A 144,179-nucleotide genomic window follows, 5' to 3' on the forward strand; every position below is an offset into this window, starting at 1 on the left:
GAGAGTTGCTCCATTTTATAGAGTCCTCAACAATACACCAACCACCATTACTGTCCTAGTAAATCAAAATGATATTCATTGCTCCTGACAGTACACTTAATTGCAGTAACAGCATTATCCCAACAACCAACCCTGTGGCATAATGGCCAGAGAAAACCAAACAGACTGTTGCTGTTATATATGCAGACTATAGATATACTCTCTGTGTAGTCACTGCATAATTGCATAAGATAGAGACTTGTTACCTGATGTTCTATCAATAAGGTTTACACTGTGTATATACTATGCTGGCACCACTAGAGGCTGCAACTGGTGGAGACCGGGGTTTCCTGCCCCTCTGGCAGAGGCTGTCCACCAGAGGGCACTATGGTGGGAGACCTGAGGGTCACCTGCATAGGTGTGCAGGGCCCATATAAAAGGCTGCCCACCATACTTGTGTCTCACTCTGGAGTTACGAATAAAGGACCAAGGTCACTACAGTTTGAGTATAACACATTGCCTCGTGGAGTCATTCATAAGTGCATTACAGACATAACAGTTGCAATACAAACGTAGCTCCTTTTGGCTGAACACAGAACTGCCTTGCTAGCAACCCTGGAGAACTCTGGAACCCAGACTAGCTCACCATGACTGAAAAAGTTTTCCTGATAGCAATAACTCTGGTGTTGAAGAGAAATTAAATAAACATAGTGAATACTATTTTGTTTGGTGCCAAAGCTCATAACACATGAAGTTGTGATGTGGTCAGTTGTCAGTCTCAGTGGGTAGCACACTTGCCTGAGTCAGAAGGTTGTGGGTTCAAGTCACACTCCAGGGACTTGAGCATATAAATCTAGGTTGACACTCCAGTGCAGTGCTGAGGAAGTGCTGCACTGTTGGAATGCCGTCTTCTGGATGAGATGTTAAACCGAGGTCCTGTCTGCAATTTCAGGTGAATGTAAAGGATCCCATGGCATTATTTCGAAGAAGAGCAGGGGAGTTATCCCTGGTGTCCTAGTCAATATTTAGCCTTCAATCAACATAATAAAAACAGATTATCTGATCATTAACAGATTGTTGTTTGTGGGAGTTTGCTGTGTGCAAATTAGCTGCCGCTGTTTCTCACATTACAACAGTGACTACACTCCAAAAGTACTTAATTGGCTGTAAAGCACTTTGGGACATCCAGTGGTCATTAAAGTTTGCTATATAAATGAAAGTCAGTCTTTCTTTGTTAGATTTGAGAAGCGTTCCCCATCGAGTCTGCTGAGAGTCAAAATATCAGGTTCCTTTTGCACAAGACATACATACGCAATGGTTTACCCAGGCAGTTTGTAGCTTTTGTGGCCTGGACCAAATCGTAATTTTTTCTACGCGGAGGTTACAGGCTATGATTGCCCAAGGAAGGATATACTTGCCTTAGAGCCGGTGCAACGAAGGTTCACTAGATTAATTTCTGGGATGAGAGGGTTGTCCTATGAGGAGAAATTGAGTAGAACGGGCCTATACACTCTGGAATTTAGAAGAAGAGGTGATCTCACTGAACCATATAAAATGTTGAGGGGGCTTGACAGGGTAGAGGTAGAGATGCATTTTCACCTGCCTGCAGAGTCTAGAACTAGGGGTCATAGTTTCAGGATAAGGGGATGGCCATTTCGGACTAAGATGAGGAGAAATTTCTTTACTCAGAGGGTTGTGAACAATGTTCCCCCTAACTTATTTTGGGTGCATGGTCCCTTTAATGGGCTGCTTGGCCCATTTAAAACTTTGCGCAAGCGCAAATGCCAAGATTTTGTTACCTCAGCGGGTCCGGTGTCAGTGGTGGATCGCGTCCCCGCTGCTCGTTCCATCCCGCTGCTCAAAATGAACTTACCTCAACGGGGCTTGTTAAGCCTGCCCAGCACGTTTCCAGGCCCAATTAGATGGAGCGGGTCTGGTGACGTCATTCATGACGCGTCTTCAGCGGTTTTCTTAAAGGGACCATAGACACCTTACTTTTAACGTTTGTGCTGTCAGTGTTTTACAGCACTGAAGTGCTGCAAACACTGCACAGAGGTAAAGGGCTGCACCCAGATTCTGCTATGCTTATGGAGGGAGTCAGAGCATGCAGGGAGGTCCTCTTCCCTTCCAATGGGCGGAAGACACCTCCCCAGCCTGCTTGCACATTGCAGAGGAGGTCACAAACAGGGATGTCGTCAGATGGACCTGGGTGCAGTGGCGCAAACCTTTCAATGGTCTCATTAGATCACAAAATGGGCGTACAAAGCCACACTCACCTTGCTGTGCCTTTCATCACATCCACATCACTCTGCCTTCCCTACCCTACTCCTGCAATTCCTTACTCACAATTTACCTTGCACCTCCACCCATTCCTCTCTCTCGATCTACATCATCACATCCCCATCTCACTAGCCACCCCTCACACTCACCCTCATCCTAGTGCAATCAAGGCTTTGTGCAGCTACAGAGGGCTGGAGGCGCCCATGGAGCAGTGCGCCAGAGGAGTAACCTACTATTGACTTATATTTTAGACTTTTAATTAACTTTTAATCTACTTTTAAACTTTTAATCAACTTGAGAAACTTTTTAAACAATTTGGGAAAAATTTTAAACTTTTAAACAACTTTGGAAGAAACTTTTAAAACATCCCTCGGAACTCCAGTGGGCAACTGACCATCCTAATGCCTGCCCCCAACCAAGCCTCGGGCCACCTACCATTAAGGGCGCTACCCAGTGCCGAGCCTGCGGCCAACATCTCACCGTAGGCAATTAGGCTCATACAGCTGTGCCTAGACTTCAGTTGTCTTGGACACCCTTGCCACTGGACCAAGACCTTGCTCAGCTAAGCCCGTGTGGTTGCCGGTGTGCAACAGCCACCCCACGTTAAAAGAACTCACGCACAGGCAACTTCCACTCCATTATCATGACGTTCGGGACCTGGAACGTCAGGACCCTCATGGACAACTCTAACAGTGACAGGCCGGAACGCCGTACCACTATAGTTGCCCGGGAACTTTGACGCTTTGACATCGACATCGCCGCTCTAAGCGAGACCCGGCAGGCAGGGGAAGGCCAGCTGAAGGAACAAGGTGGAGGTTACACCTTTTTCTGGAAAGTAAAACCAGAGGAAGAACGCCGCCTTCACGGAATCAGCTTCACCATCAAAAATGAGCTAGTCAACCGCCTCAAAAACTCCCCCTGCGGATTTAACGAACGCCTCATGACTCTCCGACTCACCCTATCCCGGAATCAATGCGCCACGGTCATCAGTGCGTACGCCCCTACACTCGATGCAACGGATGAGACCAAAGAGGGTTTTTATTCCAACCTCGAAACATCCCTGTTCCGTGTCCCCACGGGCGACAAATTGATTCTCCTAGGTGACTTCAACGCCAGGGTCGGCACAGACACAGCCCTCTGGGGAGGTGTGATTGGCAGAGAGTGGGTAGGGAAAGCCTACTCCTGACAAAATGCCTAGTACATGAACTCCTCATCACCAACACCCTGTTCCGCCGAGGGACAAATACAAGGCATCGTGGCAACACCCTCGCTCCAAACTCTGGTACCTGCTCGATTTATGTCATTGTCCGAGCCAGGGATCGCAAGGATGTGTGCATCATCCGCGTCATGACAGGAGCTGACGACTGCTGGATGGACCACCGCCTATTCCGATCCATTATCGACATTAACATAGCCCCAAAGCAGAGGGGACAGCAGAAGTAGTGCCGCAAAAAAGTCAATGCTGGGGCACTTAAAGACCCAGCTAAGAGAGCCTATACAGCCAGCGCCCCTCAGCTAACCTGGTGTGCCTTGATGATCCTGAGATGCTGTGAATGCCCACAGCGCTTGGTCTGCCCTCTAGGCTTCCACAACCAGTGTCTGTGAAGAGACACTTGGTCACTCAACCAGAAACACCAGGACTGGTTTGATGAAAATGATCAGGAGATCTAAGAACTAATAGATCGCAAGCACAGAGCATTTCTGAGCCTCAAGCAACAACCCAACTCTGGAGCAGCAAAGCAACATTACAGACGGCTCAAGGCTGAGGTCCAACAAAAAACCCGGGACCTAAAGAACAGGTGGTGCATGGAGAAAGCAAAGGCTTTCACAACAACTGGCCGACAGTCATGATATGCGAGGATTCTTCATCGCAGTCAAGGCCACCTATGGACCAAACTCCCAAGGCCCCACCCCACTGCTGGCCAAGAACAGGGAAACACTCATCAAGGACACAGAGGCTGTCAAGGCCCGCTGGAAGGAGCATTTCGAAGATCTCCTCAATCGTGACTCTGCCTTTGACTAGAGTGTTCTCGACTCCATCCTGCAGCATGCGACCCTGCACCACCTCAGTGAAACCCCAACTTTGCACGAGATAGGCAAAGCCATAAAGCAGCTCAAGAACAACAAGGCCACGGGAGCAGATGGAATCCCTGCTGAGGCGCTAAAGTATGGCGGAGAGGCGCTGATACATGGCCTCATCTCTCTCATCTAGAGGGGGGAGAGCATGCCGGGAGATCTCAGAGATGCAGTGATCATGACCACCTTTAAAAAAAGGGGACAAGTCCGACTGTGGCAACTACAGGGGAATCTCCCTGCTATCAACCACTGGGAAAGTTGTGGCCGAGGAGCTCCTCCCGGAGTCACAGTGCGGATTTCGTCCTCTACGGGGCACAACGGACATGATCTATGCAGTGCAACAGCTGCAGGAAAAATGCAGGGAGTAGCGCCAGCCCTTATACATGGCTTCTTCGACCTTACAAAGGCCTTTGACACTGTCAACCGCGAGGGTCTATGGAGCGTCCTCCTCCGTTTCGGTGGCCCCAAAAGGTTTGTCAACATCCTTCGCCTGCTCCACGACAACATGCAGGCCATGATCCTTACCAACGTATCCATTACAGACCCAATCTATGCCCGGACCGGGGTCAAACAAGGTTGAGTCATCGCTCCAACCCTCTTCTCAATCTTCCTCGCTGCCATGCTCCACCTCACAGTCAACAAGCTCCCCGCTGGAGTGGAACTAAACTACAGAACCAGTGGGAAGCTGTTTAACCTACGCCGCCTCCAGGCCAGGTCCAAGATCACCCCAACCTCTGTCGTTGAGCTACAGTTCGCGGACGACGCCTGCGTCTGCGCCCAGTCTGAGGCTGAACTCCAAGATGTATTTACTGAGGCATATGAAAGCATGGGCCTTACGCTAAACATCCGTAAGACAAAGGTCCTCCACCAGCCTGTCCTCGCCGCACAGCACTGCCCCCCAGTCATCAAGATCCACGACGCAGCCCTCGACAACGTGGACCATTTCCCATATCTCAGGAGCCTCTCGTCAACAAAAGCAGACATTGATGCGGAGATTTAACACTTCCTCCAGTGCGCCAGCTCAGCCTTCGGAAAAGAGTGTTTGAAGACCAGGCCTTCAAATCTATCACCAAGCTCATGGTCTACAGGGCTATAGTAATACCCACCCTCCTGTATGGCTCAGAGCCATGGACGATGTACAGAAGACACCTCAAGTCGCTGGAGATATATCACCAACGATGTCTCCGCAAGATCCTGCAAATGCCCTGGGAGGACAGGCGCACCAACATCAGTGTCCTCGTCCAGGCTAACATCCCCAACATTGAAGCACTGACCACACTCGATCAGCTTCGCTGGGCAGGCCACATAGTTCGCATGCCAGACACGAGACTCCCAAAGCAAGTGTTCTATGCGGAGCTCCTTCACGGCAAACGAGCCAAAGGTGGGCAACAGAAACGTTACAAGGACACCCTCAAAGCCGCCCTGATAAAGTGCAACATCACCACTGACACCTGGGAGTCCCTGGCCAAAGATCGCCCTAAATAGAGAAAGTGCATCCGGGAGGGCGTTGAACACTTCGAGTCTCAACGCCGAGAGCGTGCAGAGGTCAAGCACAGGCAGCGGAAGGAGCGTGCGGCAAACCTGTCCCACCGACCCCTTCCCTCAACGACTGTCTGTTCCACCTGTGACAGGGACTGTGGCTCTCGTATTGGACTGTTCAGTCACCAAAGAACTTACTTCAGGAATGGAAGCAAGTCTTCCTCGATTCCGAGGGACTGCCTATGATGATGAATGCAATCATACCAACTAATAACACACAAGGTAGCCACTTGGGTGTTTTGTTCAATGTTCATGTAAAGTTTCTGTTAATGTGCTGTCAAACATTGAAACCTTTATTTTGAACACCATGCGTTTTTGGATAGATTTATGGGCACCTTTGGAAGTGGCTTAGTGAGTTGCAGTAAATTGTGAGACACAACAGTATCCCCTGCAATGGTGATGTGTGAAAGGAATGGCTTGGACTTTTTAGGGATGCTTTATGGTGTTGGTGTGGGGTGGTGCCAACCTGGTGCATCATGTTGCAGCCAGGGTGTACAGCATCAAGTGAATTAAATCTGGCCATGGTGAGGCCATCCCTGGCAGCAATGTGCTCGGGTGCTGATGCCTTCTGTCCTGAGCAGCATCAAGTGATTGCGGAGAAGATTGGTGTTATTATTGGTGCTGCTTGAGTTGGGGCTCATCGTGGTCAGGTTCTGAGGACCAAAGTGAACCAATATAAACGGTACCCATGCTGATGGAATAGATGGTTGGCAAAGTTGAGATGACAGAGGCAATGTCAATGGTGAGAGAGGTTGTTCCTATGAGGTGACTGGATGGAGAGTTTTCTTCAAACACTTGCAGCCTGCATAGCACTCAATCTGTGTTCCAAATGGAGTAAGCAACAGCTTCTGTGCTTGGAAAGTGAGCAGCTGTGAGGTGGGAGTACATTTCAAGCATCAACTGATCAGCTGATTCAATGGCCATTCAACTCCCGTCTCAGGTTAACAGACGTGGTCCACGAGCAGCGTAGGCCCCGTGGACGAGCAGTTAAAGTTAAAAGGTAAGGTTAAAACCATTATTAACGGTCCATCAACAACCCAATAATTGCTTTAATTGAGATCACAGACATGTCATTAGGAAAGGCGTGTTGCAGCAGGTTCCCGACCCACAGTCAAAAAAAAATCTAATTTCCCACCTGACCTGCCACCGATCCTGCCCGCAAACCCCCTGGAAAATTCTGGCCAAAATTTCTCACCGGAAAGCCAGTGACTGGCCTACGCGTGACCCCCTGACAGCCACGCAACGTAGCAGGAGCATTGGTTGTGAAACTTTGGAATTCTCTTCCCCAGAGGGTTGTGGATGCTTAGTCGTTGAGCATATTCAAGACTGAGATTGATAAGATTTTTGGAAATTATGGGAATCAAGGGATATAGGAAAATGGAGGCTGTATTTTGTGCATCCAGCTCTCTTCCCTCCTTTCCTGAAGGTGCTGCCTCTGCTGACATAAGGTTCCATAGAAACAGAGAAAGTAGGTGCAGGAATAGGCCAGCTATTTACAATATACATCAATGATTTAGACGAAGGAATTGAGTGTAATATCTCCAAGTTTGCAGATGACACTAAGCTGGGTGGCGGTGTGAGCTGTGAGGAGGATGCCAAGAGGCTGCAGGGTGACTTGGACAGGTTAAGTGACTGGGCAAATGCATGGCAGATGCAGTATAATGTGGATAAATGTGAGGTTAACCACATTGGTGGCAAAAACATGAAGGCAGAATATTATCTGAATGGTAGATTAGGAAAAGGGGAAGTGCAACGAGACCTGGGTGTCATGGTACATCAGTCATTGAAAGTTGGCATGCAGGTACAACAGGCGGTGAAGGCGGCAAATGGCATGTTGGCCTTCATAGCTAGGGGATTTGAGTATAGGAGCAGGGAGGTCTTACTGCAGTTGTACAGGGCCGTGGTGAGGCCTCACCTGGAATATTGTGTTCAGTTTTGGTCTCCTAATCTGAGGAAGGACATTCTTGCTATTGAGGGAGTGCAGCGAAGGTTCACCAGACTGATTCCCGGAATGGCAGGACTGACATATGAGGAGAGACTGGATTGACTGGGCCTGTATTCACTGGAGTTTAGAAGAATGAAAGGGGATCTCATAGAAACATAAAATTCTGACAGGACTGGACAGGTTAGATGCAGGAAGAATGTTCCCGATGTTGGGGAAGTCCAGAACCAGGGGTCACAGTTTAAGGATAAGTGGTAAGCCATTAAGGACCCCAAGATGAGGAGAAATTTCTTCATTCAGAGAATTGTGAACCTGTGGAATTCTCTACTGCAGAGAGTTGTTGATGCCAGTTCGTTAGATATATTCAAGAGGGAGTTAGATATGGCCCTTATGGCTAAAGGGATCAAGGGGTATGGAGAGAGAGCAGGAAAGTGGTACTGAGGTGAATGATCAGCCATGATCTTATTGAACGGTGGTGCAGGCTCGAAGGGCCGAATGGCCTACTCATGCACCTATTTTCTATGTTTCTATGTTTCTATTCGGCTTCTCTTCCCACCCCACACGGTCTTCTCAGGAGTCCCCACCTCTCCCTAGGATCCATTCTTGGCGCTTCCTTCTCTTCATCTATATGCTCCCTCTTGGTGACATTATCTGCAGACATGGGGTCAGCTTCCACATGTACAATGACACCCAGTTCTATGGGTTCGCCATTTCTCAACTCCTCCATTGCCTCTGTACCATCAGACTGCTAGACTGGGCTTCTGCCAGATGGTGAGGGATTATAACCTGCTTGATCTCGTCCTCACCCACCTGTCACAGACATGTCTGTCCATGATAGAATTGGTAGGAGTGACCACTGCATGGTCAGTGTGAAGACAAATTTACACCTTCACTGAGGACACTCTCCGTCATAAAGTGTGGCACTACCACCATGCCAAAAGTGCAGATCTATCAGATCAAAACACGGCATCCATACGGCATTGTGGGCGATCACCAGAATCTAGAATTGGACACCACCACAATGCTAAACCGTTGTTTGGTGCTCTTCAGTCAATGTTGCTAAACTTACCCCTGAAATTGTACACTAGGGTTTGGTTAAGTGTCTGCACTCATTCCCCAAGTCAGATTGAAAGTTAGGGTCATTTTTGCTCATCAGTTCAGCCATATCTACTTTAGTTACTGCTCTTGATCTGGCTGTTCTGGAGCAGTCTATGGCATTGCTCACTCACAATACAGGAGGATCAGAAGCTCACGTTGGGGAGAGGAATAAGCTACTGATGCAAAACCACTTGCCACTCCAAGAACATTTCAAAAAATATAAATACAAAAATTAGTCAAATTAGAAAAAAAAAAATTATTTAACCAATAGGACTTTTAAATATTTTCAGTCGATTCTGCAATTCATGTAAAGGTGAATTCCCTCCACACACAAAAATCAGAAACGCTCCACTGCAGGAAGACAAGTAAAAGTACACTCACAGTCTTAGCACCAGCGAAAACCTGTAACGTAACCTGCTCACAATATAGGAGTGAGTGAGACATTGTTTCTAGTCCTATCATCAATCTGTCAGTTCTTGCCATTAAACTGTATGCATTCCCAGTGTTGAGTAGTTTCCTTTTAAGACCACTCAAATCCAGCCACCAACTTCTCAGGGCACAAATATGAGTCAAATTCTGTTGAAAAGGAGAACTGCGGTATATCTGTACTGTCTCATTTTGATTCTGTAATGTTTCCTTTTACAGTTTGCATCAGGCATCATCTTACTCACAGAAGGATGGGGAATGGCAAATACTTGCTAATAAGAGATCCTGAAGGTTTTACTCAAAGGTTTTTAAGATGCACTTGGTGTGTGAAATACATCTCTTACCGGTCATCTGACCAACATACAATTTTGTTTCTGCTGGAGGGACAGGCAAGAGAAGAAATGCAAGTTTCTATACAATACATTGCAGAGACAAAAAATATGAAATGATCAAATCCTTGATTTCTTAAAACAGCCATTAACTTAGGAGTCTATTTTAATAACCAGTCTGGTTACTGGCAAAACTTGAATATCAGAGGCAAATTTATTTCCTTCATGCCATAGAGCTTTATGCACTGATTATTCGTACTACTTCAACAACATTAGGATTCACATCCTCACAGAGGAAAACCACGCAAATCAAGAGCAGGATAATGTGCACCTGCACACTTCAAAACAAGGATAATATAATCAAATGACGTTACAGCACATTCCCGTCAGATCTTACCTATCAAATGTGTGGCTGCAAGTGGCTAAATGGCTCATTGAGACATATCTGCCTGTATTTCAGCAGCTAGGCAGTGGTGTGTGATAGCTCACACGGTATCTGTAATTGAGTGCGAGTCAATGAAAGCAGGGCCTCACTGCAGGTAGCTCTCAATCTTCTTTCAGTCACTTCAAATTCAGAGCTTAAATCCAGAGTGAACAGCCACAATCCCTGATGTCAAGTTGTTGTATTCCACCTTGTAAAACCCAGCATCCTCAATCATTGCTCTGAACTCCTCCTGGGAAGACAAAGATATAAATGAAAGCAACCCCGCTGCTAGAATTTTCTTGACAAGTATTGCATGTTCTGCCTCAAAATGTGACATAGCCTAAGGGCACAGGCCAGGATCCTCCTCAAAAGAGTAAAATAAAACACACACACACACCCCAGTATGCGAGTTACCTTGTGACACACCCTTGCACACCTTCCAGCTGGCAATTATAAAGCAATGTTATGAAAAAAAAAGATGTCAGCTGTGCTCAGTGGTAGCACTCTCACCCGAGTCAGAATGTTCAGGCTTCAAATCCCAATCCAGGGGCTTGAGCACAAATTCCAGGCTGACACTCCAGTGCATTACTGAGGGACTGCTGCACTGTCAGAGTTGTCGTATTTCACATGAGAAGTTAGCAGGAACAGGAGTAGGTAATTTAGCCCCTCAAGCCTGTTCCACCATGTAATGACTCAAGAGTCTTGTTACTGTAAACGGCCTCAGGTGTAAACCTGATCCAACTTTATTCACGTTCAAAGTACCCGTATGACATAGTACCCGCGCTTATATATCAGTGACCGCGCACATGCACGTACAGCCCTTTGACCTCCGACAGTGGCACCCCCTGGTGTCTGGTGACCCCAAGCATCAATACATAACATCCCCTTTCAAGATCTTAACATCAGTCTCTTTACAAATTAAGACGGTCTGGGACATTCCTCTCACAATTTGATTGTCTCAGTTCAACTTTAGTTCTAGGCGAGCGTTCTGAGTCAGTTGTGACTGAAGGCTAAGTAACCGATCTGATGGGAGTGGTAATGACCACACCAGACACTGAAGGTCCAGGTTCAGTAATGCAGCAAAGTCCTCTGATGAATGAACATTGGTTGGTTGGTCACTGATTGTATCTTCCTCAAACGGTTCCAGTTCATCCGTGTGCCGCAGTTTTACCTGATCAACTTGTTTCCTGCATGTTTGCCCATTCTTGAACATGACAATAAACACTATTGTTACCCTCCTTGGCTGTAACAGTACCAGCGATCCACTTTGGACCTTGACCATAGTTCAGTACATAAACCGGATCGTTGACAGAGATGTCACGTGACACAGCAGCACGACCAGGATACCATTGCTAACTTCGGCATCTGTTTTCAACACGATCTTTCAGATCAGGATGATCAAGAGAAAGCTTGGTCTTGAGATTTCTCTTCATCAGTAGTTCAGCAGGGGAAACCCCAGTAAGCATATGAGGTCTTGTCCTGTAACTGAGCAATATACATGACAAACAAGTCTGCAGTGAACCCCGAGTTACACAATTCATACTCTGCTTGATCGTTTGAACAGCACGCTCTATTTGACCATTAGAAGCAGGTTTGAATGGAGCTGACCTCACATGTCGAATACCATTGAGTTTCATGAACTCCTGAAACTCAAGACTTGTGAAACAAGATCCGCTCACAACAATGTCAGGCAAACCATGAGTAGCAAACATGACACGAAGGCTCTCAATAGATGTACTGGATGACATAATAATACTCTATCCACTTTAAATATGCATTCACCATAACAAAAAACATCTTTCCCATGAAAGGGCCCGCAAAATCGATGTGGATCCTCGACCATGGTTTAGATGGCCACGATCAAAGACTCAGCAGAGATTCCAGTGGTACTTTACTTAGCTGCATGCAAGTATTGCACTGGTGCACACATGATTCCAGATCAGAGTCAATTCCAGGCCACCATTCATGAGCCCTAGCAATGGCTTTCATCATGATATCAGGATGAGTACTATGTAGTTCCCGTACAAATTTTTCTCTACCTTTCTTAGGCATAATGACACCATTACCCCACAGTAAACAATCTGACTGAATGGACAGCTCATCTTTGCGATGGTTGTAAGGTTTGGTCTCATCACACATCTCCATAGGTATTGCAGACCAATCACCACTGAGGACACAACGTTTCGCAACCGATAAAATAGGGTCATGGCTGGTCCAGATCCTAACTTGTTGAGCAGTGACAGGAGTTCCTTCACTCTCAAAAGCTTCCATTACTAACAGTAGATCTGCAGGTTGAGGCATCTCCATATCAGGTGTGGGCAAAGGCAGACAACTCAGTGCATTGGCACAATTCTCAGTAACAGGTCTATGACGAACGAAATAATCATAGACAGACGACGTCAATGCCCACCTGTGGATACGGGACGATGCATTGGTATTAATACCTTTGTTTTCCGAAAATAATGAAATGAGTGGCTTGTGATCCGTTTCGAGCTCAAAACAAAGACCAAACAGGTACTGATGCAACTTTTTGACCCCATACACACAGACCAAAGCTTCTTTTTCTACCATGCTGTAAGCTCTTTCAGCCCAACCCCATATGATGAAGCATCACAGGCCAATACAAGATGCTTGCACAGATCATAATGAAGTAACTTGTTTGAACAGAACAGATACTTAGCTTTCTCAAAAGCTCTATTTTGGGACACACCCCAGAACCAGTTGTCGCCTTTTGTGAGTAGCATGTGCAGTAGCTGTAATAAAGTGCTCAATCTGGGTAAGAAATTACCGAAGTAGTCGAGTAGCTCAAGGAATGAACGCAGCTCCGTCACATTCTGAGGCCTGGGTGCATTTTTGATGGCCTTGGTTTTCGAATCAGTAGGCCTGATGCCATCAGCAGCAATCTTCCTCCCTAGGAATTCAACTTCAGGTGCCATGAAGACACATTTCGAACGTTTCAGCCTGAGTCCCACTTTGTCCAGACGATGTAGGACGACTTCAAGATTGTTCAGATGTTCAGCAGTGTCGCAATCTGTGACCAGAATGTCATCTTGAAACACGACAGTTCTAGGAACGGACTTCAGTAGACACTCCATATTCCTCTGAAATATGGCTGCAGCCGAACGAATTCCAAAAGGACAACTATTGCAGACACAGCCCTTTATGGGTGTTGATGCAGATGAGTTTCTTCGAAGTGCCGACGAGCTCCTGTGTCATATCGGCCGACATCAGATCTAGTTTAGTGAACGACTTTCCACCAGCTAACATGGCGAACAGGTCATCAGCCTTCGGTAATGGATACTGATCCTGTTTCGGAAATCGGTTAATCGTAACCTTGTAGTCTCCACAAGTCCTGGCAGTGCCATCACTCTTCAATAAACAATGGGACTGGCCCACTCGTTAAACTCGACCGGAGATATGATCCCTTCACATTGGAGTCTGTCAAGCTCAATTTCAACCTTCTCCCTCAGCTTGTAAGGAACAGACTGAGCTTTATGATAGACAGACTTTGCATCAGAATCCAGGTGAATCTGCATCTTGGCTCCAGTACAATTACCAATGCCCAGTTCAAACAAAGAAGGAAACTTCTTCAACAGTTGAGCACATGAAGTGTCATCCACCGAGGACAACACTTTGACATCATTCCAGTTGCACTTGATTTTCTCGAGCCAATTTCTGCCAAACAGCATTGGACTATTACCTGGGATGACCCATAATGGTAGATCATGAACCACGCCATCATATGACACCTTGACTACTGCACTGCCAAACACTGGTTCCTTAGTGTAAGTACGCAACTTGGCATTGACTGGACTCAGCTTAGGTTTCACAGCCTCAGTGTCCCACAGCTTGTCGAATGTCCTTTGGCTCATTATCGACTGACTCGCACCAGTGTCCAGCACCATTGATACAGGCACGCCATTCAGCTTCACATTAATGATTATCGGCTGGCCAAGAATGAATACAGACCATAGACTTCCTCCCCGGGTTGTGTATCCAGGCCAGCATTGGACTGGTCATCATCAACAATGTGATGAGCAGCAGTACGTTTGCTCAGTTGTGGGCACATTCTCTGAAGATGCCCCACTTTCGAACAGCCATTACAGGCGTATTGTTTAAACCAACACTGATGAGGCCGATGATTGCCCCCACAACGCCAACAGGGTGAAATCGTACCAGTTTCCAGACTCTGAGCAGCTACAGGTTTCACATAAGCAGTCGAGTAGGCCCTGCCATAAGCAGCTCTGCCAGAAGACGACATAATCTTGTTTACAGTACCTGCCGTGGAACTCCGATATCTGCCTCAAATTATCAGTCGTCCTGCATGCCTGGGCAGTCGCGATGACCTTTCTCAAATCCAGCTTCTCTTCGGCCAATAACTTCCAAAGAATCACATCACGGTTGATGCCTATCACGAAGAAATCTCGCAACATGTCTTCCAACACGTTCCCGAACTTACACAGCTCAGCAAGACGTCGCAGGTTGGCGACAAATCCTGACACATCCTGGCCCTCAGCACGTGTATAGAAGCGATAGTGTGAGATGATGATCCCCTCTTTTGGCTTAAGATAGTCACGCACCAAAGCACACAAATCCTCGTACTCTTTGTCCGCTGGACGTAAAGGCGAGAGAAGGCTCTTCATGAGGCCGTAAATTTTCGGACCACAACGGTGAGGAAAAACCGCCCTGCGCCTAACTGCGTCAGCCTCTCCTTGAGTTGGCCACAAAATACTGATCCAGGCGGTCGATAAAATCTGCCCAATCCTCGCCCTCCGCGAATCTCTCCAGAATTCCAATAGTGCCCATTGTACATGCGAAGGTTCTTAAGTTACCTCGTCGCCAAATGTAACAACTCAAGAGTCTTGTTACTGTAAATGGCCTCAGATGTAAACATGATCCAACTTTATTCGCGCTCAAAGTACCCGCGTGACATAGTACCCGCGCTTATATACCAGTGACCGCGCACACGCGCGTACAGCCCGATGACCTCCGACAGTGGCACCCTCTGGTGTCTGGTGACCCCAAGCATCAATACATAACACATCATTCAACGAGATTATGGCTGATCTGTGACCTAACTCCATATACCTGCCTTTGCCCCATATTCCTTATCATCTTTGGTTAACATAAATCCATCAATCTCAGATTTAAAATGAACAATTAATTGACCTAGCATCAATTGCCGTTTGCGGAAGAGTGTTCCAAACTTCTGCCACCTTTTGAGTGTAGAAGTAGTCGGGGAGGAGCGGCGAGGCCTATAAAAGGCCCAGCGGCAGCGAGGAGCAGCAGCAGTCGGAGAGGAGCAGCAAGGCCTATAAAAGGCCTAGCGGCAGCGAGGAGCAGCGGCAGTCGGAGAGGAGCAGCAAGGCCTATAAAAGGCCCAGCGGCAGCGAGGAGCAGCGGCAGTCGGAGAGGAGCAGCGAGGCCTATAAAAGGCCCAGCGGCAGCAAGGAGCCGCGGCAGTCGGAGAGGAGCCAGCTGCTGCAGCAGGGTCAAAAGTTAAAAAAAAAGTAAAAAGAAATTGAAGTGTGACATCACAGCCAAGAGGGTAAGTGATTGGCTGGTTGATTGGTGAGTAGTTTTTCTTTTTTCTTTATCTTTTTCTTATCAGTAAGAAACCTTTGGCATTGTTGCCAAATTAAGTTAATTTAAGGGTTAAGTCATGGCAGGAAAGCCCAGACCGGTGTCATGCTCCTCCTGTGCTATGTGGGAAATCAGGGACACTTCCACTGTCCTTGACTACTGTATGTGCGGGAAGTGTATCCAGCAGCAGCTCCTGTCAGACCACATGAAGGCACTGGAGCTGCGCATGGATTCACTCTGGAGCATCCGCGATGCTGAGGATGTCATGAATAGCACGTTTAGTGAGCGGGTTACACCGCAGGTAAAGGTTACAAAGGCAGATAGGGAATGGATGACCATCAGGCAGAGCAGGAGTAGGAAGGTAGTGCAGGAGTACTCTGTGGTCATCTCCCTCCAAAACAGATATATCGCTTTAGATACTGTTGGGGGAGATGGCTCATCAGGGGACGGCAGCAGCAGCCAAGTTCATGGCACCATGGGTGGCTCCGCTGCACAGGAGGGCAGGAAAAAGAGTGGGAGAGCTATAGTGGTAGGGAATTCTATTGAAAGGGGAATACATAGGCGTTTCTGCAGCCACAATCGAGACTCCAGGATGGTATGTTGCCTCCCTGGTGCAAGGGTCAAGGATGTCTCGGTGCGGCTGCAGGGCATTCTTGGTGGGAGGGGGGGCGGGTGTGAGGGTGAACAGCCAGTTGTCATGGTGCATACAGGTACCAATGACATAGGTAAAAAAAACGGGATGAGGTCCTACAGGCTGAATTTAGGCAGTTAGGAGTTAAATTAAAAAGTAGGACCTCAAAAGGTAGTAATCTCAGGATTGCTACCAGTGCCACGTGCTAGTCAGAGTGGAACTAGCAGGATAGTTAAGATGAATACGTGGCTTGAGGAATGGTGCAAGAGGGAGGGATTCAAATTCCTGGGACATTGGAACCGGTTCTGGGGGAGGTGGGACCAGTACAAAACGGACAGTCTGCACCTGGGCAGGGCCGGAACCGATGTCCTAGGGGGAGTGTTTGCTAGTGCTGTTGGGGAGGGTTTAAACTAATATGGCAGGGGGATGGGAATCTATGCAGGGAGACAGATGGAAGTAAAATGGGGCAGAAGGAAAAGGTAGAAAGGAGATAAGTAAATGTGGAGGGGGGAGAAATCAAAGGCAAAAATCAAAAAGGGCCACAGTACAACATAATTCTAAAAGGACAAAGAGTGTTAAAAAAACAAAAACAAGCCTGAAGGCTGTGTGTCTCAATGCGAGGAGCATTTGTAATAAGCTGGATGAATTAACTGCGCAGACAGCTATTAACGGATATGATGTAATTGGGATTATGGAGACATGGCTCCAGGGTGACCAAGGCTGGGAACTCAACATCCAGGGGTAGTCAATATTCAGGAAGGATAGACAGAAAGGAAAAGGAGGTGGGGTAGCGTTGCTGGTTAAAGAGGAGGTTAACGCAATAGTAAGGAAGGACATTAACTTGGATGATGTGGAATCTGTATGGGCAGAGCTGCGGAACAGAAAACGCTAGTGGGAGTTGTGTACAGACCACCAAACAGTCGTAGTGAGGTTGGGGATAGCATCAAACAGGAAATTAGGAATGCGTGCAATAAAGGTACAGCAGTTATTATAGGTGACTTTAATCTACATATAGATTGGGCTAACCAAGCTGGTAGCAATGCAGTGGAGGAGGATTTCCTGGAGTGTCTAAGGGATAGTTTTCTAGACCAATACGTCGAGGAACCAACTGGAGAACTGGCCATTCTAGACTGGGTGTTGTGTAATGAGAGGGGATTAATTAGCAATCTTGTTGTGCAAGGCCTCTTGGGGAAGAGTGACCATAATATGGTAGAATTCTTCATTAAGATGGAGAGTGACACAGTTAATTCAGAGACTAGGGTCCTGAACTTAGAGAGGTAACTTCGATGGTATGAGACGTGAATTGGCTAGGATAGACTGGCAAATGATACTTAAAGGGTTGATGGTGGATAGGCAATGGCAGACGTTTAAAGATCACATGGATGAACTTCAACAATTGTACATCCCTGTCTGGCGTAAAAATAAAACGGGGAAGGTGGCTCAACCGTGGCTAACAAGGGAAATTAGGGATAGTCCAAGGAAGAGACATATAAATTGGCCAGAAAAAGCAGCAAACCTGAGGACTGGGAGAAATTTAGAATTCAGCAGAGGAGGACAAAGGGTTTAATTAGGAGGGGGGAAATAGAGTATGAGTGTAAGCTTGCAAGGAACATAAAAACTGACTGCAAAAGCTTCTATTGATACGTGGAGAGAAAAAGATTAGTGAAGACTAATGTAGGTCCCCTTGCAGTCAGAATCAGGTAAATTTATAATGGGGAACAAAGAAATGGCAGACCAATAGAACAAATACTTTGGTTCTGTCTTCACGAAGGAAGACACAAATAACCTTCCGGAAATACTAGGGGACCGAGGGTCGAGCGAGGAGGAGGAACTGAAGAAAATCCTTATTAGTCAGGAAATTGTGTTAGGGAAATTGATGGGATTGAAGGCCGATAAATCCCCAGGGCCTGATAGGCTGCATCCAGAGTACTTAAGGAAGTGGCCCTAGAAATAGTAGATGCATTGGTGGTTATTTTCCAACATTCTATAGACTCTGGATCAGTTCCTATGGATTGGAGGGTAGCTAATGTAACCCCACTTTTTAAAAAAAGGAGGGAGAGAGAAAACAGGGAATTATAGACCGGTTAACCTGACATCGGTAGTGGGGAAAATGTTGGAATCAATTATTAAAGATGTAATAGCAGCGCATTTGGAAAGCAGTGACAGGATCGGTCCAAGTCAGCATGGATTTATGAGAGGGAAATCATGCTTGACAAATCTTCTAGAATTTTTTGAGGATGTAACTGGTAGAGTGGACAAGGGAGAACCAGTGGATGTGGTATAGTTGGACTTTCAAAAGGCTTTTGACAAGGTCCCACACAAGAGATTAGAATGCAAAATTAAAGCACATGGTATTGGGGGTAATGTATTGACGTGGATGGAGAACTGGTTGGCAGACAGGAAGCAAAAAGTAGGAATAAACGGATCCTGTTCAGAATGGCAAGCAGTGACTAGTGGGGTACCGCACGGTTCAGTGCTGGGACCCCAGCTATTTACAATATACATTCATAATTTAGACGAAGGAATTGAACGTAAGGTTTTATGCTCATATGTTTCTATGAGATCCCCTCTCATTGAGGGAGTGCAGCAAAGATTCACCAAACTGATTCCCAGGATGGCAGGACTGACATATGAGGAAAGACTGGATCGACTAGGCTTATATTCACTGGAATTTAGAAGGATGAGAGGGGATGTGGCCCTTACGGCTAAAGGGATCAAAGGGTATGGAGAGAAAGCAGGAATGGGGTACTGAAGTTGCATGATCAGCCATGATCATATTGAACGGCGGTGCAGGCTCGAAGGGCCGAATGGCCTACTCCCTGCACCTATTTTCTATGTTTCTGTTTCCTAACATCACTCCTGAAAGGCCTGGCTATAATTTTTAGGCTATGTCCCCTAGTTATAGACTACCCAACCAACAGAAATAGTTTCTCTCTACCCCATCAGTTCCCCTTAGTATCTTGAAAATTCCAATCCAATCACCCCTTAACCGTCTAAATTCCAGGGAATACAACCCTAGTTTGTGCAATCCCTCCTCGTAATTTAACCCTTGGAGTCCAGGTATCATTCTAGTAAATCTACGCTGCACTCCCTTCCCTCCAAAGCCAATAAATCCTTCCTAAGATGTAATGCCCAGAACTGAATACAGTACTCCAGGGTGTGGTCTAACGTTAAACTGAGGCCATGTCTGCCCTCTTAGGTGGACGTAAAAGATCCAAAGAAGAGCAGGTGACATTTCCCTGGTGTCTTGACCAATATTTATCCCTCAACCAACATCACAGATCGTCTGGTCATTATCTCACCTTGTGCGGAAATTGGCTGCTGCGCTTCCTACATTACAATGCTTTGAGGTTGCAAAATGCGGTATATAAATGTAAGTTCTTTCTTATTGATAAAACCACTGGAACAGCTCACAAGTTCAAGTAGAAACAGTATGTGGCTCGGTGAAATTAGGGGAAGGGCAATAAAAGGCAACAATGTCTCTACCATTGGAACAGCCTGCCGCATTCTTCAAGTTTGTCCTCCATGTTAGGACAGGGTCATCGAGCTGGTAGATTATATGGGGGAGGGAAGAAAAAAAGAGACTGCAATTTTTGGAGCTTTAACTAGTCTGGAGTCAAGTAATATTTCTTCAGTCCCATTCTGCATAGAGCCACATCTACAAACTAGTCCTTGATTCGAACAAAGGCTGACTGCAATGCAGGCAACTGTTCCAGAGCGAAGAAACCAAATGATAAAAATTATAGTGTACAAGTGTATCAAAACACATTTGGTGAGTGCTTGAGCATGGAATTTTTAAACATTTCTAAATGATGGTAATATTACCTGATCAGGAAAACGTTGGATACTTTCTACCAGGTACTGATAGGACTTCCAGTCAGCAGCAATGACCTCACCAAGCACAGGTATCACTTGAAAACTGTACAAATTGTAGAGCCTGGACAAAAGAGAACAGGTATTTTGTACAATTAAAAAAAAAAGGTCCTAAAATCAAAAACTGCGAGACAAGGAAAATCCTTATGAGAGAGAGGGCTGCTTTGTCCGGTGAGCAGCTGAAACTGCAGACAAGGCAGATCCCAGATTTGATCCAAGGTCTCTGCTGAGTTAGGTGATCGCAGCTCATGCCTTTGGAAAAGGGTTTAGAAAGCCTGGGATGGGGATAGGAAAAATGGCCAGAGTTCTCAGGTACGAATATCAGGCGAGGGCAGGATTGTGCTCAAATGTGGCCGAACAGCCTGATTGCTAAGTGTATTAATTAGGGACTCGTGTTCATATATGGGAGCAGGCTCACGAAGTGCTGCAGGTGTATACCGCATGTAATGTGTCTCTGTAAACAAAGGCTTGTAAACGACTGAAGACTTGGTTCTAGTATTCTATCCTTCACCACCTGGCTGTCTGATACTTTTAGAATGGCCAGTTGGCCAAAACATTGAGGGTGAAGGGCACCTATTGAACTACATCCCAACAGTAAGTCAGTCAATGCCTTCAGAAGAGGAAGGGCTGAACAAATATTGGTGGAGAAAATTGGTGAAAAAAAGTTTGAATAGGGAGGCACAGTTCATTGGTGTACCTACATACTGTACTAGAGAACAAAGAGGATGTGGGCTTGTGTCCACTAGTTCTCATGCATTGTGCTGATTTATGTGCATAAAAAGGGTGTAACATAAGAACACAAGAAATAGGAGCTGGAGTAGGCCATACGGCCCCTTGAGCCTGCTCCGCCATTTAATATGATCATGGCTGATCCAATCATGGACTCGGGTCCACTCCCCATAACCCCTTATCGGTCTATCTCTGTCTTAAATTTATTCAATGTCCCAGCTTCCACAGCTCTCTGAGGCAGCGAATTCCACAGATTTACAACCCTCAGAGAAGAAAGTCCTCATCTCAGTTTTAAATGGACGGCCCCTTATTCTAAGATTATGCCCCCTAGTTCTAGTCTCCCCTATCAGTGGAAACATCCTCTCTGCATCCACCTTGTCAAGCCCCCTCATAATCTTATACGTTTCGATAAGATCACCTCTCAATTTTCTGAATTCCAATGAGTAGAGGTCCAACCTACTCAACCTTTCCTCATAAGTCAATCCCCTCATCTCTGGAATCAACCGGGTGAATCTTCTCTGAATTGCCTCCAAAGCAAGTATATCCTTTCTTAAATAAGGAAACCAAAACTGCACGCAGTATTCCAGGTGTGGCCTCACCAATACTCTGTATAATTGTAGCAAGACTTCCCTGCTTTTATACTCCATCCTCTTTGCAATAAAGGCTAAGGCTTCGCGAGAAGCAATCTGCATCAACCTACTGGTACCCTCACACCCACAACCACAGATAGAGATGCACACTCTGTTGGAGATACATTGCAGTAGATGCTCTGATTCTCAAGGGAGGCCAAGACTGAAGACCCTAATAGCACAAATTCAATGTGAGAAGCCCTGGCTACCCTTAATGTTGGGGATTCTCTAAAAGTACACTAATCACAGTATTTCGTGCTTTAAATAGTACTACATAAAGGAAGGCATGTAAGGGAGTTCAAGAGCTTGCAGAGCCTCTGGCTACACCTGCCATGACGGCAACCTTATCTGCAGGCCCCAACTCGCCTACCTAACAGCAACCGTAGGAACTGGCTCCACAGATTGCCTGGGTCAGCAGGAAGCCATGTGAAAGCTGTACTATATCCTACAAGGATATCTGCTGATAACATGCACTGTAGGGCTGGCACTGCCAGTGACAGTTAAAACTAGTCGCACACTCAACTCTGTCTATCAAATTCCATGCATGCTGTTCTACTAGCCTACAGGGAGGGGCAAAGAGAACACCCACCTCATAACTATCTCATTTCATCAGCCATCAAATAGAGATGAGGTGCTGGGATGCTCCATCACTTGTCTGCAAACTTCCTCATGTCTCCACATTATGTTTCATTACATATAATTTTTGCCTGTCACTCTGTCCCCTCTCATCCCTTTGCTTTTCCAAGGGTTGTCAACAGGTTGCAACACCTTTTGAGCCTTTCCCAAAACAGTTAAGATTTTCTGCCCCCGTCCCCTCCAACACACTTGCAGCCACTTATCTTTAAGTTGCAGCATACCTCACAAAGTCACCTAAAATGCCATTTCTCAAACCCTCCATTAAGGTAACCTCCCTGTACAATGCCAAAGCTCCACATGGGGCAAAAAGTAACGAAAATGAGCAAACCGTGGATAATTATGTGCAATCAGTTCACTTCAACACTGGCTAGATTTGCACTCGTTTTGTTGTTTTGAACTGAGCTTCACGGGGACTGGAAAATATAACCCATCCCGTAGCACCTGCTTCATCTGAATCATTAACGAACTGAGGTGAAGCTCATTACTTCCCAGCAGAGGAGAACCCCTGATCATTATCGACTGCTCTCTGAGCAGCTGACTTATGAGCAGCACTGGCTCTTCGCAGCCAATGACTAAACCTATTTACCAGCAAAAGCATGAACAGTTTGAGAAAGGCCTAATAAGATCCTAATGAAATAGTCCAGTCCACGTGTATGTGTATTACAGGCAGATTACAAGTGTAGGAAACCTACAACTAAATTACATTTTCTTGAGCGGATAAAAAAAGCACCTTAATTTACTATAGCAAGCTTCCATCTCACTAATATTAATTTACTATCGTCAGTTTCGCCCTCAATAATACTAATTTACTATCGCCAGTTTCCCTCAGTAATACTAATTTACTATCGTCAGTTTCCCTCAGTAATACTAATTTACTATCGTCAATTTCCCTCAGTAATACTAATTTACTATTGTCAATTTCCCTCACTAATACTAATATACTATTGTCAGTTTCCCCCTCAGTAATACTAATTTACTATTGCCAGTTTCCCCCTCAGTAATACTAATTTATTATCGCCAGTTTCCCCCTCAGTAGTATTAATTTACTATCGCCAGTTTCCCCTCAATAATACTAATTTACTATCGCCAATTTCCCTCTGTAATGCTAATTTACTATCGCCAGTTTCTCCATCAATAATACTAATTTACTATTGTCAATTTCCCCCTCAGTAGTATTAATTTACTATCGCCAATTTCCCTCAGTAATACTAATTTATTATAGCCACCTGGAAATGATAGGATTCTGTACTTTGCTGAATTCCAAACACAGGAACCTTCCACCTGGTTTCAAAACCCGATAGGCTTCCTGCAGTACCTGGTGAGGGGAAAACAGTCAATCAGCATCAGAGTTTTCTACATGGATACTTTCGTGCACTGTGAAGATAGAATGAAGACATTTTTACAGCAAATTTGTACGCAATAGACAAGTTGCAGTAAGTTTTACCAAAGGAATATTCAAAGTTGGAAATAAACTTATTGGCTTGAGGAAAAAACACATTCCAAAATAACACGCAGCACTTTTGTTGGTGGGAATGGGAAGAAGAGAAGGTAAATGGTAGACAGAGCTTCTCCATCAGAATTAATCATATGTTATTCATAGGTGATGCGTTGCATCTACTCACGTGATCAATATGAGTAACATTTCTAATTCCAAATGCAATCGTATAAACATCAAACTTGTCATCATCAAATGGCAGCTCTTCCGCATTTCCCACCACCCAGGACAAGCCTGCATTGAGCAAACAACCGGAGAGCAAGTGTGAGAATTCAGACCACATATCCTTAGCATCTTCTAACAGCCAGAACGTAAACCTTCAGACCAACCCTCCCCACAGACAACTCTAAGCAGAAAGAATAAACAAACCATTATTTCCATCCTGACTGCTGGTTGGTGCTGGGAAGGACACTTGTGGGCATTAAGTGAGGGCAGCAAGCTTATCTCTGCACCCAGTTAGTGGCATTCAGTTTAGGCTCATGTGAAGAATACCAATTTAGTGGAGATACTGGAGAACAGTTAGCACTCGAGCATGAATCAGAACCTTTAGGAGCGAGTGAAGGGGAGAATGTTTAGGGTCACAGGGGAAGTGGTCTAAACAGTGAAAATATGATTAAGTATATAAATAAAAACCGGTAATTTTTACCAATCATATTGTGTCAGTTGCTGACGTTCTTATTTCACTACGACTCCGCAAAAAATAAACATGAGCTTTCACAAAGGCATGTGTATTCATCCCATCACAAACTTCAGCCACTACAACTTATATTTTTATAGCACCATAATGGAGAAAAACATCCCAACATACTTCACACAGATGTAATCAGAAACAGACGGATATCAAGCAACGTTCCTTCGAATTTTTTTTCCTGCGTGGGCCCTTTAAATGTAGCTGCTGCACATGCGCAGTATCTCTTCGAGCAGTAGCAGCTGGTGAGTGGCCTGCGCGGGACCTCCCAATTGATGCGCCGGGGGGGGGGGGGGGGGCGGTGGAGAACATTGATGCCAAGCAAAGGGAGCTATTAGGAGGCGTGAACAAAAGCTTGGACAAAAAGGACAGTCTTAAAGGAAGAGATGAAGGTGAAGAAAGGAAGAGACTGGGGCAGGGTATTCCAGAATGTATGGCATAGCTAAAGGCGCAGCTACCAAAGCTGGGGTAAAGGGAGGGAGGATGCACAACAAGCCAGAATAGGAGGAACGGGGGTAGAGGGTTCTAGAGTTGGAAGAGGTTATACAGATAGGGAGGGGGAGGCAATGGAGGGATTTAAACTTTAATTTGGAGGCAGTGGGAGACGGCACCGAATGCAGGTCAGCGAGGAGAGGAGTGATAGGCGAGCGGGACATCACCTACATGTTGTGGCACAGAACAAAATGACAATTTGAAATGCAGCATAAACCCAGTCACTGAGACAAATGGGCTGTGGACAAATTGAAGTCAAATTTCCATTACTGAGATTGGTTCAGCAGCTATTTTGTATGACTAGCAATTTTAAATATCACTACTTTCATGCCAAACATTTCTTTTTCCATCCAAACTGCGGCAAAACCCTGCTAAAAAACCCACAATTGTCAAAGCTCTGAATGTTGCTCCGGATTGGAAAGGCCCTTCGAGCAGCTCTCTTGTATTCCAGGGCAGAATACAAAAAAACCTTCTTGTACGCTAGCCGATCCCCCTCTCACCTCTCTATCACAGACCTCTTCATTATTGTGCAGTTTACTAATACTATTGACATAGGAATTGCAGCACAGGAGGCCGTTACATCCACTGTGCTTGCGCCAGTGGTAGCTATTCAACTATGTTTAGTGTCCCTCAACTATCTGACCTCTAGAAATGCCATCCCACATGCTATTCCTCCTCCCTACATCTTCACTATGTTGCAACTGAGACTTATCAAACAGTCTCTCACTTTAACTCATTCTTTCCCAGGATCCCAACTGTGGAATTCCTTACCTCGTTCAATTTTTTCTTCCTGTAACTACCCAAGCTCGACACTGCCTAATCACTAGTTCCAGATTTATCTCTTCACTTGTACTCCTTTCAGCCTTGTCCTGCACTACCACTTGGGTCTTCTGCTTCCGGTTTAATAAAAAAACATTTTTAAAGAAGTTTAAAGAATGGCCACTTGCCTTAACAGAGGCTGAAAAGGCAGAATGCTTCAATACAGTTGTCGTACACTGTTAATTATACAATATAGCCTCAACTTTTCAAATACGCCAGCAACAGTATAACTGCCTATGGAGGTCCCTATTGACTTTTCACTTCCCATTCAGTGCTGAGGAAAATATCACGTCTTTTAAGTATGACCTACCTTCAGTATAGTTCAACTGTTCTGCCTTTTGCCTCCCAACCATTAACATTTCCTTATTAATGTCACAGATGACTGCCTTTGATCCCAAATCAGAATCAGATTCATTTTGCTGTTGATAAAAATCATTGATTTGTTGCCATGATGGGCTCTGGTAAGATTCCATCGCACGATGTCTCTGTCTTTCATGCCGCGATCGTACGTAATCCAGAAACCTGAAGGCTATATCCCCTGCAGAAATACAAGCAATTTTAGTTCCCCAATGTCTTAGCTGTAAAGTACACTCCCCACCATGGAACAGAGCCCTGCAGACCTAGAAAGTACCAGGTTCAATCTCCAGCCTGTACAGAGCTAAAGGATCTTGGCCACGGTGACGATATGAGTACAACAATCGGCTCCAGTGTCCCTGGGCTGGGGGAGTATGGCGGAAAGAGAAAATAAAAAAATGTATCAGCCAGTCCTGACTGCTATTTAGTATCTCCTGCTGAGTGCATGTGTTGTCAGCAAGGAGGATTGGCGTGGGCTTGGCTGTCATGTCCCCTTGGGTGAATAGCTTCCTGACACTCTGCAAGCTCACACATGAAGGATAGTGAGGTAACGGAAAACAGTGGGTCCCCTAAGGATCATTCATCCAGCAAGAGTCAGCACATTAGGTAGAGAAACTTGTTGCCACTCAAGTATAGATTTTAAATGGACAACATATTTTACTCAGGTCAGTGATGAGCTATTCTCATAATACTGGAGGATTTAATGTCAATGTGACATTGGTCATATCAGAATGTCGCTTTTTAAAAATTTCCAGAATATACATACAAGGATAAAAATACCCGTTAGTCTGATCAAACAGCTTCACAGCTGGCTATAAATCACAGGAGCGAAGCTGGTGTTATTGTTAAAAATATCACTGCTAAACTCAGTCAATTTACCAATGAAAAATGAATAGCCCAGAAATTCCTGCCTCCTGGATCCGTACGAAGTTTCTACTGACCCCGGAAGTAATCGGAAAAGCCGGTTTTCAGCACGCAATGCGCACGCGCTGAAAACCGGCTTTTCCAATGGGTCAAGTTTCTGGCTTGACAGATCCTCCGTATCTCGGGAGGGAGGACATTTGCACGGACAAGATTGTGGGATTTACTTATATCTTGCCCAGCAAATGTTCTCAAAACTCTTGCGCCGGATAAAAGCAGATACATAGCCTATTTTACAAGCAGAAGAGTTGAAAAACATACAAAAATATAAAGTAAAAAATCACATTTTTAAAAACCCTGCCCAATACGTTACATTTATTTTTAGCCATAATTAAAAAAAATTTTCTTCAAAAAACATTTCTAACAACTTTAATTTCTATTAGTGTATTTATGTGAGGTGTTTTTTTTAATGTTTTATGTAGTATGTGTGTGTTTGGGGGTGTTTCTCATTCATAGTAATGGGAGTTTCAGATTTATGCGTTCCGTTGCGCAAGAAGAGGAGGCCTCGAATCCAGGATCTCTGGCAGGCATTCGACCAAAAGGTAAGTGCGCATCTTTTCTCTTACTTTTAATCGAACACCCGCAGGAAGAAGAAACAGGAATTTCTGGGCCAATATATATATTTTTAAAAAATCAAAGTTTTGGAAAGCTGCCCTCATGTCTCAACCGGTATCTCACTCCACAGCGTGGAAATGAACTGTACGGACCAGGAAGGTTCCACTCCCCTCCCCAAGTCTGTGCCACGAGTTGATCAAATCTGGAGCAGCAATAGACAAGCAACTCCTGACCTCGGTATGCCTGGGCTGGGGTCGGGAGGGGGGCGGTGGGGAGAAATCAAGCTTTGTGCCCCTGATCAATGTCTCCTGCTGGAAAACTTATGATTGAATACATGAAGTACTGTCAATGGTGAGGTACTGGAGGGCGGTCAGTGCTTGTGAAATCAATCAGGAGCAAAATGGATAAAGTTGGGGGAGGGAGAGGAGAAAGAGAATCTGGTGAAGTGCATGTATTCTAGCTTTCTTACAATTAAGTAGCAGGTATGTCAACTGTAACTACACAACAGAAGGTTTCGTAACTTGGGTGAAAGTGAAAAGCTAACAGTACAATACCTGTGGTTACACCCCATTTCACAACATAATTCAAGTCTTTCAACAGCAGATTATCATTGAATAAACTATGACTCACTTCCACATTGTACTTGACAGATAATTGCCAAGAACAAGTCCTGTATTAGTTCTCTAAACAAACGGGGAAATGTTCAAATACATCAAGTAGACATCAACAAATCAATAATTTTGAGCATGTAGGTGATGCGGTATAGCTTTGATAGGTTTACTGTAGGGCAGGCCCAAGTGCTGCAGCTGATGCAACTTACCTCAATTATCAGGAATAAAAAGTTCAAACCATACAAAGTATCAATCACATTTACACCAAAAACACTTTAATCAAACTAATTGCCAACGTAATAAAAATTTTAAGGAACAGAAATTCTTAACTTACACAAACTAAATTTATATTTTATTTTAATTACAAACTTCTATCAACATAAAAGTATTTGGGGACAGGGGAGGGGGGAGAGAACACATGATAATTAGAGATGTGGAAGGATAATTGGCTCATCTTGGTTCATCCATCCAGAGTGATCCTAATGCCACTCCAACAACCACAACTTTTATTTATAAAGCGCCTTTAACATAGTAAAACATCCCAAGTCGCTTCACTGGGGCATTATTGAACAAAATTTGACACCAAGCCGCATAATGAGATATTAGGGTAGAGCTTGGTCAAAGAGTTTCCTTTTAAAGGAGGAAAGAGGTAGAGAGGCGGAGAGGTTGAGGGAGGGAATTCACAGACACCAACGGTGGAGTGATTAAAACTGGGAATGCGCAAGAGGCCAGAATTGGAGGAAAGCAGAGATCTCGGAGGGTTGCACGAGGCCATGGAGGGGTCTGAACGCAACGGTGGGATTTTAAAATCAAGTCGTTGTTCAACAGGGACCAATGTAGGTCAGCAAGCACAGGAGTGATGGATGAAGAGAACTTGGCGAGAGTTAGCATTGGGGCAGCAGAGTTTCTGGAAGATGGGAGGCCGGCCAGGAGTGCATTAGAATAGTCAAGTCGAGAAATAACAAAGGGTTTCAGCAGCAGATGAGCTGAGGCAGTGGCATTGTGGGATGATGTTACGGAGGTGGAAATAGGCGATTTTAGTGATGGTACAGATATGTATTTGGAAGGTCCTCTCTGGGTCAAGTACGACAACAAGATTGCGAACATTCTGGCTCAGCCTTAGACTGTTGCCAGGGAGAGGGATGAAGTTGATGGCTAGGGAATGGAGTGTGTGGCGGGAATCAAAGACAATGTCTTCCCAATTTTTAGTTGGAGGAAATTTCTGCTCATACAGTACTGGATGTTTGACAAGCAGCCTGACAATTTAGAGAAAGTGGAGGGGCTGAGAGAGGTAATGGTGAGGTAGAGCTGGGTGTCGTCAGCGTACACATGGAACCCGACGTTGTGTTTTCGGAGGATGTCGTCAACAGGCAGCATGTAGTTGAGAAATAGAAGGGGGCCAAGGATGGATCCTTGGGAGACACCAGAGGTAACAACATCCCTTTGTTGTTTAAATAATTCCAGGGATTTTGCCTCCACTATGTCTGAAAGTTTATTCCACATGTTGATTGCTGAAAAATCTCCTGACATCTTTCCTAAAAGCACCATTCTCTAATTTGTTCTATTCCCACATTTAATTTGAAGTAATATTCTGGGTTTATCCGTAATCTAACATACCTATATAATGATCATTTCTCAGTTGCTTTCTTTTCAGGTTGGAAAGCACAAGTTGCTCCAGTCGTTCCTCTTTCCTCAGATCCCTGACACTGGGGATCAGCGTCATGGCTTAGAAACATAGAAATTTACAGCGCAGAAGGAGGCCATTTCGGCCCATCGTGTCCACGCCGGCTGACAAAGAGCCGTACGGCCCTCGGTCAGCAGCCCTAAAGGTTACATATAAACCTATGAACAATGACGGAAAGACAAAGAGCACCCAGCCCAACCAGTCCGCCTCACACAACTGCGACACCCCATACACTGAAACATTCTACACTCCACCCCAACCGGAGCCATGTGATCTCCTGGGAGAGGCAAAAACCAGATAAAAACCCAGGCCAATTTAGGGAGAAAAAAATCTGGGAAAATTCCTCTCCGACCCATCCAGGCGATCGAAACTAGTCCAGATCACCACTCTGGCCGTATTCAATTCCCTGCAGTACTTACCATTAATACTGCATCGGCCAACAAAAGGTCATCCAGTCTAATCCCAATTACCAGCTCTAGGTCCGTAACCCTGCAGGTTACGGCACTTTAAGTGCCCATCCAACCATCTCTTAAAAGTGGTGAGGGTTTCTGCATCCACCACTCTTCCAGGCAGTGAGTTCGATTCCCACAACCCTCTGCATAAAGAAGCCCCCTCAAATCCCCTCTAAACCTTCCATTACCCACCTTAAAACTATGCCCCCTCGTAATAGACCCTGCCACCAATGGAAATAGGCCCTTACTATCCACTATGTTCAGGCCCCTCATTATTTTGCACATCTCAATAAGGTCTCCTTTCAATCTCCTCTGTTCCAATGAGAACAAACCCAACCTATCCAATCTGTCCTCATAACTAAGATTCTCCTTTCCAGTTAGCAGCCTAGCAAATCTCCTCTGCACCCTCTCTAGTGCAATCACGTCCTTCCTATAATATGGCAACCAGAACTACATGCAATACTCCAGCTATGGTCCAACCAAAGTATTATACAATTTAAGCATAACCCCCCCAGCTCTTATATTCTATGCCTCGGCCAATAAAGACAAGCATTCTGCATGCCTTCTTAACCACCTGGCCTATTTTCAGGGATCTGTGGACATCTACACTATTAAGTGGGCTACCGCCTAATGTGTATACCCTTTCCTTATTAGCTCTCCCAAAGTGCATCACCCATACTTTTCTGAATTAAATGCCATTTGCCACTGCTCTGCCCACCTGACCAGCAGATTGCTATCCCCTGCAGCCCATGACTTTCCTCTTCCATTATCAACCACACAGCCAATTTTAGTGTCGTCTGCAAACTTTTTAATCACACTCCCTATATTCAAATCTAAATCGTTGACATATACCACAAAAAGCAAGGGACCAAGTAGCGAACCCTGTGGAACCCCACTGGAAACATCCTTCCAGTCACAAAAACATCCATCAACCATTACCCTTTGCTTCCTACCTCCAAGCCAATTTTGGATCCAACTTGCCACTTTGCCCTGGATCCCATGGGCTTTAACCTTCTTGACCAGTCTACCATGTGGGACCTTATCAAAAGCTTTGCTAAAGTCCATATACACTACATCGTACGCACTACCCTCATCGAACCTCTTGGTTACCTCCTCAAAAAATTCAATCAGGTTCATCAAACACGATCTTCCCTTAACTAATCCATGCTGACTGTCCCTAATTAATCCCTGCCTTTCCAAATGCAGATTTATCCTGTCTTTCAGGATTTTTTCCAATAATTTTCCCACCACTGAGGTTAGGCTGACAGGCCTGTAATTACTCAGCCTATCCCTTTCCCCCTTCTTAAACAAGGGTACTACATTAGCAGTCCTCCAATCCTCCAGCACCATGCCCAAATCCAAAGAGGACTGGAAATTGATGGTCAAGGCCTCTGCTATTTCCTCTTTTACTTCGCTCAACAGCCTGGGATGCATTTCATCCGGGCCTGGGGACTTATCTACTTTCAAAGCTGCTAAACCCCTTAATACTTCCCTCTCTCACTATATTTATTTCATCCAGAATATCACACTCCTTCTCGATAGCAGTATCTGCATTGCCCCTTTACTTTGTGAAAACAGATGCAAAGTATTCGTTAAGAACCTTACCAACATCTTCTTCCTCCACACAAAGTTTACCCTCATGGTCTCTAATAGGCTATACCCTTTCTTTAGTTACCCTCTTATTCTTAATATATTTATAGAACATCTTAGGGTTTTCCTTAATTTTACTAGCCAAGAATTTCTCATGCTCTCTCTTAGCATTCCTAATATCCTTTTTAATTTTGCCTCCGAACTTTCTATATTCCTCTAAAGATTCTATAGTATTTAGCCATTAGAATATGACATAAGTGTCCCTTTTTTTCTTTATCCTCCCCTGTAAGTCCCTAGTCACCAAGGGGGCTCTGGAGTTATTATTCCCAACCTTTTTCTTTAAGGGCGCATGTTTGGCCTGCGCCTTCCGGATCTCCTGCTTGAATGCCTCCCACTGTTCCGACACCGATTTACCCACAAGTAGCTGTTTCCAGTCCACTATGGCCAAATCACTCCTTAACTTAGCAAAATTAGCTTTTCCCCAATTCGGAACTTTTATTCCAGGCCTATCCTTGTCCTTATCCTTAACCAACTTGAATCTGACTGAATTATGGTCGCTGGCACCCGAGTGCTCTCCCACCAATACCCCTTCAACCTGCCCAGTTTCATTCCCCAAAACTAAATCCAAGACCACCCCCTCTCGTGTTGGGCTAGCTACATACTGACTAAAAATGTTCTCTTGAATGCATTCTCTGTACTGGATCCAGTGCTTGAATATCTTGTTCCTTGGAGACCAGAGCAGAACACAGTATTTAAGGTGTGGTCTGACTACAGCTCTGTATCAAGTTTGATCATTGCCTTCTACGGCTTATATTCTATTATTTTAGCTGTGAATTCAACATCCTATTGCCTTTGTTGATCACTGCTCTGCATTAGTTCAACATATTTAGCATCTACGAAGACTCCGAGGTCATAACTTCATCTTTAGCTATTTCAACACCATTCAGAGCATGCATTTCTTTCTTTTCTCCCTATGTGTAGCACTTCATATTTGTCTGCATTAAATTTCACCTGCCATTATTCTGCCCACTTACACATCTTGTCCAACTCATTCTGTTTTTTTACCTGAGCTGCCGCTTCTGATTCCGCACTCCCCTACTTTGACCAAATTTGACCACTGCATTGAGTTTCTGAATCTAGGTCATTTATGTAAATTAGCAGTAGTCCCAGCACAAGCCCTGAGGCACCCCACTCAGTATTCCCACTCTAACACTACTCCTCAAACGAGTATTCATCGTTCCCTCCCCTTCAACCAGTTTCTCATCCATTCATAAGGTTCAGCCTTGAGTTTAATGAATAACCTTGTGCGTGGAACCTTGTCAACAGCCTTTCGAAGTCAAGGTAAACCACATCATTGGGATTACTACAATGCACCTGGGTTGCCGTTCTGGATGAGCAGAAATCTTATCCAATTTAATATTGGTAAGACTGAAGCCATTGTTTTTGGTCCCCGCCACAAACTCCATTCCCTAGCCACCGACTCCACCCTCTCCTCAACTTCTGTCTGAGGCTGAACCAAACTGTTCGCAACCTTGGTGTCATATTTGACCCTGAAATGAGCTTTCAACCACATATCCGCAGCATAACCAAAACTACCTATTTCAACTCCGTAATATCGCCTGTCTCTGCCCTTGCCTCAGCTCACACCTTTGTTACCTCTAGACTTGACTATGCCTCCTACATTCTACCCTACGTAAACTAAAGATGATCCAAAACTTGGCTGCCCGTGTCCTAATTCGCAACAAGTCCCACTCACCCATCACCCCTGTGTTCGCTGACCTACAATGACTTCTGGTTAAGCAACGTCTCGATTTCAAAATTCTCATCCTTATTTTCATGACTTTGCCCCTCCCTATCTCTGTAATCTCCTTCAGCCCCACAATCACCTGAGATGTCTGCGCTCCTCTAATTCTGCCTTCTTGAGCATTCCTGATTATATCGCTCAACCATTGGTGGCTTTGCCTTCTGTTGCCTCGGCCCCAAGCTATGGAACTCCCTGTCTAAACCTCTCCGCCTCTCTACCCCTTCAAGACGCTCCTTAAAACCTACTTCTTTGACCAAGCTTTCGATCACTTGCACTAATTTCTACTTATGCAGCTCGGTGTCAATTTAAAAAAAATCTCATAATAATCCTGTGAAGTGCCTTGGGACGTTTCACTACGTTAAAGGCGCTATATAAATACAAGTTGTTGTTGTTGTCACTTCCTCACGTTTACTACTGATAATCAGTTCCATTATTTTACATGGAATGGAAGCAAGACGAATGCATACATTTTTCACTTTCTCTCATTGATTAGGCTATTCAGTGCCACGTTCAATAGCAAGACAAGATCATCCCTTGGGACAGAGATACGATCACAGCCTGGTCAGTACAATGCAGAAAATGTTGATGATGATTCTTGTTTGTTTCAATCAAAGACTCAAGAGTATTCAGAGGCACAGTGAAGGGGAGGAACGATCAGGAACACAGGATTCACAGAATCTTCCCATTCTCTTAGCAATCTGGAGAGCATAGGAAAAGATTAGAGTAATTACTTTACCTGTCCCTCCAGCAACATCAAGCAGTTTTGTCCCTGGCAGTGGGTTCATCATATGAAGAAGTGTATCCTTCCACAGCCGGTGAATGCCGAGGCTCATGGCGTCGTTCATCAAATCATATTTTTTGGCAACATTTTCGAACACTTTGTAAACTATAATAGAAAATAAAACAGTATAAATTATTCCACAATGATCACCACATCACAATCAGAAGTTCAACTAAGTTGTCTTTGAGTCCTTATGAGGACTGAAAGGAAAACCTGCGTTTATATCAGAGAAATGTCACAAAATGCTTCACAGCCAAAGAATTACTTTGAAATTCAGTGGTTATGTAGGCAAGCTTGGCAGCCATTATGCCCATAGCAAGATCCCACAAACAGCAATGAGATGATTAATCAGTTCATGTTTATTTAGATGGTAATGGTCTAGGGAGGAATATAGGCTAAGGTACAAGAACACCCTGCTCTTCTTTGAAGGAACATTAACATCCACATGGACCACTAGAACTGGCTAACTGAAACTTTTATCATCTCATCTGAAAGATGGCACTTCTGACAATGCAGCACTCCCTCAGTATTGCACAGGGAAGCCAACCTAAAACTGAGCTAGAAATTCGGCAGGTTTGCGCCCGTTTATCGCCATGGCGAAGCTGAAAAAGCAATTTATTGGGGCACTAAACGAGTCGCACAAAGTTTAGCGCCTGGGTGGAAAATTTGGCAGCGGTTTTGCGCCAGCGCTTTTAGCGCCTGCCCGTTTTTTTTAGCCGTTTTAATGACGTCAATCGGCGCCCAAAAACACGCAGGAAAAAAAATCAAGTCTTACAGGTTGGATCCAGGGAGCACTCAGTGCTAACGGCGCCATCTTGAAAAACGGAGAAGTTCATGGCATAAAAGGATTTGGAGGGAAGGCTGCGTTTTACAGTGAGCTTTATGTGAGTTTATAGTTCATTTTTAAGGATACTTAAGGACATTTCAAAGAATGGGGGCTATAATATCTCTGCCATTATTCCTGGCTGCTATTTCTATGCAGCATTGAGCTGGAAGGCGGCTTATTCAAGAGCATTTTGAGCGTAATCAAAGAGCTCGCAGATGTATGGGGAAGAGGCCTTACCCCCCACGAGATTACAGGGAACAGCGCTCATACCTGCAGCTGTCGGAGGCATAGTGTGTTCGAAGGCTGCGCTTCTGAAAAGAGGTGGTCACAGAGATATGCCAGCTGATAAAGGTACAGCCTACCAGCAGGAACAGGACTGCACTGCCCATCGAGGTGAAGGTGACTGAAACACTTGCCTGCTACGCTTTTGGCTCCTTTCAGGCATCAACAGGGGACATATACTTCATCTCACAGTACGCTACACATTGCTGCATTTGCCAGGTGATTACTGCACTGTATGCACACAGGATGGACTTTATAAAGTTCCCAATGAGCAAGGAGGCACAGAATGAGAGGGCTATAGGTTTTGCACGAATTGCTGGTTTCCTCAAGGTTCAGGCTGCCATTGACTGTGTGCACATCGCCCTGCGAGTACCTTTAGAGGATCCAGTGGTTTACCAAAACCGAAAGGGATTCCACTCCCTGAGTAAATGCCCAATTTCCAGGGAGCATCCATGATGCTTTCATCTTGCCTGAGAGCAATGTCTCACACCTGTTCGAGCGTCAGCCACAAGGCGAGAGCTGGATGCTGGGGGACAAATGTTACGACCTCGCCACCTGGCTCATGACCCCCTCCAGAACCCTCAGACACAAGCCGAGCATCGCTATAATGTGAGCCATATAGCCATACGCAACATCGTCGAAAAGACAATTTGAGTGCTCAAGTAGCGCTTCCGATGCCTGGACCACTCTAGAGGCTCCCTGCAATACTCCCCTCAGCAGGTCTCCGAGTTCATTGTGGCGTGCTGCATGCTACACAACTTAACCATCATGAGGGGATAGGATTTGCCACTGGGGACTGCAGGAGCACCTCAGGAGAGAGGGGAGGAGGAGGAGGACCACGAGGAGGGGGAGAACCACAAGGAGGACGAGGAGCCTGGCGATGAACCTATCCCACCACCTCCACAGGGGAGGCCTCGTGGAGCTTTTGCCTTACATCAGCAGCTCATAATTCATCGCTTTGCTTGAACAGTGAACGGCACATTTCAACGTTGCCTGCCCACTCTATCCCACCATGTTGACGATTCCCTCTCTTATTCTGCAAATGAGATACTACACAGGAATGGTTAAGGCGAACAAAAGAATTTATTAAACATACAGTAACGAATAAGATTTATTAAATAGTGTAAACGTAATTTGGAAACTGGAATAAAATTTATTAAACATTATTGTGAACTTTTATAACAGAATTGGGAAACTTTTAAAAATAGCAACAACAGCAACTAAACAAAACAATGAAAGAACAACCCCTGCACTGAACATCTTTTACCTGCAGCCCCATCTCCCACCCCTCCCCCCTCTCATCAACACCCTCCCTTGCGGCATGAGGGTGGTACCAAGACATCGTGCAGCAACGCGGCCAGAGTCCTGCTCTAAAAGGAGGATAGACAATGGAGACGCCATGTGTGGATCCCCTGGAGAAGCTCGGGGTATGGAAGGCCCAGCTTCTGAGTGACAAGGCTCTTGCTCGGCCTCACTACTCACAGGTGATGTGGGTCTGGGCGCTGTGACACTGGGGACTGCAGTGCCAAAGGTCGAGACCATCAATTGCACAATGCCATTGACAGCCTCGGTGTTCTCGCGCGTCGCAGCAACAATCTGCGACATGCCCTCCCTCAATTCCACAAATAGTGCCGCAATGCTTGCGGGGAAAAACACCCACGGCCTCCAGGAGCTGTTGGCTGAGCTGGATGCTCTCCCTGGACAGTCCCACCATGTCCAGGTGTGTGCGTCTGCCTGTCAGCAGACCAGCTTTGCCGACTCACCCTCCGGATAAACGGCATAAGGGATTCAACCCTGGGGGTGCGTGGTTGCACGCCACTTGGACCCGGGGCCTCGGATTGGCCAAAGCCCGAGAATGTGTCTTCCTGGTCAGAGCCACTGGCCGCAGCTAAATGAGGTGTCGATTGCATTGGCCCATCCCCCCCCCTCCCAGAACAGCTTCATGAGTTTCCTCCTCCCATGGAGGTTCCTCGTCCTCGGTGTCTTTGTGGTCCCCCTCCTGTACACGATGGGCTGAGGTGGCGGCTTCCATTGGCAGATGTGGTACCTCCTCATCTGGAAATAGAAAACAACAGACGAGTGGTTAGCAGCAGGGGAGGGGACAGGGTGACATGAGGAAGGTCACATAACACAGGCTCATTTGAAGAACCGGCGCTACTGCATTATATGTAGCCCACAGACACTGCATCACATTGCCCAACCCAGTCCGGGGATTTTGCAGTACTTACCCTCAGTTTCGAACAGGGGACCTGCACCCCCACAGGTAGTTTTGAGGCACCGATCAGAGCTGCCATGTGCTCCTCCAGGTCCGTTAACAGCAGTGCCTGGAGTGGAGCACCGCCTGTGCGTCGCTGCTCCCGGCGGTTATGCGACAACTTTCTCTGCAAAGATGACAATAGGAATAGTTACCAGAGGGCCCTTCTGCTCTTATGGCACACACAGATAGCCATCATAGCACTTATACCATACTGTGTGCATTTAATACAGTTGCACGTGATTCATGAGGAAGACATCAAAGTGCAGAAACATCTTTTAAGATGTCAAAAAGCAGTCTTACTAATGTGTAACGATCATTCATGGCAAATAAGCCTACCTATACCAACATGTGTCAGATTTATAATTTAAGTAATGAACAAGTGCATGAATAAAAATATTACTTACTCTGACGACCCTGCAATAGTCATTGAACTTTTTCCTACATTGTTGATGGTCCCTCTTGATATTATCGACTGAGGAAACCTCCTTGACCACGCTGGTCCACAGACGCCTTCGCACAGCTGGGTGGTGTTTACCGGCACCTCTCCTATTAAATTCCTCCCATCTGTTTTGCACAGCTACAATGATAACCTCAGTTGCCTAATAACTAAACTTTAGGGCTCTCTGCCTGCTGAAGTCCCCTTCCATCGTGGCTGCTTGGTCTGTGAAAAATAGCTGATTCAGCCCTGGATGTACTGCGCGTGCGCGGGCACACCCTGACAGCTGACCAGAATCGCAGGAAGAGAAAAAAATCAGCAAAGCAAAATTCACGCATGCGCAAAATGTCCAGTTTTTTCTGAATCGCAAATTTCGGTTCCACCACACAAATTCACTCCTGCAAGGCTGGATTTAACGCTATCACTAGTCACCGTTTGCCGAATTTTGCGACAGCCAGTGATAGCACTACCCCAGCACTAAAAAAACAAACACCGCCACGATTATCGCCCAAAAACGAACGAAATCGGAACCAATGTTCAAACTCCTGGCTTGGGGCTTGAAGTCAACCTTCCGTCACAAGGACACGATTGCTACAACAAAATCAAACTGATAGAGAAACTAGGACCATATCAATCTCCACAAAAATGTATAGCTAACATCTTGACACCTTCTAACGCAAGCCAGACAGTAACAAGGTAGTTATTTTTAAAAATTCATTCATGGGATGTGGGCATCGCTGGCATGGCCAACATTCATTGCCCATCCATAATTGCCCTTCAGAATATGGTGGTGATCCGCTTTCTTGAACCGCTCTGTCAGGGAGGCAGTTCAAGGATTTTGACCTAGCAACGATGAAGGAACAGTGATATATTTCCAAGTCAGGATGGTGGTTAACTTGAAGGAGAATTTGCAGACGATGGCGCTCCCATGTGCCTGCTGCCCATGTCCTTCTAGGTGGTAGAGGTTGCGGGTTTGGGAGGTGCTGCCGAAGAAGCCTTGGTGAGTTGTTGTGCATCTTTTAGATGGTACACACCGCAGCCACGGTGCGCCGGTGGTGGAGAGTGAATGTTTAAGATGGTGGATGGGGTTTCAGTCAAGCGGGCTGCTTTTTCCTGGACGGTGTTTAATTTCTTGAGTGTTGCTGGAGCTGCACTCAACCAGGCAAGTGGAGACTATTCCATCACACTCCTGACTTGCACCTTTTAGATGGTGGAAAGGTTTTGGGAGTCAGAAGGTGAGACTCTCGCTGCAGAATATCCAGCCTCTGAACTGCTCTTGTCACCACAGTATTTATGTGGCTGGTCCAGTTAAGTTTCTGGTCAATGGCTTCCCCCAGGATGTTGGTGGTGGGGCATTCGGCAATGGTAATGCTGTTGAATGTCAAGGGGAGGTGGTTAGACTCTCGCTTATTGGCGACAGTCATTGCCTGGCACTTATATCGCACAAATGTTACTTGCCACTTATCAGCCCAAGCCTAAATGTCGTCCGGGTCTTGCTGCATGCAAGCATGGAGTGCTTCATTATCTGAGGCGTTGCGAATGGAACTGAACACATAGCAAACAAACATCCCACTTCTGATCTTATGATGGAGGGAAGATCATCGATGAAGGAACTCCTGCAGTGATATCCTAGGGCTGAGATGATTGACCAACAACCACAACCATCTTCCTTTGTGCTAGGTATGACTCCAGCCAGTGGAGCGTTTTCCCCCGCGATTCCCATTGACTTCAGTTTTATTAGAGCTCCGTGTCAAGGGCGGTCACTCTCACTTCACCTTTGGAATTCAATTCTTTTGTCCATGTTTGGGACAAGGCTGTAATGAGGTCTGGAGCCGAGTGGTCCTGGCAAAACCCAAACTGAGCATCGTTGAGAAGACTATTGGTAAGAGCCGCTTGATAGCACTGTTGACGACACCTTTCATCACTTTGCTGATGATTGAGAGTAGACTGATGGTCCGGGTAATTGGCTGGATTGGATTTGTCCTGCTTTTTGTGGACAGGACATACCTGGGCAGTTTTCCACATTGTCGGATAGATGCCAGTTTTGTAGCCGTACTGGAACAGCTTGGCTAGAGGTGTGGCTAGTTCTGGAGCACGAGTCTTCAGCACAACAGCCAGGATGTTGTCAGGGTCCATAGCCTTTGTTGTATCCAGTGCACTCAGCTGTTTCTTGATAACACATGGAGTGAATTGAATTGGCTGAAGACTGGCTTCTGTAATGGTGGGAACCTCAGGAAGAGGCCGATATGGATCATCCGCTTGGCACTTCTGGCTGAAGATGGTTGCAAATGCTTCAGCCTTGTCTTTTGCACTCGCGTGCTGGGCTCCGCCATCATTCAGGATGGGGATATTCATGGAGCATCCTCCTCCCTTTAGTTGTTTAATTGTCCACCACCATTCACAACTGGATGTGGCAGGATTGCAGAGATTTGATCTAATCCATTGATTGTGTGATCGCTTAGCTCTGTCTACATCATACTGCTTTGGCTGTTTTGTAGCTTCCCCAGGTTTGCACCTCATTTTTAGGTACACCTGGTGTCGATCCTGGCATGCCCTTCTGCACTACTCATTGAACCAGGGTTGGTCCCCTAGCTTGATGGTCATGGTAGTGAGGGATATGCTGGGCCATGACGTTACAGATTGTGGTGGAGTACAATTCTGCTGCTGCTGATGACCCACAGCATCTCATGGATGCCCAGCTCTGTTCTGAATCTATCCCATTTAACATGTTTTTCCCACATGTTGGTTCTCTCACCACCAGCTGCAGGCCCAGTCTGGCAGCTATGTCCTTCAGTACTTGTCCAACTCAGTCAGTAGTGGTGCTACCGAGCCACTCTTGATTGTGGGCATTGAAGTCCCCTGCCCAGAATACATTGTGCCCTTGCTACCCTCAGTGCTTCTTCCAAGTGGTGTTCAACATGGAGGAGTACTGATCCATCAGCTGAGGGAGAGTAGTAGGTGGTAATCAGCAGGAGCTTTCCTTGCCCATGTTTGACCTGATACCATGAGACTTCTGTAGATCCAACCTACAGAACTCATTGTGGGAGCATGTTCTTGCCACAGACAGACTTCAGCTGTTCAAGAAGGGGGGGGGGGGGGCAACACCACCACCACCTCAATGGAAACTAGGAATGGGCAATAAATGTCAGCCTTGCCAGTCCCAAGAATACATTTTTTTTTTTACAAGCAGATTTTCCAACCTGGTGGGAAGGTAGCCAACCACAGTTTGTTTAGTGTTATGACTCGGCTGCTGACATTGTCCTAATTTTTAAAAAAAAGATAAGAATCTAAGAATAAGGAGCAGGCCATACAGCCCCTCGAACCTGCTCAATATTCAATAGGATCATGGCTGATCTTCGTCCTCAACTCCACTTTCCCGCTCGATTCTCATATTGCTGGATTCCCCTAGAGTACAAAAACTTATCTATTACAGCCTTGATTATACTCAACAACTGAGCATCCTCTGGGGTAGAGAACTGCAAAGATTCACAACACTGAGTGAAGAAATTCCTCATCTCAGTATTAAATGACCAACCCCTTATCTTGCGACTATGCCCCCTAGTTCTAGACTCTCTAGCCAGGGAAAACAACCTCTGTCAAGCCCCCTCAGAATCTTATGTTTCAAATGTCAGTACTGTTTCTGCTACTTGCCAAAGTTGTGTGTTTTTTTTAATTAGAGTACATTACCCTCTAGTCCATCCCCACTCCCACAGTTATACATGATCTTAAGAGCACCTGCTCCTGCGCCAAGATGATTCCGAATCATCTGCAGGTGATGATTTGTACATTGACAATGCAAGATTAAGGAATCCAGGGAGGAGAGGAGACGACCAGCAAGGAAGATAGTGCCACCATTTTCCCAAAGACCATCAATCTCATGATTTAATTCCAGCACAGTGGGTCGTACAATGTGCTCTCCTCCCACCAAGCTCATCCATCTATTTGTTTATATGTGTTACGCCATCTAATGGCCTAGTCGGAAATAATCAAACTCATCCATCAAGGCAATCAGATTTGAAGTACAAGAGTTACTTGATCACCTCAAATAAAAGCAATTCCCCTGATTCGCATCCCTTCATTTCCTCTTCTGCTCCTGAAAGCCTTCTCTCATGTTAGGATACAGCGGCCTTCTGGTACCTCGCCTAAGTAGCTATTCTTTATACCTGAGCTATATGAAATCAGTAGATGTCAATGGGCTATATGTTTCAGCTAATGTCCAACACTTCTAGCACAGGAGATCAGGAGAAGGAATAGTGGTTGATCTGAACAGGAAGAGAACGACGGGTCATTGGGCAGCGATCAGGTGCAGGACTCATAGTAAATGTAGCCTTCACCAACTAACTAATTATCATCATCATAGGCAGTCCCTCGAATCGAGGATGACTTGCTTCCACGTCAAAAAGTTTACAGGTGTTTCAATGATGGACCTAAAATTCCAGGTCCGAACTAAATCTTAAAGGATGGAAGATGCCTGTGCATGGATTTTTTTTAAACATGTGGTGGCCGTTGCACACCAGCCATCACACGGGCTTGACAGAGCTAGGTCTTGGTCCAGTAGCAAGGGTTAACCAAGACAACTAGAGACCAGTTCTGCTACACGGACCTAGTGCACACACATATCGCAATGTGGGCTGGCCCGTGCTGCCCCTGGGGCCTCTTCTGGGCCCTGAATTCAGGCCTCTCCTGGGTCCCGATCACGTCCCTCTACAATCTCTCGCCGCTCCTTCAGTACCTGCCCACCTCCAATCACCGACCTGGACCTTGATAACGTCCTTTTTCACTGCCGTTGATCTCCTGTTCCAGCACATACTGCTCCTTCCACTCCCCGGCCTGCTCCGACGGTGCTCGCAGTCCGGGGGCCGTGCAGACTGCTGGGCTTGGCTGCCACTGCGGAAGGAGCAGCGTCACCAACTAAGGCACTGAGGTCAATTGCAGGAGCCTGGCTGCGATCGTCGTTTACATCAGCTACATGTCAGCTGAAACTTGGGACTTTCCCGCTCAGCTACTGACGGTCACTCGGCCCGTCAGATACTAACACCGGGCAAGATCGGGAGACTGGAAGGCCCATCACACCACAGGCTCACCAGCTGCCACCCAAACCTCCCAGTCCGGCCTGAGCCTCCCGCCCGAACACTCGCACCTTTCTCTGCCTTTTCCGACTCTGACACGGTCTCGAAGCCGAAATGAGTTTGCTTTTCCTCGGCGTTGCCAGAATGAGCTCTGACAGAAAAGCAGGCCGCGATATTCCGCCTGCAAGGAGTGAAGAGACCGCTCCCACCCCGGGGGCCGGCGGCAAACGACCTCAGTAACCGACAGGCAGCCATCTTGCCACTGACCTGCCCCTCGCGTGGTTCCACTTCCGGGGCAACCAGCACTGCCCCCTGGGTCACGTGAGATTGCTGTAACTGGGCCCAACCCCCGGCAACCACATTTTAATTTGACCTTTAAGAGTTTAATTTGTTCAAATTGTCGGTTTTAGCGCCCCTTTAATAAGGGGGCGTTTGATTTACGTTTTGATTTACAGATGCAACAAAATAGTTGGAACTGGGTCCAGCGTAATCCAACCTGAGTAGTAAGCACTGCTGTAATATACCAAAGTGTCTAATATACCAACAGACTGCAATATCAAGTAAATGTTAGCATTGAGATCTTAAAGGACGGGACAGATTGCAAAACCCATTTAAACACTTGGCGTTGTGATTATTTTTAATAGTGAGATGCAACAACATTTATAAAGCAAAGTGAGGTGAATGAGAACGAATCTCCCAATTTACATCAGTCCGATTTTCCATTTTTTCCTAGTTCCAAAACCAATATCTGACAGGTTTGATGGCCCAGGAGAGACAGGCTGGAATATGTGCATTTGTCCTGGTAAGGGGCTTAGTCCCACAATTTTCTGATTTAGATGCAAGAGTGCTACCAACTGAGTCAAGTTGCTAAAAAAGCGAACCATCAAATCTAACACAAAGCATTGAGCACTTGTTACCTAGGGAAGATCATTCACAATACTCTGCCAAAATGGTAGGCCTTTATTGGCCCACTGTGGGGTGAACCAAATGCTAGGGCAGAACTTTCTGTCATTGGACCCACTATTTGGCCTTCTCTAGGGTTCCACAAACATAAAATGGGCCTTTAAGCACCTCATCATGGAAAGATGTCTGCCTGCCTAACCAGACAATCAACATTGTCTTTGCCAGTGCAAACCTGGGAAAATTCAGATGCCCACTAAAATGTTCAAATTAATGTTGACCTTTCAACCCACATCTGATCCATTGCCACGACAGTTGGCTTTCACTCCAGAACATCACCTGCTTATGCCACCTGCCAGACCCCTCCGTGATTGAAACCCTCTTCCGTGCCTGTCACATTAGATTGATTTCTTGAATGCTCTCTCATGAGCTTCCAAGTCTTCTCACCCACCAGAAATTTCAGCTAATCCTGATCTCTGCAGCCCATGTCCTCTCCTGCACAAAGTTAGACAAACCAGTACCTCCGTCTTGACTCCACAGGCTCCCTGTACAAAATGAATTGCTTTCAAAACCCTCAGCCCTATTTACAAACTTTATCTAATCTCAGCCTACACTTTATCCCACCCCGCTCAGCTCCATGATGGAAGAATGGTCTTTTAGCTATTAATCCTTAGCCCTGTGAAATTATCTTTCAAAACCACTTCAGTTTTCTATATCTCTTCTTGACTTCAAAACCACACTGTGGCCAGGCCTTTAGATCACCCCCTCCCCCACCCCCTGCAAGGGCACATGGAGGCTTTATTTAATGTCTCATCTGAAAGATGCCACCTCCGATGCAGTGTTGCACTGTGCTGGAGTGTGACTTGAATCTGACTTTCTGACTCAGAGGTAAGAGTGTTACCACTAAACTAAGGCTAAAATGAAAAAAATATCACCAGTGAGCTGGACAATTGGATTACTAACTGCTGTGGGGCAATTTTGGAAACTCAAATATTTTGAAGTCATCAGCTATAGCAGCAGTATAAATTCCAGGCACAAGCTATTATTCAGTCTTATGGATAGACGAGCTGAAAGGAAATTGGTAAGGAGATGGATCCAATCAGCAGATCTCAGACTGTGCTTAAAACATGAGTTCGTGTTTTTTTTATTCATTGGATGTTGGCATCACCAGCAAGGCTAGCATTTATTACCCACCCCTAGTTGCTCTTGAGAAGTTGGTTGTAAGCTGCTGCCTTGAAGGCAATGATGTCTCTGTAAGATCCTGCAAAGCCCCTGGGAGGACAGACACACCAGCGTTAGAATCCTCTATCAGGCCAACATCCCCAGCATCGAAGCACTGATCACACTTGACCAGCTCCGTTGGGCGGGCCACATTGTTCGCATGCCTATCACAAGACTCCCAAAGCAAACACTCTACTCGGAACTCCTACCCGGCAAGCGAGCCCCAGGTGGGCAGAGGAAATGTTTCAAGGACACCCTCAAAGCCTCATTGATAAAATGCAACATCCCCATCAACACCTGGGAGTCCCTGGCTAAAGACCGCCCAAAATGGAGGAAGAGCATCAGGGAGGGCGCTGAGCACCTTGAGTCTCGTCGCCGAGAGCATGCAGAAAGCAAGCGCAAGCAGCGGAAGGTGCGTGCAGCAAACTAGACTCCCCACCCAACCTTTCCTTCAACGACTGTCTGTCCCACCTGTGACAGAGACTGTAATTCCCATATTGGACTGTTCAGTCACCTAAGAGTGGAAGCAAGTCTTCCTCAATTTCAAGGGACTGCCTATGATGATGATCTTGAAAGCAACTGTGAGGCTTGCTAGGCCATTTCAGAGGGCAGTCAAGAGTCAGCCACATTACTGTGGGTTTCGAGTCACATTATAAGCCAGAGCAGGTACAGATGCCAGATTTCCTTCCCTAAAGTACATATAGTGACCCAGATGAGTTTTTATGACAGTCCAGTAGTTTCTGATACTAGTAACTGATACTAGCTTTTTATTCCAGATTTATTTAATTAACTGCCATGGTGGGATTTTGAACTCATATCTCCAAATCATTAGTCCAGGCCTCTGGATTACTAGTCAAGTAACATAACCACTTTCCTACTGTATCCTGTTGTTGGTGGTGCATTACTGGGACTGGCACCATATAGGGGTAGAGTGAGCTACTTTAGTGCCAAAATACAAAAAGTTCTGAAAAAACACGACAGGTCAATCAGCATATGCAAAGAAAAAATACAAGTTAACTTTAGGGGTGTCTAATTTTCTTCAGAACTCCACTTCAAATTGTGATTAGATTATTGCTAGGCATTTTACGTACTGCTAAAGTAAGTGAAAATTGCAAAATAAATGATCTATAAAGGTTATTGCACTAGATAGGTGCCACCGAATACACAATCTGATGCTGGGTGATATTCCTATACTCCAGCCTCTGGTCTTTCCCATGACTGGCAAGTACCTGGCTTGTAATATTTAGCAACCAGCGTAAGAAGGCGGTGGCTGTGACAAGAATCACGTGATGAGCGAGAGTGGCTGGCTATTGGCTGGAGAAAGGGAGTCCCCGGCTTGGAGGAAGATTGGAAAACAAACTACATCTCCCAGCGTCCCCCAGCGCAGAGGCGTTAATGCGCAGGCGCCATTTCCCCAGCGTCTATAAAAGCAGCCTCCATCCGGGTTCCCCGGTTCCTGTTTGGCGACTTGTCGCCATTGCTGTGAGGGGTAGCAACGGTCCTGGAGAGGCAAGCGCAGCCTTCCCAACTAAAGCCGCTTTAGGAGCGCGGGGTGGGGGCCAAGTGAAACAGACTCCTTCTACTCATCTCAAAGGGCTTGTTTCGAGCCGACTTCGTCCCCCACCCCCTCCGCTCCTTTCTTTTCTCCGTCCGCTCCGCTCTTATTTATTTTTCGCCATCTTTAGATTGGTCACGATGCAGAGGTCGCCATGATGAAGATTAAAATTAGGCCTAGTTACGCGATGCCCTGTGGAAAATCGGTTGGCACAACCAGCCACGTCGTTCCCATTGAGCTGCTGGAAGCTGATGCTGGAAAATCCAGACATGGAAAAGAAGTCTGCGCGTTCCGCTTCGGCAGGGCCCAACAAAGCGCCGCCCTCGGACAGTAAAACCAAACAAGGTAGGGCTGGTGCCGCCCCGCCCCTCCCCTCCGGCGTATGCAGTGTTTACATGGCGCCCAACGTTAAAAGACGCAGCGGACCGTCTCCGTCCCCCACATCTGTCCGGATTGCCTCAAGTTTCGTTAAGCCATGGCTCACTAGGTGGCACTCTGAATCAGAAGGTTGTGGGTTCAAGTCTCACTCCAGGGACTTGAGTACGAGATCTTGGCTGAGACTCCAGTGCTGCACTGTGAGGGTGCTGTCTTACAGATGAGTTGTTAAACCAGCCCCTTCAGGTGGATGTAAAAGATCCAATGGCAATATTCGAAGACGAATATCTCCCTGGTGTCCTGGCCAATATGTAACCCTCAAACAACCACATTAGAACAGATTTATCTCATTGGTGTTTCTTATTTTCTTGACGGATGTTGCCTGATCTCCAGTGTGTCTCCAGCATTTTTTATTTTTGTTTCAGATTTTCAGCATCTGTATTTTCTTCAATAGTATACCTGCTGCTGAGTTTGATCTTTTGTGGCAGAATTGGTAATCTGATACTGGCACCGCAGAGCACTGTCAATGGTTAACCAGACAGTCTGTATGGTTTTAATCTAACCGTACCCCTAAGCCTTGACCAACTGTGCTTTTAAGTTATTTGGGTTTTGGAAAGCAGATGGTATCACTATGGAGATATCTATAGTATAGTTACTAAGAAATCAAATAGGGAATTGAGGAGAAACTTCTTTACCCAAAGTGTGGTTAGTCTGTGGAACTAGCTACAGCATAAATGGACTTGAGGGAGAAAGAATAGAAGGATATGCTGATCGGGTTAAATAAAAAGGGTGGGAGGAGTCTCGAGTGAAGCATAAACACTAGCATAGAACATTTAGGCCAAATGGCCTGTTTCTGTGCTGTACATTCTATGTAATGTGCATGCTGTACAGGTAGCAGTATCCCAAAACCACCTTGTGTGGCTTTGAGACTGGAGCACAGATTTCTCTCTTGCTCCTACATCTGGTTGACTCATTATCTTCCCACCTGCCTATAAAAAGGCATCTCGGATACGCAATTTCACGTTTGGTTTGAGTGTGAAATATTTAACTCCGAAACTAGAGTCTTCAACTTAAATAAAGCCAATTACATAGGTATGAGGGGAGAGTTGGCCAAGGTAGATTGGGAAATTAGATCTTTCGTATTGTCGTCACAAAGCAAATTAAACTTCAATATCTAAGGTTGGCTATCCAGGCCTAAGCTTCTGGTGTAACAGCGTGGATATCTTGGAGGCTGCCTGTGAATTTCCTCGGAGGACAGTGCTCAATGATGTGCTCCAAGGTTTGATTAGAACATAAGAATTTAGGAGCAGTAGCCTGCTTTGCCATTAGAAGCTCCACAGTCCCATGATGGGGATGCTTTAATCTTCCATCTATGGATAAGATGGCAGCATCTACCATGACCACAGTTCTGAGGTGGTTGATGGTTGTCCGCTGTTTGTGAAGAAGGTTTAATCCTTCAGGTTGTACTGTGGGGTCCCCTATAAGGAATCCAATCCTTATGTCAGTTCTTCCCAGCATTTCACCATCGGTCATCGAGGCTGAGGGGAGATTGCTGAAGGGCTTTGGTGGTTGTCCAAAATGACCTAGATTTGAGACGGGTTGGTGGTAGGTTGTTGGCCTGGATAGACATCTCTTTGCTGGTGTAGCGGTTGTATTCTTCAGAGACTGCATGTTCGTGGCGTAGGTGTGGTGGTGTGATGTCTGCAAGCACGGGCAGCCAAGGTGTTAGTGTCGATAAAAGCGTACCAGTGATAATTCTCATAGTAGAATTCAGCTGGACATCAACGAATTTGACATGCGGACTTGATAGCCATGCAGTACTCCGCTGTAGAGTACACCAGGTCGAGTGTTGCCATACTGAGGATTTGAGCATCTGCTTCCTGGATCCGATGAGTTTCTGGATCAAGTTGACTCTACTCTTTAGTTTCTTCCCAAGGTTCTGGAGATGTCAGAGTGTGATCAAGCATGACTCTTAAATAGGGGCTTTTGGCATGGATTACCTCTAGCTGCAAAAGGAGACTTTCAAAGCTTGGTTTGCTTGATGAGAGTTGAGGTGAAATGTCAAGGTGAGGGACTTTTGCGAGTTTGGCTGAAGTCACCATCGGTGGAAGTAGGCCTCCATCCTCTGTAAATCACTGGTCAGTGTCTCCCTGGTGATAGGCAGATTCGTGTTTTGTGTGGCCAAGGCAATGTCATCAGCATATACTAACTTGTGGGACCCTGTTTCGGGCAGGTCACTGGTGTAAACATTGAATAATATAGGTGCCAGGACAGAACCCTGTGGGAGTCTATTGTTCAATGACCTATATCTGCTCTCCTGGGTGCCCGAGTACACACGGACTTAGGATTGCTAAGCACGGAGTTGAGAAGATGGATCGTTGTTCTGCAGGGAAATAAAATTTAAAGGTTTGATGGTAAATAAGTAGTGGCAAGCATTTAAAGAAATATTCCACAATTCTCAACTAACACACATTCCATTGAGAAATCAAAACTCCATAGGAATAGTGATCCATCCGTGGCTAACTAAAGAAGTTAAGGATAGCATTAGATTAATAGAAGATGCTTATAATGTTGCAAAGAATAATGGTAAGCCTGAGGACTGAGAGCTTTAGAAACCAGCAAAGGATGACCAAGAAATTGATTAAAAAGGAGAAAATAGAATGAGTAAATATAAAAACAGATTGTAAGAGCTTCAAGTATGTAAAAATGAAGAGCGCAGCAAAAGTAAGTGTGGTCCTTTAGAGGCTGAAGAGAATTAGAATGGGGAATAAGGAAATGGTGCAGACTTTAAACATATTTTGTACCTGTCTTCACAGACACAAAAAGCATACCAAAAATAGTGGGGAACCCCATCATCGTAGGCAGTCCCTCGGAATCGAGGAAGACTTGCTTCCACTCTTAACATGAGTTCTTAGGTGGCTGTATAGTCCAATATGAGAACCACAGACTCCGTCACAGGTGAGACAGATAGTTGTTGAGGAAAAGGGTGGGTGGGACTGGTTTGCCGCACGCTTTTTCCGCTGCCTGCGCTTGATTCCTGCATGCTCTTGACGACGAGGCTCGAGGAGCTCAGCGCCCTCCCGGATGCACTTCCTCCACTTAAGGCGGTCTTTGGTCAGTGGGGAACCAAGGGGCTATTGGGAGTCAGCAACTTAAAGTAATTAATATCAACAGAGAAAAAGTACTTGAATAACTAATGGGAATAAAAACTGACAAATTCCCTGGACCTGATGACCTACAGTAAAAGAGATGATTGCAGAGATAGTGGATGCATTGGTGTGATCTTCCAAAATTCCCTAGCTTCAGGAAAGGTTCCAGTGGATTGGAAAGTAGCAAATGTAACACTGCTATTCAAGAAAGAAGGGAGAGAGAAAACGGGCAACTACAGACCAGTTAGCCTGGCATCAGTTGTCAGGAAAATGCTGGAATCCATTATTAAGGAAGTGGTAACACGGCATTTAGAAAATCAATTGTTTTGGAGGCAGGTCATAGAAGGTTCACTGATTCTGGGGATGAGGGGGTTGACTTATGAGGAAAGGTTGAGTAGGTTGGGCCTCTACTCATTGGAGCTCAGAAGAATGAGAGGTGATCTTATCGAAACATGTAAGATTATGAGGGGGCTTGACGAGGTGGATGCAGAGAGGATGTTTCCACTGATGGGGGAGACTACAACTAGAGGGAATGATCTTAGAATAAGGGGCTGCTCATTTAAAACAAAGGAGGAGAAATTTCTTCGGGTTGTAAATCTGTGGAATTTGCTGCCTCAGAGCTGGGACATTGAATAAATTTAAGACAGAAATAGACAGTTTCTTAAACGATAAGGGGTTATGGGGAGCGGGCAGGGAAGTGGAGCTGAGGCTATGATCTTATTGAACGGCGGAGCAGGCTCGAGGGGCTGTATGGCTTACTCCTGTTCCTATTATGTTCTTATGCATATAGACAGGTTAAGTGAGTAATAAAGTGGCAGATGAAGTATAATGTGAGGAAATGTGAAGCTATTCACATTGGTAGGAAGAATAGAAAAATAAAATTTTTTTTTTAAATGATGGGAAAATATTGGTGTCCTCATGCAGGAAACAGCTAGCATGCAGATACAACAAGCAATTAGGAAGGCAAATGGTATGTTGGCCTTTATTGCAAAGGGTTTGGAGTACATGAGTAAGGAACTCTTGCTGCAGTTGTTACAGGGCTTTTGTGAGACCACACCCAAGTACTGTACACAGTTTTGGTCTCCTTATCTGAGAGGATATATTTGCCTTTGAGGCGGTGCAACAAAGGTTCACTAGATTGATTCTTGGGATGTAGGGGTTGTCCTATGAGGAGATTGGGCCTATACACTCTGGAATTTAGAAGAATGAGGTGTGATCTCATTGAGATATACAAGATTCTTGGGGGGATTGACCGGGTAGATGCTGTGAGATTGTTTCCCCTGGCTGGAGAGTTTAGAACTAGGAGGCGTAGTCTTGGGATAAGGAGTTGGCCATTTAAGACTGAGATGAGGAGGGATTTCTTCACTGAGGGTTGTGAATCTTTAGAATTCTCTGCCCCAAATGGCTGCGGATGCTGAATCGTTGAGTATATTCGAAGCTGTGATTGATTAGAATTTTGGACTCCAGGGAAATCGAGGGATATGGAGATGGGGCGAGAAAGTATAGTTGAGGTCGAAGATCAGGCATGATCTTATTGAAGGGCTGTATGGCCTACTCTTGCTCATAATTCTTAGATTCTTCTGTTATGTTCTTGTCTGTTGTGTAGTTTGAGTTTTGCTAAACTTGAAGGACATGGTTAAAAGGGAGCTGAGGATCAAAAGACTTGCAGGAAATGAGTCTGAAATGGGCATGAAGAAGAATGGAAGGCTAACATGGAAAAGAATGAGTGGGAAAACAAAAAAAAATTTTGACTGACCAACATCAAACGGAAAGCATCTCTAATTCCCATTAGGGTGAAGGTTGATTTTAAAGTCAACTATTTCATGCGTAAACTTCAAGAATCCAGTATCTTATGACCTGTGTATACTTGTTAATGTGAACATGAGCACACTGATACTCATTTTTATATCCTATTTGCAGTGGGGAAATTTAATCTAACCAAAGTTGTTCACTTTTTACCAGTAAAAGTATTGTTTTTAAATTTTAAGTTTTTGGAAACACTTGATTAACTCCTGCAAACAGGATCAAATACCATGTTTCCTGGATTTCCTTTTATGACCGGTGGAACTGCAGAACATACACTGATTAATTGACGATGTCGCCGCAAGATCCTGCAAATCCCCTGGGAGGACAGACGCACAGACGTTGGCACCCTCTATCAGGCCAACATCCCCAGCATTGAAGCACTGACCATACTCGACCAGTTCCGTTGGGCGGGCCACATTGTTCGCATGTCTGACACAAGACTTCCAAAGCAAGCGCTCTACTCGGAACTCCTACACGGCAAGCGAGCCCCAGGTGGGCAGAGGAAATGTTTCAAGGACACTCTCAAAGCCTCCTTGATAAAATGCAACATCCCCACCGACACCTGGGAGTCCCTGGCCAAAGACCACCCTAAGCGGAGGACACTGAGCACCTCTAGTCTCGATGCCAAGAGCATACAGAAAGCAAGCTAAGGTAGCGGAAAGAGCATGAGGCAAACCAACTCCCCACCCACCCTTTCCTTCAACGACTGTCTGTCCCACCTGTGACAGAGACTGTAATTCCCATATTGGACTGTTCAGTCACCTAAGAACTCAGTGGAAGCAAGTCTTCCTCGATTTTTGAGGGACTGCCTATGATGAATTGACAGGTAACAATATTATGATTTAGTTTTAATGTACGCTGCTTTTGTTTCGATTGGGCTTCATGTTCAGAATATTGCTGTCTCCTCCGATGAGTGGACACTTGTAGATCTGTTTTTCTGGTTAGTGACACTGGGGTAGCCTTGATTGGTTCAATCAAAAATACAGGTTTTTAAATGTTTCACTTCTAGTGGAGTATGGTTCTATGGATAGCTGTTTTTGCTAGGACATTGCTCATCAGTCATATGAGCCTCAATACTGAGTCAGCAGATCATCTGACGGAACCCAATGTTGTTGCTACCTGGTTACTGTGTTCCTTTCCCAGAGGGTTGCTGTTTAACCATTTGGGGTAGAAACACTCAGTTTGTTCTTTCTGTAACCTTGGGGCTGTGGCGGTTTGTGATGTCTGCACAGATCAAAGACTTGGGACCACCTTGTGCAGCTGCAATAGTGATTTTCCTCCGAGCTTGACATTGATAATGTAACTAGTGGTACTGCTGAAAGCAAAGTTGTCTTGCTTACTGCCCCAATTTTGATTTTGTTTACCTTTCTTGGTGCAGTGCTTCTTCGGTAAGTTTAGGGAAGTGGTAAACTACATATGTGCAGCTCTTCCCTCAATTTTCTCCATCACATCATCATTGGGAGCAAAACTGCTGTGCTGTTTTTAAGGGGGTGGAGCAAGATGGGTTTCCCGTGTCATGCCAGTTAACTGGTTTATCCTGGTCTCCAGTCTTCTTGGACCCCCTTGCCACTGGATCTAGACAACAAGCTCCCCGCTGGAGTGGAACTAAATTGCAGAACCAGTGGGAACCTGCGCCGTCTCCAGGCCAGGTCCAAGACCACCCAACCTCTGTCGCGAGCTACAGTACACGGACGACGCCTGCATCTTTGCACATAGAGGCCGCACTCCAGGACACAGTCGACGTATTGAGGCATATGAAAACATGGGCCTTACGCTAAACATCTGTAAGACAAAGGTCCTATACCAGCCTGTCCTCTCCGCACAGCACTGCCCCCCCCCCCCCAAGTCATCAAGATCCATGGCATGGCCCTGGACACCGTGGACCACTTCCCATATCTCGAGCCTCCTATCAACAAGAGCAGGCATCGACGACGAGATCCAACATTGCCGCCAGTGCAGCCTTCGGTTGCCTGAGAAAGTGTTTGAAGACCAGCCCCTCCAAACTGCCACCAATCTCATGGTCTACAGGGCTGTAGTCATACCTGCCCCCCTCTATGGCTCAGATATGGACCATGTACAGTAGACACCAAGTTGCTGGAGAAATATCACCAAAGATGTCTCCACGATCCTACAAATCCCCTGGGAGGACAGGCGCACCAACATCAGCTCAGGCTAACATCCCCACCATTGAAGCACTGACCACACACACTATTCGCTCCGCTAGGCAGGCCACATAGTCCGCATGCCAGACACGAGACTCTCAAAACAAGTGCTCTACTTTGGCTCGTTTGCCATGAAGGAGCTCCAAGGTTAGCAGCGGAAACGCTACAAGGACACCCTCAAAGCCTCCCTGATAAAGTGCAACATCCCCACTGACACCTGGGAGTCCCTGGCCCAAGACCCACCCTAAGTGGAGGAAGTGCATCCGAGAGGGCGCTGAGCACCTCGGATCTCAACGCCGAGAACATGCAGAAATCAAGCGCAGACAGCGGGAAGAGTGTGCGGCGAACCAGTCCTACCCGCCCCTTCTCTCAACGACTCTGTCCCACCTGTGACAGTCTGTGGCTCTCGTATTAGACTGTTCAGCCACCAAAGAACTCCCTTCAGGAGTGGAAGCATGTCTTCCTCGATTCCGAGGGACTGCCTACGATGATGGATTTATATAATTTTTTTACGGTTAAATATCCCGCAGCATAAATGGAATATTTTTTAATCAGGGCTATGAAATTCTCAAAAATCACTACTTTTGAAAGCAGTGATTACTATAAAAGATTTACTTGACAGCTTCAATTGGAGTTAAATTTTGATCTGAATCCTGGATGATTTTGAGATCTTGGTATAAATGTATAGCAGCCTATATTGAATCCTGTTGGCTTCTGCTGTTCCCTGTTGTACCAGTTAGCAAATGAGGAACAGCAGAAGCCAACACATTTTTGAATGATAAGGGAGTCCAGGGTTATGGTGAGCGGCAGGGAAGTGGAGTTGAGACCAAGATCAGCCATGATCTTGAGTGGCGGAGCACGATTGAGGGGCCAAATGGCCTACTCCTAATGTTTTTAAATAAAATCTGTAGGTTAATTTCTGACCAAGCACAGAAAAACTTTGATTTCTAACTTGAGACTGACTTTAGCAGTCTGGAGATAGAGGGTCAGCAGTAGTCACTGAAAAGAAAATACTGGGTTGGAGGATGATGGACAGTAGGTCACATTTAACCAATCTTTTTATTTAAAGAAAGGAATAATTACACACTCCTTTTTATGAAAGCAACATTTTCTTTGCAACATTTTTTTCTCCTCATCTCATGTTATTGTAGCTGTAGATCTTGTGTGCTAAGTACTCTAGCTGGTCAGAAGGAGAAAAATCAAAATATCTGGCCTCTCGCAAATAAAGAGGTTAGGGATGTAATTCAGTGGGAGAGCACATGATTTGCATGTATGAGACACTGGGTTCAATCCCTGGAATCTCCATTCTCTAATTCCGTTACAGGCAGAATGAACTGAATGGCCTCCTTCTGTGCTGTACGATTCTGATTTATTTTTGTGACAGTGGGACATAGGTAATGGGTTCATACCTTCTCCCTATCACTGGGCAGAACATGGTGCTTCATTGTACAGTGATTGCAAGATTAACCACATGCCAAACTTGTGTTAAGAACCTGTGTTGGCATAATAAAGATGTCTTGTCATGTAAACTCAGTATGGTAACAATTTGTCAGTGGTCTATCTTAAAGACACTGGTAAAATGTTCTAATTTTGTTTTAACCTGGTTGTGTACTGCAGATTGGTGTGCTGTTTAATCCATATAAATGCCCTTTCTGTTTGTATAGTGTTCAAACCTTAATTATTGTATTTGAAGGTGCTTGTTAATTAAATTGCTGTTAACCATGTCCATTCAGAATTGTTTTGAGATGTGTTGGAATGAAGATAAGAATTGGTCATTCAAGTGAGTGGTTATCAGCCCATTAAATGTTTGACATTTATGTTTGCTAAATGGCATGTTTTCTAAATTTTCCTTGGAACATTCTGCTCAGTTGGTTATGATTAAATTTCTTTGTCCCTGATGATTTGGATTTATTTGTAAATGCAAGTCTTTAGGGCTATCTCAATTAATTTAGTTGTAAAATATGATAAACTTTTATGATGCTTGCAGGATCTTTATCACTTGAGTGGCACTGCTGTTCAATAAGTGCAAGACTAGGGGGAATAGAGAAAACAGGCTAACTTGAATTTTCTTGACTCAACCTTGAACATTTTGGACTGATCCATGATTCTCTTCTCTTGGTGGGGGGGGGGGGCGGGCGGGAGGAGAGGAGAGAAAGAATGCTGAGGGGTGACCTAATATAGGTCTTTAAAATTGTGAAAGGTTTTGATAGAGTGGATACAGAGAATGTTTCCACTTGTGGATAAGAGCATAACTAGAGGCCATCGCTATAAATATGGTCACCAAGAAATCCAATAGGGAATTCAGAAGAAACTTTTTTTACCCAGAGTGGTGAGAATGTGGAACTTGCTATTCGTTGAAGCGAATAGTATAGATGCATTTAAGGGGAGGCTAGACAAGCATACAAGGGAGAAGCGAATACAGGGTTATGCTGAAAGATTTAGATGAAAAATGGGAGGAGGATCGAGTGGAACAAAGACGCCAGCATGGACTAGTTGGGCCAAATGGCCTGTTTCTGTGCCTTATATCCTATGTAATATCCTTTTCTGTTGACTTTAAAATTTGCAACTGAAATGCTTTTTAACTTGAGCAAAATTACATCAGAAGTACATTTCCTCATTCTTCTCTCTTCCACCATATCACACTTTTATTGACATCCGTGCAAACATTCTTGTTGCGTGTGCTCGTCTATATCAATAAACGATGTCGAGCTGGATGTTGGAGGTGTAGGAGAAAAGCTGGCATTCATCTGGAATAAAAATTAACACTTTTTTTTCCCCCCCCACTTTCTGCAGATAGTAAAGGTGGAAATGGATCAAGACGCTACAACAGGAAACGAGACGCAGCTTTTCCCAAAAATGAAAATGTATCTAACCAGACCCGCCGCTCCAATCCACAGAAAAGCAAAGCTTTTGACAAGAGACCCCCTGCACGTGGCGGCAACAAATCCTTTAGCACTTCTGGTAATGGTGGTAGACGGGAAGAGGTGAGGTTGAGCATTCTTACTATAGCGATTTAATTAATAGAAGATGTATGATGCAATGCTAGGGCTGGTTGGTCATTGAAAGGGCCATTGGGAGAAAGAGAGATTAAGTTTCTTTTTTGTTTTCATTTTACCCTAACTCATCTGTCCAAGGTAAATGTATGAAGCTTGAGTCTTAAATACATAGTGTAAGATGAATGTGGCAGGTATCTTGGAGCGTGTACCATGCTCAACTTCTGAACACATCTGTAGGTAGATGCCTGGCCATCAAGCTGCTGTACAGGCTGCAAAGGTTCTGGCCTTGATCTGGTGTGTGCTGAGTTAGCATGTGCAGTGAAGGTGTGACCTTTAACCAATGCCTGAGCTTGGGGATAGAAAGAATTTGATGGGGTTTGTGTTATCGAGGGATGCCAATTGCAGAGGTGGGTAAAGATCACATCACACTCTGATCTGATGACCCAGAGTGTCAAATAGCCCATTGGTAGTCTGTATGAGTAACCACTTTGGTGAGGTAGTTGAGGGCTGCCACCCATGGAACGTAGTGCAGCATGAGTCCTCACCTTTCGGTGTGAAGGAATAAGGGGGAAACTTTGGGGTAAGGGGAGAAGAGAGAGCATCATAGTTGGACACACTTTATTGGTAATTGAACCACTACACACAATAAATGGCTTTTTCTCCTGTCTACAGGTAGCAGAGGTGCAGAGGGCAGAGTTCAGTCCTGCCCAGTTTAGTGGTCCTAGGAAGATAAGCCTAAACCACTTGTTGAACTTTACATTTGAACCTCGTGGACAGTCAGGCTCACATTATGATGGCAGTTGCCATGGAGGCTGGGGAAGAAGAAACAAGTGGGGACATAAACATAAGCCATTTAACAAGGAGCAGTTTTTGCAGGCCAAGTAAGTAAGAGGAGCAACATGAATCCAGTGACCTGAACTTGTTTTGCCATCATTTGCAAGGATCATAATTACGCGCAGACACCAAATCAGCTACTTTTCGGCATATTGGGCATGTGATGTGACTATTGCTCTTCCTGTGGTTTGGAAGTTTCTTTGTAAAGTGCTGCTTTTGTGCTGGGGCCAGCAATTGAAAATTATTTTCTCCAGCTTGATGCTCAGTGTCTGTACCATCCTAGGTCAAGTTTAGCAGGACAACAACAACTTGTATTTATATAGCACCTTTTAATGTAGTGAAACATCCCACGGCGCTTCACAGGAGCATTGAGACAACAAATTTGACAAGAGGAAAAATTAGGGCAGGTGACCAAAAACTTGGTCAAAGAGGTAACTTTTAAGGAGCATCTTAAAGAAGAGAGAGGCGGAGAGGTTTAGGCAAGGAATTCCAGAGCTCAAGGCCTAGGCAACAGGAGGTACGGTCACCGATGGTTGAGCGATTATAATCTGGGATGCTCAAGATGGCAGAATTAGAAGAGCGCAGACATCTTGGTGGAGGGGGGGGTGGGGGCGTGGTTGTGTGGCTGGAGGAGATTAGAGATAGAGAGGGGCAAGGCCATGGAGGGATTTGAAAACGGGGATGAGAATTTTCAAATTGCGGCGTTGCTCAACTGGGAGCCAATGTAGGTCAGCAAGCACGGGTGATAGGTGAGCGGGACTTGGTGCGAATTAAGACACGGGCGGTTGAGCTTTGGATCAACTCTAGTTTAAGTAGGGTAGAATGTGGGCGGCCAGCCGGGAGTGGTAAGTCTCAAGGTAAAAAAGGCATGGATGAGGGCTTCAGCAGCTGATGAGCTGAGGCAAGGGCAGAGACGGATGATGTTACGGAGGTGGAAATAGGCAGTCTTGGTTATGCTGCGCATATGTGGTCAAAAGCTCATTTCAGGGTCAAAAATGTCACCCAAGATTGTGAACAGTCTGGTTCAGCCTCAAACAGATGTTGGGGAGAGGGATGGAGGTTGTGGCGGGGACCGAAAACAATGGCTTCGGTCTTCCCAATATTCAATTGGAGAAAACTTCTGCTCATCCAGAACTGGATGTCGGACAAGCAGTCTGACAATTTAGCGGCCAAGGAAGGGTAGTGAGGTCGAGCTGGGTGTCATCAGCGTAAATGTGAAAACCGATGCCGTGTTTTCAGATGATGTCGCCAAGGGGAAACATGTAGATGAGAAATAGGAGGGGGCCAAGGATAGATCCTTAGGGGACACCAGAGGTAATGATGCGCGAGTGGGAAGAGAAGCTGTTGCAGGTGACTCTCTGGCTATGATTAGATAAATGAGAATGGAACCAGGCAAGTGCAGTCCCACCCAGCTGGCCAATGATGGAGAGGTGTTGAAGGATAGAGTGCTCAACCGTGTCAAAGGCTGCAGACAAGTCGAGAAGGACAAGATTTAGAGTAAAACTCCCTGTACTGTGCCAATCTTGGCATACTCTACTGCCCCAGTATGATTTCATTTCCCCATCAGCTGCTTTTTCTGAGTGGAAGTCATGTAGCTAATCTGTGGAATATTACTGTTCTTCAGAAAGGTGCTTTGCTCATAATCCGAGGTGTGGCAGAGGAGGGTTGAATTCATGTTTTCCAGATATTCTGTTCTTTGGAATTTCACTTCGTGGGTAGAATTTGAAATAGTTTTAATTTTGTTTTGTTTTTTATTTTTTTTTTTAGAAGTCCCTTGCATGGTGTCCCTTCAGATTATGTTGGAAATATGTTCCCAAGAATCCAGCTGTTGCTTTCTGTAGACAGCTGCTACAGAATGCATTAGGGTGATCTGGATGAACCTTTTCACAGTCCCCTCAAAACAACCTCCATTACTGTGTACGACTGAAATTCTATTATGGTCAGTGTTCATGTACCTAAATAGCTTTATGACACACAAAGGACATGAAGGACAAAGAAATAGCAGCAGCATCACAAACTAATAGTTGTCTGTAAAGGCTAATTTAAGCTATCAGTGTTTATTGGCTAATTTCCCATCTTCTCTATTCAAGCTGTCAGTTTGTGGTCTCTGAAGAGCAGGACTACAGTGTTCACTTTGCTGACCCAGATATGTTGGTGAACTGGGACTTCGTGCAGCAGGTGGTGAGTATTATGTTTGTGTATTTAGGGTGGTTCAGATGGCTTGGTTTCGGTACCAGTATTAGTGGAGCAGAATACAGAACTGGTCTACCCCACACTTCAAAACTTGGATTATGCCATTGAGCTCTTTGAAACAGTTTAGACTACTTTTAATAAATTGTTCTCCATTTCAGTAGACTTGCTGCTCTCTTCAAACATATTGCATTGCCCACGATTCAAAAACTCTCTGCCTCCATAGAGAACTGTTGCCCATGGGATTTAGATCATAATATTTAGAAATAGTGTCAACTGTGGGTCAATGGGTAGCACACGTAAGAACATAAATAGGAGCAGGAGTAGGCCATAAGGCCCCTTGAGCCTACTTTGCCATTCAATATGATCATGGCTGATCTGATCATGGACTCAGCTCCACTTCCCTACCCGCTCCCCATAACCCCTTATCCCCTTATTGTTTAAGAAACTATTATTTCTGTCTTAAATTTATTTAATGTCCCAGCTTCCACAGTTCTGAGGCAGCGAATTCCACAGATTGACAGCCCTCAGAAGAAATTTCTCCTCATCTCAGTTCTAAATGGGCAGCCCCTTAGCCTAAGATCATGCCCTCTAGTTCTAGTTTCCCCCACCAGTGGAAACATCCCCTCTGCATCCACCTTGTCAAGCCCCCTCATAATCTTATACGTTTCTATAAGATCCCCTCTCATTCTTCTGAATTCCAATGAGTAGAGGCCCAACCTACTCAACCTTTCTTCATAAGTCAACCCACTCATCCCCGGGATCAACCTCGTGAGCCTTCTCTTAACTGCCTCCACAGCAAGTATATCCTTTTGTAAATATGGAAACCAAAACTACGCAGTATTCCAGGTGTGGCCTCACCAATACCCTGTACAGCTGTAACAAGACTTCCCTGCTTTATACTCCATTCCCTTTGCAATAAAAGCCAAGATGCTATTGGCCTTCCTGATCACTTGCTGTACCTGCATACTATCCTTTTGTGTTTCATGCATAAGTACCCCAGGTCCCGCTGGACTGTAGCACTTTGCAATCTTTCTCCATTTAAATAATAACTTGCTATTTGATTTTTTTTTCTGCCAAAGTGCATGACCTCACATTTTCCAATATTATACTTCATCTGCCAAATTCTTGCCCACTCACTTAGCCTGTCTATGTGCTCCTTCAGCCTCTATGTCCTCCTCACACATTACCCTTCCTCCCATCTTTGTATCGTCAGCAAGCTTGGCTACGTAACACTCAGTCCCCTCTTCCAAGTCGTTAATATAGATTGTAAATAGTTGGGGTCCCAGCACTGATCCCTGCGGCACCCCACTCGTTACTGATTGCCAACCAGAGAATGAACCATTTATCCCGACTTTGTTTTCTGTGTCAGCCGATCTTCTAACTATGCTAATATATTACCCCCAACCCCGTGAACTTTTATCTTGTGCAGTAACCTCTTATGTGGCACCTTGTCAAATGCCTTCTGGAAGTCCAAATACACCACATCCACTGGTTGCCCTTTATCCACCCTGTTCGTTACATCCCCAAAGAACTCCAGCAAATTTGTCAAGCATGACTTCCCCTTCATAAATCCATGCTGACTCTGCCTGACTGAATTTTGCTTTTCCAAATGTCCTGTTTTTTTTAAAAATAATGGACTCCAACATTTTCCCAACCACAGATGTTAGGTTAACTGGTCTATAGTTTCCTGCTTTTTGTCTGCCTCCTTTTTTGAATAGGGGCATTACATTTGCAGTTTTCCAATCTGCTAGGACCTCTCCAGAATCCAGGGAATTTTGGTAAATTACAACCAATGCATCCACAATCCCTGCTGCTACTTCTCAAGATCCTAGGATGCAAGCCATCAGGTCCAGGGGATTTATCTGCCTTTAGGCCCAATTATCTTACTGAGCTCTGCCTCCTTAGTGATTGTGTTAAGTTCCTGCCCCCCTATAGCTCCTTGACTATCCACTGTTGGAATATTGTTCGTGTCCTCTACTGTTTAAAAACTGATACAAAATACTTGTTTAGAATTTCTGCCATCTCCATGTTCCTCATTACTAATTCCCCGGTCATGTCCTCTAAGGGACCAACATTTACTTTAGCCACACTTTCTTTTTATATACCTATAGAAACTCTTAATATCTGTTTTTATATTTTGTGCTAGTTTACTTTCAGTCTATCTTCCCTTTCTTAATCATTTTTTAGTCATTCTTTGCTGGCTTTTAAAAGCTTCCCAATCTTCTGTCCTCCCACTAATTTTGGCCACTTTGTATGCCCTTGTTTTTAGTTGGATACCGTCCTTTATTTCTTTAGTTAGCCACGGATGGCTATCTTTTTTCTCTCACCCTTTCCTCCTCACTGAAATATATTTTTCTTGAGAGTTGTGAAATATCTCCTTAAATATACACCACTGTTCATCAACCGTCCTACACTTTAGCCAACTCTGCCCTCATACCTTCATAGTCTCCTTTAGTACGCTGGTTAAAGATCCAACTTTCTCACCTTCCATCTGAATTTGAAACTCAATTGTGCTATGATCACTCATTCCAGGGGGATCCTTTACTAGGAGATTGTTTATTAATCCTGTCTCATTACACAGGACCAGATCTAGGATAGCCTGTCCCCTGGTTGGTTCTGTTACATACTGCTCAAGGAACCTGTCCCTTATGCACTCTGAACTCCTCCTCAAGGCTACCCTGACCAATTTGATTTGTCCAATCAATATGGAGGTTAAAATCACCGATGATTATTGCTGTTCCCTTTTTACAAGCCTCCACTATTTCCTGGTTTATGCTCCGACCAACAGAGTTGCTACTGTTAGGGGGCTTATAGACGATGCCCACCAGTGACCTTTTCCCCTTATTATTCCTTATCTCCACCCAAACTGTTTCAACATCCTGATCCTTTGAGCATATATCATTTCTCACTATTGCAGTGATTCCCTCTTTTATCAATAGAGCTACCCCACCTCCTTTTCCTTTCTGTCTGTCCTTCCGGATTGTCAAATACCCCTGAATATTTAGTCCCGATCACCTTGCAACCACGTCTCTGTAATGGCTATCTGATCATACCCATTTGTGCTGTCAACTCATCTCTTTTTTTTGTTACAAATGCTACGTGCATTTAGACAAAGTACCTTTAAATTTTTTTATCCTCTTTTCCTGCTTGTTTCCGCTCTCCTTCAAACTCACTTTATTTTTGCTTTCTAATTTCTGCTTTTCTCCCCTCCCTACTGAATCAACTCTCAGGTTCCCATCCCCCTGCCAAGCTAGTTTAAACCCTCCCCAACAGCACTAGCAACGCCTCCCCCCCCCCCCAAACCCCTGCCCCCGGTGAGGATATTGGTCCTTGCTCTGTTGAGGTGCAACCTGTCTGGCTTATACAGGTCTCGCCTCCCCCAGAAGCTGTCCCAATATCTCGGGAATCTAAAGCCCCCCCGCCTACACTCGCCTGAGTGAAAGTTGTGGGTTCAAATCCCATGGACTTGAGCACATAAATCTAGGCTGACACTCCAGTGCAGCACACTCAGTCCTGCACTGATCAGAGGTGCCGTCTTTCGGATGAGACGTTAAACTGAGGCCTCATCTGCCCTCAGGTCGACGTAAAAGATCCTATGGCACTATCTCGAAGAAGAGCAGGGGAGTTACCCTCTGTCCTGGCCAATATTTATCCCTCAATCAACATAACAAAAACAGATTATCTGGTCATTATCATTGCTGTGTATGGGAGCTTGCTGTGTGCAAATTGGCTGCTGTGTTTTCCACACAACATCAGTGACTACACTCCAAAAGCACTTAATTGATTAAAGTGCTTTGAGATGTCCATATAAATGCAAGTCTTATAATTTGCCAGTGTAACCAGCACTCTTCTGGATCTGGAAATACTAATGCATCTTCGTCAATTACAGGCTCTAAAATTGCTATTTTGTCAGTAACCTAATCCATAATACTTTCTCTGTTTTGCATTTCTGTTGCTTTTGCCCTTGATGTTTTGTTTCTCATGCTGCCTCCGTGTAGCTAATGTTCGAGGCCAGGTTAATGCACACAGGCTCCACGTAGTTTCAAAGTCCATGTTTGACATTAAAAACAAAGGAATTGATGGTGAATTTCTTTGCGGACAGCGGGTTCAGTTTATCAAATGGATTGGTTTCTCTAGTTGGGGTCAGTAGGAAGATACCTGGATTTCGGACTTGATGTGAGGAGCTGAAGTAGAGCAGCCTTGTGGTAGGAAAAATAGAAACCTCACCTACACCTTAGAAAATAAGGAACTGAATGGGTAAAAGAGCAAAGTGTCCTAAGGATACAGGTGAACAAATCCCTAAAAGCAGGATCGCAGGTCGTCAAAGCAATTAAAAGTGCTGGGATTTAGTTCTCGGGGTAGAATTCAAAAGTAGTGAAGTTATGTTAAACTGTTTGCAGGACCCTGGTCAGGCTTAGAGTAATGTGCACAGGTCAGGTCTCCATACTATAAAAAGGACATAGAAACACAGGAGAGATGCGAAAAAAGATTTGGAAGGATGGTACCAGAGCTGAGAGATTACAGCTATCGGGAAAGATTGAACAGGCTGGGGCTTTTCACTTTAAAAAAGGGAAGTCTTAGAGGTAGCCTGATAGAGGTCTTCAAAATTATGAATGGGTTGGACAGGGTGAATGTGGAAAGAATGTTTTTGCTTGTGGAAGAATCTTTAAACTAGTGGCTATAAACACAAGGTAGTTATTAAATCCAATAAGGAAATAAAGAGACATTTCTTTATTCAGTGGTTAGAATGTGGAACTTGCTACCACAGGAAGTGGTGAGGCAACACCTTGGATGCTTTCAAAAGAAAACTAGAGGAGTAAATGAGAGGAGAATAGAAAGATATGCTGAAAGGCTGAGATGAGTTAGTGGAATGGGAGGAGACTAGTGTGGAGTATAAACACCAGCACAGACTAGTTGGGCCAAATGGCCTGTATCTGCTATATATTCCAATCCTGTGTCTATCGGAGTGCTCAACCCCTCTACTTTCCAAATTAATAAAGAATTTTCATTACCACAACCAGATTCTGATGTCAATATTCATGGTCAGGATAGCTTTACTAAGCACAAGGACCAGCCTCAAAATCAATTGCAGTGAAAAGCTGCATATTTAATTTAAAAAAAGACTTCCTACTCCTAAAATGTTTAGGATTTTTTAACCTGCTGACACTCCCAGGGTTCAGAACCTGATTGTGTTAGCAACCATGCCCATGCTTTCAATCCTTTCATTGTTCTACACACAACCTGCTTTTTCATTGGACCAAATTTCAGTCAAAATCAGCTTTGCCATTTCAGTGGTCTAGCATGTACATTAAATTCACACCCTATGCAATCTTTATTGAATGGTTTTGCAGCCTCGAGCCAGACACCACCACCACCGCCTCCCCCCTGCACATGCTTTGAACCCTGGAGGTATTTGGAACATCAGTTGGCCATTCAGCCCCTTGAGCCTGTTTCACCATTCAGTTAGATCACGGTTGATCTGTGCCTTAACTCCCATTGACTTGCCTTGGTTCTGTAATCCTTAATTAATACCCTTGCCTAACAAAAATCTAGCAGTCTCAGTTTTGACATTTTTAATTGATCCCTAGTCTCAAAAGCTTTTTGGGGAGAGTTCCAGATTTCCACTACCCTTTGTTGAAGTGCTTTCTGACATCACTAGGTCGTGTTCTTTGCATTGTCAATCTTCATGTGCTCTGTAGTAGTGTATCGTGTGTATATAAGTTACTAAATGGTGCCTTTACTTTTTAGCGTATTTGTAGTCATGAAGTTCCTTCGTGCCCAATTTGTTTGTATCCTCCCTCTGCTGCGAAGATAACTCGTTGTGGACACATCTACTGTTGGGCATGTATTCTCCACTATCTCTCCCTGAGTGAGAAAACCTGGGGCAAATGCCCTATCTGTTACGAGGCTGTGCATACAAAAGACCTAAAGAGGTGAGAATGAGACCTGATTCTTTCAAGCAATATAGTTGTCTTCTATTTGCAAAAATAGTAGTCTTGCATTGGGCAAATGAGCCAAGCGCAAGGGTACTAATTTGGCAGAATAATATAGTTGTTAGAATAATTGGGAGGGGGGTAGCTGTGACGAGTATTGTACTTTTTCTGTAATGTTTAAAGTAGTAATTAGTCTAAGCATTTGCCTATTCAGAATGGCTGGGGCAAAGGAACAGTAGTTGAATATAATGTTAAATGATCTCTGTTAAGCGATCTCTGAGCTTATCTGAATGTCTGATGACTTCCCTCACCGTTAATGGAAAAGATGAAATATTATGTTTAGAACAATTTTCAACTAGAATCTTAAGACCAGGTGGGAATTTACTTGGTTAGAACTGCATATGTCAGAAATTCTGGCTCCCATTGTGCAATAAAATTGGTGGATTGTTTTAACAGTTTGCAGTAATCTTGTAAAATATTGTACAATTTAAAAAGCTAATTGCATGCTTCGTGGAAGATGATAAAAAGTCATAAACTATTGCGATGTGCTTTGATTAAATACCTTGATGCAAGAGAGGGCTTTCTCATCACTGGAAATTAATACTGTTGAGGGTTGGGGGAGGTGCGGGGGGAGAAACCATGCATGAAGCAATCTTCAGTGGAACAGACTGCACTGAAACTGTGGTTGTAATCTCTGGTTCATCTGCTATTATGAATAGCATAATACTGAACTGATGAATCGTGCTGTTAGTAAGCATTCTTTCCCAAACTGTGGCCCATTTACATTGTCAAATGCACGCCATGGATTGTAGCCTCTTCACATCATGAGGTTGATTACATAGCAGTGGAGAACTGCTTCTAGTGCACAGTTTTAAAGTTGTGATTTAAAAAAAAAAAAATGTATTTTTATCATTGCCATACTTGTCCCAATGGCTCGGTAGGTATAGCAAATAGGGAACCAAGTCAGTGCTGGGACCTCTGCACATGCGCGCTAGAGTGTGCACACATGTGCAGTAGCTCCTCGCAGCCCGAATCACTGCGACGTTGTGTGGGAGGGGCCTGAAGCACGCCGTCCCTAGCCCTGGCCGAATGGGCTCCCCGGGCATTGAAGATGTGCTTAAATGGTTTTCGGGTCTTGGGATTCCCTCCTGTTCAGCTCCTCTCCCGTTCAGCCCCCCCCCCCCCAATCGCTGTCCGAGGCAGAGAGACGCTGGGTGGGCCCTGTCCCAGCATGCTGTTGGAGGGCTCCCGGGTGCTGCAGTAGGTGTGTAGGATCTTAATTTTTTTGTAATTTTTTTTGTTGATTTATTGATTTATTTATCATTTATTATTGATGGCTCTTTATTTGCAAAAGTGAACTGTTTACTGTTCGTAAACTTCCCTTCCCCCCCCCCCCCCCCCCCCCCCCCAAATCTCTCGTTCCCTACGCCTGATTTATAAGTGTAGGCAAGGTTTTGCTGAGCATACAGAAGTCTACACTCCATTCTAAGTTATTTTGGAGTAAGTTTTCACTGCCTAAACTTGCAAAACAGGTATAAGTGGCTGGTAACTCCCCCTTTGGGGGAAAAAAAACTGTTCTAAAACAAAACTATTCTAACTCACTAGAACTGGACCAAACTAAATGCTGAGAATTGCAATTTCGAAGTTGCTCCAAAAAAAATAGGAGCAACTTGAGCCTATAGCCTCTACTTTCTCTAACCTGATGTGATTTATTCAGATTGTGATGCAGGATCTTGTATTCAGGTTATCTGAATTTGTGGGGATGTGGTGAAGGATTTTAGTTGGCACAGCAGCTTTGAAGGCATTGTGCTGCACTATGTTTTGTGCCAAAGGAAAGGAGCCTGTCTGCAATCTGTGCTATGCCATTTATTGGAAGAGCTGCTGAAAATGTTGTTGCTTTTCTGTCTCCTGCCTTTTAGTTTTTAGGTTATGCGGGGTATAACATAGAAATTAGGTGCAGGAGTAGGCCATTTGGCCCTTTGAGCCTGCACTGTCATTCAATAAGATCATGGCTGATCATTCAAACTCAGTACCCCTTTCCTGCTTTCTCTCCATACCCCTTGATCCCTTTGGCCATAAGGGCCATATCTAACTCCCTCTTGAATATATCTAACGAACTGGCCTGAACAACTTTCTGCGGTAGAGAATTTCACTGGTTAACCACTCTGAGTGAAGAAGTTTCTCCTCATCTTGGTTCTAAATGGCTTACCCCTTATTCTTAGACTGTGACCCCTGGTTCTGGAACTCCCAGTAACGGGAACATTCTTCCTGCCTTTAACCTGTCCAATCCTGTCAGAATGTTATGTTTCCATGAGATCCCCTCATTCTTCTAAACTCCAGTGGATACAAGCCCAGTTGATCCAGTCTCTCCTCATATGTCGGTCCTGTCATCCCGGGAATTAGTCTGGTGAACCTTTGCTGTACTCCCTCAATAGCAAGCATGTCCTTCCTCAGATTAGGAGACCAAAACTGAACACACTATTCCAGGTGAGGCCTCATCAAGGCTCTGAACAATTGCAGTAAAACCTCCCTGCTCCTATACTCAAATCCTCTAGTTATGAAGGCCAACATGCCATTTGCTTTCTTCACTGCCTGCTGTACCTTCAATGACTGATGTACCATGACACCCAGGTCTCGTTGCACCTCCCCTTTTCCTAATCTGTCACCATTCAGATGATCTGTCTTCCTATTTTTGCCACCAAAGTGGATAACCTCATTTATCCACATTATACTGCATCTGCCATGCATTTGCCCACTCGCCTAACCTGTCCAAGTCACCCTGCAGCCTCTTGCCATCCTCCTCACAGCTCACACCATCACCCAGCTTAGTGTCATCTGCAAACTTGGAGATATTACATTCAATTCCTTCATCTAAATCATTGATGTATATTGTAAATAGCTGGGGTCCCAGCACTGAACCCTGCGGCACCCCACTGGTCACTGCCTGACATTCTGAAAAGGACCCGTTTATTTCGAATCTCTGCTTCCTGTCTGCCAACCACTTCTCTATCCGCGTCAATACCCCCAATACCATATGCCTTAATTTTGCACACTAATCTCTTGTGTGGGACCTTGTCAAAAGCATTTTGAAAGTCCAAATACACCACATCTGCTGGTTCTCCCTTGTCCACTCTACTAGTTACATCCTCAAAAAAAATTCCAGAAGATTTGTCAAGCATGATTTCCCTTTCATAAATCCATGCTGACTTTGATCGATCCTGTCACTGCTTTCTAAATGCGCTGCTATTTCATCTTTAATAATTGATTCCAACATTTTCCCCACCACTGATGTCAGGCTAACCGGACTATAATTTCCTGTTTTCTCTCCCTCCTTTTTTTTTTAAAAAGTGGTGTTACATTAGCTACCCTCCAGTCCATAGGAACTGATCCAGAGTCAATAAAATGTTGGAAAATGATCACCAATGTATCCACTATTTCTAGGGCCACTTCCTTAAGTACTCTGGGATGCAGACTATCGGGCCCTGTGAATTTATTGGCCTTCAATCCCATCAATTTCCCAAACAATTTCCTGACTAATAAGGATTTCCTTCAGTTCCTCCTTTTTGCTAGATCCTTGAACCCCTAGTATTTCTGGAAGGTTATTTGTGCCTTCCTTAGTGAAGACAGATCCAAAATATTTGTTCAATTGGTCTGCCATTTTTGTTCCCCATTATAAACTCACCTGATTCTGACTGCAAAGGACCTACGTTGGTCTTCACTAATCTCTTTCTCTTCACATATCTATAGAAGCTTTTGCAGTCAGTTTTTATGTTCCCTGCAAGCTTCCTCTCATACTCTCTTTTCCCCCTCCTAATTAAACCCTTTGTCGTCCTCTGCTGCATTCTAAATTTTTCCCAGTCCTCAGGTTTGCTGCTTTTTCTGGCCAGTTTATATGCCTCTTCCTTGGATTTAACACTATCCCTAATTTCCCTTGTTAACCATGGTTGAGCTACCTTCCCCGTTTTATTTTTACTCCAGACAGGGATGTACAATTGTTGAAGTTCATCCATGTGATCTTTAAATATCTGCCATTGCCTATCCACAGTCAACCCTGTAAGTATCACTTGCCAGTCTATTCTAGTCAATTCACGTCTCATACCATCGAAATTACCTTTCCTTAAGTTCAGGACCCTAGTCTCTGAATTAACAGTCACTCCATCTTAATAAAGAATTCTACCATATTGTGGTCACTCTTCCCCAGGGGGCCTCGCACAACAAGATTGCTAATTAATCCTCTCTGATTACACAACACCCAGTCTAGGATGGCCAGCTCTCTAGTTGGTTCCTCGACATAGTGATCTGGAAAGCCATCCCTAAAACACTTCAGGAAATCCTCCACTGTAGGCTTGGCAGAATGTTTCGATGTGGTCCTTCAGATGATGAGGGATTGGAATTTTGAAGTTGGTGTCTACTCATTGGACGTTTCTGTGACTGAGCATTGGATGATCGACTCTGACACCAGACTGTACATTTGAGATTGATTTGCTTTGTCTTTATCTTTTCCAGCCTCCCCAAAACATTGGTATCTCCTGGTTAAAAAGGGAGCACTTTGTTTATCATGAGTTACTGGCCTGTGCTGGAATAAATAACCTTTCTTGAGCATATTTCTTCCTTTTCAGTTTTTTGATTGGGGTGAGGCTTATAACTTAACTTCTCTTTATGCTCTCTGTCTTTCTCAGTCCCTGGATATAGACACCAGCTGATTGTGTAGCCAGACATCAGCCAGTGCTGCCTTAATCATCTGGGTGTGCAACAGCGGCCTGGGCAATTCTCCCAGTGAGGGAGTTCCACTCTGCATCTCCTTATGACCACAAAACTGAATTCACTAAATTGTCTTGCTAAAATTGGGGACATGAGCCTGTCTTCTGCCACCCACTTTAAAACCTTTGATTTCCAAACTAGTTCAGTTTGGCATCAAAATAATGTAAATGTGAAGGATTTAAACTATGTAGACATGACTAGTAAAGTGTCCATGAAGGTTGGAACAGTTGGTAGATCATGTAGAGTTAACACAAGTATTGCTTTGTTTCAGTGTTGTTGCCATGGAGACTCATCAGTACAGTGTGGAGGATATGATAACCATGCAGCTGATGCGTAGAGAGAAGGGTGTCCTGATGGCTTTACCCAAATCCATGTGGATGAAACTTGAACCAATTCACTTGGGAGGTGAGTGGAAACGCTGATTTACTTGGCTTATTGTTTGCTAATTCACCACCTGCTTTGGAAAAGTGTATGTATCACACAGTAGAACAGTTAGTCTAGATTTCATACAGAAGTGTGGATGGTTGGGAAGGAGCAAAAGGCTATAGATTCAGACCTCCTAAACCACAGATGTCACAGAGCTATACAATCTATAATTGAATAAAGTTCCATAATGGTCATGATGAAATTACATTCATGCTAAAGTATTGCAATGCCTACATAAGATTACTGCATTTCAAAATAATTCATATGAAGTGTTTTGAGCTGTGATGAGGCAGAATATAAATGCAAGTTGTCTTTTTTTTTATTGCCATTACCAAAACTAGTTTGCAATTCTAAAGGGATTTAGCCAAGTAATGATTTAACTAAGCTTTAGATTTGTTTAATGAGGATTGCTATTCTGAATTTGACATACTTTTGATAGTCTGTGAACCATGTCATCGTGAAGGACAATAAAGAGAACTGCATCCCTAAAAGCAAAAGATGCAATTCTACTTCAAGGTGCTGGAATGCTTTTGGGCTAGAATTAGCCTATTTCTGTAATAGAAAATAATCCTTTTAAATTGATGGTACATTAGACCATAGCTTTGTTGGAGGACTTGAGATGATGTACTTCATTAACCCACAATGAAGGTTTAAATGGGCATGTGACCTCCAGTGGAACATCAAATTTATCTAAATTTTCCACTGATACTGGGAGAGCAGTGAGAGTTGGGGCTACCTTTATATGCCATTTCTATTCATCATGTGGTATGATTGTGGGAGCTGGCTGTTGCACTGTCTCCACTGATAAGAAAATAGTAAATTGTTAACATTCCTATAGAATTACAAAATGTTCTTGTATACTGTAATTAGATATTTTTACTGTGTAGTAAATCATGTGATGTGTACTTTCAAGTCTGTCACTCTTACCTGTTGTCCTATGATGAATGTCACTCCCTTGCAGCGGAAAATATATTTTTTTAAAAAGCTGTTGACACTGGTAACCAACACACTGCACTTTACTAATGAACAGTATTAGTGGGCAGGCTGCTCCCAAGCCAGTTCTGAAATCGGGTTGGGTGCATCCAGCCTCCATTTGCTACCTCTTAACAGCTGAGGTTGAAACCCTGGAGGATGATGATCATAAATTGGTATCTCACTACCCCATGATGTGGTAGGCAAGGACTCGTGTATATTTTTTATATATATATATATATATATATATAATGTTGCCTGTTTCTAAAGCTTTTCAAATAATCACATTTTAAGTTGACTTAAATTGATGAAGCTGACTTGGATGAGTTTATTTTTTGCCGACCCAAAGTTGTTGTTTAGATCTGAAAGAGCTGAACTATATTGCAGTTAATAGATTGACATTTAATTCTGCTAACTGCGTTTTTTTTTTACTCCTTCCTCTGGACACACACCTTAACATTTAATTTGAATATTCTAGTAGATGAAGAACACAGCCAGTATTCAAAACTGCTTCTGGCTACAAAGCAGCAAGTTATGAAGCATGTGATAGACGAAGAGCGAGCAGCCTTACTGAGACAGTATGAAGAGGAGAAAAGTACACCTGAATCTTGCTTCATTGAAGCAGCAATGGAGGAGCTTCAGGTACGAAAAACTGGCCTTTACAGGCTGTGTCACTGTGTGCACATACATTTGTAGAATGTCCCTAAATGTTGTCTTTGTTCAACAGGAGTAGAAATGTAAATAGATTGGGAATTGTTTCTGTAAATGAAATTTAATTCTCAATTCAAATGGAAGTGAGATTATAACTTAGTTTGTTGGCAAATGCAAGGTTTTAAAGTATAATATCTCAAAACAGTGGCTTTACCAAAGTTACTTTGTGCCGTTTTGAAATTTTTCCACTTTCGTGTTCTCCCTCTGCTCACTCCTGAAGGCAGGGCTCATGCTTGGACTATGGTACCACATGCAGTAATCCTCTGGTATTTTGCCTTTGAGGCCATTTGTGTGTGTTCTGGACAGTGCTGTTTGGGGGTGGCAGACTTATTTGACTCTATGATTAATGCTAAACCTCATGTTGTCTTTAACCCTTGCAACAAGAGTCATTGGCGGTTAATCACCGATCCTTTTTTCCTCCTTCACTCCTAGTCTAAGGATGCTGAAGTTAGTTGTACCTCCCTGGCGGAGGTCTGATTACTGCACAATGCAAGGATCAAACTTGGGGCCTATCTGATTTGACACCACATGGTGGAATGTTAGCTGTCGTTTCTGAACTATATTTATAGAAGTGAAATGCTAAGCAAGTGCTAAAGATGACAAAGAAACTTGCCTTTTTGCTAGGTTCCCAAAGGTCAAAGTCATCGGATGTGAGTGATTTTTACAAGTCCTTCTGATTCTCTCCTTCATTGTGACTGGAATAACTGTTCAGATCTGTTTAGGAGAAGACTGGAATGTATTGATGATTTGGAAATTAGACACCATTTTTAAAACCACTTCAAACACCTCACCAAGACTCAGGAACTGTTGCGGGGAATGGTAACCATGTCTTTTGGCAGCATTTTTCTCCCCATCTATATTCAATTGGTTCCAATGATAGGAATATGAAAAAACATTTACAAAGCTGCTTGAAAAGAGTAGTGGTTAGCACTGTCTTTTCATCCCACTGCTTGAACAATGTTAAATGTAACGTGATAAATAATCAATTCTGCCATCCAGTCTGGCCAGCTTGAATCTGAAGTGAAATTATTGTATTTTAGGTGTTTCAAACAATAGTTCAAGTTGAGCTAAGTCAGTGTAGATTTTCTTTAATTGCAGAATCGAGAGCAAGAGTTGTTGGGCCCTCCTTGTGCTCCAGAGAAGGAAGTTCTTGGCACAATGTTTAAACTTGAGGAATTGACCATTACTGATTCAACCATGGCCACAGAGAATGAAAGAAATACCACCATATTCTGCAAGGACCAAGTTAGTACCAATGTTACAGGCTAATTTTAATTTCCTCACCCATCTTCCCCATTACTCCCCCCAACACTCAGTACTTTAAATGGGTTTATGCAGATATGTTTTGGGATTGTTCCTTCATAGTTTGAATGCTTTACTCTATTTCACCTAAATATGAGATCTTCTGTTTGCTGTTCCACTTTTCCCGTCTCCTGTCCAAAAAATGCAATGAGTTCTGTTGAAAATAGGAATGCTAAATTTTCCTGGTTTATATACAAGAAGTGATTTGTTGCCTTGAACTTGAATTTCCCCCTGTTTTCTCCTCTCCCTTCCTTAAGGTATTATTCTTGGAGTACAATACCAAGGCCAGCAGTTACTCTTTAAGTCAAACAAATGACTTGCATTGAGCCTTGCTAGTAAATGTTGGCAGATTGTGGGTTTTCACATTTAAACCACTTTCTGCCCTTGTCTGACAGCCACCCACTGGCTTCTCCAGTACAGGTTGCTGGAAAGCAGTTGGGAGATGGCTGTATTTTCTCACCTTTCTCCCCCCCCGAATCCAGTGCCTTGGAGCCTAATTATGTAGTTGTCCAACTGAGATGGCTAACTCAGCACAGGCTGGGGTTACCTTTTTAGATACTCTTCCAAAGCCCACTAAACCATTGGAGTGCCTCACTACCTCTGGGATTTTCTCAACTTTGAAAACATCATCCCCTTCTTCCTTTTGAAAATATAAGGTATAAGTTTTTAGACTGCAAGACCAATACCAAATTTGTAGTTGGGACTTTTAAAGAAAACCAGCGTCTCCAAATAGCTTAGCTGCACTAATGGCCCCAGTAAAATTTTCCTATAGAACCAACTTAAGTGACATGACCCAACTTTCTTGGCCTCCCACCTCCCATTACCACCATTGTATTTACAAGTTACATTCTTCTACTCTACTTGAAATTATACAGCACAGAAAGAGGACATAGGATATGCAACACAGAAACAGGCCATTGACTCAACCAGCCCATGCCAGCGTTTATGATCCATTCAAGCCTCTTCCTGTCTTTCCTCATCTAAATCTATCAGCATAACCTTCTATTCCCTTCTCCCTCATGCTTGTCTAGCCTCCCCTTAAATGCATCTGAACTATTTGCCAGGTGGCCTACTCCTGCTCCTATTTCTTATGGCCTCTAGTTATGCTCTTTCCCACAAGTGGAAATGTTCTCTCTGTATCCACTCTCAAAACCTTCCATAATTTTAAAGACCTCCTATTAGGTCACCCTTGAGCCTTTCCCCGCCCCCCCCCCCCCCCCCTCCAAGTATAAAGAGACCTAACCTGTTCATCCTTACCTAATGTGTATGCCCTTGCATTTCTGGTATCATCCTTGTAAATCTTCTCGGCATCCTCTCCTGAGCCTCTAGCCTTTTTATAATATCACTGTATGCAGTATGGTCTAACCAAGATTCGATACAGGTTTAGCATAACTTCCCTACTTTTCAATTCTATACCTCTAGAAATAAACCCTAGTGCTTGGTTTACTTTTTTTATGGCCTTGCTAATCTGTGTCGCAACTTTGTGATTTGTGTATTTGTACTCTGCGATCCCTTTGTTCCTCTACCCCACCTAGACTCGCACTTTCCAAGTAATAAATGACCTCCCTATTATTCTGACAATGTAATGACTCACATTTGTGTTGAGCTTCATTTGCCAATTATATGCCCATTCTGCAAGTTTATTAATGTCCCCTGCCACACAGTACTACCGCCCCCCCCCCCGATTATCAAGATCCATGGACAATGTGGACCATTTTCCATACCGTGGGAGCCTACTGTCAACAAGGGCAGACATCAATGACTAAGTACACCACCGCCTTCAGTGTGCCAGTGCAGCCTTCGGTTGCCTGAGGAAGAGTGTTGAAGACCAGGACCTCAAACCCAGCACCAAGCTCATGGTCTACAGAGCAGTAGTGATATTCTCCCTCCTATATGCTTCAGAGACATGGACTATGTACAGCAGGCACCTCAAAGCACTGGAGAAGTACCACCTCCACAAGATCCTGCAAATCCATTGGCAGGATAGGTGCACGTCAGTGCTTTCGCTCAGGTCATCACCTGAGCATCGAAGTATTGACCATGCTCGATTAGCTCCGATGGACAGGACACATCGTTCGCATGCCCGACACTAGACTCTCAAAACAAGCACTCTACTCAGAGCTCCGACACGGCAAGTGCGTCCCAGGTGGACAGAGGAAACGCTTCAAGGACACTCAAAGCCTCCTTGGAAAAAGTGCAACATCCCCACTGACACCTGGAAATCCCTGGCCCAAGATCGCTCAAAATGGAGTAGAAGCATCTGGGAAGGCGCCGAACACCTCGAGTCTCTTTGCTGGGAGCACCCACCCATCCCACCTGTGACAGAGACTGTAGGTCCCGCATTGGACTCATCAGTCACCTGTGAACTCATATTAGTGTGGAAGCAAGTCATCCTCGACTCTGAGGGACAGCCTAAGAGAAAAGAGAATGTCCTCCTGTAATTTGTTGCAGTCCTGCTCAGTATTGACTCTTTCTCAACCCCCTTCCCCCCCCACCCCACCCCAAATCTCCAATTTGGTGGTGACTGCAAATTTAGAAATTGTTTTTGATTCCAAAGTCTAATTCGTTAATATCAATTGTGAACAACTGTGGTTCCAGCATGGATCCTCGTGGAACACCACTACCCACCTGCCACTGTGAATAGCTATCTGTTACCCCCCCTACTCTGCTTTCTATCTTGAAGCCAGCTAGCTATCCATTCTGCTACTTGTCCTCTACATTTGGCCCATTGTGCCTGCGCTGGCTCTTTGAAAGAGCTATACAATTAGTCCTACTCCCCTCGTCTTTCCCTATAGCCCTGCAAATTTTTCCTTTTCAGGAATATATTAATTTCCTTTTGAAAGTTACCATTGAATCGGCTTCCACTACCCTTTCAGAAAGTGCATTCCAGCTCATAATAATTTGCTGCATATAAAAAAAAGTGTATCCTCTTTCTTATGCCAGTTATCTTAAATCTGTATCCTCTGATTACAGAACCTCCTGCCAGTGAAAACTGTTTCTCCTTATCTACTTTCAAAAACCCTCATAATTTTGAACACTTCTATTAAATCCCTCCTTAACCTTCCCTGCTGTAAAGCGAACAGTCTCTGCTTCTGTTGTGTCTCCACATATCTGGTAACATTCTAACGTCTCCTCTGCAACCTCTGGAATGCCTTGGCACTCTTCCTTGATTGAACACCATACTCCAGTTGGAACTGAACCAGTGTTTTATAATTATTTAGCCTAACTTCTTTGCTTTTGTACTCTATGCCTTTATTTATGAAGCCTGGGGTATCCCATGTGCTTTAGAACCATCCTGCAACATTTTATTGCAATTTGTGACTCCTGATATTTCCATTGATGTATACTCTTGTAGCTGCTGCTGTTGACTGTTTTCTGTAGCAAACCAGATTTATTGCTCTAGCATACTACCGAGTCAGTAATGGGGTTAATGGAGCATTTTTCCTTTTGAAAGCTACTTTACTGACCAGTTTGAGGAATCAAATGGCAAATGTATACAAGAATGCCTTCCAGTAACAATTTACCACGGTGACATTTTTATTTCTTGAGCCGTAGGTCAATTTCTTTTTATCTCCAGTGCTTAGAGTAACATTTTATATCCCATGCTAACCATGGACACACACAATCGCAACGTTTTTGTGTTCTGAAACGTGAACGGATTGATTTTCCAGTCACTGAAGTAATATTTTGTTTGAAACTGAAAGTGGGCCTGATTCTAATCCAGCCACATCCTATCTGGTGAAGTTGGGGCTCGAGGGGAATTTAGGAATTATTTTGGCTGCTTTTACAGCAAGGGGCATTGGAGTCAAATGGTGCATGACATTAGGTGCAACCAAATACTACAACTACATTTTCAAGTGATTTTTTTTAATAGTAGTGCTAAAAAGACCGGGAAAGTGTTTCAAAATCTAATCTGACCTTGTCTGAATACCTCGACAGCATATATTGGCGTATTCGTCTGCATTTGATGAAATTATTGATGAATCATCAGAGGAGGCCATTGCTGCACACTGCACTGTGTTGAATGAGTCGGTCATTGCTCTTGAATCAGACAGCAGTTATGAAATGACTGAAGGAGCTTGTGGTGGAACTGATTGTGGACAGGCTGAATGTGAACCTTCTGTCGAGGCTACTAAAGGAAGTTCGGCGTCAACCTACTACTATTTCTACCAAGGTGAGCCTTTCGTTTGAATGATGGCATTATATTAAGTAAATCTTGATGTCTGTCCTTACAAAGTAGCTAAATTAACTATCTTCTACAACTGAATTGTTGACTTAGTCTGCGATCTGAATGTTTGCTTCAATAATGCTGCTAGCAGTTCCCAATTAAAGGGGATGGAGCCGGTGCTCTAATATGTTGGCAAAGTTTCTGTAAAAACTAACTTTGGCGATGATAAATTGGACCACCAAGTCTTCAGGTGTCAAGAAAAACTGGTTATGTAGGAAGTATTTGAGGAGATTATATTGATAGTGAGGGATCATTTCACTGAATTGGTGCCACTATTAAAGATAAAAATGTTGTCCATAGCCTGATCTTGTGTGTAGAAAGAAACAAAATAGCGCTTCAGATGTAAATCAAATAAATTCTGGCTTGTATGGATAATCCAAAATTAATTTTTGTTTTTCAGCGGAGGATGGGCAGTATATGTTTCTGAGCCCAGTTAATGTGCGATGTCTGGTGAGGGAGTATGGTAGTCTGGAGAACTGTCCTGAGAAGATCACTGCTGCAGTGGTAGAAATTGTTGGGCATTCAATGACTGAGGTAGAGTAACTTAAATTTGAATTTATAAATGTTTTGAACACTTTTTATAATCATGGTGAACTTCACTGTTTGATAATGGAGCATTCTTTCACTGTTGCAACCCAGTGTTGGCATCCAGCGCTATTGGGTCAGGATGAGCACCGGCAGTTACAGGACATTATTTACCATCCTACTGCATACTGTAACTCCAATCTTGGAGCATCCTGATTGCACAACTATACATTTCTGCACTTCCCACACTAACCGCCCCATGATTCCTCACTTTGCCAGTTCCTATTGAAATTGTAGGTTGTTTTGAATGTGTGGCCTTGAGACTGCTTCAACTCCACTTGCAAACTGGATTAAGAGTGGCTGAAGTAACTTACGGTATTAGTCTTGGAGATTTGAGCTTCTTGGTAGGCATTGAAACATTGCTTATGACACTGGGGAAATTGGGTTTGTAATGCCAACTATGATACTTAAGGTGTTTAACTAAAATGAATGTAGATTATAAGTGATCACCTTAAAATTGGACTTATTTTAGAGGTGCTTATCTAAATATTTGAGATAACTTACACCAAAATGAATAAATTTCTCTTCAGATTCTTGTTTCCTTTAGATATTAGATGAGATTAAAATTGAAAGGTTGAAATTAGTTGAGATTGTACCTGTATACAACTCATGAACTTGCCAGTTATACTTCCAGAAGTTAGATTTGAATTTAAAAGAATGGACCAATGGGCTGTGTGGTGTGGTACTGAACTGTATGGATTAATGAAGTCCCAGATTCAATGTTAACTGGGGGTGGAAGGGGGGGGGGGGTGGTTGCTGCCACTCTTGGTCAAGCAGTAGTGATGAGATGGTGAACGTCATCACAACTGATTCTATCATTTCCTACACTTATGTGGGACCTTTCCAGCAGAAGTCACTGGACAGCGATTGGGAGTCGGAGCTCTCCCTAGCCAAGAGATATTAAAACCAATTGTGGCACCCCTACTGGCTGAGAGCTGTTTAAATTTTACCACTAAATGGTATTGTCTGGCTTAATATTTTTCACCTCTGGTCATAGGATCAGAATCAAAATGCCTTGCTCTTAACCTGCACCCTCACAGCCTTTTTCTCTTCTTCCCTTCCCCCAAAGGTCCAGGAATGTCTTGCTCCAGTTGAAATTGGCTGAGGCTGATTTAGCACAAACCAGGAATTGAACTTCCTTATATGTGGTATATTTGCCTGTCGAGTTCATGAGGGGACATCATATTGGGCGGATTTTTAATATATAAAAAATGTGTTTGTATAAAAGACTCTTGTAAGTAACTTGTGTTTGGTGATGTAGTGACTGGAATCTTTTCCCGCAGGATGTACGACGCCGACACCGCTATCTGTGCCACCTGCCTCTTACCTGTGAGTTTGGGATTTGTGAGCTGGCTCTGAAGCCACCTGTGATTTCTAAGGAAACTTTGGATGCTTTTTCAGGTTTGTTTCTGCGACTTGAATCATAGACCTGCATTGAATGGCCTGCCTTTGGTGGTTTGAAATTTGATATTTTATTTTCCCCCCACAGATGATCTGGACAGGAGGAGATGTCTTCGCTTAAAAAAAGCTCGAGATGAACGTCGAAGAGAGCGTAGGATTGAAATGGAAGAAAATGAAAAGCAAGGCAAATGTGAGCACTTCAATTTACCTTAAATTCCAATGTAATTTATGTTATGGCTCTTTAATACAATTTGGTTACTCTCATTTAGATCCAGAAGTACATATTGGATTGGAAAACTTCCAGCAGTTCCCAGCATTTGGCTCTTCTCCAAAAAGTGCACCATTTATTGCTTATCCAACCAGTCCTGATGCTGATCCCCTGCCTTCAAGTTGTCTTTCAGTCAATACTACCCTTAGCAGCAGCCCCAATTCTTTGGCAGGTAGGAACTTCTACACTTCTGAGACTACAATGGTGGACTTACAAGAAAATACTTGTTTTAAACATTGTGCCTTATCACATCTTAAACTGCTTTACATAATTTTGATCAGTGTCATGTAAGCAAACTTACCAATTTTGTTTGCAGCAAGATTTCTCGGAGCAATGAGAAGAATGACCACTTAAACTGTTTCTGGTAATGGTTGAGCGAGCAGTGTTGGCCAAGACGCATTGTCATATAATAACTCCCACCCGAACAGAGCGAAATCGTGGCTTCCGTTCAATGTCGCAGCTAAGTGGCAGTACATCAAACAATGCAGCACTCTCCCACTACTGCAGTGGAATGTCCACTCAGATTGTGCTTTTTAATTCTGCTCTGCCTAAACTTTCCTTGGGGACAAAAGTGGTCCCTCTTGAATTTTTTGCTAATACTCCCGCAAATTTCAAGTGATTCCACGGTTTTTCATATTGCACAAGTGCTGCATTTGTCTTAAAGTGTGATTTTTAGATTAGCTATTTAAATTAGCTGGAAATATTCAGCAGGGCAGGCAGCATCTGAGGAGTGAGAAACAAAGTTAACATTTCAGGTCAATGACCTTTCATCAGAACTAGAAAGTTAGAGATGTAACATGTTGTTCTAAACAAGTAGAGACAGGGAAAGGGGAGAAGAGGAAAGCATATAAGGAAGGTCTGTGATGGGGTGGTAGGCAGGAGTGATTAAATGACACAAGGGATGATGGTACGAGGCAAAAGTGGGTGGTAATGGGACAAGTAAAGAAACAAAAGGTGGGTCTAGAGATGTAAATGAGACTAGTAGAATCATTACCAACAACTGCTGTCCAAAAGAAAATGTGGTTATGATCTGAAATTGTTGAACTCAATATTGAGTCCGGAAGGTTGTAAAGTGCTTAACCGAAAGATACGGTGCTGTTCCTAGAGCTTGCATTCAGCTTCATTAGAACCGTGTAAGAGGTTGCAGACAGGAGTGGGGTGGAGAATTAAAATGACAAGACTAGTAGATCGGTCACGGAGGTGTTCTGCAATACGATCACCCAATCTGCGTTTGGTCGTCTCAATGTAGAGGAGACCAGATCATGAGCAGCTAATACAATATATAAAAGGCAGCCCTTTTACCTCCACCCTTCCCACTGTCCAAGGCCCCAAACACTCCTTCCAGGTGAAACAACAATTTACTTGTACTTTCAATTTATTATACGGGGATAGTGCAGGAAGGTGGAGTTGAGGTAGACGATCAGTCATGTTCTTATTGAATGGTGGAGTAGGCTCGAAGGGCTGACTGGCCTACTCCTGCTCCTAGTATGTTTAATTGTTGCATTACCATCCCCTTTATCCTTGCACCATCCTTTTTATCATTTAATCTCTCCTGCCTATCTCAGACCTTCCGTTTTGTGCTTTCCTCTCCTCTCTCTCTTTCCCTGCCTCTACTTGCTTAAAACCTGTTACATTTCTAATTTTTTCCAGTTCTGATGAAATGTTAACTGTTTCTCGCTCCACAAATGCTGCCTGACCTGAGTATTTCCAGCATTTTCTGTTTATTTTTGGTTTCCAGCATCTGCAGTAACTTGCTACTGTATTTAGATTAGCAGTTCACCCCCTTTTTAGAAGGGGGGTGTGGCTGTGGAAGCTGCTTTGCATCACTTTGGACATGCCTTTGCTAATGTTTCTATACCCAGCTGCTACAGATTTCACAGCAGCCTGATTGTTTAAGCTGGTCTAGTTTTTCCTGTAGAATTTGCATGGCCTCTGCTTGAAATCATCTCGAGGTCCAGAACACCTGTGTAGGGATCATGGGCTTGCACTAATGCTCTAGTCTCTGGTGTATGTTTGGAGTGCTAGCTCTCACTTTCTGTCTTCTCCTCACACCATGGGGTTTGGTAAATGTTTTGTTTTATCTGATAGAATCACTGTATAAAGTCATGGTTTAAAGCAGTCAAACCCTTTTTGAAAGACCCCCACAACTTTCCCTTTAAAATCTGAAATTATCGATTCCAGGTGCTTTCCTTGTATTAAATAGCTTTTGACTCTGGTTAGCGGCATATTTAATGTTTTATTCACAAAACATTTGAGAACCTCTATACACTCGTGTGTTTAATTCATCACTTGAAATTGCTTCCGCTGCTACCACATCAGTGGCAACGACAACAGTCTGTTCGGATGTGCCAACTCCACCCTGAAATTTCAGTGGTGTCACCCCATGGCACGCACTTTATCTGTGGGCAAGGCTTGTCTGGCCTACTACAAAGGGGCCTGTAACAAATCGATATTTTACGCTGTTACGCAACTCAGTGCTCTCTCTGGACACTATCCATTGTTGGAAGGATAAGATCTATAATTATATTGGGTATTTTTCCACCGTTTGAATGGATAAATGAAAGTTTCACATAGCCAGTGTTGTACTTTACTGAAATATTGGTGACTGTGCTATGATTCATGTCTGAGTTGGATGAGATTGCTGAGCAAAAGCAATGTTGGAATTTTAAATTTTTAATCTCAAACTAGATTTTGCAGCATTTTAAGGATCAGAAAAGCTAATTGTCTTTGTTGCATTCTTACCTTTAATGAGAGAGGGCCATGTGGGGACTTGAGGAAAATATTCTAATACCAATACTTTGAGGTGCTGCTTGTAAAACCTTGATAATTGAATTGCAAATTCTCAGCTGAGTTGCACGGTTTAATCCTTGTGCAGTGATTGCTTCACAGTGGGAGTTTGAATTTCCATGTCTTCAGTTTGTGTGTGAATGCAGAGTGGGCAGGGAAGAGAATGGAGGTTCACTACTTTCAGCTCCTAGGCTTGGAGTTTAAATCAGTGTCTCTTTTGTGCATGAAATGCAAAATGAGCCAAGAATTGAAATATGGTGCTCAGCACAATTGCATTTAATCTGTCCAAGTATGAATCATGTGAGATTAAAAACAGAAAATGCTAGAAATACTCAGCTGGTCAGACAGCATCTGTGGAGAGAGAAACAGTTAACATTTCCGGTCGATGACCCTTCGTCAGAACTGGACCACTCCAGGGAGCCGCACATGCTGGAGCAGGAGAGCAACGGCAGTGAAAAGGGACGTCATCAAGGTCCAGGTCGGTGATTGGAGCGTGGGCAGGTACTGAAGGAGTGGCGAGAGATTGTAGAGGGATGTGATCGGGACCCAGGAGAGGCGTGAGTTCGGGGCCCAGAAGAGGCTCCAGGGGCAGCCCGGACCAGCCCACACTGCTATATGTGGGCACTAGGTCCGTGCAGCAGAGCTGATCTCCAGTTGTCTTGGTTAATCCTTGCCACTGGACCAAGACTGAGCTCTGTCAAGCCCATGTGGTGGCTGGTGTGCAACGGGCACCACATGTTTATATTAAAAAAAAATCCAAGCACAGGCATCTTCCACCCTTCAAGATTTAGTTCGGACCTGGAATTTTAGGTCCATCATTGAAACACCCATGAACTTTTTAACGTGGAAGCAGGTCATCCTCGATTCGGGGGACTGCCGATGATGATGATGGTGGCAGTGGCAGGAAAGAACAAAAGGGAAGGTCCGTGATAGGGTGAAAGGCAGAAGAGATAAAGGGGATGATGGTGCAAGGCAAAAGGAGATGGTAACGGGACAAGTTAAACAAAAGAAGTCTATACAGAGTGCTTTTGGAGATTGCAGAATCATCAGCTGCTGAGGGAAAGAGAAAATAATAGGGGAAGAGGTTATGGTTTGAAATAGTTGAACTCCATGTTTGTGTTGCGTTTCATTGGACAGTGTAAGAAGCCGAGGACGGAGTGGTCAGGGTGAGTGGAGCGGACAATTAAAGTGATGGGCGACTGGAAGCTTGGGGTTGCGCTTACGGACTGCAAAGCGGTCACCCAGTCTGCGTTTGGTCTCAATGTAGAGGAGACCACATCGTGAGCAGCAAATACAGTATACTAAATGGAAGAAGTACAAGTAAATCACTTTCACTTGGAAGGAGTGTTTAGGGCCCTGGCCAGTGGGAAGGGAGGAGGTAAACGGGCAGGTGTTGCACCTCCTGCGCTTGCACGGGAAGGTGCCGTGGGAAGAGGTGTTAAGGGTGATAGTGGGCACTGGGATGAGGCACCTGTGAAATATCCTGTCTTGTAACTGATGCTTAATCTTTTTATTTTTATGTTTTGACCCAGCTGGGAATGTTGGAACTTCATAATGTGAATGCTTCTAAATCACTTAACTTTTCCTGTAGAATCAACATTGAATCCATCAGCCCCTGCATTTAGTCCAGGGAGTCCTTCTCCATGTGTTGGCAGCTTGGAGGATGATGTACACTTTCCTTCATTTGCTCAGGTAATTTCAATTCTGAATTGATCCTCCTGGTAATCATTAGTTACTTTTTTGAAGTATGAATATATCATTCACTCAATGGCATAAAAATGCACTTCTGGAGAGTAGGCCATGATTGTGAGATTGCACACTGTTGATTTAGCTACTAGGGAGAAGGCTAGAATTTGGAATGCTGCTTGGTTTCAGACCATGTACCTTTACTGGCTCTTCAAGAAACCGAAGTGATGAACTCCAAGGATTGCACACCCCACCTAACCACCTGGGAATTTTAGAGAGCAGCTTGTTTCTTTTGCGAGGGGTTAAGGAGCGAGAAGTAGTTGCAGTATAATATGGAGAACTGCACACAATGGAAGTATTGTTGTACTACACTCCAGCCTCAGCTTTCAGGTCTCCTTTTTAATCCTGGCTTCTGATCCAAATGTGAGATGAAAATGCAATCACTCCAACTTGCTGACCACCTTGTTCCTTGATTCATCTAGGTAGTCTTTATGAAAAAAGAAGTTGATATAGTAAAGTTTGAAGTCACTTTTATTGAAATTGAATGTTCTGGGGAAATCGCCATTCCAGATAAAATGAGCCTACAGCACAAAATGAGTGACAGGTTAGCAAGCACAATATTGGCTATAAAAAGCAAAATTTGTGCAGATGTCTGAACAAAAACTGCTGGAAACACTTGGGTCAGTCACCATCTGTGAAGAGAACATTTTGCATGTGGACTCTTCAGAACTGGACAGGCATATTAATACAATTAGAGGTGCAATGCATTTTTTGATTCATCGTGAGCTTTATTAGATTGCGGTCGGCATTGTACATGTGCTGCTTATTGAGTATGCATGTGAAATGCACTGGGGCTCTGTAGGAAACCTCTGCTTTGCATCTGACTCATATTGTGCCAGATATTGGCATCATGCCAGCTAACACATTGTTCCCTCTGCTTGGGTGCTGTTCCTTTCTCTTTTAAAACCACTATCATAGAAATATAGAAAAATAGGTGCAGGAGTAGGCCATTCAGCCCTTCGAGCCTGCATCGCCATTCAATAAGATCATGGCTGATCATTCCTTCAGTACCCCTTTCCTGCTTTCTCTCCATACCCCTTGATGCCATTAGCCGTAAGGGCCATATCTAATTCCCTCTTGAATATACCCAGTGAACTGGCATCAACAACTCTCTGCGGCAGGGAATTACACAAGTTAACAACTCTGAAGAAGTTTCTCCTCGTCTCAGTCCTAAATGGCCTACCCCTTAGCCTAAGACTATGTCCCCTGGTTCTGGACTTCCCCAACATCGGGAACATTCTTCCCGCATCGAACCTGTCCAGTCCCGTCGGAATCTTATACATTTCTGAGATCCCCTCTCGTCCTTCTAAACTCCAGTGTATCAAGGCCCAGTTGATCCAGAGTCTCCTCATGACAGCCCAGCCATTCTTCACTGCACTCCCTCAATAGCAAGAACGTCCTTCCTCAGACTAGGAGACCAAAACTGAACACAATATTCCAGGTGAGGCCTCACTAAGGCCCTGTACAACTGCAGTAAGACCTCCCTGCTGCTTCTATATTCAAATCCCCTAGCTATGAAGGCCAACATACCATTTGACTCCTTCACTGCCTGCTGTACCTGCGTGCCCACTTTCAGTGACTGATGAACCATGACACCCAGGTCTCGTTGCACCTCCCCTTTTCCTAGTCTGCCGCCATTCAGATAATCTGCCTTCATGTTTTTGCCCCCAAAATGGATAACCTCACATTTATCCACATTATACTGCATCTACCATGCATTTGCCCACTCACCTAACCTGTCCAAGTCACCCTGCAGCCTCTTGGCGTCCTCACAGCTCACACCGCCACCCAGTTTAGTGTCCTCTGCAAACTTGGAGATATTACACTGTTCCTTCATCCAAATCGTTAATGTATATTGTAAAGAGCTGGGGTCCCAGCACTGAGCCCTGTGGCACTCCACTAGTCACTGCCTGCCATTCTGAAAAGGACCCGTTTATTCTGACTCTCTGCTTGCTGTCTGCCAACCAGTTCCCTATCCACGTCAGTATATTACCCCCAATACCATGTGTTTTGACTTTGCACAACAATCTCTTGTGCGGTACCTTGTCAAAAGTCTTCTGAAAGTCCAAATACACCACATCCACTGGTTCTCCCTTGTCCACTCTGCTGTTTACATCCTCAAAATTCCAGAAGATTCGTCAAGCATGATTTCCCTTTCATAAATCCATGCTGACTTGATCCGATCCTGTCATCGCTTTCCAAAAGCGCTGCTATTTCGTCCTTCATGATCGATTCCAATACCTTCCCCACTACCGATGTCAAGCTAACCGGTCTATAATTATCTGTTTTCTCTCTCCCTCCTTTTTTAAAGAGTGTTACATTTTCTACCCTCCAGTCCATGGGAACTGATCCAGAGTCAGTCGATAGATTGTTGGAAAGTGATCACCAATACATCCACTATTTCTAGGATCACTTCTCTTCACTTCCCTCTTCAAATAAAAATGCCCATTTTGACCCCTGTTCCACCTCCAGTCTCCCTTTCCTCTCAATTCCTTGAAAATGTCATTCCCTCCCAGATCAGCCATCTTACAAATGTTTGAGTATCTCCAGTTAAGCTTTTGCCTCTGCCACAGTACTGAAATGGCCCTTATCAACGTCAAAAAAGTATATCCTTTGTAACCGAGATGTGTTATCCCTCCTTGACCTCTCTGTAGCCCTTATCCATGCCATTTTTACCTCCTAGAGTCTTCTATTCCAGTGCTCTCGTGGTTAGCCTCTCGCCTCGCCCCCTCCGTAAACTTGAACTCACTCTAAACTCTGCAGCCCATATCCTAAGTCTAGTTCATCCATCATCACTGCTTGCTGACCTAAATTAGCTCCCAATCCAGCAACGCCTCAGTTTTAAAATTCTCATCCTTGTTTTCAAATCCCTCCATGTCCTCTTCCTTCCCAATCTCTGTGTAACCTCCTTCAGCTCTACAATCCTGTGATCACTGCACTCCTCCAATTCTGGCTTCTTGCACATCCCCAATTTTTTTTGCTCCACTTTTGGTGACCGTGACTTAAGCTGCTTGTGTGGTACGATGTCAAATGTTTTGGTAATTGCTCCTGTAATGTGCCTTGGGATGTTTTACTAGGTTAAAGGTGCTATATAAATGCAAGTTGTTTGTTGAGGTTTACTGCACCATCCTCCTCCGTGCCTTTCCTCCGTTATCCAACTTTGTGGCACTGCCCTTATTTGATTGTCACCAGAGCACTTCAAGCTTTTTTTCCCACCCCTACACTTACCTTCTATTCTCATCATTGGCCCTCTTTGCTCACCTATATGCTGCCTCTTGGAGACATCACCCACATACATGGAGTCAACTTCCATATATTGACAACACCCAGCTTGACCTCACCACTGCCTCTTTTGACTTCTCTGTTGTCAGACTGCTTGTCCATTATTCTGCCTTGGAATTTCCTCCAGGCAAACAGTCTGTAAAATGAGGCTATAATCTTCAGCCCCTGCCACAAGGTATCTCCGTACCCTTGTCACTGATTCCATTCTCCTTTCCAGCCACTGTCTCGGGCTGACCAATTCTGTTTAACTTTAGCGCCTTATTCAATCCTGTGTTTCTGGCCCCATATTCTCTCCATCCCAAAGAGTACCTGTTTCCACCTCCAAACCATTGCCCACCTCAGCTACTATCTTAGCTGTCTGCTGCTGAAACCCTCATCAGTGTTATCGTCCTCTCCAAATTCAACTATTGTACTACTGTCCTGGCCAGCCTCTCCTGCTCCTCCCTACCTAAACTTCAGCTCACTTACGTTTGGCTCCTGGTTTCCCCACTACCTAATTTTAAAATTATTTTGTGTTTAAATCCCTCAAGGCCTCACCCGTTACTATCTCTTTAATCAACTCCAGCCCTACAACCCACCTCCAAAATCCCAGTTCTTCTGGCCTGTTACAAACAAACATAGGAACAGGAGTCCATTCAGTCCCTCGAGCCAGTTTCACCAATGAGATCATGGCTGACCTGTGATCTAATGCCATATACCCACTTGCCTTTGGCCCATATCCTTTAATACCTTTGGTTAACAAAGAGCCATCAGTCTCCAATTTAAAATTAACAGTTGATCTAGTGTCAATTGCCATTTGCAGAAGAGAGTTCCAAACTTTGTGTAGAAGTGTTTCCTAATTTCACTCCTGAAAGGTCTGGCTCTAATTTTTAGACTATGCCCACTAATCCTAGAATCCCCAGCCAGCAGAAATAGTTTGTCTCTCGATCTACCCTATCTATTCCCCTTATATCAAACTTCAATCAGATCACCCCTTAAATTCTAGGGTATACAACCCTAATTTATGCAATCTCTCCTCATAACTTAACCCTTGAAGTCTGGGTATCCTTCTGGTAAACCTACGCCGCACTCTCTACAAGGCCATTATCTCCTTCCTGAGGTGTGGTGCCCAGAACTGCCTTCAGTGCTCCAGGTGTAGTCTAACCAGGGTTTTTTTTTTACAGCTGCAGTATAACTTCTACCCCCTTGTACTCGTTTCCTCTAGATATAAAGGCCAGCATTCCATTAGCCTTTTTGATTATTTTCTGAACCTATTCATGACATTTTAATGATCCATGTATCTGAAACCCCCAAATCTCTTTGGACCTCCACTGTCTTTAGCTTTTCACCATTTAGAAAGTATCCTGTTCTATCCTTTTATAGGTTCAAAGTGGATGACCTCACATTTGCTTGCAGTGAAATCCATTTGCCACAGTTTTGCCCATTCACTTTATCAGTATCCCTTTGTAATGTTATGCTTCCATCAACACTGCTGTCTATCTTTGTCATCGGCAAGTTTGGATATATGACTTTTTATACCATCATCTAAGTCGTTAATAAATATTGTGTAGTTGAGGCCCCAACACCGATCCCTGTGGCACATCTCTAGTCACATTCTGCCAATTTGAGTACCTACCCATTATACTGACTGTCTCCTGACACTTAGCCAAATTTCCTAACCAGATCAATAATTTGCCCACAATTCTGTGGGCTTCTACCTTGAATAACAGTCTCGTATGTGGGACTTTATTAAATGTCTTCTGGACATCCATATAAATAACATCCATAGACATTCCCCTATCCACTACCTCTTCAAAAAAATTCAAACACGTTTGTCAGGGATGACCTACCTTTCACAAATCCATGCTGGTTCTCTCTGATCAGCTGAGAATTTTTGAGGTGTTCAGTCACCCTATCATTAATTATAGACTCCAGCAATTCCCTGACCACAGATGTTAGGCTAACTCATTCCCTGGTTTCCCTCTTGCCATTCTTAAAAAGATGAAGTGCAATTTTCCAATCTAAAGGGATGGTTCCTGAATTGAGAGAACTTTGGAAGATTATAGTCGGTTCCTTTTTTAAAACCCTGGGATGGAAATTATCTGGCCCTGGGGATTTGTCACTCTTTAGTGCCATTATTTTCTTCATTACTGTTATTTTACTTGCATTAATTTTATTGAGTCCCTGTCCCCAATTTTATATTAGTTTCCTTGGGATTTCCAGCTTCTACTGTAAATACTGACGCACAGTAATTATTTAGCATGTCTGCAATTCCCCACTGACATTGACTATCACCACTGCCAGTTTTTAAGGGGCCAACATTGTTCCTGATACCCTCTTTTCTAATGTAATAATTCTTCGTATTGATTTTGATATCCCTTGCAAATTATTTTTCATATCTGTTTTGTGATCCTTTGCTGATCTTTATCTTACCCATTTGCCAGGATCGGTGCTATTTTTTGCATTTTTGTATGCCCCTTCAATTTTATGCTGTCTGTTACCTCTTTAGTCTACCATAGCTGTTTTGTTGGGCAAATAGAGCTCTTGCCCCTCACGGATATAAACTGGTTCTGTATTAGAAACATAGAAAATAGGTGCAGGAATAGGCCATTTGGCCCTTCGAGCCTGCACCACCATTCAATAAAATCATGGTTGATCATTCCTTCAGTATCCCTTTCCTGCTTTCTCTCCATACCCCTTGATCCCTTTAGCCGTAAGGGCCATACCTAACTCCCTCTTGAATATATCCAATGAACTGGCATCAACAACTCTCTGAGGCAGGGAATTTCACAGGTTAACAACTCCTCTCAGTCCTAAATGGCCTACCCCTTATCCTAAAACTATGTCCCCTGGTTCTGGACTTCCCCAACATCGCGAACATTCTTCCTGCATCTAACCTGTCCAGTCCTGTCAGAATCTTATGTTTCTGAGATTCCCCTCTCATCCTTCTAAACTCCAGTGCATAAAGGTCCAGTTGATCCAGTCTCTCCTCATATGTCAGTCCAGCCATTCCTGGAATCAGTCTGGTGAACCTTCGCTGCACTCCCTCAATAGCAAGAACGTCCTTCCTCAGATTAGGAGACCAAAACTGAACACAATATTCCAGGTCCTCACCAAGGCCCTGTACAACTGCAGCAAGACTTCCCTGCTCCTATACTCAAATCCCCTTGCTATGAAGGCCAACATACCATTTGTCGCCTTCACCGCCTGCTGTACCTGCATGCCAACTTTCAATGACTGATGAACCATGACACCCAGGTCTTGCTGCACCTCCCCTTTTTCCTGATCTGTCGCCATTCAGATAATCTGCCTTTGTGTTTTTGCCCCCAAAGTGGATAACCTCACATTTATCCACATTATACTGCATCTGCCCACTCGCCTAACTTGTCCAAGTCACCCTGCAGCCTCTTAGCGTCCTCCTCACAGCTCACACCGCCACCGAGTTTAGTGTCATCTGCAAACTTGGAGATATTACACTCTATTCCAATAATCTAAATCATTCATATATATTGTAAAGAGCTGGGATCCCAGCACTGAGCCCTGAGGCACTCCACTAGTTACTGCCTGCCATTCAGAAAAGGACCAGTTAATCCCGACTCTCTGCTTCCTGTCTGCCAACCAGTTCTCTATCCACGTCAGTATATTACCCCCAATACCATGTGCTTTGATTTTGCACACCAATCTCTTGTGTGGTACCTTGTCAAAAGCCTTTTGAAAGTCCAAATACACCACATCCACTGGTTCTCCCTTGTCCACTCTACTAGTTACATCCTCAAAAAATTCCAGAAGATTTGTCATGCATCATTTCCCTTTCATAAATCCATGCTGACTTGGACCGATCCTGTCACTGCTTTCCAAATGCGCTGCTATTTCATCCTTAATTGATTCCAACATTTTTCCCACTACTGATGTCAGGCTAACCGGTCTAGAATTACCCACCTTCTCTCCCTCCTTTTTTAAAAAGTGGTGTTACATTAGCAACCCTCCAGTCCATAGGAACTGATCCAGAGTTGATAGACTGTTGGAAAATGATCACCAATGCATCCACTATTTCTAGGGCCACTTCCTTAAGTACTCTGGGTTGCAGACCATCAGGCCCTGGGGATTTGTTGGTCTTCAATCCCGTCAATTTCCCGAACACAATTTCCCGCCTAATAAGGATATCCTTCAGTTCCTCCTTCTCATTAATTAAATTATTTTTTAAACATCTCCCACTGATCATCTGTTGTTTTACCCATTATCAGATTTGCCCAGTTTACTGTGGCCAGCCTCTGCCTTATTCTGTTGAAGTCGGCCTTGCCTAAATCTAGAATTTTAGTAGCTGTTTTGCGTTTCTCCCTTCCAAACACTACGTTGAACTCGATCATGTTACAGTCGCTATTGAATAAATGTTCATGCAGTTAAACTAAATCTGGCTCATTACTCATTACTAAATCTAATATTGCTTGCCCCCTTGTTGCTTATTGTAAAAAAAAAAATCAACCCCGATGCACAGAAATTCACTACCTTTCTGACGGGTGCAAGTCTGCTATTCCCAATCTATATGAAAGTTAAAATCCCCCATTAAAACCACTATCTTTGCATTTATACAATCTAGCACTTCAGAGCTGCTACCAGGGGACCCATACACAACTTCCACTACAGTCTTGGATCCTTTCCTATTTCTTAATTCAACCTATAAGATTGCTTACCTCACTTTAAATCCCTTCATCAGTGATTTCATCCTTAATTACGGGCTACTCCTCCCCCTCTGCCATTTTCCCTATCTGTCCTGTAGACCTTTATAACCTGGTATATTTAGTTCCCTGTCTTGCAGCCATGTCTCAGTAATGGCTACCATGTCATATCCTTGAATTTGAATTTGTGCCTGCAGTTTGTTCAATTTATTCCTTATACTTTGTTGTGCATTCCCTCCCTAAACCTTTCTACCTCCATCTCTCTAAGAACCTCTTTAAAAACCCACCTCTTTGACCAAACTTTATTTCAACCCTCCTGGATCAGTGTCTGTATTTTTCCTTGGTCCTCTGAAATGCCTTTTTTTTTTCTATATTAAAAGTCTTAAACTATTTGTTGATAGTATATTCTTTATTACAGATGCTGAAGGATGGGAGAGCTAAAGCAGAAGTGTGGCCCAAAGTATCTCCAAGAAAAGGTGATTCAAAAAAAATGTAGAAACATTTAACAAGACTCTCCAGTAATCCTGTGATAATGTGCTTCTTCACGTATGAATGTCGGAGTACTGACTGAAATTTGTCTTGACAGCAGAAACAGGCTTGATGCCCCCACCCACAGAAGATAGTGATGGAGAGAGTGACATCTCTGACCGTGTACCTGTACCCAGCTTTCAAAATTCCTTTAGTCAGGCTATGGAGGCAGCATTCCTCAAGCTTGATAAAGTTCCAGTCCCAGAGCTTTGTGCAGGTAAGAGTAGAGAGCATTGCTGCCCTTGAAGGACAGGGAGAAAAGAGGAAGTTGGTCGATGACTTGAAGGCACTGTTCATTATGCTGATCTTAATTTGATTTTAGGAAATGCTGTTTCATGGTCTTGCCAAGATTGTGCAAAAGCTGGACAAATTTTATTTGTGTTTTGGTGGTATGGGTTGTTGTCATCTTCGGCTGTGCACCCAACTCCTTGATGGGATGGGGTGTCCTGTGCCTAGGCTGCTGCCAGTACTACTTTAGGCTAACTGCAAGGGGGCATGGGAGTAGGTTGGGGCAACTTTCCTCCTCTTCTTTGGGGAGTGGTAACCTGCTTTGAAAACTCCTCGGACCAAGGAACATAAATGGTGTACCTCTGCTCTGCCACCATACATAACAAACGAACATGGGTACTCCAACGTGCCTTAATTCCAGGTGTCACCAATATAGATGTGCAGGAAGGGACAGTTCCAGATGAACATTTGCATTTATGGAAGTTGCAATGAATTCTTGGGTTGACTTTTGCAGCCTGTTCAGGTTACAAGATTAGCAATCTGTTGCTAATAAGATCTCATGAAATTGATTGGAAAAACTCACTAGTTTGGAGGTTTGCAATTCAAGCTGGAAAACTAGTGTTTTTGTTTCTTACCAATTGTGTTTAGAAATTGAGACTAAGATTTTCTAAGAAGGGTTGTGATTGATTTAGCTAAGCCATGCAGACCAAGAAGCTCACTGATTTGTGCTGATCTCAGCTGGGATGGCACCAGGAACAACAATTGATCACAATGTCCCTCAGTTAGACGGAAGAGTTTGTGACTGCGACTGGAAGTTCTGATTTTTCACCTTTTCTTAGCCACTCAAAACAGAATATGCAGTTATGGATAGCGCCGTAGCCAGAGACTAGAGGTCCTGTGGCATCTAATTGTTATATCGTAGACAGATCTCAAAGCAACAAGTTGCTGGCAACGTTGTGGCTGCTGGATCTTCCCACATTGCTGGAAAGGTCCATATGGGCCACTGAGTGAGAAACCACTTGTGTAGGTGGCTGAGCACTGTGACCAGATACAACGTCCTATCAGCCTCACCAGAGGTGACAATAACTCCAGAACTGATGAGAACCACTTGTCTTTAGATGTTTATTGGTGTCACCAGAAGCAGCACGTCCATTCCCTTTATTGTAGTGCCCCTGCTGCAGTACTGTAAATCATAGAATCATAGAAATTTACAGCATGGAAGGAGGCCATTTTGGTCCATCATGTCTGTGCCGGCCAACAAGAGGCTATCCAGCCTAATCCTACTTTTCAGCTCTTGGTCTGTAGCCCTGCAGGTTACAGCACTTCCAAGTGCACATCCAAATACTTTTTAAAATATGGTGAGGGTTTCTGTCTCTACCACCCTTTCAGGCAGTGTGTTCCAGAACCCCACAACTATCTGGGTGAAGAAATGATTTATGCCCCCTGGTTGTTGACCCTGCTGCTGAGGGAAATAGGCCCTTTCTATCCACTATATCTAGGCCCTTCATAATTTTATACTCCTCAATTAGGTCTCCCCTCAGCCTCCTGTTCCAATGAAAATAAATTCAGCCTATCTAATCTGTCATAGCTTAAATTCTCCACTCCTGGCAACATCCTCGTAAATCTCCTCTGTACCCTCCATTACAATCACGTGCTTCCTGTAATGCGGTGACCAGAACTGCATGCAGTACTCCAGCTGTGGCCTAACCAGTGTTTTATACAGTTCAAACATAACCCCCCTGCTCTTGTATTCTATGCCTCGGCTAGTAAAGGCAAGCATTCTGTATGCCGCCTTAACCACCTTATCTTCGTAGGTCCCCTGCAGTCAGAATCAGGGGAAGTCATAACGGGGAACAAAGAAATAGCAGACCAATTGAACAAGTACTTTGGTTCGGTATTCACTAAGGATGACACAAACAACCTTCCGGATATAAAAGGGGTCAGAGGGTCTAGTAAGGAGGAGGAACTGAGAGAAATCCTTATTAGTCGGGAAATTGTGTTGGGGAAATTGATGGGATTGAAGGCTGATAAATCCCCAGGGCCTGATGGACTGCATCCCAGAGTACTTAAGGAGGTGGCCTTGGAAATAGCAGGTGCATTGACAGTCATTTTCCAATATTTCATAGACTCTGGATCAGTTCCTATGGCTACCCTCCATTCCAATGTAACCCCACTTTTTAAAAAAGGAGGGAGAGAGAAAACAGGGAATTAGACTGGTCAGCCTGACATCAGTAGTGGGTAAAATGATGGAATCAATTATTTTGGATGTCATAGCAGCGCATTTGGAAAGAGGTGACATGATAGGTCCAAGTCAGCATGGATTTGTGAAAGGGAAATCATGCTTGACAAATCTTCTGGAATTCTTTGAGGAAGTTTCCAGTAGAGTGGACAAGGGAGAACCAGTGAATGTGGTGTATTTGGACTTTCAGAAGGCTTTCGACAAGGTCCCACACAAGAGATTAATGTGCAAAGTTAAAGCACATGGGATTGGGGGTAGTGTGCTGACATGGATTGAGAACTGGTTGTCAGACAGGAAGCAAAGAGTAGGAGTAAATGGGTACTTTTCAGAATGGCAGGCAGTGACTAGTGGGGTTACCGCAAGGTTCTGTGCTGGGGCCCCAGCTGTTTACATTGTACATTAATGATTTGGACGAGGGGATTAAATGTGGTATCTCCAAATTTGCGGATGACACTAAGTTGGGTGGCAGTGTGAGCTGCGAGGAGGATGCTATGAGGCTGCAGAGTGACTTGGATAGGTTAGGTGAGTGGGCAAATGCATGGCAGATGAAGTATAATGTGGATAAATGAGGTTATCCACTTTGGTGGTTAAAAACCGAGACAGACTATTATCTGAATGGTGACAGATTAGGAAAAGGGGAGGTGAATGAGACCTGGGTGTCATGGTACATCAGTCATTGAAGGTTGGCATGCAGGTACAGCAGGCGGTTAAGAAAGAAAATGGCATGTTGGCCTTCATAGCGAGGGGATTTGAGTACAAGGGCAGGGAGGTGTTGCTACAGTTGTACAGGGCCTTGGTGAGGCCACACCTGGAGTATTGTGTACAGTTTTGGTCTCCTAACTTGAGGAAGGACATTCTTGCTATTGAGGGAGTGCAGCGAAGGTTCACCAAACTGATTCCCGGGATGGCGGGACTGACATATCAAGAAAGACTGGATCAACTGGGCTTGTATTCACTGGAGTTCAGAAGAATGAGAGGGGATCTCATAGAAACGTTTAAAATTCTGATGGGTTTAGACAGGTTAGATGCAGGAAGAATGTTCCCAATGTTGGGGAAGTCCCGAACCAGGGGTCACAGTCTAAGGATAAGGGGTAAGCCATTTAGGACTGAGATGAGGAGAAACTTCTTCACCCAGAGAGTGGTGAACCTGTGGAATTCTCTACCACAGAAAGTTGTTGAGGCCAATTCACTAAATATATTCAAAAAGGAGTTGGATGTAGTCCTTACTACTTGGGAGATCAAGGGGTGTGGTGAGAAAGCAGGAATGGGGTACTGAAGTTGCATGTTCAGCCATGAACTCATTGAATGGTGGTGCAGGCTCGAAGGGCTGAATGGCCGCCTCCTGTACCTATTTTCTATGTTTCTATGTTTCTACCTGGCCTACTTTCAGGGATCTGTGGAAATGCACTCCAAGGTCCCTTTGTTCCTCTACACTTCTCTGTATCCTATCATTTAATTTGTATTCCCTTTTCTTGTTAGCACTCCCCAAATGCATTACCTCACACTTCTCTGGATTAAATTCCATTTGCCACTGTTCTGTCCACCTGACTAGTTGATATCTTCCTGCAGTCTACAGCTTTCTTCTTTATCAACCACAGTTGATTTTAGTATCATAGAAACATAGAAAGTAGGTGCAGAAGTAGGCCATTTAGCCCTTCGAGACTGCACCACCATTCAATATGATCATGGCTGATCTTGCAACTTCAGTACCCCATTCCTGCTTTTTCTCCATACACCTTGATCCCTTTAGCTGAAAGGGCCATATCTAACTCCCTCTTGAATATATCTAACGAACTGGCCTCAACAACTTTCTGTGGTAGAGAATTACACAGATTCACAACTCTGAGTGAAGAAGTTTCTCCTCATCTCAGTCCTAAATGGCTTACCCCTTATCCTTAAACTTGACTCCTGGTTCTGGACTTCCCCAACATCGGGAACATTCTTGCATCTAACCTGTCCAATCCCATCAGAATTTTATGTTTCTATGAGATCCCCTTTCATTCTTCTAAATTCCAGTGAATATAAGCCTAGTCGATCCAGTCTTTCTTCATGCTAGTCCTGCCATCCCGGGAATCAGTCTGGTGAGCCTTCGCTGCACTCCCTCAATAGCAAGAATTACCCCCGATACCATGTGCTTTAATTTTGCACAATAATCTCTTGTGTGGGACCTTGTCAAAAGCCTTTTAAAGTCCAAATATACCACATCCACTGGTTCTTCCTTGTCCACTCTACTAGTCACATCCTCAAAAAAAAACTCCAGAAGATTTGTCGAGCATGATTTCCCTTGCATATATCCATGCTGTCTTGGACCGATCCTGTCACTGCTTTCCAAATGAGCTGCTATTACATCTTTAATAACTGATTCCAGCATTTTCCCCACCACTGATGTCAGGCTAACCGGTCTATAATTCTGTGTTTTCTCTCTCCCTTTTTTTTAAAAAGTGGGGTTACATTAGCTACCCTCCAATCTGTAGGAACTGAACCAGAGTCCATGGAATGTTGGAAAATGACCACCAATGCATCTACTGTTTCGAGGGCCACCTCCTTCAGTACTCTGGGATGCAGACTATCAGGCCCTGGGGATTTATTGGCCTTCAGTCCCTTCAATTTCCCTAACACCATTTCCTGACTAATTTCCCTCGGTTCCCCTTTCTCACTTGACCCTCGGTCGCCTAATATTTTCGGGAGGTTATTCGTGTCTTCCTTAGTGAAGACAGAACCAAAGTATTTGTTCAATTGGTCTGCCATTTCTTTGTTCCCCATTATAAATTTACCTGATTCTGATTGCAAGGGACCTACATTAATCTTCACATATCTATAGAAGCTTTTGCAGTCAGTTTTTATGTTCCCTGCAAGCTTACACTCATACTCTATTTTCCCCCTCCTAATTAAACCCTTAGTCCTCCTCCTGAATTCTAAATTTCTCCCAGTCCTCGGGTTTGCTGCTTTTTCTGGCCAATTTATATGCCTCGTCCTTGGATTTAACACTTTCCCTAATTTCCCTTGTTAGCCACGGTTGAGCCATCTTCCTTTTTTTATTCTTATGCCACACAGGGATGTACATTTGTTGTAGTTCATCCATGTGATATTTAAATGTCTGCCATTGCCTATCCACTGTCAACCCTTTAAGTATCATTCTCCAGTCTATCCTAGCCAATTCACCTCTTATACTGTCAGTTTCCTTTAAGTTCAGGACCCTAGTCTCTGACTTAACTGTGTCACTCTCCATCTTAATGAAGAATTCTACCATATTATGGTCACTTTTCTCCAAGATTGCTAATTAATCCCCTCTCGTTACACAAGATCCAATCTAGGATGGCCTGCCCTCTAGTTGGTTCCTCGACATATTGGTCTAGAAAACCATCCCTTATACACTCCAGGAAAGCCTCCTCCACAGTATTGCTACCAGTTTGGTTAGCCCAATCAATATGTAGATTAAAGTCGCCCATGATAACTGCTGTACCTTTATTGCATGCGTCCCTAATTTCCTGTTTGATTCTGTCCCCAACCTCCCTCCTACTGTTTGGTGGTCTGTACACAACTCGCAGTAATGTTTTCTGCCCTTTGATGTTTTGCAGCTCTACCATATAGATTCCACATCATCCACGCTAATGTCCTTCCTTACTATTGTGTTAATCTCCTCTTTAACCAGTCCTTCCTGTCTGTCCTTCCCGAATATTGAATACCCCTGGATGTTGAGCTCCCAGCCTTGGTTACATTGGAGCCATGTCTCCGTAATCCCATTTACATCATATCCGTTAACAGCTATCTGCGCAGTCAATTCATCCACCTTACTACGAATGCTCCTCACATTGAGACTCGGAGCCTTCGGGCTTGTTTTTTTAACACTGTCCTTTTAGAATCATGTTGTAATGTGTCCCTTTTTGATTTTTGCCCTTGATTTCTCTGCCCTCCACTCTTGTTTTTATCCTTCCTATCTTTTGCTTCTGTCCCCTTTTTACTTCCCTCTGCCTCCCTGCATAGATTCCCATCCCCTGTCTTTTTAATTTAACCCCTCCCCAACAGCACTAGCAAACATATCCCGCCCAGGACATCGGTTCTGGTCCTGCCCAGGTGCAGACTGTCTGGTTTGTACTGGTCCCACCTCCTCAGAACTGGTTCCAATGTCCCAGGAATTTGAATCCCTCTCCCTTGCACCATTCCTCAAGCCACATATTCATCTGAGCTATCTTGCAGTTTCTACTCTGACTAGCACGTGGCACTGGTAGCAATCCTGAGATTACTACCTTTTGAGGTCCTACTTTTTAATTTAACTCCTAGCTTCCCTAAATTCAGCTTGTAGGACATCATCTGGTTTTTTACCTATATCGTTGGTACCTATATGTACCACGACAGCTGGCTGTTCACCCTCCCCCTCCAGAATGTGCTGCAGCCGCTCCGAGACATCCTTGACCCTTGCACCAGGGAGTCAACATACCATCCTGGAGTCTCATTTGCGACTGCAGAAACGCCTTTCCATTCCCCTTGCAATAGAATCCCCCATCACTGTAGGTTTCCCACTCTTTTTCCTGTCTTCCTATGCAGCAGAGTCATCCATGGTGCCATGAACTTGGCTGCTGCTGCCTTCCCCCAATGAGTCATCTCCCCCAACAGTACCCAAAACGATGTATTTGTTTTGGAGAGAGATGACTGAAGGGGACCTCTGCACTACCTTCCTTCCACTGCTCTGCCTGATGGTCACCCATTCCCTATCTGGCTGTGTAACCTTTACCTGCAGCATGACCAACTCCCTAAACGTGCTATTCACGACATCCTCAGCATCGCGGTGCTCCAGAGTGAATCCATGCGCAGCTCAGACTGCATTGTGGCACTGGTCAGGAGCTGCAGCTGGATACACTTCCTGCACATGTAGTTGTCACGGACATGGGGAGCGTCCCTGACTTCACACATAGCACAGGAGGAGCATGACATGGGTCTGTGCTCTCCTGCCACGGCTTAACCCTTAAATTAACCTAATTGAAAATGCTAAAGGTTTCTTACTGATCAGAAAAGAAAAAGATTAAATACTCACCAATCCACCAGCCAATCACTTACCTGCTTGGCTGTGATGTCACACTGCAAACTTAATGATACCCCCTATATTCAAGTCTACACCACAAAAAGCAAGGGACCCAGTACTGAGCCCTGTGGAACCCCACTGGAAGCATCCTTCCAGTCATAAACACCCATCAACTGTTACCTTCTGCTTCCTGCCTTTTGAGCCAATTTTGGATCCAATTTGCCACTTTGCCCTGGATCCCATGGGCTTTTTACTTTCATGACCAGTCTGCCATGTCTGACCTCATCAAAAGTCTTTCTAAATTCCATATGCACTACATCAAACGCTCGACCCTCCTTGTTACCACCTCAAAAAATTCAATCAAGTTAGTCAGACATGACCTTCCCTGAACAAATTTGTGCTGACTGTCCTTGATTGATCAGTGACTTTCTAATTGAATATTTATCCTGTCCTTCAGAATTTTTTCCAATAATTTTCCCACCATTGAAATTAGACTGACTGGCCTGTAATTTTTCCCTTCTTAAACAAAGGTACCATATTAGCTGTCCTCCAGTCCTCTTGCACCACACCTGAAGCCAGAAGGGATTGGAAAATGGTGGTCAGAGCCTCTGCTATTTCCTCTCTTGCTTCGCTTAACAGCCTGGGATACATTTCATCTGGACCTGGGTACTTATCCAATTTCAAAGCTGCTAAACCCCTTATTACATCCGCTCTTGCTGTTTATTTCATCTAATATTTCACACTTCTCCCCGATAGCGGTGTCTGCATCGTCCCTCTCGTGAAAACAGACGCAAAGTAGTCATTAAGAACCATACCCATGTCTCCTGCCTCTACACACAGATTGCCTTCATGGTCTCTAATAGGCCCTATCCTTTGTTTAGTTATCCTCTTGCTCTTAATATATTTATAAAACATCTTTGGGTTTTCTTTGATTTTACTTGCCAAGAATTTTTCATGCTCTCTCTTTGCTTTCTTAATATCCTTTTTAATTTCACCCCTGCACTTTCTATACTCTAAATTATTTATCTGGGCCTTGATATCTGTCATAAGCTTTCCTTTTTTTCTCACCCCATTACTCCACATCATTTTCAGTAAATCAAGACTTTGTTTGTTTTGAAAGGCATGCAGGCGGTGAAGAAGGCAAATGGTATGTTGGCCTTCATAGCTTGGGGACTTGAGTATAGGAGCAGGGAGGTCTAACTGCAGTTGTACAGGGCCTTAGTGAGGCCTCACCTGGAATATTATGTACAGTTTTGGTCTCCTAATCTGAGGAAGGATGTTCTTGCTATTGAGGGAGTGCACCGAAGGTTCACCAGACTGATTCTGGGGATGGCTGGACTGTCATATGAGGAGAGACTGGATCAACTGGGCCTTTATTCACTGGAGTTTAGAAGGATGAGACAGGATCTCATAGAAACGTATAAGATTCTGACGGGACTGGACAGGTTAGATGTGGTAAGAATGTTCCTGATGTTGGGGAAGTCCAGAACTAGGGGACATAGTCTTAGGATAAGGGGTAGGCCATTTAGGACTGAGATGAGAAACTTCTTCACTCAGAGTTGTTAACCTATGGAATTCCCTGCTGCAGAGTTGTTGATGCCAGTTCATTGGATATATTCAAGAGGGAGTTAGATATGGCCCTTATGGCTAAGGGGATCAAGGGGTATGGAGAGAAAGCAGGAAAGGGGTACTCGGGGAATGATCAGCCATGATCTCATTGAATGACTGTGCAGGCTCGAAGGGCCGAATGGCCTACTCCGACACCTATTTTCTATGTTTCTAATATTTAAATTGCAGGTGGTTACTTCATTGAGGTGTTCTTTGCAGGAGTTGCAAGCCAGTGAGAACTGAATACATACAAGGGGTCATTAACCCAGGGTTTCTCAGTACTGCTTACTTAGCTCCCTTGCACTATTGAGTTCAGTTTTTCTCTTGGCTTCCTCCAGTGTTGCTTGTGGTAAACAAATAGAAAGTTTATACTGTTCCCTAACTGGGTATAATAGAACCTGGCATATCTGTCCGTATGGTGGGACCACTAACAGACAATAATATAAAAAGTTCATGCTGACACCACAATCTAATGCTTCTAATGTAAAACCAATCAATGCTCCTCTCTTGTAAAGCTATTCTCCGAAGCCTACAGATTGAAAATATAATTGAGAAATTGGCACATAATTGAGTCTCTGTGTATTTCATCAGTGGGTAACAGAACCAGGTATTTTTAAATACCTAGGGTTAAAATGAGAGTGGTTTTCTCCACTACGTTTCAAAATCCAAAACTGGGTATTTGACTTTTTAAGATAACTCGTGCAGATAATAAAGTAACTCCTAGTTGCTGTTGGGTATTGACGGCAGTAGCTAGCCCTTCTGTAACAAAGTTGACTGTTTTATTTGCCTAGCTCCATGATGGGGCATTAGGATTCCATAACAATCTTTCATGTATACAGTCAGAAACTTTTTTCTTCAGAACTTGCTGAGGAGCTACAACAACGATAGATTCTTGTTTTTAAAGTATACTCACTATGTACTGAATACCAGCTTGCCAGTCTTTTTGCTTGTGTTTCATCTGTATTCAGTCTAGCAGTGTGCAAACATGCTGGTGAATAAATGCCCCCACTGTACTAAAGAAATGAACTGAATACTCATGAATATGATTGTGTTTGAAATTGGAAAGTGTACATACCTAATTTTGGGTCCTATATTCCTGCAGAAGAGAAAAATGGGAAAAAGAAGAAGAAAAAACAGAAGCTTCTCTTCAGTACTTCAGTAGTTCACACAAAGTAATGTAGGGAGCCATTGCCCATCTCCTAGCACCACAGGCAGCTACTGCCCGGATTTCCATTCGCTGCTGTCTGGGTGAAAATGTTTTCTCATTATTTTGCTGCTATAGTTTCAGAAACTGGGTCTTGGTTGTTATTTTGGTTGTATTTCAAACCCACAACAGATTACAGCGAAGGCATTTGTTTGAGTGGTTTGTAAATGAAAGTTTGCCTCCTGTTTATGATGTATACAAATTTATTACACCGCTTTGTGGTTGAACACCGCAACCAATTCGTACAGCTTGTGTCTTGGGATTTTTTTTTTTAAAAGGGAAATTCCAGTAACACCTAAGCTTAACTTCTGCCAGTGTGTGTGGATATCCACTGGGGACTGAAATTATTTCTTTTGTCATCACTCTCTACCCTTTGCTAGAAGCAGCTATTTTGTAAATAATTCGCACATGATTTTTGTTTACCTAACATTTGTCACTGTTAGTCATATGATGTTCTGTCCTTTCTCTTTTTCTCTTCCACCCCCCACCACGACCAACAACAACACTGCAGTTTTGCAAAGTATTCTTCCCCACTACACAAAAGCACACGTGCTTATTAGTATTCAGCGTATTGAATCGGTCTGTAATTATTTCCCCCGCACCCCCACCACGTTCTGTTGGATGGTATCCTGTCCGCAGTAAAATATAAATTAACTGGCTGGAGTTTCCCTTTTTTTGAAGATTTTTATTTGAAAAGTGGTGTATCTTTTTAAGAACGTGAATGTAAAGAATCTAATGAAGTATTGAGTTCAGCTTTGTTACTTCTACCCTTCACTTTTCTTTAATGCAACAGCAGAGTAATAGATGCAATAAAATAATCTTGTGCACATTGTTGTTGATTTCTGCCTTAAACCATAATGGGGAAGGGGTTGGTCAAATGATTGTACATTATGCTACTGCTCTACAAAGACCAGACACACTCACTCTCTCCCACCACCACTGTCATCAACAAAATCACTTGGCGTGACCAGGTTTCCGCCATACATTAGTGGGTGTTTTGGATCTAATTTAATTTGAGGAAAATTTAAATTAACAATTTTTAATGCCATCCTGTCACATCTGAACAAGAAAAGGCTAGCTGCCCTGGCGAAGCTTAATTCAAACTAGGCCAAACCTGTCTACCCTTCTCCTCCCCTGAGCCCAACCCCCTCCCTCATAATATGGAACATTTTGTTGGGTGCACCCAGTTAGTGGCCCAGAAGATAAGCTCATCCAACAGACTGAGCATGTCTGAATACATTACAACAGTTAGTAAATCTTACTGAAAGACACATTTGCTTTTTAAGCAGCTAATATTTCCCTATGGTTCATCCTTTTGCCCATAACCACCAACATGCATTAGCTTTAATGCTCATTCATGTCGTAAATCAAATTGTGGTGAGTGCCCCTGGGTTTATATACGGTCATGTCCATTCTCCCAACTGAAAGTTCTTAGAGCAGGGAGCTGAGCACTGTTTTAACCATGCAAAAATTGTTGCTTCTGTGCATATTTAATTTCATGTTCCCATGTCCTGCAGGTTTGTATTACTTTTCTTGTATCTGCACAGTTAGCTTATAAAATGCCAGTAGGAGGAACAGTGCAGTGAACAATGCCTTTAAATTTGTGGTTTCATGGACACTGTTCATAATTAAATAAAAATGAGTGTGTTCACCAGTTTCTTCAATTTCCTTTTGAAATTGGTATTCTGTAATTCATTTTAAGGAGTTATACTGGACTTAATGACTGTTCATGTATTGTAATTTCATTTTCCACTTTGATCTACACATTGAAATCTTTAAAGCCACTGTCTGTGATCGGAGCCTGGGCAGTGCTCTGTATTCAAATATCTGGTTTATTACTAAATATAGCTTTAGCTCTTGAAGGAGCTCATGATTCTTTTCCTTATAAATCCAGATGCTGAGTGCAGATGTGTTGCAAAGCTATGCTTGTCCCTTTTTAGAAAAGGTAGACATTAGTTTTGTTGTGGAATCCCTGGAGAAAATGTATCCAAATTAAGGTGAACTAAAACCTTAAGGATTCTAAAACCAGCATGTGCATTTTCTAATAAACTGCCATTAGAACTACCAATGGTTTTATTTTTTCTTTGGGAGCAAGAGGAGCAAAGACTACACCATCTTGATTCCATGGTGTGATAGACTATAGTATACATCAATTTAAATCATAAAGGGATGTCTGAAACCAGACTAAATGGCTAGAAACACCGTGCAAAAGTACAATGTGTGTTGTACAAACTTCAGCCTGTAGAAGTGTTAAATTTAGACCATGTCCTATATTTGTGCAGCTGAGTCTGTCTCAGCATTTCTACTTTGTAACTTGTCATTGATGGCTTTTTTTTTTTGCAAATACCTTTTTCATGGCTAGTATCCCTTCCTTTTTAAAGTGGGGGGGGAGGAGGAGGAGGAGGAGGAGGAGGAGGAGAGAGGAGGAGAAAATAGTCCAGTGGATTGGTGTACTCGCCTTATCTTGGACTTGGGTTTGAATCTGGTTTTGACAGGTGAAATAAATGTACCTCTTCCAGCTGCATCCTGAGTGAACCATGTCTGATCCTGCAAAACTGCCCACATAATTACTGAATTGGGAATTTGACATTGAGGCTGATGTGAATAATGGGGGGGGGGGGGGGTGGAAATTATACTTGTGCCGAATGGGTTGCTTTTGAGGCAAGGAATGGAAAAATGTGGGAAGCAAATCCCTCCCATTGCTGTGTGTGGACTTTGGATAAAGTATTTTCTAAGGATGTGTTTTACACCATACTTTTGAGCTTAATGCATGTTTGGAGTAAAGCAGCCATCTGGTTTGCCTGCTTTGAATAATTTATAGCAAGGTCTCCAGTTCTTGGAGGAATTTTTAAAAGTTAATTATGTCCATGTGAAGCATAAATGTCTCTGCATTCACTTCTAGAAAATGTCAGTGTAGACACTCAAATTGAGTTTGTTTTGTGATTTAATTGTTAACCCACAGCACCAATGGCATGGGGGTTTCATTCAGTGTTGGACACTTGATTTCAGATTTGGGAACAGCAAAAAATTAAGCATTGGGGAAGGACAGGGTGTTAAAGTTAAACTGAAGGTGAAATCTGGTGGCAAATGCTTTCACATTTTTGCTTCTCCTACATGCAAGAACTTGCATTTATAAAGTATCTTCCACAGGCTTGGGACAAAGTGTTGCATCCTTTTTTTTGCAGAGTAATAACTTGTGCTGAGTCTTCCCATTTCCTCCATTGTACTGCCTGTCAAAGCAAGCCTGTGCAAGGTCATCTATCCATGTAAATGGCTGTAAATCACACAAACTTGCCTTAGTCGATTCCTATCTGTTCAGTCTGTCTTTAACACCCATTTTAAAGATCTACCATCTATGATGGGAAAGTGATTATATAGATTCATAACACTTTTTGCCCCCATTGGGAATGTAGGAGCTTCCTTTTTTGAGGGGGTGGGGCAAGAGGGGAAAGGATAAAGGGAATCTGAGGAGGAATGAAGTGACGCTGAAAATAAGACTTGCATTTTATATAGTACTTTGTTACACTCCATATCCCAAAGTGTTTATTTCAAAGTGGTGTCTTGTGTGGGTAGGCAATGTAGCAGCCATTTTGCACACAGCAAAAGCTTACACCTAGCTAGATGGAGTAGTAGTTAACCTCTTGATGGTGGAAGAATGTTTACCAGGAGGAATCTCCTTCTCTTTGAAATGTGATGCTATGTAAGATGTTAAAGTAGATCACATCACCTTTGACTGTAATGCACTGGACTGCCAACCTAAATTATGTGCTGCAGTTGTGGAGGGAGCTTGATCTGTCAGGCTTACAATCTTGGCTATTACACAACCCAAAGCTGATTGCAATAAAACATTTTTATATTAAAACACAATTGACAAAAAAAAATGCTGTAATGAGGGAGGAGATAGAGAAGGGATGTTCTACTAAAGGAGGAGATATTGGGAGGGATCACCAAAACCTTGTTCAGGGGAGTTTTATACTGCAGGCCTTTGGAGAGGGGAAGAGGAGTTTAGGGCATAACTGCTCATGGGGGTGAAGGGAGGAGAGCTGTGCAAGAGGATAGAGTTGGAAGAAGGGAGAGTTGTAGGGCTGCAGGCAGTATAAGGAACACTGCCATAAAGGTAGTTATCCACATGCATGAGCATTTTAAATGTGGAGGCATTGGGGGACAAGGAGCCAATGTAAGCCAGCAAGCACCTGTGATTAGTGAACAGGACTTGCAAGGTAAGATTATAGGCAGCAGAATTTGAGGTGGTCAAATTTAGGACAATGGACATGAATCTGGGCAGGAGAACATTAGAATTGCAGTGTTTGGGAAACAAAGGCATGCATAAGGGCTGCACTAGGGGTAGAGCTGGATGATATGGAGGTGGAAGTAGGTGGTCTGTGACAAAAGATCAGCTTGGGATCGACTAGACCTGCTGAGGCAATGGACAGTCTGATTTGGCCTGAATAGGTATAGATAGTTGAAGTGACTCGTGTGTGCCGACTGACAAATTTTGCCCTTGCTGTAAGTTTTTAAACTTTTATCACTTCTGTAGGTTGTAAACTAAACCATTGAAACTTGCATTGTAATTCAATGTCTAACACTGTAGATTTTAATTTTAGACACTATACAATGTCCTTACTGAGTTCAAACTTTTGTATAGGATATACTTATCCCAGTACATGGAGGGGTAAAGGGAAGGAGGAAAAAGTAACTAAGTAAAAGAGCAAGTGTACAGCTACTTGTAATCAGTCCTTTTAACATTAAAGCAATATTTTCTATCATTGTCCATTAGCCACAAAAGCCATCATTTTAATACCTTACTAGTCAAATTAAAATATGACCAGTCTGTTTAATTTCACAGTTGTTTAAATCACTAGTTATATACCACAAAACAAGATTAGCAACAGCAGAATGTTGTGGGACTTGCATTCCATCAGTAGCAATTAAGATTCCCATTTTATACAAACCAATGGGGTTGGTAACCTCTTCCCTTCATCCCACAAAAAAAAACATAGGTATTGTTTGCCTGCCACAGCCTTAGTAGCTGATCGACTTTGAAGTACTACATCTTTGGTAGATGGAGGACTTTACAAAACATTTCTACGTTTTTTTTTAAAAACAGCAATACACAAGTACTTTTCAAACTTTGATTATTTATAGGAAGCTAGATGTCAATTACTCTCCTGCAGTTATTCTGACAGCAGTAGACTAGTGCTAGCTTTATGTTCCCAGATCATGTCATGAACAACTTAGCATGATAACATTAGGAAAGCCCACAAGCAGCAGGTAAAGATGGTGCTGGATTTATTGATGTCACTTTGCAGCACTTACTGAACTGGCTGGAGAAATAAGCAGTGTGGGTTCCTTTTATCCACCTGCCAATATTGAAGTGACAAGATGACCTTGTAATGAAAATAATTCAAGAGATTCTCAAATTGAGGTGGCACAATGGGTACTGTTGGGGATTTGTGCTTTGAGCCTGCTTATAGTGAGCTCTATTAATCTAAGCTAAAGATTTAGCATGAAATCTTATGCAGTTTATATCACAGCCAAACATCTCAATCGGCAAGGTGGGTGGAAGCATTCCTGCAGTGCAGTTCTCCACTGATACCCAGTGATTTATTTTCATAAGACATTTAATCAGCATCTGCTCCCTCCATCTCTTCATCTCGCTCCTGCGATTGATCTTCCTCCAATTCCTTTAGTGAACAATTCAGGATTGATCTTTGAACAGATTTCCTCTCCACTGAAAAGGAAGAAAAGGTTAAAGATACTCAAAATGCTGTTTGGATGGCTCAAAAATGAGGTTACTTTTGTAGAGTCATCCACCTCAGGGCTATAATGAAATCTTTCTCCTACTCCACTTTCCCCTTTCACCTGGAGAACAGTTTCTCTGCTAACTTGCTCAAGTGGCAATTCTTCATGCAAGCACAGATAGTGATTTAACCAATGGTGTTATCACAGCCAAGCCTGCTCTTGTCCTCACTCAATGCTTAAGGAACTCTGACTATAAGCACCAGCAGTAAGGAAGGAAATCTGCAAATTATAGGAGGTTAGTTAGTTTGCCTTATCTCAGTGTTGGTGGGATATCACTTTCACCAAACAGTATCCTGTAAATAGATCCCAGACATTCTGCAGCATTTAAAGAAAACAAATGTATTTTGCAGCTATTTTGAAAGTGATGGGCAGTGGAAACAGGAAGCCTCAGAAAATACCAACTCAGTAAAATTTCCTCACCTTCGGTTTTACAGTCTTTCAGGAGCAGCAGCAACTGCTTGCGGTTATACTGGATGAGGAACTTCTGGCAGGTTCGGATAGTACCTCAAAAGGGACCAAAATTCAACATGATTATTAGTGCTCCCTTGAAAGTCACAATGCATTAAACTCAAGGACAGTACTGTTTACATGTGTGTAAATATCAGTCTAATAGGTGGGTTTATAAAGTCTTGTTTAGTTAAGGCAATGCTAACTGAGTACAACTGAAACTCCCACCAGATTTAATCTAATTCAAAATTTTTTTATTTTAATGTTGAAAGGTGATTGATCAGTTAATGCTTTGACACTGACACTGGGTACAATAGTTGGGGAACTCCACTCTCCCACCCTTGGTATGGCTGTTACATTAATGCTTAGATTGTTTCATCTCTACATCCCAGATGTGGCTAGTGTCATTCAGCACGAAGAGTGATTGGAGGCCCAGATTGCTGCTAGAAACCGAAGACTTGCACTCATATAGCGCCTTTCACGACCGCAGCACCTCCCAAAGCATTTTACAGATGATTAAGTACTTTTGAAGTGTAGTCACAGTTGTAATATAGGAATCACAGCAAGTTCCCACAAACAGCAATGAAATAAATGAAAAGGTGGAGGGGCCGAAATTACCCCCCCCGCCTGAAACGCGGCCCTCCTACCCAGTTTTGTTTTCACCGTCGCGGTGGTTGAGGTCACCTGAGTGACATTCTGCTTTTTTTTTCCCACTTGGATCCGGAAATCGCTCTTAATGACAACAGAAGAGGGGCGGATACGCGGCAGTGGCAACACCTGAGGGGCGGAAATTGGGGGAGGTGTGGAGTGACTGCCGCGATGACATCCTCACGGCACTGCGTCACCACAGCTCTCTCCTCCACTTAAAGAGGAGAGCCTTCACGATTTCAAAACTTCGGGCCACCAGGGAGGGTTTTGGCTAGGCCAGTGGCCTGGCACCCAAGAGAGGGTGTCAGGCTGCCTGTTAACGGCCCGGCCGAACCCAGGGGCAAAATTGTCAGGCCAACATGGCAGTTGGCCAACAAAAAAAAAAACATGGCGGCAGCGCAGCCTCCCCTTTAAGGGAAGCCGTACAGCCATTGCAGATAGCCTCAACCTCACTAGACTACCGGAGGGGGGAAAAAAAACACAGGTTTTGGCACCGCAGGGCAGGCCAAAGATTTTCAGAGCAGAATTTTGCCATTGGGGGTGGGGGGTAGATCGGGGGTGTGCACGGTGATGATTCACTTAACACTGATCGGCAGCAGGGGGGGGAAATCAGGGCACTCCGGGTTAACACAGGAGTGGAATTTTGATAATGGTGGCTATTGCACTCCATAGCATAGCCACCGCTTTCCGGTGTTAACAGGCCTTAATGAAAGGGGCAATTTTGGCCCCCATCTGTTGGTCGAGGGCTAAATGTTGGCCAGAACACCGGGAGAACTCCCCTGCTCTCCTTTGAAATAGTGCTGTGGGATTTTTTTTTTTGTCCACCTGAGAAGGCAGACTGGGCCTTGGCTTAACTTCTCATTTCAAAGGCTGCACACCTCAGACAGTGCAACACTCCTTCAGTGCAGTGTCCGCTTAGATTATGTGCTCAAGGCACAAGAGTGAGGCTTGAACCCACAACCTTCTGACTCAGAGGCAAGAGTGCTACCACTGAGCCAAGGCCGACACCCTAAAGGGGAGTTGAAAGGATTCTTTTTACACAGAGGATATTAGGATATAGAATGCATGACCTCAAAAGTCTATTGAAGCTAAGTCAATTGTGACATTTAAGAGGGAAGTTAAACACTCAGACAGAAGTGTAAAGAGCAGGGATACGAGATTAGATTTGATAAACCTTGGTGGAGGATCTAGCAAATAGCTAGTGAGTCCAATGGTCAATTCTGCACCAAAATTTCCAGCATTCTTACCTCCCACATGTAACGTGTTAAAAAAACATGGGTATTTCTGGTTCTTGTTCTCCAGGAAGGTGATAAACGGCAGGGCTGACCACAGCAGTCGGTAGAAGTCTTTTCGACATCTTATTAAGACAATCCCTGTGTAGGCATTTAGGTACTTGACTGGGAGGAGAGGAGAAAAAGAGATCACTGATCAGTAAATCAGCAACACACTGTGACTATGGAAAATAATTTTTTTTCCATGGTGCATATTTGCAGTGGTCCTTTTAGGGTTCAAAGCAGGCTGACTAAAAGAAATAATCCCATGTAGAATCTGCTCGTTCTATTAGTCATTACACCCATTCTAAGAAAAAAAGCTGGCTGGGACAAGACCAGTTGGCTTTTGTACATTTAAAAAAAAACAAGGTCATCTGTAATTTAATAAGAATTTTTAATTCCAGAGCATTTTCCTAGATACATAGTATAGAATCATACAACTCAAAATTGGCTTTGAAAGAGCTGTTCAATTAGTCCCACAACATTGCTCTTTCCCCACAGCCCTGCAATGTATTCATTTTCCAGTATTTATCCAATTCCCTTTTGAAAGTTACTATTCTGGTAAGTTGGATCCAAAATTGGCTCAGAGGCAGGAAGCAAAGGATAATGGTTGATGGGTGTTTTTGCGACTGGAAGGATGTTTCCAATGGGGTTCCGCAAGTTTCATGTTCAGCCATGAACTCATTGAATGGCGGTGCGGGCTAGAAGGGCTGAATGGCCTGCTCCTGCACCTATTTTCTATGTTTCTATGTTCAGTACTAGGTCCCTTGCTTTTTGTGATATACATTAATGATCTAGACTTGAGTGTAGGGGGTATAATTAAGAAGTTTGCAGATGATACCAAAATTGGCTGTGTGGTTGACAATGAAGAAGAAAGCTGCGGACTGCAGGAAGATATCAGTCAACTGGTCAGGTGGGCAGAACAGTGGCAAATGGAATTTAATCCAGAGAAGTGTGAGGTAATGCATTTGGGGAGGGCCAACAAGGAAAGGAAATACTCATTAAATGGTAGGATACTGAGAAGTATAGAGGAACAAAGGGACCTTTGAGTGCATGTCCACAGATCCCTGAAAGTAGCAGGCCAGGTAGATAAGGTGGTTAAGAAGACATATGGAATGCTTGCCTTTATTAGCCGAGGCATAGAATACAAGAGCAGGGGGGTTATGCTCGAACTGTATAAAATACTGGTTAGGCCACAGCTGGAGTATGGCGTGCAGTTCTGGTCACCACATTATAGGAAGGACGTGATTGCACTGGAGAGGGTACAGAGGAGATTTACGAGGATATTGCTGGGAGTAAGAATCTAAGCTATGAGAACAGATTAGATAGGCTGGATTTATTTTCATTGGAACAGAGGAGGCTGAAGGGAGACCTCATTGGAGGTGTATAAAATTATGAGGGGCCTAGATATAGTGGATAGAAAGGACCTATTTCCCTTAGCAGAGGGGTCTACAACCAGGGGACATAGATTTAAAGTAATTGGTAGAAGGTTTAGAGGGGATTTTTGGGGAAATTTCTTCACGCAGAGGTTTGTGGGGGTCTGGAACTCACTGCCTGAAAGGGTGGTAGAGGCAGAAACACCACATTTAAAAAGTACTTTGATGTGCACCTAAAGTGCCGTAACCTGCAGGGTTACAGACCTAGAGCTGGAAAGTGGGATTAGGCTGGATAGCCTCTTGTTGGCTGGCATGGACACGATGGGCCGAAATGGCCTCCTTCTGTGCTGTAAACTTCTATGATTCTATTGAATCTGCTTCCAGCACCCTTCTAGGCAGTGCATTCCGGATCATAACTCATCGCATTAAAAAAAATTCTCATCTCCCCTATAGTACTTTAGCTAATAAATCTTAAATCTGTTTCCTTTGGTTACCGATCCACCTGCCCCTGGAAACAGTTGCTCCTTATTTTACTCTGAACAAAATTCCTCAATTTAAATCTCTATTAAATATCCCTTTGCTCTAAGGAGAACAATCCCAGTTTCTCTAATCTCTCCCCCAACGGCGCACTAATGTTTCACACAGCAGACATGGGGAGCAGAGCAGTCGATATTGGTAGGCTGAAAACAAATCTATAAATCTTGAATATTAGCAATTACCAAGTACAATCACTGTGGCTCCCAGCCAGTAATTAAACATCAGTGGCACCTCCATATACTGCTGGCTCAGATAAATGACTGGAGCACAGTACGGTAAATCAGTCTTGCAATACATTGCTGTTAAACAGTCACAAAAGACAAATGGATTCAACCTTCAAGGTTCTCCTCCAATCTTCAGGTTAATGCCGCAGCACTGGTTGGACGTATTCCTGGAGGTTTCATCATAAGACCTCCTGAATCCAGCCTAGTCAAACAGCCTTTCCCCGCCCCCCTAATAAATGAAAGTGTTCAAAGAAAATGAAAAGAAAAGCACACCCTTTTTTTTTTAAAATGCCCCATTGATTTCTCTTCCAGGTTGCTCGCATTTGTATCCAGGAGATTAATCTTTAATTCCTGGAGACTTCAGGACAATCCTGGAGGGTTGTCAACCCTTATCGAAGCACTGACCACACTCGACCAGCTCCGCAGGCCACATTGTTCACATGCCTGACACAAGATTCCCAAAGCAAGCGCTCTACTCGGAACTCCTAACGGCAAGCGAACCCCAGGTGGGCAGAGGAAATGTTTCAAGGGCACCCTCAAAGCCTCCTTGATAAAATGCAACATCCCCACTGACACCTGGGAGTCCCTGGCCAAAGACCGCCCTAAGCGGAGGAAGAACATCCGGGAGGGTGCTGAGCACCTCAAGTCTCGTCGCCGAGAGCATGCAGAAATCAAGCGCAGGAGACAGAAGGAGCGTGCGGCAAACCAGACCCAACCACCCTTTCCCTCAACCATTGTCTGTCTCACCTGTGACAGAGACTCTAATTCCCATATTGGACTGTACAGTCACCTGACAACTCACTGTTAGAATGGAAGCAAGTCTTCCTCGATTTCGAGGGACTGCCCATGATGCTGATGATGAAGCTGCACATGTACACATCCATTAATAGGCTCAGGATGGCGAGGAGCATTGCTATGGCAACACATCTTTAGCTTCCTGTAGTCTTTTCACCCGCTCAGCTGTCTGCACACTCCTTTGTCTTTATGGCTTTCCATTTTCTCATCTTTTAAATCATCTAACAGTTTTCTAAATAAACAGTTTGTAGGTCATTCAGCCCACTAACTCCCTCTCTGTGATTGGGGAATCTGTCGTACTTTCCACCCTGTTCTTTTCACCAACCTAACTAAAATGTTTGCCTATCGCCTAGTTTTCGATTCTGATGAAGAATCTATGCCGGGAACATTAACCTGCCCGTTCTCCTGCTGTGTGACCTAATTTCTATATTACCAATATTTCTGGTTCCCATTTCAAATCTCTCAGTAAGCACTGCTGCCACCATAGTTCAGGCAAGTTGTATTTATATAGCGCCTTTAACATAGTAAAACACCCTAAGGTGCTTCACAAAAGCGTTATCAAACAAAATTTGACACTGAGCCAGAAAAGGAGATATTAGGGCAGATGACCAAAAGCTTGGTCAAAGAGGTAGGTTTTAAGGAGCGTCTTAAAAGGAGAAACGAGACGTAGAAAGGTTTAGGATGGGAATTCCAAAGCTTAGGGCCTTGGCAGCTGTAAGCACGGCTGTCAATGGTGGAGCAATTAAAATCAGGGATGCTCAAGTGGCCAGAATTTGAGAAATGCAGATAGGAGGGTTGTAGTTTGTTGTTTGAGCAGGTAATCTTGATTCTGGAGATAGTTGTGGTTCACTGATCCGGACATGGTTTGCTCTTGAACCCTCTGTGCGCATAAGAAATAAACCGAAACAGAGCAACAGCATAAAGACTAAGCAGATGAGAACACAAATCTATCCTGAAGTCTATACGTGAGATCAGAGATGTTGGAAGCAGTGCTGTTGAACATCAATCCTGATCATTTACAGAGATCTTATTAGTTTAATGAAATACTTTCCAATAATATCACTTCTCCCCTCTCCTCCATTTTCTCCAGGAAGAAAGAAGTGTCATAGACAATTCTTTCATTCCATAGCATTCACATCATGCAGTTTCCAGTAGACAGTGACCATGAACAAGAACTTTAGACTAAATTTCTCCCTCCTACGGGCACTGAGGCAAATTGCAACATGATTGTTGCAACACTGAATGAGAACAGATAAACCAGGGATCACAGCATAGGCCAAACACAAGCAACAGGAAAAGGCAAGGCTTAAGACCTGGTCTAGGGAACATACACAGGGTACAACTTGTTCAGTGAACTTTACAGTAACACACCAGTTCAATACAGTGCACTGGACCCATACATTGCATCAGCCTTCGGTCTGATTATTGTGGGTCTTCCATTACCAACCTGCCAGGGATAAAGAGCAACAGCCAAACCCAAAGTCACCATGCGCTCGAGCAATTGCATCTTTAACTGTTTTATAGACGTTCTTTTCCTCGATACACTGCCGAAACTGGGGGTTCTCAAACACTATCTCGCACAGGAGGTACCTGCACATGGAGAAATGCCACAAATGTGTTTCAACAGGTTAGATATTTTATCTGTAATGCAGCACACAACTTTACAAATCAGGCATTTTTAGCTGTCAACCAATTCCATCAACCCCCAGATTAACTGGTCATTCATCTGATTGGTGTTTATAGGATGTTGCTGGCATAGAAAGGCTGCCATGTTCGTCTAACTGCTCGCCAAAATGGAATTCAATGTGTAAGCACTTTGAGGTGTTGAAACACATATACAAGATAATTACTTGTATAATGTGTTATTCAGGCATTAATACCATCTACTGAGTCATCAATCAATAAGTAAAAACAGCAAATTGTTAAAGAGTCGGATTGTCTGCAAGGGCTCTCAGTGAAATGAGCCATGTGACCAGTGAGCTATGTACCAAGCTTACTCGTCACCAACTGCTTAACTCAGGTCCTCAGACATGTTGGCACAAGGCTGGCATCCCCTCCAGTGACAGGTCAGTGTAAGCCACTCACTGTAGGCCACACACTCCCTCCCTACAACCGTTTTCCCCGTTAGCCACAACTTGGTCCTGGATCTTGTAAGTGGGCTGGATAAAATCCTTCCATTGTATGTCTAGGAGTTCCAAACCACAAAGGAGAAGTATTTGGATGCAGACCTTCCTGCACTGGGATTTGTGACAGTGAAGGTTACGAGGAAAGACCAAAGTGCCCTTCATCCCTTCACAGCACAATCTTGCCACTCTGAAGTTGGCACCTTGGTAACAGGCACCAATAGTGCGTGGTCACTTGTACAAAGGTAGGTGGATAATCATGGCTACCCGGGCATAATTACACAGGCAATAGTTTCCCCACAGGACTCAGCTGATCACTGCCTTGTCATCCTCCCAGGATAGCTTTACAAGTGAGTTTTAGATTATTTTTGTTTCCTCATTTCAACAGCATCATATATTTCAATTTTCCCAATTCTGCAGATATCTTTTAGTCCTGTCCTGATTTTGGAACATTTTGAACTTCCCTTATTTGGATTTGCATAAACTATAACAATGCATTAAACGCATTTACACATATAGTAGAAAATACATTTTTATGTTATTTAGATATTCATGGCACTGTGCCCAATAAATTAAAAAATGTCCTTGAGGTCTAAAATTGTTGGTCCTTAGACTTTTTTTGAGATTAAGGGGTCAGAGGATAAAACAATCCTGACATACGAGTTCCGATGAAGGGTCATCGACCTGAAACGTTAACTCGGTTTCTCGCTCCACAGAGGCTGCCTGACCCGTTGAGTGTTTTCCAGCATTTAATGGTTTTATTCCTGATACTTTATTTCTCCCATTCAAAGGGTTCAACACGTTCATGTACTTTAATGGTGAGCAGGTTGAGACATAAATGCTGCCCCATCAGAATTCAGCAATAGGTACTCTCACCCAGAGAACCGCACCAGGCTGAAACTCCTTAAATGCGTATTCATAGAAACGCTAAATTCATGAGCCATAAATAGTTGGGGAGAAAAGTGAAAATATTACTTTCACGGTGCTGCAAATAAATTAAAATGTCTTTGACTTTAACAACTATAACACGATCACTTTAAAATCACTGGCATTTCTATCGGTTTGAGGGATTTCACATTTAACTGTAAAAGCATGGCTGAGTAACTCGCCACACATTGCCATGGGGAAACTGATCAACTTAAGGCTCGATATTCCAGCAGGATTATTGTCCAGAGCACAGCAGACCTGACCACAATTACCTGGACTTGAAGCGAACCATTGCTTTCTGCAGCAACACTGAACAATCTCTGCTTACATCCACATCACCCAGTCCCGCACACTGCTACAGCGGAAATGTAGCAACCTCGCTGATTGACAGCAAAACTGACCACTCACAACAGCGATAGCGTCCGTCTGCAGGATCCCTGCGCCAATGGGCGCAATTTAGAGGCGGGGCTTCTGATGTCCTTCCGGGTGTGGGCGGGGCTATGGCTGCTAGCACAATATTTAACATTGGCAGCAATCAGCACTGAGGTTATTTTCCTTTTATCCGGTGCAATGTAACTGCAGGCCATTCATATTCCATATGTAACATTGAACTGCTTGTTTAGGTGTTTGTTAAAGGTCCCATGGAACTGAAAAAAATAAGAAATACTTGTATTTATATAGCGCCTTTCATGACCTCAGGATGTCTCAAAGTGCTTTAGAGCCGATGAAGTACTTTTGAAGTGTGGTCACTGCTGTAATGTTGCAAAGGTGGCAGCCAATTTGCACACAGCAAGATCCCACAAACAGTAATGTGATAATGACCAGACAATCTGTTTTAGTGATGTTGATTGAGGGATAAGTACTGGCCAGGACACCGGAGAGAACGCCCCTGCTCTTCTTCGAAATAGTGCCGTGGGATCTTTTACGTCCACCTGAGAGCCGGTTTAATGTCTCAGACGGCTCAGAGAAGAACGGGGAGTTCTCCCAGTGTCCAGACCAACATTCCTTCCTTAGCTAATTTCACCAGCAAGCTGTCTGTGGGCCATTGTTGGTGAAAAGTTGCTGCCTTATTTCCTATACATCAGTGGGTGCACTCCAAAAAGTAAACCAATGTGTTAAACCTTTGAGGTGCTTCAACAGCACAAGGTGCAAACAAGTACTATATAATTGCAGGTATTTATTTTTTATTTTGAGGAGATTTGGGTGAATTTTTGTCCTCGTGGTTCTCAGCAAGTAAGACGTTGTTCCATTTAGGGCTGAAAGCTAATTACCAGTCTATCGTCCAGGGCCAATGTTCATACACCAGAGGCAAGTCGGGGCCATAAAAGGGGTGGAGGTGAGCGGCCTCGGAGCAGCGTGGAGGCGTACCACTTCAGGGAGCAGCGCAAGCTGGTGCAAGAGGGCGACGGCAATGAAGAGTGACGTCAGCAAGGTCCAAGTCGGTGATTGGAGCATGGGCAGATACAGCAGGAGCGGCGAGGTCGTGGCGAAGGAGCGGCGAGAGATTGTCGAGAGACATGATCGAGGCCCAGGGGAGGCATGCGTTCGGGGCCAGAGACACAGAGGCCAGCCCACAATGCGATATGTGTGCGCACTAGGTCCATGCAGCAGAGCTGGTCTCCAGTCGTCTTGGGTAATCCTTGTCACTGGACCAAGACCGAGCTCTGTCAAACCCGTGTGGTGGCTGGTGTGCAACGGCCACCACACGTTAAAACAATCCACGCACAGGCATCTTCCACTTTAGGTCCTTGATTGAAACACCTGTGAACTCACCCTTTTTTGGTGTGAAAGCAAGCCATTCTCATTTTGAGGGGCTGCCTATGATGATGATGATGGTGACTGAACAGTGTAAAAATGCAACTCTACCACATGGTGTCAGCACAAACACACCATTTCATTATTTTTTTAAAGGGGCACAATTTTGCTGCAGAAATATTTGGCAGACCTTTTTATGTTTGTTAGATTTCATGACAGATTGTGTTGAAACTCATTGTAGGAGAAGAATGTAATAGTGTTATTTGTGGGTGCCATCATCACAATAAAAATAAGACAACGCTCTTCTGGCTATTCCCAGTGATAAAGACCCTACCCGTTAACCATTCTGGATATTCTCGCCTCGAGCTGGAAAATGTCATCAACTTTGCTTTCAATTTCCACGCCTCCCTTGCCTCGTCTATCTCTTCCTCGACTTCTCTATGACCATTTCTGGGGCTAGGCTGTCCACTAATATCTACTTTGAGCCCACTGACTCCCACAGCTACCTGGATTACAATTCCCCGCTTCCTGTAAGGACTCTGTGTCATTCTCCCGGTTTCTCTGTCCCGTCACATCTATTCGGACGATACCACCTTCCATACCAGTGCTTCCAATATGTCTTCCTTTTTCCACATCTGAGGATTCCCTTCACAGTGATTTACAGGGCCTTCGTCCATGGCCATTCCATTTCCCAAACTTCTGCCTTCATCCCTTCTCCTCCCTCCCAGAACCATGATAGGGTTCCCCTTGTCCTCACCTTCCACCTCACTAGCTTCCACATTCAACGGATCTTGCTCTGTCACTTCCAGTGCGATGCCACCACCAACCACATCGTCCCCCTCCTGTTCCTTCCGCGACATCCTGGTCCACTCTTCTATCACCCTCAACACCCCCTCCCCTGCCCACGGCACCTTCCCGTGCAAGCACAGAAGATGCAACACCTGCCCTTTTACCTCCTCCCTTCCCACCTTCCTGGGCCCAAAACACTCATTCCAGGTGAAACAGCGATTTACTTGTACTTTTAATTTAGTATACTGTATTCGCTGCTCACGATGTGGTCCCCTCTACATTGGGGAGACCAATCGCAGACTGGGTGATCACTTTGCTGAACATCTCTGATCAGTCCACACGTGTGACTTTGAGCTTCCGATTGGTGCCATTTTAATTCTCCGTCCCAATCCCACTCTGACCTCTGTCCTCGGCCTCCTACACCATTCCAACAATGTTCAATGAAAGCTCGAGGAACAGCACTCCATCTTTCGACTAGGCACTTTACAGCCTTTTGGACTCAACACTGAGTTCAACAATTTCAGACCATAATCACTGCTTCCATTTTTTCGGATAGCAGTTACTGGTAATGATTCAGCTGTTGCTATTTACACCTCCTCTGGACCCATCTTTTGTTTCTTCACTTGTCCCATTACCACTCTCTTTTGCCTCGCACCATCATCCAGTTTGTCATTTAATCTCTCCTGCCTTCCACCCTATACAGACCTTCCCTTTTGTGCTTTCCTCGCCTCCACCCTTCCCCCGCCTTTGTACTTGCTTAAAACCTGTTACATCTCTACCTTTTTCCAGTTCTGACAAAAGATCATCGACCTGAAATGTTAACACAGTTTTTCTCTCTCCACAGATGCTGCGTGACCTGCTGAGTATTTCCAGCATTTTATGTTATAAATAGAGGAACCCATGCAGAGTCTTGGTAACCATGCAGAGCCCTGGTAACCATACAGTGCCCTGGTAGCCATGCAGTGCCCTGGTGACCATGCAGAGCCCTGGTGACTATGCAGTGCCCTGGTGACTATGCAGAGCCCTGGTAACCATGCAGTGCCTTGGTGACCATGCAGAGCCCTGGTAACCATGCAGTGCCCTGGTAACCATACAGAGTCCTGGTAATCATGCAGTGCCCTGGTAACCATGCAGAGCCCTGATAACCATGCAGTGCCCTGGTGACCATGCAGTGCCCTGGTAACCATACAGAGTCCTGGTAATCATGCAGAGCCCTGGTGACCATGCAGTGCCCTGGTAACCATGCAGAGCCCTGGTAACCATGCAGTGTCCTGGGACCATGCAGTGCCCTGGTAACCATGCAGTGCCCTGGTGACCATGCAGTGCCCTGGTGACCATGCAGTGCCCTGGTGACCATGCAGTGTCCTGGGACCATGCAGTGCCCTGGTGACCATGCAGTGCCCTGGTGACCATGCAGTGCCCTGATAACCATGCAGTGCCCTGGTAAATATGCAGAGCTCTGGTAACCATGCAGAGCCCTGGTGACCATGCAGTGCCCTGGTGACCATGCAGTGCCCTGGTAACCATGCAGAGCCCTGATGACCAAGCAGTGCCCTGGTGACCATGCAGAGCCCTGGTAACCATGCAGTGCCCTGGTGACCATGCAGTGCCCTGGTAACCATGCAGAGCCCTGATGACCATGCAGTGCCCTGGTAACCATGCAGAGCCCTGATGACCATGCAGTGCCCTGGTGACCATGCAGAGCCCTGGTAACCATGCAGTGCCCTGGTGACCATGCAGTGCCCGGTGACCATGCAGAGCCCTGGTAACCATGCAGTGCCCTGGTGACCATGCAGTGCCCTGGTGACCAGGTAACCATGCAGTGCCCTGGTGAATGCAGTTTCCTGGTGAATGCAACGTACAGACGGAGCTGGCCTATTGGTACAAGCATGTTCTGACCTTCAACCCATGAGTCTCAGTGTTGTACTCAATGAAATCCCACCATGGTTTCTGTCCATACTATTGTTCTTCAACTTAAAAAAACACAGGATATTACAACCCTGGAAGTGAGTAGGAGGCTTAGGGGAAAGTTTGTGTAAAGAACCTTCTCCGAGACCCCCTTCTCACTCTTTGCAACAATTTTAAATTGGTGACCTCTGACTATTGACTCCCCAGCCAGGATCTTTCCCTATTCACCCTATCAAAATCCTTCCTAATGTTAAAAACCTGTATTCAATCTCCTCTTTGCATTCTCTCCTCCAGTGAAAATAGTTGCAGTATCTCTCCTGAGGGTTGTTCGGGCATTGGAATGCTTTGCCTCAAAGAGTAGCTGAGCCAGAGATACTGCACCTGTTCAGAAAAAAGCAGCTAAACATTTCAAATCGAGGCAGATGTAGGGGTGTGGGGAAAGAGCAGGGTAGTGAGATTCGTTTTGGATTGCTGTAGTGGAGATCTGGCTCAGATACGATGGGCAGAATGGCCTCCTTCCGTAAACTGCTGCGGTACTATGGAAGCAAATCTGAGAAAAGAGACGGTAGCTGAGAGGGTGGCATAGTGTGTTTGTCACATTGTCAGACTGATTATTACCTTCTAGGCCAGTCCTTCATCCATTTAATCACCATTACTGTTTTAAATATTCAAAAATGCATGTCATCCAATGGTCAATGGCATGTTGGCCTTCATAGCGAGAGGATTTGAGTATAGGAGCAGGGAGGTCTTACTGCAGTTGCACAGGGCCTTGGTGAGGCCACACCTTGAATATTGTGTTCAGTTTTGGTCTCCTAATCTGAGGAAGGACATTCTTGCTATTGAGGGAGTGCAGCGAAGATTCACCAGACTGATTCCCGGGATGGCAGGACTGACATATGAAGAAAGACTGGATCGACTAGACATATATTCACTAGAATTTAAAAGAATGAGAGAGGATCTCATAGAAACATATAAAATTCTGACGAGATTGGACAGGTTAGATGCAGGAAGAATGTTCCCGATGTTGGGGAAGTCCAGAACCAGGGGTCACAGTCTAAGGATAAGGGGTAAGCCATTTAGGACCGAGATGAGGAGAAACTTCTTCACTCAGAGAATTGTGAACCTGTGGAATTCTCTACCACAGAATATTGTTGAGGCCAGTTCGTTAGATATATTCAAAAGGGAGTTAGATGTGGCTCTTACGGCTAAAGGGATTAAGGGATATGAAGAGAAAGCAGGAATGGGTTACTAAAGTTGCATGATCAGCCATGATCATAATGAATGGTGGTGCAGGCTCGAAGGACCGAATGGCCTACTCCTGCACCTATTTTCTATGTTTCTGTGTTTCTATGTTTAAAACTACGAAGCAATTTTGTTAACTGTCATGATAACTTTTTAATTGCTCCATTTTATATCGTTTCTGTCTTGCACGACTTATAGCTTGCACGACGGAACTTTGTCTATTCTTATTCACTTCTTGTTTCCTTAATGTATAAAACAAGAGTGCATGTGTGAACCTGCAGTCCCAGTCATGAGCTATCCTGATAGTTTGTGATAATACATTATATCAGGAAGTAGAAATATTGTGATGAAGTTGCCCCTGCTCACTAATGATTGTGACAGGTCAGGTTGAAAATAAAGAGGGTTCCCCTACTTTAAATCATCCTGACCTTTCCATTGATGTTAGCAGATGGAGGAAAGGAGACGCCATTATTCCTGAATGAGATGGTGACATCCAGAAGATGGCAGCACAGCACGAAACAGCTGTAAATACTGTGCAAGTCTCACACACAGGCACAAACATACATACACGCACACACAGACACACACACGTACGTACACACATATGTACACATACACGCATTCACAGATATATCCGCACACGTACTCACAATGCACACCTAGGCAAAGATACATAGATAGACATACAGACACACACATAGACACACACATACACACACAGTAGTGTCAAGCACAAGGTGCCAGGTAGGTTTATATTAGCTAGGTTTAATATTAAACTGACCTATAATCACTCAAAGTTAGACATGGTGTACTGGAATTGATTCCTGTTTGTCCCCCATTCGCACTTCAATCTGCGGCAATACCGATTGGTGGAAACCGCTTACGCCAGGACTCTGCCCAGCGGTGTCGGTCGCACATTTCCAGTGATGTTGTGGGCGGTGGGGGGAGAACTAGGGCCAGAGCTAAACCAGGCTTTCTAAAATGTTGTTATAATGATGAGGAAGTGGTGTTTTAACAACATCAGCATCATTTCCCTGTGATTATGCCAGACAGGAGTTGTATGTTAAACTTGCCCAGATAAGCAGGTCATTAGAGGGCAGGGATGCTTCAACTGGAATTCTTCCGGAGAGTTCTGCAGTTATTGCCCTTAAAGTTTATCCTTCAGTGGACAAGAGCAGGGCATTTTGCTCAATGATTCAGGGGAAGTTGTTTGGATTTTCCTCCACAATCCTGCCCGAAATTGGGCACAATTGTAGCAGAAAGGGCGGGGGGGGGGGGGAACATTGGACAGTAAGGCCTCCCATTGCATTCCCTACCCAACTCCTGCCTGGGCTTGGAGAGCTGCTGGCCATCCCTTCCCTGTGTGCCACAAGTAAATGCCTGTGGGTTGGGTGGGGGTGTGGCCTGACCTCCCATCCCATTACTCTCCCACCCACTCCTGTTACCACCGCTCCCCAACGACTCCCTGATGAAAGGCGGGGGTTGCTGCGGTAACGCCCCTAAGGTGCAGCAAAGGAGGGGGCCGGCCTACTGGAGGTCTCCTCTTCTTCCAATTTCAATCCCAATCATTTACCTGTGCCGAGGCCTGTGGGGCCCACGAGGCTACAGCCACCGTCATCTTTTGGGGCTCTCTTCCCCTTTAAGGTGTCTCGCCTCAACTTGTCCCCGCTGCAACACCACTCGAGCTTCCTCGGTGGTATTGGTGGACTTTCTCTCGGTGGCTGCAATCCTAGCTGAGCCCACCGTGCAGGGGTAGTGAATCCCAACTCGGGATAAAATGGGTCAGGGTTGCGGTGTGTCAGAGGGATGGGTGGAAGCCTTGTGCACCCACCGGCCTGCCACACCTGCTCGGTCAGGGCACTGCCACTCCAAGGAAAAACCAGCTCCGTGTGCCTCCTTTGAGATCCCATTATACCTCAGCAAGTAAGAGGAAGATGAGGAGAATGAGCAAGAATGGATGGATGGCAGGGAAGTGATGTAATGTGGCAGGGAAGTGATGTAACGTGGCAGGAAAGTGATGTAACGTGGCAGGAGGAGGTCGCCACACACGGGTAACCTGGTGCGGGGAAAGAACTGCTCATTTGCTGCAACCAGGCTCACATTCACCAGGGAGGCCATGATTGGGTTTTGTAACTTGCTGCTGTAGAGCCGGTAACTGAACAACAGGCCTGGCACAGTTGCCATGGGCAGTGAAAGTCACGAGCACCTTGGACCTTCAGGCTCTTTCCAGGGGCCAATGGGGACATCAGTAGTATCAGTCAATCTGCAGTGCATCGCTGTAAAAACCACTGAAGTTATGTTTTAAATGTTTAATCTTTTTTCCCTGAGTTTTTTAAGATTTATTATATTACAATTCCTCTTCCTATTTGTGTCCACTCATCTAAAGGCAAAATGTTTGTCTACATAGAAATGCTGGTTATAGCTGAAGACTTTAATAATGCCGGGACATATATGATGCATAAAATTTAGCTCGAGGGTATCATTAAAAATAACTGCATTTTTTCCTTCAATTTAGTTCAATACAAAGCATATATATCACACAAAATGAGAGCACTAAAATCTATTTAAAGCAATTGGTAAATACACAAATACAATATTTAAAAATATATAAATTTAATGAAAATAGGAAAGCAGCTATTATTGCTGATATAATTCATATTTTGATATATAAATATATGCAAAAGAAAGCAATTTAATATCATAAATTACTGCGGATCCTCCAATAAGATAATGAGATACCCCCTATATTGTAATAACATAGTGCTCACATTGGGTTTTTCTTTAACAGTTAACTTTCTAAGTATTGAATGTTTGATGTTTTAAAGTCAGGTTTTGCAAACTGCAGCTCCAAATTCTAATCAATTGTTTGCAATTGCTTCTTATTCACTGGTTTGTCTTGTTTGAATTTTTTGGGCCCGAAGGTTTGAACATTGTTGTTGATAAATCAGAATACCCAGATCTCTTAGTATCAGTTGCTACTGATGGATGCCCAGTTTTGAGCTGTTAGATCTGTTCGGAATCTATCCCATTTAGCACGATGGTAGTGCCGCACAACACGATGGGGGGGGATTTGCTGTTCTGCATCTATCTACATAACAGTGACTGCATTTCAAGAACACTTCATTGGCTGTGAGGTGCCAAGATGTTGTGAGGATGTGAGAGGTGCTATATTAATGCAAATTCTTTATTTTTCTTTATATAAATGTAAGTTCTTTCTTTCTGACAGCCGAGAGAGGATATTTGGGATCTATCTGGCTCAACTCAACGTTCCATACATAATTCAGCATCTGTTTGAATTGGTTAAACCTAAACTCTCTGTTGGCCTCTTCCCTTTTGAGCTTGAGCCGGTGCCCCAGTTAGAGTTTGTGGTTAAGGAAGAAACTTTACTGCATTTCAGTTTATCTGGGGCCCCTTAGAATCCTGAAGACTTTAATAAGACCTCCCTGAGTGTTCTCTTCTCCAATGTAACAAACCGTTCCTTGCTCTGTCCTGGAACCCAGGTGCCTGTGCTGTGAGGAGAGACATGATGACTAAAACCACTCCTGGTGTCCACTGAGCCTGGATCCAGTAACTAGGTGTATCACAGTGTTAGCTTCTTGGCCCTTAGTAATCTTCACTGTTGTGCTCCATTGTATGTTCTAAGTCATGTGTTTGTTCCTTTACTGTCTCCCTTTGGGGGTAATTTTAACCCCAATAAATGGGTGCGGGTGGGAGGTTAAAAAGGTAAAAATCTGAAACAGGAACCCAACCTGCCTCGAACCCGTCCACTTCTGATTAAAGGAAATTCGTTCCTGGGATGTTGGCATCGCTGGCAGGGCCGGCATTTATTGCCCATCCCTCGTTGTCCTTGAGAAGGTGATGGTGAGCCACCCTCTTGAACCGCTGCACTCCGTGCGGTGAAAGTACTCCCACAGTGCTGTTCGATTGGAAATGGCAGGATTTTGACCCAGCGACGGTGAAGGAACGGCGATATGGGGGATTCAGCGATGGTAATGCCTTTGAATGTCAAGGGGCGGTGGTTAGACTCTCACTTGTTGGCACTTGTGCGGCGCAAATTATACTTGTCACTTCTCAGCCCAAGTCACAAATGGCACTAAGCACTGTGCAGTCATCGGTGACTTTATGATGGAGTGAAGGGCATTGATGAAGCAGCTGAAGATGGTTGGGCTGTGGACTCTGCCCTGATGAACTGATGCAGCGATGTCCTGGGGTTGAGATGATTGGCCTCCAACAACTACAACCATCTTCCTCTGTGCTAGGTATGACTCCAGCCAGTGGAGAAGTTTCCCCCAATTCCCATTTTACTAGGGCTCCTTGATGCCACACTCGGTCAAATGCTGCCTTGATGTCAAGGGCAGTCACTCTCACCTCACCTCTGGAATTCAGCTCTTTTTTCCACATATGGGCCAAGGCTGTAATGAAGTCTTGGAGCAGAGTGATCCTGGCGGAACCCAAACTGAGCATCGGTGAGCAGGTTATTGGTGAGTAAGTGCCACTTGATAGCACTGTCGATGACACCTTCCATCAGACTGATGTGGTGATAATTAGCCGGATTGGATTTGTCCTACTTTTTATGGACAGGACATACCTGGGCAGTTTTCCACATTGTCAGGTAGATGCCAGTGTTGTAGCTGTACTGGAACAGCTTGGCTAGAGGTGCAGCTCGTTCTGGAGCACAAGTCTTCAGAAGAGAACCGGGTTAGCCCTGACAAGATTAACAGAGGCAGGATGAGGGGCAGTGACCAATCTGCTCGCAGGATGTGGGTTGGTCATTTAAGTATTTCATTGGGGCAATGTGCCTTCATTTTAACAGTCATCCTACTTTCAACCACAGTCGGCCTGGTTTCCCTCACTTTGGCAAACCTGGCAGGTGAGAAGGGGTGGATCCATGAGGTAAATGCCTTTACAGCAGTACTTGTGGGCCAGGCAGAGTGTTTCCACCAGCTTACCCGTAAACACCTAACCCCCTCACCATCTGTCTGTGCCACCCCCACAGGATCGGACTCTCCGACCGCCATCCACCACCCCAGCAATCTTCCCCCCCCTCCCCTTCCCCACTCGATCTCGCTGCTCGAAGCTCGGCTGAGGCCTTGTGCTGCAGGTCTTCCCGCTCGACAGGCAGCCAGCTGTCAATCAGGCCAGCTGTCGGGCGAAAACCTACAGAAAAAAAATGAAAAGGTGTAGGACGTGCAGGAAACCTGTAATTCCGGTTTCCTGTTTCTAACTCCACCCCCCGCCCGCATGGAACACGCCCCGAAGATAAGATCGGGGCCATTATACCTGCTTTCAATTATCTTTCAATTATCAGAAAACCTTGTATAATCAAAATATGGAGACTTTCCTCAGAACGCTTGAGCTGAACTGTACATTTGTATTCATGTTACTGAGAACCAACAAGGCTGTACTGTGAAATAAAACCTCATCACACCGTCTATAACAGAAGGAAACTTGCTCATATAAGAAGCATAAACAGTGTGTACAACATTGTAACATACATTACTGCATCATAACCGATTTATCACAGTGTGTACAGAACCAGTATATAGTTACTGGTTTATCTAAACCAGTCCAAGTCATGAAGTCACAGATCAAACAGCTGTAAATATTTCCAACTATTTCCAGTATTATAACGGGTAAAACGCGAATCAAAACTATTGTGTTCCTAACACAGATGAGACTGCACACAGGGAGGTTAAAGTAACAATGACCTCAGTCTTTATTAAGACACTCCAGAGTGAGGAACAGGCTGGCTTATATACAGTACTCCCAAGAGATGCTGGGATCCGTTGGGACTTCAGGGGATGCGCTCCCTGGTGACGGAACACGGGAGTGCATGCTTTACAGACACACAACATCACTTCTCCCCCAAAGTCAAAGTGAAAACTATTTACAAGGTGAGGTGGTCAGAAACCTTTCTTTCCCTGGTGGACCACCTCGATACAAATGTCTGTTCTGGTGTGTTGGCTGTGCCCTCGCTGGGCTGGCGTGTTGTTGGCTCTGCAGGGCTGCTGGGTGAGCCTGGCCTTGCTGGGCTGTTGGGCGTGATGGGTTTAATTTCCTGGTTCGGGGTGGTGTCGTTGATCCTTTGGGTGTGTATTGTGGGCTTGAAAAAGGTGGTGTTTGCTGTGGGTTGTTCAGGGCAGTCTGTGAACCGCAGCCTTGTTTGATCCAGGTGCTTTCTGCAAATTTGTCCATTGTCTAGTTTGACCACAAACACCCTACTCCCTTCTTTAGCTATCACCATGCCCGCGATCCACTTGGGACCATGTCCATAGTTTAGCACATACACACGGTCATTCAGATCAATTTCCCATGACACAATGGCACGACCATCGTTTACATTTTGTTGCTGCCGCCTGCTCTCTACCTGATCATGCAGATTGGGGTGAACCAGCGAGAGTCTGGTTTTAAGTGTCCTTTTCATGAATAGCTCAGCCGGGGGCACCCCTGTGAGCGAGTGGGGTCTCGTGCGGTAGCTGAGCAGTACTCGGGACAGGCGGGTTTGAAGTGACTCGTTTAAGGCTCTGTTTGATTGTTTGTACTGCCTGCTCTGCCTGCCCATTGGAGGCTGGTTTAAACGGGGCCGAGGTGACATGTTTGATCCCATTGCGGGTCATGAATTCTTTAAATTCGGCACTGGTGAAACATGGCCCGTTGTCACTGACCAGTATGTCAGGCAGGCCGTGGGTGGCAAACATGGCCCTCAGGCTTTCAATGGTGGCGGTGGCAGTGCTTCCCGACATTATTTCACATTCAATCCATTTTGAAAAAGCATCCACCATCACCAGGAACATTTTACCGAGAAACGGGCCGGCATAGTCAACATGGATCCTCGACCATGGTCTGGAGGGCCAGGACCACAAACTTAGTGGTGCCTCTCTGGGCGTGTTGCTCAACTGAGCACACACGCTGCATTGTCGTACACAGGACTCTAAGTCAGAGTCGACACCGGGCCACCACACGTGGGATCTGGCTATCGCTTTCATCATTACTATACCCGGGTGTGTGCTGTGGAGATCCGAGATGAACGTCTCCCTGACCTTTTTGGGTAGCACTACGCAGTTACCCCACAACAGCCAGTCTGCCTGAATGGACTGCTCGAACTTTCGCCGCTGAAACGGCTTGATTAGCTCTTGCATTTCATGGGGATGCTGGCCCAGCTCCCATGCAGTACACAGTTATGTACTAGGGACAGGAGAGGATCTTGGCTGGCCAAGTCCTAATCTGGCGGGACGTGACAGGTGATTTATCATTTTCAAATGCTTCCATGACCATCAACAAGTATGCGGGCTGCGCCACCATCAACAAGTTTGCAGGTTGCGCCATTTCCACCCCTGAGGTGGGCAATGGTAGCCAACTGAGAGCATCCGCACAGTTCTCGGTGCCTGGCCTGTGACGGATGGTATAGTTATATGCTGATAATGCGAGTGCCCACCTTTGTATGCGGGCTGAGGCATTAGTATTTATCCCCTTGTTTTCAGCGAACAGGGATATGAGGGGCTTGTGATCGGTTTCCAGCTCAAATCTGAGGCCAAACAGGTTCTGATGCATTTTCTTTACCCCGAACACACACGCTAATGCCTCTTTCTCAATCATGCTGTAGGCCCTCTCGGCCTTAGACAAGCTCCTGGAGGCATAGGCGACAGGTTGCAACTTCCCCGCAACGTTAGCTTGTTGTAATACACACCCGACTCCGTACGACGACGCATCACATGCTAGCACAAGTCTTTTACACGGGTTATACAATACGAGCAGCTTGTTGGAGCATAAAATGTTTCTGGCTTTCTGTTTTTTTACCCAGTTCTCACCTTTACACAATAACACATGTAGGGGCTCTATGAGGGTGCTTAATCCCGGTAGGAATTACCAAAATAGTTGAGGAGTCCCAGGAACGACCGCAGCTCCGTGACATTCTGTGGCCTGGGCGCATTCCTGATAGCCTCTGTCTTGGCGTCTGTGGGCCGAATGCCGTCCGCCGCGATCTTTCTCCCCCAAAACTCCACTTCTGTTCCCATGAAGACGCATTTCGACCTCTTCAGCCGCAGCCCTACGCGATCCAGTCGCTGGAGGACCTCCTCCAGGCTTTGTAGGTGCTCGACGGTGTCCCGACCCGTGACCAATATGTCGTCCTGAAAGACCACCGTGTGTGGTACCGATTTGAGTAGGCTCTCCATGTTTCTCTGGAAGATCGCTGCAGCCAACCGAATTCCAAACGGGCATCTGTTGTAGATGAACAGTCCCTTGTGCGTGTTGATGCAGGTGAGGCCCTTCGAAGACTCCTCCAGCTCCTGCGTCATGTAGGCCGAAGTCAGGTCGAGCTTGGTGAACGTCTTGCCTCCTACCAGCGTCGCAAATAGGTCGTCTGCCTAAGGTAGCGGGTATTGGTCCTGTAGCGAGAATCGATTAATAGTTACTTTATAATCGCCACAAATCCTGACCGTGCCATCACTTTTGAGTACTGGAACAATCGGGCTGGCCCACTCGCTGAATTCCACTGGGGAGATGATACCCTCGCGTTGCAGCCTGTCCAGCTCGATTTCCACTCTCTCCCTCATCATGTGAGGTACCGCTCGCGCCTTGTGGTGAATGGGTCGTGCCTCAGGGACCAAGTGGATCCGCACCTTTGCCCCGGAAAAGTTTCCAATGCCTGGCTCAAAAAGGGAAGGAAATTTGTTCAGAACCTGGGTACATGAGACCTCATCTACATGTGATAGCACTCGGATGTCATCCCAGTTCCAGCGGATTTTGCCCAGCCAGCTCCTTCCAAGCAGTGTGGAGCCATCGCCCGGGACAATCCAGAGTGGCAGTTCGTGCACCATGCCCTCGTAGGTGACCTTGACCATGGCGCTGCCCAGGACAGTGATAAGCTCTTTGGTGTATGTTCTCAGTTTCGTGTGGATGGGGCTCAGGACTGGTCTGAGTGCCTTGCTGCACCACAGTCTCTCAAACATCTTTTTACTCATGATGGATTGGCTAGCGCCTGTGTCCAGTTCCATGGCTATGGGTAAGCCATTCAATTTTACATTTAGCATTATAGGTGGACATTTCGTCGAAAATGTGTGCACCCCATGTACTTCAGCATCTGCCTCCTCTCTCTGATGCTCGAAATTGCTTTGATCCACCATGGACCGATCTTCCTCTGCCACGTAGTGGTTAGCAGGTTTTGCAGAGCTTGCAGCTCATCTGCAAGCTCGTTGGAGGTGCCCCATTGTTACACAGCTCTTGCAAACATATCCTTTGAAGCGGCATGAATAGGCTGAATGGAAGCCTCCGCAACGCCAACAAGGTGTGAATTGCCTTGCATTCATCCTTTGTTGCGGACTCTGAGTCATCTGGGTCACCTGAGGCCAACTGGCAGTTGCAGACTCGTGGTTTCTGCCCTGTACATTTCTGCTCGCAAACACAGTTCCAGTTAATTTATGAACATTGCTAGCATTTGTGTGCTGAGAGATTTGTTTGGTGTTATCACTGGTGGACATAAACGCCTGTGTTATTGCAATCACCTTACTGAGTGTCGGTGTCTCTACAGTCAAAAGTTTTCGTCAGATTGTCTTGTGGCCAATGCCCAGTACAAAAAAATTTCTGAGCATCTGCTCCAGGTAGCCATCAAACTCACATTGTCCTGCAAGTCGCCTTAGCTTGGCGACGTAGCTCACCACTTCCTGACCTTCAGATCGCTGGCACGTGTAGAACCGATACCAACCCATCAGCATGCTCTCCCTTGGGTTAAGATACTCCTGAACCAGTATACACAGCTCCTCATACGACTTGTCTATGGGTTTCACCGGAGCTAGAAGATTCTTCATGAGGCTGTAGGTCGGTGCCTCGCAGACCGTAAGGAGGACCGCTCTCCTTTTTGCAGCGCTTCCTTCTCCGTCCAGCTCATTGGCTACAAAGTACTGGTCTAGCCATTCGACATAGGCTTCCCAGTCCTCACCCTCCGAGAACTTCTCCAGGATGCCCACAGTTTGCTGCATCTTTGTGTTGGATTCATGTACTCATCGCCAATTATTGTGTTCCTAACACAGATGAGACTGCACACAGGGAGGTTGAAGTTAACAGTGACCTCAGTCTTTATTAAGGCACTCCAGAGTGAGGAACAGGCCTTAGGGGCCGGCTTATATACAGTGCTCCCAAGGGATGCTGGGATCCCTTGGGACTTCAGGGGATGCACTCCCTGGTGGCGGAACATGGGAGTGCATGCTTTACAGATACACAACAAAAACAAAGTCAATTATCTTTGCTTGCCTCCTGGCAGTCCCTCTTCCTATTTGGATAATTCCTTGTGCAGTGTGCCGTGTGCACTGTGACACGTTGACATCATCACTTACCATTACAGAGGCAGGTTGGTCACCATTGTCAACACCTGGCTGAGTGAATGCCGGAAGCCATGGTCATCACCATCATCATCATAGGCAGTCCCTCGAAATCGAGGAAGACTTGCTTCCACTCTAAAAGTGAGTTCCCAGGTGACTGAACAGTGCAATATGGGAATTACCGTCTCTGTCACAGGTAGGACAGACAGTCGTTGAAGGAAAGGGTGGGTGGGGAGACTGGTTTGCCGCAAGTTCCTTCCGTTGCCTGCGCTTATTTTCTGCATGTTCTCGGTGACGAGACTCGAGGTGCTCAGCGCCCTCCCGGATGCTCTTTCTCCACTTAGGGTGGTCTTGGGCCAGGGATTCCCAGGTGTTGGTGGGGATGTTGCACTTTATCAAGGAGGCTTTGAGGGTGTCCTTGAAACGTTTCCTCTGCCCACCTGGGGATCCCCTGCCGTGTAAGAGTTCCGAGTAGAGCGCTTGCTTTGGGAGTCTTGTGTTGAGCATGCGGACGATGTGGCCTGCCCAGGGGAGCTGGTCAAGTGAGGTCAGGGGATGTTGGCCTGATCGAGAACACTGACGTTGGTGTGCTTATCCTCCCAGTGGATTTGCAGGATTTTGCGGAGGCAGCGTTGGTGATATTTCTCCAGTGCTTTGAGGTATCTACTGTATATGGTCCACGACTCTTAGCCATACAGAAGGGTGGGTATCACCGCCTCCTCATTGTCACACTTTTCTGCGGTGACCACTGCTAATGACACCCCCGTCCGTGAGCTCGGCTCAGTACTGACGCTGTCGGCCACCTTTAGGTGCGTGTCAGGGTCACTGTTGTCTGTATTTAGGGCTCACATCTTTCACCTGCTCATCTACGAGCTCATCAGCATCAGGAAGGGATACTTATCAAACTGCAGTTACTGCAACTACTTCAGTCACGGGAGGTATTCTGTGCAAGGTGCTGATCTCTCAGTCCTGCAGGATATCATTGCTGCCTTTCTTCTCTTTGTGCACGTAACGGCAGTGCTCATTAGGTGGTGCTGTAGACGGCCTTGACATCTCTTGTGGTGCCTTGAATCATAGACTGGTTGCGACTGTTCTATCTGGGATCTTTGTTGCTGTAACTTTGAACAAGTATCTGTGCTTCGGGTAAACTCTCTCTTCTGCCTTGCTGTGTCCCGCTCCAGTTGTCAGACCTGCCCTGCGACGCGACATGTTCTGGTGTCATCCAAGCTTTTGTGTGTTGTACACAGCATGTGCACATTCATGAAACACTGCGGGTTCACAGATCTGCGGGTGCACATTTGAGGCTTTTTTTCTCCCCTCCCGCACGGCACATGCCAGGAGTGTTTTTCCCACCTGAGAATTTGAAGCCACGCCTTTGTTGGGTATGAGTCGGTAAAACAGGCCTAACACGGTCTTTGGATGGTAACCAGGCAACATGGCTGGCCCACCCTTCAATCATATCCAATATGACAGAATTATCCTCACGGCAGATCACATATACTCCCCGGGGCATCTCAACGCTGAGAAGCCAGAGAGGGCCACCTGAGGTGGTCTCTGGTGCACCCATGCTGTTGGGTAAGCTGTCTTGCTTTCTCCCACCAACCCCTCTGACAGCATGGTTCTCTGTTCAACTCTTCTCTTTATACTTTGTGGAAATCATTTGTTCTTCTTTCGCTTGTTGGAGCTTTCCTTTGAATTTGCATCTTGCCAGAGTTTTATCTCATTCTTCAGCCACTTCAACAGTTTATGTTGCCTCCTTTTTTACCCCCCTCCCCTCCCATCTAATGTAATGTTTTTCTCTTTATTTCCCATGGCAGCTGGTAATTATCCCACCATTCACACCCTATCTAGACTAATCTTTTTCTAACTTCTGCCATTATCATCTCAAATCGGCCCATCATCCCTTTTGTCTCTCAAATCTCTCCTGTCCTCCACCCTATCACAGACCTTCCCTTTTGTTCTTTCCTCCCTCCCCCCTTTCAGTGCTCCTTAAGAATTTGTTCATTTCGAACATTCGGCAGTTCTGACGAAGGGTCAGCGACCTGAAACCTTAACTCTGTTTCTCTCTCCATACATGCTGCCTGACCTGCTGAGATTTCCAGCATTTTCTGTTTTTAATTCAACAGTTTATGTGATGGCTTTCTGTACTTTTCTTTTTCATTCTCGGGATGTGGGCATCTCTGGCAAAGCCAACATTTATTGCCCATCCCCAGTTGCCCTGTGAAGGTGGTGGTGGGGCTTCTTCTATCTTATTATTCTCTATAGCGGTTTGATGCAACTGAGTGGCTCGCTAGGCCACTTCAGAGGGCAGTTAATGGTGTGAGGTATCGGTGTGAGACTGGAGTTACATATAGGCCAGACCGGGTGAGGGTGGCAGGTTTCCTTCCCTGAGGGACATCAATGAACCAGTTGGGCTTTCGTGACAATCTGACAGCTTCATGGTCACTTTTACTGATGCCAGGATTATATTTCCAGATTTAAAAAAATCTGAATTCAGCTTCTCGAACTGCCATTGTGCGGTTTAATCTCTAGGGGCTGGAAATTCAGTTGAAGGTTTTATAAGGTGCTAAGGTTGGGCGGTCACTAAATTTAGCGCCGGAAAATGGTTTGCGACGGCAGCCAAAAAATTCAGTGGTTGTGCCCTGAGAGTGGCGTGGAGCACTAAGGGAGGCGTTCCACACTTCTCTTAGGACGCTGGGCCGGGGGGCAACTGAAGATCCCGCACTAAGGAGCTGGCTTCATAGCGCACTGAGAGGCCTCCCTGCAAAAAAAAACCATTAGACCAAAATTCACCAAAACATTCCCTATACATTACTCACACTTACCTCATGCAGCCATGCCTTCCCTTAGCGCCCTGGGACAGCTCTGTACTGCAGCTTTCCCTGGCGGTGTCACTACGGGGCACTATGGGTGCAGCGCAAAACAAATGTTGCATCCGTGTCGATACCGGGAGCGCTGCACACCGGCGGGACGCTCCCGGGCGATACTCCTCAACACCACCGGTACCGACGCACTGAAATTGCCGAGTGACGCGAATGCCGCTCCGGCCTACAAACCCTTTAGCGCTCGTGTTCCGACCCGCGAGAGGGGTGCTGTCCCAACGAATTTCTAGTCCGTGGTTAGTAGCCCAGGCCTCTGGGTTAGCAGTCCAGTAACATAACCACTGCACTGCCCGTAGCTTCTTTGATTTTTCTCTTTGGTACCTCTGCTGCTTTGGTTTCACCATTTCTCTCCTGCATCTTACGCTCACTGCAATGTCAAAACAAACTTTAATCAGATTGTGGTGACAGGTCTGTTCGCTGCCATCAGTCAGGTTTGCAGTGAGAAATTAACATGGCTCCGAGCGCAGCCTGCCAACAAATATACGTGTGATCCACAGCTTGGCTTTGTAATGTTTCCGTAGTAGGCAGTGCAGCCAAAAAACACTTTAATATATCATTTAATTTTTTTTGTTGATATATATATGCATTAAATCCAATTCAATTTACTGCTGCACCAATATGTCTACATTTTTGGCAGGTCGAAGTTTGATGTATGGAGACTCCACCGTGCCACTCTTATTTTTATTTCTATTTGCTCCCTTTGTCTCCTTCTCTCCAGCACTCTCTCGCTTCACAATCCCTGTCTGAGAGACAGCAATGATCTTTGTGGCCTGATGTGATTCCCCCTTTCATGTGGGAGAAGAGTATTTCCCCTTGACCACTCCCTTGCTACATGGCGGGGATGGGGAGACCACAGTAGGTTGATGGCCAGCAATGTCTGGACAATCTCTCTGTTATCCCTTGGCCTCCCTGTGTGAGGGGTACCTGCAGGTGCTACGGGCCAAGGGTTGAAAAATGGGATTCGGTTGGATAGCTCTTTGTTGGCCGGCACAGACATGATGGGCTGAATGGCCTCCTTCTGTGCCGAAGATTTCTATGATCTATGATCTATGAGTGAGCCATTGAATGATTTTCACTCTCACTCCTTGAGGAAGTCTCCGGCTTTCATGCAGGACCTTTCCTTAACAGCGCAGCTGAGATCAATAATTCAGTGGGGGTTACAAAATAGGGAGACGGGGATGAAAGTCCATGATCCGGCTCTGCTGGTAACCCGGGAAACTCCACCCACTGGAGTTTCTGGCACAAACCAGGTAGATGCCCATTCGTGCATCTTGGGCGCCAGTTAGAGGTTTGAGAGTGTACTGCGGCTCTGGCCAGCCACCGATCGGCCCACTTTACAAGAAGTCCAATTTCTTAGGGCAGAATTTACTCCTCTGGAATGTTCTAGGTCGTGCCCCCTGCCCTGGAATACGCCTGTGGGCCCTGCTGTTATTGATGTTGTCCAGTCCACCACCAGTGCTGGAGGTGGGAGCAGCAAGAATTCTATTGGACAATCCCATTCAGCCACCGCCTTTTGTGGTATCAGGCTTCTGGAGGGAGATGACATCAACACCTTGCATTTATATAGCGACTTCGACATAGTGAAGCACCTTGGGATGCCTTTCTGAGGCGTAATCAAATGGATACGAACCAAAGAATGTCAGGAGGATGGTCAAAGAGGTTGGTTTTAAGGATGATCTTAAAGGAGGAGAGAGGTAAAAAGACGGAAAACTAGCGTGGTTTCCGTTAACAACCCTTACCCCAGAGGAAAGTCGTAACTATTTTCGGGAGACCCAGTCTGCTCCCATTTCCTGTCCTCCACCCCCACCTGGATTATTCCCCAAATATGACCCAAGGAACTTGGGAGCCGCGTTTTCCTGGGTACACAGAGCCACCATCCCACCACACTGCTTCAGTAAAGCTCCATTTTAACTGGTCCTCAGCAAAGGTCTCCTGGAATTTCATGTTAACGTGCAGCAATTCAATGAGTGCAGCCGGTGAGAGGTCACATGACGGTGTTGTGATAACTAGCTTGAGTAACATTGAGTACTACACGTCAGCACGGTGATCTTTACACTGCAGTTCATCATCATATAATCACATTTTAATTGTGCTAATTTTTGAAAATTATATATAGGCCCTGAAATTGCGGGTGTGTACGATGCGCTGAATTTCTTTTGACATTTCCAATACATCCCTGGGAGAAGGGCCTTCGCTGGTGGAGATTTGGGCTATGGTCTTGAAACTCTTATTCCGGGTAAAAGCAAGCGTAAGGCCTGCTTTTACCAGAGTAAGAGTTTTTAAAGATCGAAAAATAAAATTTTATCAATCATTTTTATATTAAAAACCCTATCCATTAAGATAAGTTTATTTTTACCCCTATTAAAACATATAAATAGTGTTCAAAAATGCATTTTTGTCTAAAACATTTAATTCAATTCAATTTCAATTAATTTTAAATATGCAAAGCGTTTTTCTTATTTATTTAATATGTTTATGTGTGTTTGGGTGTATCTCCATTCATAGAAGTGGTGATCTCCGTACAAATGGAACATAACGTTACTGTGACTGGGGATACGCCATTTTCATTGGTTGATCCGGCCCACGTGATGCCAGGATGCACATACCTGCGATACGTGGGCCCCTACGGAGGCCTTGTAGCACAAGTGTTCATTCCTCCGGGACCACCAGGTACATTCGTAAATATTTTTGTGGTCGGAGGCATCTGCCCGTGGGAAGCCTCTGACCGCAATTTCAGGGCCATTTATATAACAAGATTGTGGTGCTGGAATTGGTGGTAATTATAACAATTAGTCTTTATTGTTTGCCTTCCGTGTAACAAGCAACTTAATGTTATAATTAAGAGGGAAGGTTACATGCTATTTAATCATGCGTAGTTACATTGTTCTTGGCTGTAGATACTGAATGATGGTAATTACCTAATGCAACCTCATCATTATTTTTGACTGCCATTTATACACTGCTCCTTCCAGTTACTGCCGCTGTGGCTTTTTCCGATTTTCTCCCCTCACCTCCTGAGAGTATTTTTTTGTCACCCTTGGCTCGGTGCGTAGCACTCTCGCCTCTGAGTCAGAGGGTCGTGGGTTCAAACCCCACTCCAGGACTTGAGCACATAATCTAGGCTGACACACCAGTGCAGTACTTCCTGAGAAGTGCTGCTCTGTTGGAGGTGCCGTCCTTCAGATGCGATGTTAAATCAACGCTCCAACTGCCTGCTCAGGTGGATGCAAAAGTTCTCATCGCACTATTTGGAGAGGAGTGGAGAAATTCTCCCCGGTGTCCTGGCCAACATTTCTCCCTCAAAATGACTTACCAACACCAGATTATCTGGTCATTCATCTCATTTCTTTGTGGAACTTTGCTGTGTTCCAATTGGCTGCCGGGTTTCCTTACAGTGCAACAGAGACCACACTTCAAAAGTACTTCATTGGCTGTAAAGCAGTTTGAGACATCCTGAGGGCATGAAAGGTGCTCTGCAAAAGCACGTTCTTACTTTCAGCTGCGCTGCAAATCTAAAGGAGTAATATATCCTCTGGTGCCTCAAGCAGGAGGGCATTATTCACAGGCGAGACTAGATAGTCTTTATTGGCTATTCCACCATTGAAGTCATTGCAACCGAGCTCGGTTGTGTCCATATTTAATGTCCACATAACTCTGATATACCAACATTTGAAGAGGTACAGAGATGTTACCCCAGTGTCCTGGCCAATATTTCTCCCTTAACCACATTGCTAAAACAAATGATCAGGTCATTATCATATTGCTGTTTGTGGGATCTTGCTGTGCACCAATTGGCTGCTGCATTTCCCACATTACAAAAGTACTTCATTGGCTGTAAAGGATTTTGGGAGGTCGTGAAAGGCGCTATATAAATGTGAGTTATTTCATCTTTCTTTATGTGCTTTCCAAGAGGGGCCACCTAATACTGATCAGCAGTGGGAACTGTGCCTCAATATTTTATTTCCTGTTCTTTGCTCCTGGGTGCTGAGGCCAGCTGGAGAGCACCTACTGCAGGTCTGGCTGAGATCTAGGAACTGAGCAGAGACAGGGACAGAAGGTAAGAGCTTCCTGGTCTGTGTGGCTGAGATACATGTAAGTATAATCTGCCCAGGAAACCCATTCAAAGAAGCCCATTTTGATGGCCAGAGTGGAGGGAATGTGACATTTGTTGATGACTCATCTGATCTTGGAATATTTGATGCCCACTTTTATTAAATTTTCAATTTTTCCCATCTTCTCCTTTCCAAAACATCACGGCCTGCAGAGGTTGATTTTAAGGAAGCTTCTGAATGTGGGAGACCAAGTGGGGAGGGGAGGGAGTACCAGAGTACGGGTTAAGGCTCTGCCATCTATGATCGGGGTAAGGCTCTGTGAATGAGGGTGGTCTGTGGGTGAGGGAGGCCTGTAGGTGAGGGTGGTCCTTGGGTGGTCTGTGGGTGAGGGTGGTCTGTGAATGAGGGTGGTCTGTGAATGAGGGTGGTCTGTGGGTGAGGGTGATCTGTGGGTGAGGATGGTCTGTGAATGAGGGTGGTCTGTGGGTGAGGGTGGTCTGTGGGTGGTCTGTGGATGAGGATAGTCTGTGGGTGAGGGTGGTCTGTGGGTGAGGGTGGTCCATGGGTGAGGGTGGTCTGTGAATGAGGGTGGTCTGTGGGTGAGGGTGGTCTGTGGGTGAGGGTGGTCTGTGAATGCGGGTGGTCTGTGGGTGGTCTGTGGGTGAGGGTGGTCTGTGGGTGGTCTGTGGGTGAGGGTGGTCTGTGAATGAGGGTGGTCTGCGGGTGAGGGTGGTCTGTGAATGAGGATGGTCTGTGGGTGGTCTGTGGGTGGTCTGTGGGTGAGGGAGGCCTGTAGGTGAGGGTGGTCCTTGGGTGGTCTGTGGGTGAGGGTGGTCTGTGGGTGAGGGTGGTCTGTGAGTGGTCTGTGGGTGAGGGTGGTCTGTTGGTGGTCTGTGGGTGAGGGTGGTCCGTGGGTGAGGGTGGTCTGTGGGTGAGGGAGGTCTGTGGGTGGGGGTGGTCTGTCAGTGAGGGTGGTCTGTGGGTGAGGGTGGTCTGTGGGTGAGGGTGGTCCGTGGGTGAGGGTGGCCTGTGGGGTGGGCCCTGGTGAGGCCCGAGAGTGAGGGAGGCCTGTGCGTGGTCTCTGGTTTGGTCTGTGGGTGAGGGAGGCCTGTGGGTGGTCTCCGGTTTGGCCTGCGGGTGAGAACACAGGATAAATGTGAACGTCTCCAGGGGACACCGATGAAAAGAACTCAACATCCCCGGACTGATGACAAACATGTAAGGCAAGGTGTCCAAGCTTCTGTATGTGAGCTGCGTTGGTGCGTACTATGGAACCATAGATAAAGTTTCCATCCATGATTCCATTAATTTGCATATATCTCATGTTGCTGATACAAGAGATCTTAGCATTCTGAAGAGGGCAGCTTGGAGAGGGAGAGCGGAGGGGCAGTGAGAATTGCATGATATCCCTGCTATGGATGAAAACATCTGAATATAGCAGCTTTGTAAATCACACATTGAATCATTATTATATTTCAAATTGTCCTGCTTGATCCATTGTAGGAACAGAAATAGACCATTCAGCCCCTCGAGTCTGTCCCTCAACCTCATTTACTTGTTTTTGTTCCATATTCCCTTGATACCCTTACCCAACACAAATCTATTAATTTCAGTCCTGAAAACATCAATTGATCTAACACCCACAACTTTTGATAATGTTAGTATGTTGTCAGTAGATTCGAGCATCAAAGAGAATTTGAGCTTAAGAATTGACCTTTAGACTGCTGTAATTTGGAGATGTTAGTCTATAAAGCATTTTGTGGGGTTTAGGGAGGCTTGATTACGAACCATATTATTTGAAACTGGAGGCTGCTGCTATTGCTGCAGAAACAATTGCTTTCCAAAGATTACATTAATCGCAATGGATTTTGATAACTTGCTACTTTTGGCCACTGTTTGAAATTGTGCTTTTTCAACATTGCCCATTACCCACGCTTCATTGTGTTTTCATTTACTTGTAAATACTTGGATCACTTCAGCCTGTAAAAGTCTGTGTTTTGATGGGAACGTTTTATGAACCCATGTAAATTCCTGGCTGCTGATTTTCTGAGTTGGGGTTATTGTTAGACCCTGGAATGCTTAACCTCAGCAAGAACAGGTCACTAAAATACACACGGGTCATTCATAGCATTTGTACAGCAGAGAAGGAGGCCATTCGGCCCATCCTACCTGTGCCGGCTCTTTGAAAGAGCTGTCCAATTAGTCCCTCTCCCCCCGCTCTTTCCCCAGAGACACAGCCCTGCATATTTCTGCCTTTTCAAGTATATATCCAATTCCCCTTTGAAAATTATTATTGAATCTGCTTCCACCGTCCTTTTAGGCAGAGCCTTCGAGATCATAACCACTCTATGTGTAAACAGATTCTCCTCATCGCCGCCCCCCCCTGGTTCTTTTGTCAATTATCTTAAATTAATTTTATGAATTTTCATTTGAATGCATGGAAAACGACTGGGTGTGCGGAGGGCCGGGGGTTGGTGCCTTAATTAGTGACTTACACTCCTGGTGGATGAGGCTCTGTGCCGAACACATGAACTCACAATGATCCCTACAGTGCATGGATCAGAGCGGAGATCTGATTATGGAATTTGCTACGAGACTGTTGAAAGTGAAAGCAATGATTTCGATGCCCAGATGGCACTCCCCGATGAGCAGATGGTGACACTTGGTTTTCAGGCAGTTTGCTAACAAAGTAAGTTCATTGACTGTGCCTGAAAGTATCT

General features: G+C 44.7%; 3 protein-coding genes and 1 long non-coding RNA gene across 6 annotated transcripts; 1 reads left to right on the forward strand and 3 right to left on the reverse strand.

Annotated features, from left to right (window-relative positions):
* Positions 1–9,864: 9,864 nt before the first annotated feature.
* coq5 (coenzyme Q5, methyltransferase) lies at positions 9,865–43,567 on the reverse strand. Its single transcript, XM_070887662.1, has 7 exons — positions 43,362–43,567; positions 34,376–34,525; positions 25,979–26,206; positions 23,797–23,903; positions 23,401–23,489; positions 20,133–20,244; positions 9,865–10,343 (listed from the first exon to the last, which is right to left on the reverse strand). Exons 1-7 carry the CDS (start codon positions 43,543–43,545, stop codon positions 10,242–10,244), a joined length of 972 nt encoding a protein of 323 aa, XP_070743763.1. The 5' UTR covers positions 43,546–43,567; the 3' UTR covers positions 9,865–10,241.
* Positions 36,830–38,648, reverse strand: LOC139268871 (uncharacterized). Its single transcript, XR_011594128.1, has 3 exons — positions 38,190–38,648; positions 37,757–37,909; positions 36,830–37,583 (listed from the first exon to the last, which is right to left on the reverse strand). It is a non-coding gene; the product is annotated as an uncharacterized lncRNA (long non-coding RNA).
* A 110-nt stretch (positions 43,568–43,677) lies between the features above and the next one.
* Positions 43,678–106,029, forward strand: rnf10 (ring finger protein 10). Of its 3 annotated transcripts, XM_070887666.1 has the most exons (18): positions 43,678–43,793; positions 44,024–44,092; positions 57,252–57,442; positions 58,127–58,335; positions 60,379–60,469; positions 66,230–66,414; positions 71,447–71,580; positions 73,052–73,215; positions 74,383–74,529; positions 78,526–78,760; positions 79,215–79,348; positions 80,683–80,800; positions 80,889–80,990; positions 81,070–81,240; positions 85,447–85,547; positions 93,957–94,014; positions 94,125–94,283; positions 104,264–106,029. In XM_070887666.1, the coding sequence occupies exons 2-18, from the start codon at positions 44,077–44,079 to the stop codon at positions 104,335–104,337; spliced, it is 2,289 nt and encodes a 762-aa protein (XP_070743767.1). In that variant the 5' UTR covers positions 43,678–43,793; positions 44,024–44,076; the 3' UTR covers positions 104,338–106,029. The 3 variants fall into 3 exon arrangements, with proteins under 3 accessions (XP_070743767.1, XP_070743765.1, XP_070743766.1); XM_070887664.1 differs by lacking the exons at positions 43,678–43,793; positions 44,024–44,092 and adding an exon at positions 46,879–47,311; XM_070887665.1 differs by lacking the exons at positions 43,678–43,793; positions 44,024–44,092 and adding an exon at positions 46,879–47,311 and having other exon boundaries at positions 73,055–73,215.
* A 2,907-nt stretch (positions 106,030–108,936) lies between these two features.
* Positions 108,937–118,886, reverse strand: pop5 (POP5 homolog, ribonuclease P/MRP subunit). The gene is made up of 5 exons (XM_070887667.1): positions 118,788–118,886; positions 116,913–117,055; positions 112,510–112,659; positions 110,588–110,671; positions 108,937–110,096 (listed from the first exon to the last, which is right to left on the reverse strand). Exons 1-5 carry the CDS (start codon positions 118,805–118,807, stop codon positions 109,987–109,989), a joined length of 507 nt encoding a protein of 168 aa, XP_070743768.1. The 5' UTR covers positions 118,808–118,886; the 3' UTR covers positions 108,937–109,986.
* Between the last annotated feature and the right edge of the window lie 25,293 nt (positions 118,887–144,179).

Source organism: Pristiophorus japonicus, chromosome 8, assembly GCF_044704955.1.
Source record: "Pristiophorus japonicus isolate sPriJap1 chromosome 8, sPriJap1.hap1, whole genome shotgun sequence".
NCBI lineage: Eukaryota > Metazoa > Chordata > Chondrichthyes > Pristiophoridae > Pristiophorus > Pristiophorus japonicus.

What these genes read in the sequence shown, in the direction of transcription:
- rnf10 (XM_070887664.1), top strand. Translation starts at nt 47,218, where the DNA reads ATGCTGGAAAATCCAGACATGGAAAAGAAGTCTGCGCGTTCCGCTTCG. An exon ending in GGGACTTCGTGCAGCAGGTG is followed by an intron (nt 60,470 to 66,229) that starts GTGAGTATTATG and finishes TTTACTTTTTAG; the next exon opens with CGTATTTGTAGTCATGAAGT. An exon ending in CCATATTCTGCAAGGACCAA is followed by an intron (nt 74,530 to 78,525) that starts GTTAGTACCAAT and finishes ATACCTCGACAG; the next exon opens with CATATATTGGCGTATTCGTC.
- pop5 (XM_070887667.1), bottom strand. Translation starts at nt 118,807, where the DNA reads ATGGTTCGCTTCAAGTCCAG. An exon ending in ATGGTTCGCTTCAAGTCCAG is followed by an intron (nt 117,056 to 118,787) that starts GTAATTGTGGTC and finishes CTCCATGTGCAG; the next exon opens with GTACCTCCTGTGCGAGATAG. An exon ending in TAACACGTTACATGTGGGAG is followed by an intron (nt 110,672 to 112,509) that starts GTAAGAATGCTG and finishes GTCCCTTTTGAG; the next exon opens with GTACTATCCGAACCTGCCAG.
- coq5 (XM_070887662.1), bottom strand. Translation starts at nt 43,545, where the DNA reads ATGGCTGCCTGTCGGTTACTGAGGTCGTTTGCCGCCGGCCCCCGGGGT. An exon ending in GTCGGAAAAGGCAGAGAAAG is followed by an intron (nt 34,526 to 43,361) that starts GTGCGAGTGTTC and finishes TTTCTATTATAG; the next exon opens with TTTACAAAGTGTTCGAAAAT. An exon ending in ACAGTTGAACTATACTGAAG is followed by an intron (nt 23,904 to 25,978) that starts GTAGGTCATACT and finishes TGCTCAATGCAG; the next exon opens with GCTTGTCCTGGGTGGTGGGA.